This window comes from Mus caroli, unplaced genomic scaffold (genome assembly GCF_978045245.1).
Source record: "Mus caroli unplaced genomic scaffold, Mus_caroli_1 scaffold_14, whole genome shotgun sequence".
In the NCBI taxonomy this organism is placed as follows: Eukaryota; Metazoa; Chordata; class Mammalia; order Rodentia; family Muridae; genus Mus; species Mus caroli.
In genome coordinates this window covers 50,727,877-50,872,055 of record NW_028227269.1, presented here as the reverse complement: position 1 = coordinate 50,872,055, position 144,179 = coordinate 50,727,877, and the positions used below count along the sequence as shown (strand labels likewise).

At 38.3% G+C, this 144,179-nt stretch overlaps 1 protein-coding gene and 2 non-coding genes across 6 annotated transcripts; 1 reads left to right on the top strand and 2 right to left on the bottom strand.

The window, feature by feature from the left end:
• Positions 1-37,007: 37,007 nt before the first annotated feature.
• On the top strand, positions 37,008-37,114 carry LOC115032900 (U6 spliceosomal RNA). The gene has a single exon (XR_003838548.1). It is a non-coding gene; the product is annotated as a U6 spliceosomal RNA (small nuclear RNA).
• Positions 37,115-37,705: 591 nt separating this feature from the next.
• LOC115032901 (U6 spliceosomal RNA) lies at positions 37,706-37,812 on the bottom strand. Its single transcript, XR_003838549.1, has one exon. It is a non-coding gene; the product is annotated as a U6 spliceosomal RNA (small nuclear RNA).
• A 26,073-nt stretch (positions 37,813-63,885) lies between these two features.
• Positions 63,886-136,111, bottom strand: Arhgap5 (Rho GTPase activating protein 5). Of its 4 annotated transcripts, none has more exons than XM_029484965.2 (7): positions 136,090-136,111; positions 119,993-123,881; positions 96,963-97,110; positions 81,806-81,883; positions 79,292-79,423; positions 76,854-76,959; positions 63,886-72,313 (listed from the first exon to the last, which is right to left on the bottom strand). In XM_029484965.2, exons 2-7 carry the CDS (start codon positions 123,710-123,712, stop codon positions 71,986-71,988), a joined length of 4,512 nt encoding a protein of 1,503 aa, XP_029340825.1. In that variant the 5' UTR covers positions 123,713-123,881; positions 136,090-136,111; the 3' UTR covers positions 63,886-71,985. The 4 variants fall into 4 exon arrangements, with proteins under 4 accessions (XP_029340825.1, XP_021034520.1, XP_021034519.1 ...); XM_021178861.3 differs by lacking the exon at positions 136,090-136,111 and adding an exon at positions 135,914-136,007; XM_021178860.3 differs by lacking the exon at positions 136,090-136,111 and adding an exon at positions 135,575-135,791.
• Between the last annotated feature and the right edge of the window lie 8,068 nt (positions 136,112-144,179).

Genomic DNA, 144,179 nt, shown 5'->3' with positions numbered 1-144,179 from the left:
CCCTGGGCCTATAGTCCTGGGTTCTATAATAAAGCAGGCTGAGCAAGCCATGAGGAGAAAGCCAGCGAGCAGCCCTTCCATGGCCTCTGTATCAACCCCTGCCTCCAGGTTCCTACCCTGCTTGAGTTCCTGTTTTGCCTTTCTTTGGTGATGAACTGTGATGTGGAAGCATAAGCTAAATAAACCCTTTCCTCCCAAAGTCTCTTTGATCATACTGTTTCATCACAGAGATAGTAACTCCAAGACAGCTGTACTCTGAAAAATCAACTCTGTCTAGCCCTCTAAGAAGTATTCTGCTCAACATCTGGGAAAGTCACTATAGTTAACAAAATCACACTGCAGAGAAAGCAAATTTCATATAATGTTATAGCTATAGTTTTTAAATTCTTTTATACTAATTCTTGTAATCTCCTAACAAAAGTAGCAAAAGTAAAAAGGCTTACTTCTGCAATAAATTCATCAGGGATTCTGTGTTTGACCCTCAACCTCCTCTGAAAAGATTAAATTCCATAGCACTACCACCAAACAATGAATTGTTACTTTTAACTGGTTTGGGAGTGGAATCTGGGCATTTTTAAAAATTCCTCCAGCATATAACCAGGATGAGTACATCTCGGTCAGCCAGCAGAACAATTTTCATTTATATATGTATGTATATATGCATGCATGCATTGTGTATGTATTTATGTATTCTAAGACAAGCTGACATATATTTCGGGCTGGCCTTGAACTCATTAAGTAGTTAAAATTGCATTTGTTTTCCTCCTGGTATACTTAGATTACAAATGTGTGCTACCACCTCTAGTTTATCGTATGCTATTGATTAAACCCCAGGCTTCTTGTGCTGCAAGACAAGCCTCAACCATGCGTGTGTGTGTGTGTGTGTGTGTGTGTGTGTGTTACTAAGGATTGAACCCAGGGCTCACACATGTTACGCCAGCACTCTATCTGCCACTGAGTTATGACCTCAGCTCTGGCTATAGTTGAGGATGACTCCCAATCCAGGATGCCTTCACCTCTTAAATGCTGGGATTACAGGAATTTACCACCATTTCCTGCTCCCAAAAGCTTTCTTTAAACTTTGTATACCTGAATTTTTTCTGCAAAATGACATTAATCTTTCTCCTACAGTGATAGAGTATAGATAAGACTAGAATCATAAAAAATTTGGAGGTAATGAAGAAAGGAAGTTGTAACTGATATATTCACATTTGAAGCCAGTTGTTATCATGGCAGTTAGAGAATCCATAAGATTTTGATGAACTAATGAGATTTTATAAGCAAACATGCAATAAATCTGAAATTCTAAGGCATAAATGTATGATGACATCTCCTTACCAAAGAACTGACTGAATTGCCCAACTTAATGTTACCCCAAAAAAACAAAAAAAGTAATCAAAATACAAAGAGAAGACGGGTAGTGAGAAACGTGAACCATGAAGTCCAAACAAAGACCCAGAGTATAGCAGAAGACAGGCTCAGAATGCAGCAACGTCACCTTGGAAAGAAGCCATGAGTGTCAAGGCTGCCTGCCTCTCTTTGCTTTCTCTTCCTCTGTTACTTGTAAGACTGACAGACTTAGTGGAGCTCCTGACTGAGGCCACCCCCTCAAATATCTCTACCTACTAGAATAGAAAGTCGTTGGCCCCTCACTGCTGACAGAGAAGAGGAGGATCACTCCACAGACCTAAAACATCATTCAGGGACAAATCAGATTTCAAAATAAGAACCAACAATCTGAACCCAGAAACTAGGTCTCTATGAACTTCAGCATGTTTAAAAAAAAAAAAAAAACTCCTCCAGTTTAAAAGAATAAGCCAAGTGTACCCCTCTGATACACAAGGTCTGCATTGTTAAACTTCACCTTCTCTAAAAATAAGATTTGAAGAGTCACTTAGCTGCAGGGACGGCAGATCTCTCCTCACCCACACCTGATGCATCACCATGACACTAACTGAGATGCCTACATAAGGACAAACATGAGGAATGCCTTACATAATGACAGATACACTCAAACTGACGGGCATGGACCTGTGCTGGCATTTCCCATGGGCAAAGACTCTAGTCCCTTCCAAAGGCAACATTTTAATGACCTAATTTGGTCAAGACAGTGATGATACCCCTTAGCAACCAGCACAAAGGTAACTTCAGCATCTCTCCCTATGATACAGCTTAGCAACCCACACAAAGTAGCTTTAGCATCTCTCCCTGCAGTTTAACCACAGCCACCCTGACTCAACTCTTCTCTTTGCTCAGGGTAAGATATAGTTCTTCAGTGTCCTAAACAGGGTCTGGGCTACTTCAACAATTCCCCATGTGGCAATTGACAAACTCTGGCTGAGTTTTAGAAACCAACAGTTACCAGACACATGCAATATTTTGGATTCTCATCCTAATTTCACCCTCGCAGTTGATAAGAGTGTAGTTTTACTCCTATTAAACCGAGAAGTACAGTACAGTATAGAGAAATTGAATAAGTTCTGTTCAAGGGCAATTTATGATAAGCTATATAACAGGCTCTGGGCTCAATTTTGTCTGGTCAAAATCCTGTGCTCTTTAAAATAACAATAGGTTCTCTCCAGCATCAGCCAAAACCACCTTTAAACAATAATTTATTTAATCATTACAAAAGTCCTGGGAAAGAAGTTTTATTTTTACCATAGCCATTACACAGATGAACAAACTAAGGAACAGAGAGGTCCAACAACTCCCTAAACTTGCAAAGGTCTGTGCTGGTGACGTTAAGATTCAAACCCAGGCAAGCTGGTTTAAGCATCCACAGAGGGTTTAACTGCTACACATAATGTCCCCTTTCACTCTCTGCAATTTAGTGTTTTCTATATTCACTCATATGCACCTAACACTTGGCCAGCGATTGTAGAATGATAAGCGGTGTTCCCTTGGTGACCAGCAATACTAGAACAATATAAGAAAGCCATCACCAGAATATAAGTGATATATGTAGAGCACCAGGGGGACCTAAGCACTAGGAAACAACAGAAGACTTCCCTCAGCACCAAAGGTGAGATCAGTTAGGGATAAGCAAAGGTGCGTAAAGGGACTGAAGATGCAGAAGGTGACCTCCCAAAACACACTCAAGGCCGCTGCGTATGTGTTGGTTCGTTTATTCTTCCCATGAGGCATCATTATTTAACAAGCAAAGACAACGTGGTATGTAAAGTTTAACAATTGATCCAAGGTCACACAACAACCTAGTGTCCGAGCTAAGTTTGTGACATCTGCTTCTTCATGATACCCTTTCTTTAAACCTGGAAGCTTTTCATGGAGGTAAACACAAACTAAACCAGCCAGGATACTGGGCGAGCACTGACAGAGTCAAGAAAATTTAACTCTTTCTTGGCTCCTTACAGCAGCATTCTTTGTCTTCCATCTCCCAGAGATATTTATGTATGCTATACTGCTCACTAAAGTCCCTTCTAGAGGAATAAGTACATTTCCAAACTAGAAGACTCTTCCCTGATGGGTTTCTTCAGCAAGCAAGATTCTTCTCAGCAGACTGACCTATTATAATGTCATGTTCAAGTACAGAACTGCTCTCAAGAGCCACTCAAGTTTACCATGGAAGGACCAGGCCAAGGACAGACTCTTTTGGAATCAGGTTGTGAAGATGCACATAGGGGGCCCTAGAAGACCCCTAATGCCAAACTCCTTGTTAGAGGGAGAAAATCACAGAGTTGAGTGAGGGGTGTCCAAGGCTGTACATTCAGCACCCCAACCCCCCAAAACTCTGAGCTCCATGAGCGTGCTTTGGCAAGCAGAGATCTGAAATTCCTGCAACAGCTTGGGGAGGAGGTAAGTAAGGATCCGCCTTCCCACAGAGTCCGTCTTTAGACTCCGAAGCTGCTAAGACGAAAAAAGAGCAAATCTGTTTTGTTAGCAAGGTTCAGGATTGAGTCAGGCTTTATGTTGTTAGGGAAAGGGTAGGAGTGGAAGGCCATCCAAGTGTGAATCACCAGCTCTTCATCAGCAGAGTGGGCTGTTAGGGGGAAGTATGCCTTCTCCAGACCTTGTGCTTGCTCTCTTCCCACTACTGGGGGAAAAGGGGCTTTGATGTTACAGCACCCACTCGACTCCTCTTATGGCATGCCTTTTACAGTCCCCACTGCCTATAACAGAGACAAATATAGCTGCTTTGATGCTTCAGCCACTGTGCCCTTAGGTAACCCTTTAAGTAGATTCAACATAATAGATCTAATCACTCAGACAAGAACCTGCTAGTCAAACAGTAAAAGAAGCATTCATTACCTCACTGTCAGAATGTTTAAAAGAGTATCGAGGTCGTCGCTCATCAAGCCTCCCTCTGGGAACAGATTTAGTCCATTGCTCTTCATGAGGCCAAAAGGACTGCACACCACCTTCCATTAATATCTCCTGCCAGTCTTCAGTTCTGCTCTCGCCGATCATCACATTAGGCAGTAGCCAAAAGACATAACCTTTTAAAACATGTACTTACCTTAATGTCCTCAGAGTATTTATAGGTCACTTGCCTTGCTGGCTAGTATTTGTGAACTTGTACAATAAATAAAGAGGTTTTTTTTTTCTCATTTTCTTTAGCATTTGGTAAAAATCATCAGATATCAGAACCCAAACAAATGTAATGACCTTCAGCCTATGTCATTTGCACGGTACTGTTCACACTGATTTCCTTACCCATTCCCCCAATATAGGATTTTATTGATCATGAGCAATCTAAAATATTTGGGAACATAGAAACTAGATGATTTAAAGGTGGAGAAACTATAGCAGTCCCCTTTTCTTTAAAGTCTTTCCCCCAAGCTCATTCCCTGTGTGTACATAACGCCTCTCTGACACTCACGGTTAGACTTCTTTACATATCTATATCTATGCCTAGGTTTCTACAGACTTGCACTCCCTCTTTCTCCCTCTCTGCCTCCCCATCTATAAATTGCCTTACAAGCTTCTCAAGGTCAGTATGTAGAAGACAGAACTCTTCATCTCCCTCTATCATCTCCCACATTCTATCATCTCCCATGTTCTTCTGTATCTATTTAGCACTACCTACTATCATTGTTCAGATGAATCTGCAAGTCAAGTCCCACCACTCCTCTTCACTCAAGGTCCCTCACATCCAACCAATGTTAAAGACTTCCTTCTTGGATATATCTGTGTGTCTTGACTCTCATTGCCAATATCCCAGTTCAAATCAAAATTATAATTCCCCAAATTGCCCCGCCATTTTTGTTCCAACTGGTTGCTCTGTCCCTATTTATAGTCTTCTAACCCAAGATTTACATTTCATCTGGTGATCTTCCTATAGTATATTTATGTATGTTATACTGCTCACTAAAGTCCCTTCTAGAGTTCCACACTAAGGCAAACCTCAAGTGCCTTAGCTGAAGGTCACCCGCCATTTACCTCTGTCCAAACCCATATGTTGGCAGAATTTCTTCACATTCCAGGTTGTATCAACACCCAATCTCTCAGAATCTTAAACAGGCTGTTTCATCATCTGCTTCTTGGCTCCTCCTATCATCACAAAATTGTACAGGAGAAAGGGGCTGAACATCAAAATCAGGGCTTTCTACCAACATCATTCTCACCATCAGAAAATTCTATGCAACTGATGAATGAGTGTTTGCTGATGGCAAAACACTACATTAGTAGCTACAACGACACATCCCTCAAGCCCACCGTGTCTCAACGTGTTCATTACATTTGAGTTTCATTGTTTAAGTCCTGAGCTGTGTATGGTAGGATACACAGGATCTCAGCAATTGAGAGGCTGAGTCAAGGAAACTGCAAGTTTAAGGCCAGCCTGGGCTACTAAGTGAAAACATGTCTGAGGGGGGAAATGTTCAAGTTTCTAGAACTATCTGTCTCTGACACACTTGGCTTGTTCCTCTCTCTAGGTTACCTCTTTGCTAATCCATATCCCTCGTGTCTCTTCCCAACCTCTGTTCTTTGAGTAAGCCTTGTGCCACAGGCCCCGTGACTGCTTATGCTCAGTTTAGAACGCTTAGATTTTTTGGTTTTGGGTTTTTTTTTTCCCTGTTGGCTTTCTCAGCTGTGCACAGGAGCAGAAACCAGAGAAACCTTGCATTTAATAGGTATGTATGGAGTTGTATTGATCAGGGCTGGTTAATACTTTTTTAAACAAATAGTTTTAAATTTTATTTTGATTAAATTTATTTACTTTATGTTGGGAGGGGAGAACACATAGGTGTCATGATGTGAGTGTGGAGGCCACAGGACAACTTGCAAGAATCAGTTCTCTTCTTGCACTCTGTGGGCCCTACGGAACTTTGCCCACTCATCCATCTAGGTAGTCAAGGCTTGTTTTACTTTAAAAATCTTGAAACTCAATAAAGAGAACAAACAGTTAGAAGAACTATACAGAATTTTGCTAATCGGCATTTCTAGGTTGTTCCTGCTCATAAACAAAGCAAAGTAAAGAAGATGATAAGCAAAGACCATCAGTCTGGAATCGAAAGACTATATCATGCATCTACAGTGTTCAGAAATATGGCTTAACTACTGGAGTCATGGATAGTTTCAGTGCTAGGAGTTGAATCTGTGCATGAGTGGGTACTTTAGCTCTGAGTTATAGTGCCAGGCCTGGACATGGGTCTTGGTGGTTGTCTCCTCTCTTGTTAGGTAGATAACAAGACTCTTAGTATTATTAGAACTGGAAAATGTCCTTCTGATGCAAATTTACAAAGTCTCCCCTTCCTTCCGACTAAGAGCAGGGTACATACTGGCTGGAAGCAAGTTTTGTAAGAGTTGTATCCCCCTGCACACACAGATGGTCCTATATGATACTCCTCTACCTACCAAAATCATGACTTTCACCACACAAATGCAGGTATTAGATTAAACTTCTTACTACCCAGTTCTAAATAAAAGGAAGCCTACTTTCAGTAAGGAGAAAGCAGATATAATACATCTTTTTCATATTTCTTTATCTTTTCATAATAGCCAATTTGTATACCATTATCTCCCTGCCACTCCCCCCCCCTTTACAGGGAAGCAGAAATTTTTATTATTATCAATGGGAATGGAAATTCCAGCAAGCAAGATTTGTGCGGACATTGTAAGGAAGCATTATAATCCCTGGCTAAGCCAATGACTTTTAACAGAGAATAGCAATGAGAAAGTGTCAGGGAGAGAGACAGCATGCCACAGCAGGGTTGGCTATTACCTTATCAGGAAGAGGACACAGCAAATAGGACACAGTGACCATCGTTTCTTTGTTTTATTCCCTCTGGATTCCTTTAGGCATGACTCATTCAAGCTTAGCTCAAGATGAGACACATAGTAGCCTCGGGGAGCTAGTTAGAGAGCCAACTGAGGATCCTGGATACTCCTTATCCACCCTAGTTTAACCAAGCATTGCTGCAAGTAGATATCTTATCCCCCACTGCAAAGAGGATTTGTATGTGTATCTTAGATTGCAGCTGCAGGAAACAAGAAAAGAAGATGTTGAATGTGACACCAATGCCATATTTTGCCTGCATCCTCTAGAGGACTGAAGATTTCTGCATTTAGGGTGTCCTGGTTTGCTTGTTTGGTTGGTTGGCTATATGTTGTTGCTGTTGTTTCTGCTGCTGCTGCTGCTGCTGCTGCACTCTTCTTCTTCTTCTTCTTCTTCTTCTTCTTCTTCTTCTTCTTCTTCTTCTTCTTCTTCTTCTTCTTCTTCTTCTCCTCCTCCTCCTCCTCCTCCTCCTCCTCCTTCTCCTTCTTCTCCTTCTTCTTCTTTTCTTCTTCTCCTCCTCCTCTTCCTCCTCCTCCTCTTCTTCCTCTTCCTCCTCCTCCTCTTCCTCCTTTTTCTTCTTCTTTATCAACTTGACACAAATTAGAGTTATCTGGGGAGAGGAACCTTAACTGAGAAAAAAATGCCTCCATCATATTGGAGGCCTGTAGGCAAGTCTGTAGGGAATTTTCTTGATTTGGCTGGCATGGAACACCCCTGGAGAGGTGATCCTAGCTTGTATAAGGAAGCAAATTAAAAGCACCAGGAGAAGGCAGCAAGCATTAGTTTTTTAAGGCCTGAGTCCAGGTTCCTGCTTTAAGTTTCTGCCCTGACTTCTCTTAGTGATGGAGTGTTTACCTGGAAGTGAAAGTTAAACAAACCCTCCCAACACCGAGTCGCCTTCAGTTGTGATTCTATCACAGAACTAGAAACATAACTAAGAAATGGGGTATCAAGGTCTCTCCATATGACTGCAGATGGGGTGATCTTAATATTGTCTACATCCTCACCATGGCCTTACTTCTCAAAAGAAATTTAAGTAGCAATATGTAAGTGGTTTCATGCATTCTATATAAGAAACCTTCAGTGTGCCTTTCTGCACAGAGGATGGATCTAATAACGGAATTACCGATTTGCAGGAGTTTAGACTTATTTATCAATTATTTTCTCCTTTGAAGGCAATATGTTCATACTGGAGTGGAAAGGGGTGTTAAACCTGACAGACACAGGAAATTTCCTCCTCTCAGGAGACTTTAAAGAGGACATCAACAGACAGTAAGGCTAATAAATAATGCAAGAGGGGTCAGAATCTAAGTATCTGGCATTGCAGAAATGGCACCAAATTTGGACCTGCCACACTAACAATACTCCTAAAGTATTTTTTAATTCTTCCACAGTAAAACATTATATTTGCCAAGGATTAAACACAGAAATATTTAACTTGGGAAAGATTGTATTCTTTTTGCTATTCCCTAGATAGAAATACTAAGGTCTATTTTCAAATTCAGTTGGTTTTGAGATCAATGATGGCTTAGTTAGCAAGAAAATATGCTAGCCAATAGACAGAAGGCTAAGAGAAGCCCACTGAGGTGAAACCACGATCCCTCTTACCATCAGGTACCAAGGCCCTGCAGCAAGGCTGGCAGGAACACAGACCTGCTTATCCCGAAGAATATTATGAGCCATGTCCCTGAGACCTTTCAGGACCTTAGATCCCGGAGAAGCTATGACTGTGGTCCTAGCACAGAGGTCTGTGAACAACTGTAGAGCTTCACAGATCACTACACCAAACAGCAGGAGGCCTTGTTGGGAGAAGTGAGGCCTGAGAAAAAACCATGTGGAATGTTGGGAATCCTCAGACACACCTCAGCCTGATTACAGATCTTGACTCCAGTCCTAGACCTGAAAGATGCCAGATAGAGAGAGGGGGAGGGGGGAATGAAACCTGAGAAAAGCCTCAGTTTCTGCCATTCTGGAGATAAAGAATAAGACACATAACAGATGGGATGGGGCAGGGCAGAGGATTTAATGAGAGTCACTATTGGATTAGGCATCCATTTGATTGAAACCAGCCTATACGGGGCAGAAACAGACGAAGCCATGCTGCGCTGACTTCTCATGCTTCAGAGTACACAACACTTCTACGTGGACAAAACTGACGGAGCCTTACACGAATGCATGCTGTGGAGAGAAGCACCCCAATGGGTGACTCAGCTGTGGGGGCTGTGGCTCCACAAGTCAGTATTACAAAGTCAGGGCCAAAGAAAGAACAGCTTAACAACTGTACAAATGTAATATTGCAAAGTTTAAAAAGATCCTGACCGGCTTTGGTTGGGGAGGCAGAAATCCGGCCTACGTAGGGCCACAAGCCTCTTCCGGTCAGAAAAGCACCGGAGTAGCTAGGGCGCAAGGTCGGCTGACACTTGCCAGCTACCCACAACACCCGCCACAGGATCTTAAGACTTCTGGTGAGTGGAACACAGCTTCTGCTCCAATCCAATTGCACGCGGGACCTGAGACTGCATTAGTTAGGGAAGCAGAAACCAGCCTGAGTAGGGCCACAGGCCTCATCCGGCCGGACCAGCACCGGGGTAGCTAGAGCGCAGGGTCGGCTGACACCCGCCAGCTACCCACAACCCCCGCCACAGGATTTTGAGACTGCTGGTGAGTGGAACACAGCTTCTGCTCCAGTCCAATCACGCGGGACCTGAGACTGCTTTGGTTGGGGAGGCAGAAATCCGGCCTACGTAGGGCCACAAGCCTCTTCCGGTCAGAAAAGCCCCGGGATAGCTACGGCGCAGGGTCGGCTGACACTCGCCAGCTACCCACAACACCCACCACAGGATCTTAAGACTTCTGGTGAGTGGAACACAGCTTCTGCTCCAATCCAATTGCGCGCAGGACCTGAGACTGCATTAGTTAGGGAAGCAGAAACCGGCCTGAGTAGGGCCACAGGCCTCATCCGGCCGGACCAGCACCAGGGTAGCTAGAGCGCAGGGTCCGCTGACACCCGCCAGCTACCCACGACCCCCGCCACAGGATTTTGAGACTGCTGGGGAGTGGAACACAGCTTCTGCTCCAATCTTTAAACAGTGACAACGACAACAACTAACCCCAGAGATTACCAGATGGCGAAAGGTAAACGTAATAATCTTACTAACAGAAACCAAGACCACTCACCATCATCAGAACCCAGCACTCCCACTTCGCCCAGTCCAGGGCACCCCAACACACTGGAAAAGCTAGACACGGATCTAAAACCATATCTCCTGATGATGGTAGAGGACTTCAAGAAGGACTTTAATAACACACTTAAAGAAATACAAAGGAACACTGGTAAACAGGTAGAAGACAGTAAAGAGGAAGCACAAAAATCCCTTAAAGAATTGCAGGAGAACACTGCTAAAGAGTTACAAATCCTTAAAGAAAAACAGGATAACCTAATCAAACAGGTAGAAGTCCTTAATGAAAAACAGGAAAACACATCCAAACAGATGATGGAAATGAACAAAACCATACTAGACCTAAAAAGGGAAGTAGACACAATAAAGAAAACCCAAAATGAGGCAACACTGGAGATAGAAACCCTAGGAAAGAAATTTGGAACCATAGATACCAGCATCAGCAACAGAATACAAGAGATGGAAGAGAGAATCTCAGGTGCAGAAGATTCCATAGAGAACATCGGCACAACAATCAAGGAAAATGTAAAATGCAAAAAGATCCTAACTCAAAACATCCAAGAAATACAGGACACAATGAGAAGACCAAACCTACGGATAATAGGAGTGGATGAGAATGAAGATTTTCAACTCAAAGGACCAGCAAACATCTTCAACAAAATTATAGAAGAAAACTTCCCAAATCTAAAGAAAGAGATGCCCATGAACATACAAGAAGCCTACAGAACTCCAAATAGACTGGACCAGAAAAGAAATACCTCCCGACACATAATAATCAGAACAACAAATGCTCTAAATAAAGATAGAATACTAAAAGCAGTAAGAGAAAAAGGCCAAGTAACATATAAAGGCAAGCCTATCAGAATGACACCAGATTTTTCACCAGAGACTATGAAAGCCAGAAGATCCTGGACGGATGTTATACAGACAGTAAAAGAACACAAATTCCAGCCCAGGCTACTATACCCAGCCAAACTCTCAATTAACATAGATGGAGAAACCAAAGTATTCCACGACAAAAACAAATTCACACATTATCTCTCCACGAATCCAGCCCTTCAAAGGATAATAACAGAAAAAAACCAATACAAGGACAGGAACCACGCCCTAGAAACAACAAGAAGGTAATCCCTCAACAAACCTAAAAGAAGACAGCCACAAGAACAGAATGCCAACTTTAACAACAAAAATAACAGGAAACAACAATTACTTTTCCTTAATATCTCTTAATATCAATGGACTCAACTCCCCGATAAAAAGACATAGACTAACAAACTGGCTACACAAACAAGACCCAACATTTTGCTGCTTACAGGAAACTCATCTCAGAGAAAAAGATAGACACTACCTCAGAATGAAAGGCTGGAAAACAATTTTCCAAGCAAATGGTATGAAGAAACAAGCTGGAGTAGCCATTCTAATATCTGATAAGATTGACTTCCAACCCAAAGTCATCAAAAAAGACAGGGAGGGACACTTCATACTCATCAAAGGTAAAATCCTCCAAGAGGAACTATCAATCCTGAATATCTATGCTCCAAATACAAAGGCAGCCACATTCATTAAAGAAACTTTAGTAAATCTCAAAGCACACATTGCACCTCATACAATAATAGTGGGAGACTTCAACACACCACTTTCACCAATGGACAGATCGTGGAAACAGAAACTAAACAGGGACACAGTGAAACTAACAGAAATTATGAATCAAATGGATCTGGCAGATATCTACAGAACATTCTATCCTAAAACAAAAGGATATACCTTCTTCTCAGCACCTCATGGTACCTTCTCCAAAATTGACCACATAATTGGTCACAAAACAGGCCTCAAAAGATACAAAAATATTGAAATTTTCCCATGCATCCTATCAGATCACCATGGACTAAGGCTGATCTTCAATAACAAAATAAATAATAGAAAGCCAACCTTCACGTGGAAACTGAACAACACTCTTCTCAATGATACCTTGGTCAAGGAAGGAATAAAGAAAGAAATTAAGGACTTTTTAGAGTTCAATGAAAATGAAGCCACAACATACCCAAACTTATGGGACGCAATGAAAGCATTTCTAAGAGGAAAACTCATAGCTCTGAGTGCCTCCAAAAGGAAACTAGAGAGAGCACACATTAGCAGCTTGACAACATACCTAAAAGCACTAGAACAAAAGGAAGCAAATTCACCCAAGAGGAGTAGACGGCAGGAAATAATCAAACTCAGGGGCGAAATCAATCAAGTGGAAACAAGAAGAACTATTCAAAGAATCAACCAATCAAGGAGCTGGTTCTTTGAGAAAATCAACAAGATAGATAAACCCTTAGCCAGACTCACTAGAGGGCACAGGGAAAGCATCCTAATTAACAAAATCAGAAATGAAAAAGGAGACATAACAACAGATCCTGAAGACATCCAAAACACCATCAGATCCTTCTACCAAAGGCTATACTCAACAAAACTGGAGAACCTGGATGAAATGGAGAAGTTCCTAGACAGATACCAGGTACCAAAGTTGAATCAAGATCAGGTTAATGATCTAAACAGCCCTATATCCCCCAAAGAAATAGAAGCAGTCATTAATAGTCTCCCAACTAAAAAAAGCCCAGGACCAGATGGGTTTAGTGCAGAGTTCTATCAGACCTTCAAAGAAGATCTAATCCCAGTTCTTCACAAACTATTCCACAAAATAGAAACAGAAGGTACTCTACCCAACTCATTCTATGAAGCCACAATTACTCTGATACCTAAACCACAAAAAGACCCAACAAAGATAGAAAACTTCAGACCAATATCCCTTATGAATATTGATGCAAAAATCCTCAATAAAGTTCTTGCTAACCGAATCCAAGAACACACAAAACAATCATCCATCCTGACCAAGTAGGTTTCATCCCAGGGATGCAGGGATAGTTCAATATACGGAAATCCATCAACGTAATCCAGTATATAAACAAACTCAAAGACAAAAACCACATGGTCATCTCCTTAGATGCGGAAAAAGCATTTGACAAGATCCAACACCCATTCATGATAAAAGTCTTGGAAAGATCAGGAATTCAAGGCCCATACCTAAACATGATAAAAGCAATCTACAGCAAACCAGTAGCCAACATCAAAGTAAATGGTGAGAAGCTTGAAGCAATCCCTCTAAAATCAGGGACTAGACAAGGCTGTCCACTTTCTCCATACCTATTCAACATTGTACTTGAAGTCCTAGCCAGAGCAATTCGACAACAAAAGGAGATCAAAGGGATACAAATTGGAAAAGATGAAGTCAAAATATTACTTTTTGCAGATGATATGATAGTATATATAAGTGACCCTAAAAATTCCACCAGAGAACTCCTAAGCCTAAACAGCTTCGGTGAAGTAGCTGGATATAAAATTAACTCAAACAAATCAATGGCCTTTCTCTACACAAAGAATAAACAGGCTGAGAAAGAAATTAGGGAAACAACACCCTTCTCAATAGTCACAAATAATATAAAATATCTTGGCGTGACTCTAACTAAGGAAGTGAAAGATCTGTATGATAAAAACTTCAAGTCTCTGAAGAAAGAAATTATAGAAGATCTCAGAAGATGGAAAGATCTCCCATGCTCATGGATTGGCAGGATCAACATTGTAAAAATGGCTATCTTGCCAAAAGCAATCTACAGATTCAATGCAATCCCCATCAAAATTCCAAATCAATTCTTCAACAAATTAGAAAGAGCAATCTGCAAATTCATCTGGAATAACAAAAAACCTAGGATAGCAAAAACTCTTCTCAAGGATAAAAGAACCTCTGGTGGAATCACCATGCCGGACCTAAAGCTTTACTACAGAGCAATTGTGATAAAAAAAACTGCATGGTACTGGTATAGTGACAGACAAATAGACCAATGGAATAGAATTGAAGACCCAGAAATGAACCCACACACCCACGGTCACTTGATCTTCGACAAGGGAGCTAAAAACATCCAGTGGAAGAAAGACAGCATTTTCAACAAATGGTGCTGGCACAACTGGTTGTTAACATGTAGAAGAATGAGAATCGATCCATTCCTATCTCCTTGTACTAAGGTCAAGTCTAAGTGGATCAAGGAACTACACATAAAACCAGAGACACTGAAACTTATAGAGGAGAAAGTGGGGAAAAGCCTTGAAGATATGGGCACAGGGGAAAAATTCCTGAATAGAACAGTAATGGCTTGTGCTGTAAGATCGAGAATTGACAAGTGGGACCTCATGAAACTGCAAAGCTTCTGCAAGGCTAAAGACACCATCAATAAGACAAAAAAACCACCAACAGATTGGGAAAGGATCTTCACCTATCCTAAATCAGATAAGGGACTAATATCCAATATATATAAAGAACTCAAGAAGGTGGACTCCAGAAAGTCAAATAACCCCATTAAAAAATGGGGCTCAGAACTGAACAAAGAATTCTCACCTGAGGAATACCGAATGGCAGAGAAGCACCTGAAAAAATGTTCAACATCCTTAATCATCAGGGAAATGCAAATCAAAACAACCCTGAGATTCCACTTCACACCAGTCAGAATGACTAAGATCAAAAATTCAGGTGACAGCAGATGCTGGCGAGGATGTGGAGAAAGAGGAACACTCCTCCATTGTTGGTGGGATTGCAAGCTTGTACAACCACTCTGGAAATCAGTCTGGCGGTTCCTCAGAAAATTGGACATAGTACTACCGGAGGATCCAGCAATACCTCTCCTGGGCATATATCCAGAAGATGTCCCAACCGGTAAAAAAGACACATGCTCCACTATGTTCATAGCAGCCCTATTTATAATAGCCAGAAGCTGGAAAGAACCCAGATGTCCCTCAACAGAGGAATGGACACAGAAATTATGGTACATTTACACAATGGAGTACTACTCAGCTATTAAAAAGAATGAATTTATGAAATTCCTAGCCAAATGGATGGACCTGGAGGGCATCATCTTGAGTGAAGCAACACAATCACAAAAGAACTCACACAATATGTATTCATTGATAAGTGGATATTAGCCCAAAACTTAGGATACCCAAGATATAAAATTCAATTTGCTAAACGCATGAAACTCAAGAAGAATGAAGACCAAAGTGTGGACACTGTGCCCCTTCTTAGAATTGGGAACAAAACACCCAGGGAAGAAGTTACAGAGACAAAGTTCGTAGCTGTGATGAAAGGATGGACCATTTAGAGACTGCCGTATCCAGGGATCCATCCCATAAGCAGCTTCTAAACGCTGACACCATTGCATACACTAGCAAGATTTTGCTGAAAGGACCCAAATATAGCTGTCTCTTGTGAGACGATGCCGGGGCCTAGCAAACACAGGAGTGGATGTTCACAGTCAGCTATTGGATGTATCACAGGGCTCCCAATGGAGAAGCTAGAGAAAGTACCCAAGGAGCTAAAGGGATCTGCAACCCTATTGTTGGAACAACATGATGTACTAACCAGAACCCCGGAGCTCTTGTCTCTAGCTGCATATGTATCGAAAGATGGCCTAGTCGGCCATCAATGGAAAGAGAGGCCCATTGGACTTGCAAACTTTATATGCCCCAATATAGGGGAATGCCAGGGCCAAAAGAATGGGAATGGGTGGGTAGGGAAGTGGGGGGCGCTATGGGGGACTTTTGGGATAGCATTGGAAATGTAATTGAGGAAAATATGTAATAAAAATATTAAAAAAAAAGTGGGAGTGGGTGGGTAGAGGAGTGGGAGGGGGTATGGGGGACTTTGGGGATAGCATTGGAAATGTAAATGAAGAAAATACCTAATAAAATAATAATAAAAAAAAAAAGATCCTGACCTACCAAAGAGACAATCAGAGAGTAAAGAGACAGCCCATAAAATGGAAGATGATCTCTGCCAAATATTCATCTGACAGTAGATTCATAACTAAAATGTATAAAAACTAAAAAAAAATGAACAAAAGAATAAATAATGTACACAATAAATAGATTGGACAATGGAATGAACTTTTTCAAATGAAGTATAAATGGCTAATAAATACATAAAAGAAGTCCAACATCCTTAGCCACCAGGGAAATGCAAATCAAAATCACACTGCAATTCCATTTTTTCTTTTATTGAAAATAGTTTTTTCTCATACTCTAAATCCTGATTAGGATTTCCTGTCCCTCTACTATTTCCAGTTCTTCCCCAACTCCCCTCCAACCCAGATCCACCCCTTCTTCTCCCTTTCTCTCATTAGAAACAAACAGGCTTCAAAAGGATAATAATAAAATAATAAAACTAAAACTAAAACACCAGAATAGGACAAAACAAATAGGCCTTTAAAAAGGCACAAGACATAGATAAGACACAGAGACCCATTCGTTTGCACATTCAGGAATCCCACAAAATATATACACAAAGAACCTGAAGGGTTAAAAAAAAAAAAAAGAAAAGAATTTAAAAATGTAAATACAAAATGTTGAAAGTGCTAACTTCCATTTTCTTCCATGGAGTTTGCTTTCTGTCACCATCTACGGTAGCTGCACGCACTGCCGAACCTCAAGAGTAGTTTGTTTCCCCCATGAGACTCCATTGGAGGAAAGTAAATTTTCATTGCAAGTGGTTATCAGTTAGACACAGTTTCTGGGTTAGGGATGGGGCATGTGCCCACTTCTCCTTTCAGCTCCAGGACCCCAGCTGGTGCAGACTTGGGCAGGCTCTGTGCTTGCTGCTTCAGTCTCTGTGAGTTCATTCGAGCGTTCTTCATGTTGATTTAGAGGCCTTGTTTTCATGGTGTCCTCTTCCCCCTCTGGCTCCTACACTGTTTTCAGCTTCTCTTCTTCAGGGTTTCCCCAAGCCCCAAGGGGAGGCATTTGATAAAGATGTCCCATTTAAGGCTGAGTGTTCCAAGGTCTCTCACTCTTTGCATATTGTCTGGCTGTAGGTCTGGTATAGGTTTAATCTGTGACCATATGTCCATATTTGCCTGAGAGACTCACAAGTTGGAATCAGCATTAGTAAGGGGTGCTCCTTCCCTTACTAAAGCATGTCAATTTAGATGGTGTTTTATACTTCCCCATAGGTGTAATCTACCACCAAAATGGTTTCTACTCTCTGATTATGACAAACACATTTGAGGCCCTGTACTTTCCCATCAACTTACTCCTTACTCTCAGTTCGCCTTTTCTTTCTGCTCTCCTTCTCCATCCCTCTTTCCAATGTCTCCCTAATTTCTTCTATCCACGAGTGCCTTGCTCTGTCTCTGAGGAAAAGGAATGCAAATCAACTTTTAAGTCATTCAGAGTCTCAGAGGGACAAGACTTACAAGACCACCATTCCTGGTACCACCACTATTTGACATCTTACACAGTATGACTTCATTTAACACACTATTAAACTGACAGAGGTCCCCATCTTTTCTTTCCAATTTACCAAAGGCCCCTCCTAAGAATGAAAGCAAAGAGAAAGAAAAACTCCCCCACCTTGCTAAAATGAATGAGTAACAGGCACCTTGAGTAGAGGTCCTGCTTGTAGGCAAGGAGATGGAGTATCAAGCTCGATGAACCTTTCCCACTTGCCAAAAAAAAAGAGATTAACATACATGCTTATGTAAGCAGTCGGGTTTATTCTCAAGACTTTTATCTGTTTCCATTTACTTATCTCAGAGTTTACAGCAGCAGGATTCAAAGACAAATCCTCTTTTGCTCATGGAAAATCATCATTCACTCCAGGAAGCCCAAAGGCATCACCAAAATAAGAGAAACCAGGGAGCAAGAAATGAATGGTAGTAAGACCCAAATCCATTAATGTTCAGCTTCTCTCCCAGAACAGGGGTAGTAATTTGTCTGGTTTGTAACTTTACCCTCTAGTGTCATTGCTAATAAGGAAATTAATAGTAGACCCATGATCTCTTCTTTAATAAAGGCAAGGGACTCTAGCCACATCAGATGCAGAACTAAATTGGGAATCTTTTTTTTTTTAATTTTATTTTTTATTAGGTATTTATTTCATTTACATTTCCAATGCTATCCCAAAAGTCCCCCACCCACCCACTCCCACTTCTTGGCCCTGGCGTTCCCCTGTACTGAGGCAGATAAAGTTTGCATGACCAATGGGGCTCTCTTTCCACTGATGGGAATCTTAAGAAGATAATTCAACTGCATATTGTAGAACTCCGAAAACACAAACTAAAACCATCCTCTGACTGTTCCTTTGTGGCCTTCAGAAAACTTCTTAGAGCTTCAGTTTCCTGTCTGTGGAGACAGGGATTCGTTTGCTATGTGCCTCCTATCACTGGTTCTCTTCATGAATATCTATGGTCATTTGGTCAAGAAAATTTTCTTTCTTCCATCTTCTTCCACCAGGAAAGATGGTTCATTCCCATCTCCTATACCCCATACTAGCCATGGTCTAATGCCTCTGAGATGGTTAATCTTGGCTGACAACTTGATGGAATTCAGATTTACCATAGAAACAAGGGATCATCTAGATTAGATTAACTGAGACAGGACACCCTGCCCTAAATATAGGTGACACTATTGCGCAACCCCTGCCCCCAATGAATGCAAAAAGAGAAGGAAGCTAAGTACCTGATCATCAACTCACTGCCTTAAGGTTTAGCTGCCATGGTTCCACACCATGATGGCCTGAACCCTCAAGCTGGGAACCTTTCCTGCCTTAGCTGCTTTTATCGGGTGTTTTGTCCCCAGCACAGTAGACTGATACAGCCTATGATGGAAGCATCTGAGATCTAGATGCACACTCTTGCTCCTTCCATCTTTCCTTGAATCCAATATGCTGCATGATACAACTTCTGAATGCTAGCTTCTGGCAAAGGGAGATGATTTTTGCTTATATAGATATCCCTCGGCTATGAACTCTCATCACAGATACCTCAGATAAAAGAATCCACTTGAAATTACAAAACAGAATGTGAATACCAACCTTATTATAATTGGGCACTTTGTGTCTACCACTGAGAAGTTAAGTATTCATACTTCATGATTCTTCTGAGGATGTATGTGGATCCAACATATACTTTCAGCCTCAGGGGATTCAATTTTTTCAATCACTATTCCTCCTTAGCAAGAATAACACATTATTACACACTACACTTGCCTAGAAAGGTTCCAATATTCCCTGACTTGCCACCAAAATTCACAGATTCAAATCTGACTCCAAGACATACTTGTTCATTTAAAAAAAAAAGGGGGGGGGGTTGGAGACTCATATGCTCATTTTTCATTAGTAAGAGAAGAGCGTCTTCAGTGACCCTTAAACCTGATCTACAAACAGTGGTCCCGATTTACTAACATTCTGTTCTTGTAAGATGAAAATAGTCTTACGTGGTCAGGACCAGAAACATTAAATACCACTTAGAGGTTTTTTGAAACGTTTCATAATAATCCCATCTTCATTGGTCAACTCACAGGATGGCCTACATCATAAAGAAAAAAAAAAAAGTGCTGCATGTGAAAGACATAAAATGCAGCGTGTTATCAGAACACTATTCTCCCAGTGGGGAGGAAAGACGCCTTAGGAAGAAGTCAGCTGCAGAGGCTTTCTAAATGATAGTTAAGGAGAGTTGTCAAGGGGTTGCCAACCAGGAATGAGTCAGCACTCAGGTGACTTCTTGTGAACCTTCTCCCCACCTTAACTTGTAAAATAAAGGCCAGAGCCAGTGACTGGGGAGTGGAAGGGAAGGTGGAGCTGAAAAGTTTGGGGGAGAAGGAGGAGAGGAGAGAGAAAGGGAAAAGAGAAGGAAGATGGAGGGAGAGGAAGACGATCCAGATTCTACATGGCTTTAAATAGTGACAGGTAGCTATGAATATCATAGGGATGGATAATTACAGGGCAATTTATCTTATCTAGGTGGGCAATTTATATCAGTATCAAATGGCTCTGAATTAATTGCGTGGGCATTTTGTGGAGTGAGAATTTACTGATATAAATCTGACTTTTACATTCCAAGCCTCTAGAGTTTTGATTTTACTGGGTTACTGAGATTTGGGACAGCTGACCATGGGGGCAGGGGAGAGGGAATGGCTGGGAATGTGAACAGAGCAAGAGAACAGCAATGTATGGGGCTGTATGGGGCTAGCTAAGAGGTGGTGAGACAGTAAGTAGCTAGGTGTAGCACAGGATGGTGCCACATTTTTAATATTTCCTGCAACAGTCATTCATATACCTATGTTCACTGCCTGTGATCTGAGTAGAAATGGTGCCTCAGAGTCGGGCAATTTGGTAAACTCCACGATGCCCAGGAGAGAAGTTCATCAAAAGTCTCCCTGCTTCTAAACCTAAAGTCCTGACAGGAGACCTCATCCGCCTCACCCCTCAGGCATAAGACAAATTCCTCATGGTATCTGAATCTTATTAGCTGCAAGATCAATTTGTAGATAGTGTTACCAAAAGGGGACTTCTGTAGAAAAAAAAAAAAAAAGCTTGGTGAGAGCCAAATCTATTCAAGGATAGTTTTAGGACATCACTAACTAGAGTAAAAAGGCTCAGTTATGACTCAGCTAGAAAAGGAGACTTACTCTTTTTTTTTTTTTTTTTTTTTTTTTTTTTTTTTTTTAGTTTTAGTTTTTCAAGACAGGGTTTCTCTTTGTATCCCTGGCTGTCCTGGAACTCACTTTGTAGACCAGGCTGGCCTCGAACTCAGAAATCCACCTGCCTCTGTCTCCCAAGTGCTGGGATTAAAGGCATGCGCCACCACTGCTTGGCTTGTTTTTTTTAAAGACTTATTTATTTTATGTATGTGAGTACACTGCAGCTGTCCTTACACACACCCCAGAAGAGGGCAGCAGATCCCATTAGAGATGGTTGTGAGCCACCATATGATTGCTGGGAGTTGAACTCAGAACCTTGGTAAGAGTAGTCAGTGCCCTTAACCACTGAGCCATCTCTCCAGTGAGACTTACTCTTTACCTGTCCGCTCCACGTTGTATTAAGGAAAGAAGTCCAACTTCTAGCAACCGACATCATGGCATGACTTAGTACTAGGCCCTCACCTTCTCTTCAGCCAACAACCTACTGAGATTCCCAGCATAGGACTCAACAGCATCCTGTCTACAGATGACAAAGAGGATGTTTAATAACATGACTGCCTTACCCAAGGTGCAGGTAAACCTGGAAAGAGACTGTAGATCTGTTCTAGTAGGACACCCCCAGTTTTGGTACAGGCTGGATTTCAGACCCCATACTTAACACACAGCCATACAGATGGACCCATCCCTTATGTCAGAGGCTATAAATAAGCTAGTTTCTAGGCTAGCAGTCCTCACTTGGCCCGCTGCATTGGGGCATCAATCAATACCAGACAAGACAAGAAGAGGGGATGTTAGGAAGGACAATGATGGAGAGAACCCAGTGCCCTTGGCAAGACTCACATGACTATGCCAACAACACCTTGTCGTCTTTACAGACAGGACAGCTCCTGAGATGCAGCACATTCCTATCACTAGCTTCAAATCACCACTGTCTATCTCTATTTTTAGAGATAAAGAACAACCTGGGCTTGTTTGCCCTGGTTTTGTTGTGAAGTCCGACAATGACATGGGCATACCCTATGAAAACAGGCAGAGCAATAAAGTTATCAGTAAAGATATCAAAATGAATAGGGGAAAACTCCCAAGTCAGGATAGATGATTACTAAGAGAGGAAGAATGGGGCCATGTCCTGCAAACCCAGAGAGTCAAGAGGAAATTCCACAGTCCTGACATCAAGATCACTACAGCCAGACCCAAAGCAAGCTGTTCACACATGCAGGAACTAAATATGCAACCTATCCCAAAGGCACTGAGAGAACTGGAGGTCTGGGAATTAGGATACAGACAACCATTGCAAGAGGAGTAAGTGAATATAGCGGGGAAGGAGGGTATCTTCAAAGCAGAAAGAGCTGCAGAGTAGATCAACACTTAAGAGCACTGGCTGCTAAAGGGCCTCAGTATAATGCCTAGCACTCAAGTAGTGGCTTACAACCATCTTTAACCCTGGTCCCAGAGGATCCAACACCCTCTTCTGGCCTCTGCAGGCATTGCACACCATATAGCTTACAGAGGCAGAACATTCATACACTTAAAGTAAAAGTAAATAAAATCTCAAAAAAAAAAAATTCAAAATCAATGGAAATAACAGTCCAAAAAATAATGTGTGTGTTTGTAGGATTCTTACAGAGATAAATGAAAGAATGAATGTGTTCTTTGAAAAGTAAAACAAAAATGGGTGCACTATAAGAACCAGAAAATGTAATAGATAAGAAAGAATACACATAGAGGCCATTCATCCCTCATCCCTCATCCCTCAGCTGAAAACCTTCTAACTGAAAAAGATGATGACCTACAATCAGCCAAGGTGCAGAGAATCAGATACTTAAGAATTCTAGGCCCTAAGGGAGCATAAACACCTCAACCCTCCCCTGAGGCTCAAGGATCATTGTTGAAGAGGGGGCAGAAAGAGTATAAGAGCCAGACATCGTGAGTGGCTGCAAGGAAACACAGGATGATCTGGGCACGTCAGGGCAGCTACACAGATGAACTCAAAGCATATGCAAGCCCAAGCCAGAGCAAAGCCCAGCAAGGAGAGAGGAGGTGGGCACACTCCCACCAAGCCAGGGAGATATTGACAGCCCACAGATGCTGGGCTAAAAGATGGTTTTGTCCAGTACAGACAGCACTATTTTGTCTTTGAGGATTTGGCTGGGTAGACAAGGGGGATGAATTGGAGAAGAGCTGGAAGAGGGGTAACCAAAATTGTCAAAGAGTTAATTTTTGAAAAAAGAGTTTGCCTCCAGCTACACACACTCAAAAAAGTATTGAAAAAGAGCTAAGAACAAACAAACATAAAAGCCAGTTTAGAGACATGAAAAATATATTGACAAGTTTCAAAATACATCTAAACCAATCCTATAAAAATAGAGCAAATGGAAAAGAAGCAATACTTGAAGTGGGTGTGGGTAATAATTTTAAGAACTGCAGAAACACAAGTTCAAAATTTGAAGACGCTGGGCAGTGGTTGCACACGCCTTTAATCCCAGCACTCGGGAGGCAGAGGCAGGCAGATTTCTGAGTTTGAGGCCAGCCTCGTCTACAAAGTGAGTTCCAGGACAGCCAGGGCTATGCACAGAAACCCTGTCTCAAAAAAAACAAAAACAAAGCAAAAAAAAATTTTGAAGACACATTCTGAGAAGCAAGGTGAAGAATCAATAAGAATAAATCCATAAACACAGTATGGTTAAACTACAGAGCATTGTAAAAGCTACAAGATAGGAAAGACAGATTCATCCAAGGAAAAGACTTAGGCCATTAGATTTAGCATTAGTAACAATCAATATTAAGAGAAAGTGGAGCAATATTATCCCCATACTGAGAGGAAATTTTAACCACAAGAATTCCATACTGACCTGCCTACTTTAGCATCACAACTGAGGGATGAAGCTGCCACAGACTCTCACGTGGGGAAAAAATATGGAGGGCATACTTCACATTGATGTTAGTGAGACCAAAGTCTAGGATTTAGTGATAAAGGTTACAGGGGGAAAAAGTGAGCACAGAAGTTTTAAAATGCATAATATGTTTATTTAATATTCATAACAATTTTATGAGTTTCTTTAAAGTTAGAATAAAGCCATGTGCTACCATAAGAAGGATAGATGGTGCGTTTCTTTTGAGAGAAGAGAAAGGGATTCTTTTCTTATCTGTAGAGGTGCAGTAAATACATACAGGCTTACAGAAGTTAAGTAAGTGTATTAGAACTGTAAGGGCAGCTACTAAAATGAGAAAATGTGAATGTATGCTCCAAACTAACAGAGAGAATACAAAGAAAGGGGAGAGGACCAGGCCTGCAGAACACAGGAGTGGTGGAAAGAGACAGGTAGAACAGGAGGCAGGGCAAGACAGGAGGACACAGTGGGGAGGCTGTGGCAGAGGTAGCTGCATGTCTTCCAAAGATTTGTTCTATTCCACAAGTGGGTGCTGCTAGGCCCTGCCTGCAGGGCTGTTTCCAAGACTCATGCTGCATCCAGGACAGTGTGACCAGGTCTCATCAGAGAAAATTGAACAAAAACTACATAAATGACTTATTGTCTGACGTGTTTAAAAAAAAAAAAAAAAGTGTGCTTTCTCCACTTTCACTTTCAGTGCTGACCTGAGAACTTAGATCTGGGGTAGCAGAGCACTAGATGGAAATAGTTCAGATCCTGAAATGACTGTAGGAGACCATCCCTCTGTGCTTAAACCTTGTCCAACATCTTCGTGTCTACCAGGACACCAAAGCATAACAAGAATGAAACATTTATTTTATAAGGATTGGCTAGATCTCCTGAGTTTATATGGATAAATCTGTATTTCAAGACATGTCAAAATTGAAGTTTTAGCTTAAATATTATTAGTAGCAGTCTCGCTTCAAACTTCCTGTGTAGACGATGATGGACTTGACCTTCTGACCCTCCTGCCTCCACCTCCCCAGTACTGTGAATATTATTTAAGAATCAAAACCACAAATATCCTAGTTGAGTATAAGTAATGGATGCAGGCAACATTTTGGAGTTGCTATGAGCACATTTGGCAGAAAACATAAAATTGCAATGTGAAAGAAATCAAAAAATAGTAATGTGAAAGGCAGAAATTACAGATGCTTCTGATGTGGGGGGGGCAGAGCAACCATTTATTAAAACTTGTATTTGTGCAAAAACAATAGTCAACTCTGTGCAAATGAAATACAGCAGGAAAAAAAAAAAAAACCCTAGACTTTCAAATAGCCCGCATATGAGATGGAGCAATAGAGACCCATTAGAATGATATGCAATGTGAATAAAGAGAAAAGCCAAATGGACTTAGTGAATGACTTAGAAAAGGGAAAGGTTGGAGAGAGCAGGAGAAACAAACACACACCATCATAAAACTTTGACCTAGACATGATGACAAGGGAGATAACCAGGTGTTTATTTGCAACCGTTTTGAGTATGTTTTAGGTCCCTCATATATAAGATAACAAAAAGCAAAGGTCACCACTCAGACTAGCCATTGGAGAAGTGAGGAATGCAAGCTCTACAGCTAGGTTTGAACTCTGGCCACAGGATCCTAATGTCTTTCTAAGGCACACAAAATGCATAGTTAATTAAAAACATCATTTTTCTTTCTTTAAAAATAAAGCCAGAAAAGACACTGTCACTAAGACAAAAAGGCCACCAACAGATTGGGAAAGGATCTTTACCAATCCTAAATCTGATAGGGGACTAATATCCAATATATACAAAGAACTCAAGAAGCTGGACTCCAAAAAAGTCAAATAACCCTATTTAAAAAGTGGATTACAGAGCTAAACAAAGAATTCTCAACTGAGGAATACCGAATGGCTGAGAAGCACCTGAAAAAATATTCAACATCCTTAATCATCAGGGAAATGCAAATCAAAACAACCCTGAGATTCCACCTCACGTCAGTCAGAATGGCTAAGATCAAAAATTCAGGTGACAGCAGATGCTGGCGAGGATGTGGAGAAAGAGGAACACTCCTCCATTGCTGTAGGATTGCAAGCTTGTACCACTACTCTGGAAGTCAGTCTGGTGGTTCCTCAGAAAATTGGACATGGTACTACTGAAAGATCCAGCAATACCTCTCCTGGGCATATACCCAGAAAATGTTCCAACTTGTAATAAGGACACATGCTCCACTATGTTCATAGCAGCCTTGTTTATAATAGCCAGAAGCTGGAAAGAACCCAGATGTCCCTCAACAGAGAAATGGATACAGAAAATGTGGTACATTTACGTAATAGAGTACTACTCAGCTATTAAAAACAATAAATTTATGAAATTCTTAGGCAAATGGATGGATCTGGAGGATATCATCCTGAGTGAGGTAACCCAATCACAAAAGAATTCACATGATATGCACTCATTGATAAGTGGATATTAGCCCAGAAACTTAGAAAACCCAAGATACAATTTGCAAAACACATGAAACTCAAGAAAAAGGAAGACCAAAGTGTGGATACTTTGTACCTCCTTAGAATGGGGAACAAAATACCCATGGAGGGAATTACAGAGACAAAGTTTGGAGCTGAGATGGAAGGAAGGACCATCCACAGACTGCCCCACCTGGGGATACATCCCATAAACAGCCACCAAACCCAGACACTATTGTATATGCCAGCAAGATTTTGCTTACAGGACCCTGATATAGCTGTCTCTTGTGAGGCTATGCCAGTGCCTGGCAATACAGAAGTGGATGCTCACAGCCATCTATTGGATGGAACACAAGGCCCCCAATGGAGGAGCTAGAGAAAGTACCCAAGGAGCTGAAGGGGTCTGCAACCATATAGGAGGAACAACAATATGAACTAACCAGTTACACGCACGCACACACACACACACACACACACACACACACACACACACCCCAGAGCTGTGTCTCTAGCTGCATATGTGGAGGGCCATCATTGGGAGGAGAGGCCCTTGGTCTTGCAAAGATCATATGCCCCAGTACAGGGGAATGCCAGGGCCAGGAAGCAGGAGAGGGTGGGTTGGTGAGCAGGGTTGGGTGTGGGGATATAGGGGACTTTTTGGATAGCATTTGAAATGTAAATGAAGAAAATATCTAAGAAAAAAAAAATAAAGCCAGAGCTGAGCTTAGTGGTACACGCCTTTAATTCCAGCACCTGGGCTGCAAAGGCAGTCAGATCTTTGTTTGTCTAACTTCAAAAGTCCCCATACTCTATAGCAGAATCAACAATGTTAAAAGTCCAAAATTCAAGGTCTCTTCTGAGATTCATCCAATCACTTAACTATAATCCCCAAAGCAAGACAGGAAACCATGTGGGCAAACTCCAACCTCTGCATCTCCATGAGTGATGTCAAAGTGGTCTTCAGATCTACAATTCCCTTTTCATATTTGTTGACTGCAACAAACTTCTTTCTCCTGGGCTGGTTCCACTCCCTGATAGCAGCTTTCCTACAGCTCTGGCATCTTGAACATCTTGGGGTCTCCAAGGCAACTTCAATGTTACAGCTTCTTGTTTCAATGTCTGGGATCCATACATGATCTTCTGGGCTTCTCCAGCTCTGCCCTCTGTAGCACTCTAAGCTCAGGGTGATCCACTCCACCGATGCTGCTGTTCTTGGTGATTATCCCATCATACTGGCATCTCCAGTACACTGGGGTCTTCCACTGTAACTAGGTTTCACAAATAGACTCTCATAGGCTCTCTTCATGGTTTCAAGCATCAAATCCTTTGCATGACCCCTTCAGTCCTGGGCCTTCCACTGCAACTGAGACTGCACCTTCACCAATGGTCTTCCATGGCCTCTCACAGTGCCAAGCCTCAGCTGCTCTTCTTCATGACCCGCCATGCCTTCAAAACCAGATGGGTGACTCTTACACATTACTAAATACAGCTGTAGCACAAGGTACAATCTTGGCTATCCCTGGAAACACAGCTTCTTTGTGCTCTCAGAAAACACTTCTCAGATTTCACCTCAGTGATGCTGGTCTCTTCTTAAACACCACTAATTTCTTAGCTCCAGCTAACCAGCATCAATCGTGTCAGTAGTCTCTTCCTCTTAACTATAAAGCCAGAGCCAAATGACCAAAGCTGCTGAGTTCTGCTGCTTCCTGGAGCTGGAACATGGCCCCTTGTTCTATTACATATCTATTACATTCTGTTTTCCAACTCCTTCACTGTCTAAGCTTAGCTTGTAAGACTCCAGGGATCCTTAGCTTACCAGGGACCCCACTCCCACCCCCAAGTGAACCACATGGAGTCAGGATCAATGCAAAAAGCAAGAGAAATTTATTATTCCAGTGCACTGGGGTCGTTCCAGACCCGAAGGAAAGGTGGCAACCCCCAGCACCCCATTGGTGAGTTTTTATATGGTTTCCAGGGGCAGAATAGAGCATCAGCAACTAGGCACAATATGATTGGCCAAACAGTGCACCCTTTAAACTGATAGGTCTTTAGGGAATGAGGTGACAAGGACTCCCCTTTTCTGAAGGTGGGCAACAGTCAGTCCTGCGGAATGTGTCCCCACCTGAAGGTCAGTTCCTGCCCTGTGGTCTGAGAAATGGTAGTTAGCCTCTCCTTCTGGAGGGGCAATGGTTTCTTGACCTTCCCAAAGTTCCTTAACTGACCTTTTCAGCGGTCCCAGAACTTGCTCTGTAGACTGACTTTGAACTCTTGCCTGTCTCCTAAATGCTGGGATTAAAGGTGTGTACTACCAAGCCTGGATCTAAAACTTGCTTTGCCCCATGCTGACCTTGAACTCAGAGATCTGCTTGCCTCAGTCTCCTGTAATAAAAGGTGTGTACTACCACACCTGGTCCTAAACTTAGCTGGATCGGAATCTTGCCTCAAGGTCACCACTCCCTTAATTCAATGCAATATCCTTGAACACCGGGTTCAGCTTCATTTCCCTTCCTGGTGGCCCTCATATGTTTTATATTTTTCCTTTCTAAGCTTGCTGTGCTTGTTCAAAACACTTTTCATGAGACTTAACCAGAGAACAGAGTTTCTGCTGGGTTTTCTTTTCTTTTTCTTTTTCTTTTTCTTTTCTTTCTTTCTTTTTTTTTTTTTTATTTTGAGAGTTCCTTTGTCAATATAGTTAATATAAATCTCTTTACCTTAGCCTCAGGTAAACCCTAAAGAGAAGAGCAGAAAACAGCTACTTTCTTCAGCAAAATATCACAAAAATATCACGGACTCTAGGCCATACACTGAAATTCTTCTCCACTGAACTCTCTTGGGCCGGGTCTGCACAGTTCAAATCAATCTCAGCAAGAAAGCCTTTCATATTCTTACTAGGATAGCCCTTTAACCCCCACTTAAACCACTCCACTGCTTTTCAAATACAAATTCCCTGAATCCATATTCTTCCAGACAAAAGCATGGTCAGGCCTATCACAGCAATAACCCATCCCTGGTACCAACTTCTATCTTAGGGTTTTACTGCTGTGAACAGATACCAAGATGAAGGCAACTCTTATAAGGACAGCATTTAATTGGGGCTGGCTTTCAGGTTTAGAGGTTCAATCCATTATCATCATGGTGGGAACATGGCAGCATTCGGGCAGGCATGGTGCAAGAGTAGCTGAGAGTTCTACATCTTCATCTGAAGGCTGCTAGTGGAAGACTGGCTTCCAGGTGCTAGGATGCAAGTCCACAGTGGCCCACCTACTCCAACAAGGCCACACTTCCAAATAATGCCATTCCCTGGGCCAAGCATATACAAACCATCACAAATAAGATACAAGAATGGGCTTGCTCTAGCTGGAAGAGGAGTAAGGGGAGGGGATACTGTAATCAGGATATTACTATACGAAGCAAAAAGACCTATTTTCAATAAAACAGAGATAAAGAATACTTTCTTCTTTTTTTATTTTTACAGAAACAAAATAGATTTTATTAGAACTAGTTCACTTATGAATTACCAGAGAATGCAAGACATTGTTCTCGGTGTATGCAAATGAACATAATTGGTGTATATTACCTTGAGTTAATAAGTGGAAAGAAAACATCTCAGAAAAGTTTACTCTCCTAATCTATTCCCCCGGTTATTGTCTCACCTTGATAATTTATACTTTAATGTCTTCCAGTTGCACATCAGAGTTAATATTGGAGTAGTTGAACTAGAACAACATTTGAAACTTTCTACATCCTTATTTTTAAGCATGTGCTGGGTGGTTTTATGTCAGTTTGACATAAGCATATACAAACAGAGAGTTAACAGAGAGGAGGGAGCTTCATTGAAAATGTCTCTTTAAGACAAGGCTCTAAGACAAGCAGTGGTGGGGCACACCTTTAATCCCAGCACTTGGGAGGCAGGTGGGTTTCTGAGTTTGAGGCCAGCCTGGTCTACAGAGTGAGTTTCAGGACAGCCAGGACTGCACAGAGAAACCCTGAAAAAAGACAATGTTCTTAATTAGTGATTGATGGGGGAAGGCTCTGTCCATTGTGAGTGGTGGCCTTGTGTTTGATAACAAAACAGGTTGAGCAAGCCAGTAAGCAGCACCCCTCCATGGCCTCTGCCATCAGCTCCTCCCTCCACGTTCCTGCCCCCATTGCTTTTGATGACTTCTAAATGGAACTGTGAGTGGAATAAACCTTTCCTCTTCCAGTTGCTTTTCATCGTGATGTTTCATCAGAAATAGTAACCCTAACTAAGCCAAAGGGATTATAAGAGTATTTTACTTACTTATCTTACAAACTGAGAAGAAATCTTAAATTAGGATATTGAGAACCTACAAAATTAGAATCATCTTAAATCAATATATATAGGGTTCCTTTAATTTAGAAATATCTCAGTTCAAATTAGTAGCATTTGCCTGGATTTAGGAAAATATTGCACATTCACTACGAGGCAAAAAAATACCTTTTCTGAAAGATAAATGCAGGTACGAAGTCCCAAAATTGTAAAGATGAAGAATAAAGAGACAGGTCCCCAAACTTCCCAACTCTGGCATCTCATATTAAAGCCCCTTGCTAGTGAGCACAACATTCCTATCTGACTGAGTCTAAAGAAGATAAAGTCATAAAAAGATAAGTTTTTCCGGAGGATTTCACCCAACAGAGATTTTATCTCTAAAAATAGTCATAGCGTATATTCAATAAATCTTCACACCAAATTCCCAACTATTGCTATCAAAGGTTAGCACTGAATCATCTGTGGAAAGACAAAGAAACTATAAAATTAACAGAGAGTACTTCAATAAGAAAAAGTCATCAAATTTCTATTGTCATTTAGAAATGAAGAAAAACGTATCTGAGCTTTAATTAGACCATAAACTGTACTTTCTCGGATTATAAATATACTTAGCTTTGTTAGGTGAGTCCACTGGGAAACTCAGTGGAAGAACTCCAAACTTATATAAAACTGTTTTTTTTAATTAAAACCATGCCTCTTCTGTGGATTAAAAAGAGAAACGTGTATCAGAGATTTTAAGTAATGTATAAAACAATAAAAACATATGATACAGCCAACTCAAAGGAGAACTTTTAAAATTATGTAGAATAAAGGAATGTTGAGATGAAGGTACAAAAGGAAGCAAAACTGGCTTCTTACAGAGAGGTCCCCTGAGGGCCAGGCCAGCGCCTGCAGCCTGACAACAAAGACTACTTTGCACTGCTGTCCTTTACCTATACTTACATGGTTGTAAAACAGCTCCCATAGACTCCGCTGTCCTTTACCTACACTTACATAGCTGTGAAACAGCTCCCATAGACTCCGCTGTCCTTTACCTACACTTACATAGTTGTAAAACAGCTCCCATAGACTCCGCTGTCCTTTACCTACACTTACATAGTTGTAAAACAGCTCCCATAGACTCCGCTGTCCTTTACCTACACTTACATAGTTGTAAAACAGCTCCCATAGACTCCGCTGTCCTTTACCTACACTTACATAGTTGTAAAACAGCTCCCATAGACTCCGCTGTCCTTTACCTACACTTACATAGTTGTAAAACAGCTCCCATAGACTCCGCTGTCCTTTACCTACACTTACATAGTTGTAAAACAGCTCCCATAGACTCCGCTGTCCTTTACCTACACTTACATAGTTGTAAAACAGCTTCCATAGCCTTCGACTTAGATATCAGATCCCAGACAATGAAGCTTTCCACCCACACATATTTCATACACAAGGGTCACCTATCCTTTGAAACAAAACAGAAGGGGGGGAAATGAGTTTATCCACGGGTTAACATATAGCTACTACAAGAAATTTAGGATGTTCATCTATGACAGCTTCCCCCATTGACCCGTCTAGCAGGTCCAGTTATTCGAGGGTCTCGAGGGGACCTCCTCCTAAGAACCAAATGTGGGGTAGAGAGGGACGAGGGCCTTGTGCGAATAACGACACGGAAACCCTTCTGGAATGCATCAAGGCCCCAAATGTATTAGTCAGGCCCGAGGTTTAAATGCACAAGCAAAGGGGGAAGTACAGATACTTATCAGTGGGAGGGGTAGGGCAATACAAGCAAAAGGAGAAGTACTTATGGGAGGGGGGGGCAATACTTTTGGCAGCTACACGGGGAAGCAGGAACTTGGTGATATCAGGGTGTGGTCAGGACATCGGCGATGACTTAGGGCTGGCCCGCTTGACCCCTTTTTCTTCTCGGGGGGAGAGGCCCAATTTAGAGATCAAGAGTTGCCTTAATAGCTCCCAACACCCCATCTGGCAAGTTCAATGAAACATTCACTACAAATTAAGTGAAGTGCTTACTGTGAGAAAACTCTATGCACAATGAAGATCTCACACCAGTGTCAAAGCAAGAACACAGCTCTCACCTCAAGGGTAGTAAGAGACATTTCTGGAGCCAAATATGAGTGGCCATGACCCGAAAAGCATAGATTCAGGTTCACCTCAATTCTTGTGTTCAAAAATGGTCATATGGAGTTTTAACACTAACAGAGTTAAAAGAAAGCCACAAGTCAAGGTATTTAAAAACCACTTTTTAAAAAAAATGTATATATTCACAATATGTGTAGCCACCATATGGGTATTGAGAATTGGACTCAGGTCCTCTGCAAGGACGGCAAGTGCTCTCAACTGCTCGGCTATCCCTCTGGACCCTACAAGTATCTTTTAAGAAGCACAGATCATTGGGGAGATGTTCTATATCACTCGTTGGATGACTAGAATAGATCAAACCTCTAGAGGCTGTCAGAAATTGAGTCGGGGATCTATCACCAGGCAAGTTTGGGAAGTGGTAATATAGCATGCTTTAGTTTATAGAATTAGATACCAAAAATGAAATAGACTAGTAAGTACATCTCTTAAAAGATATATCGCTTTTCTTTTTTCCCCAAAATTGTGCAGGACCACTGGATTCATCCTGAATGTAGCCATAAAGGGAGAGGGGAGGGGAAAAGGCAGAGGAGTGGTAGAGAATTCAAGAGAAGCTTCTGATGGGGAAAAAGAAGAGAGGAAAGATAATGACAAATGCAAAGCAGACCTTACAAAGGCCACGAGTTCCAAGGGAGAACTCCAAGTATTCAAAACGATCTCTCAGAAACCCATGGCCCTCTCAGGAGCTCCTGCTCTGGTGTTTTGTAGGTTCTCATAATGGTTGCCACCTGGAATCCAGGTTGATCACCTCAGTCTCAGAAGCTTGAGCTTAACCATGTCAGAGGAGATGAAGCACATCATAGGTGCGGTGATGACTCAGCTCTTCCTGCCAAGGAGGATGTAAGGATTTGGGTTGAGTTGCTTCTCTTTTAAATGAGAGCAAAATTCCTGAACAGGAAATAACTTGCGGTGGATGCTCGATTTTTCTTGTTCTTGCTTTTAAAGAGGGTCAGAGCACAGGAAGTTCCGAATAAAAAGAACTACAGCCAAGTTGACTTTCTACCAATCAGTGTGTACTATCCTGCTATGGCAGAAGGACAACTCAGAAGTGCGGTTGTGAAATGATAGACTTAAAGTCTTTTTCCTTCCTAACCCACTGAAAAAAAGTGTTGACTTAATGGTACTCAGTGGTGTGAAGGAAAGAGAAATGGAGCTGGCCTCAAACACTGACAGGGTCTGTGCCAATACTATTCAAGGGAGCTTAGTCTCAGTTTCCTTTCTCTGAAAAAATACATCTCATTAGATCTAAAAAGTCGTTGATTATAAGATGCATGACAGTTTGAGAAAATTACCCAGTAAGTAGTTTTAAGTAGCTATTTTTGGATAAAACAACAGAATTACTGCTAATGTGAACAAGTAGGATTATTATGACAATAATATTTACTAACAATGAAGTCCAAATGTTCCAGAATACAAAAATAATTTTTCCTTATTTAAAAAATCTGAGGAAATCCTTCAAATAAATGTCTCCTAGAGCTAAGTTGTTAACCATGCCTATTAAACTTATCATTCTCACAAAAGCAAATCTTAATTCAAGATTCGACTACTTTAAAAGACACCCACCTACTGCAAACTTTCCTAAATGTCTCTTAGAAGATGTAATAAAAACCAGTATTTTCCCATGAAAAGACTGGCTGATCACATATATTTTAGGGTAGAAGAGCAAGATTTTAAAAATTAAACGGTTAATGTGGTATCTTAAACAATTTTCTTTGTTTGTTTTTGTTTTTGTCCTGGCTATTCTGGAACTCACTCTGTAGACCAGGCTGGCCTCAAACTCAGAAATCCGCCTGCCTCTGCCTCCCAAGTGCTGGGATTAAAGGCATGTGCCACCACGCCCAGCTTAAACATATTTTGAGTTCATCAGAAGCCAAAGTATTATAATATTGCAAATGTGTAGTGTAAGACATGAACATAATTTATAGCAAAAGCCTAATACTGAGTAAACATGTTTAGTGTAATGTATGCAGTATTGACGGGAGGGTTGCAGGATGGGAAAAAAGAAACAGGAAAACACTGTAAGGAAAGACAAGAGTCTGTGGGGAACAAAGCAACAAAGGCAGCTAGCTGTGTGACAGAGATAGAAGAGTAAAGATGATGTTTAGTTTGAATAACCCTGGCAGATTCACTTAACAGATGAGTCTTGCCGGGCGTGGTGGTGCACTCCCAGCACTCGGGAGGCAGAGGCAGGTGGATTTCTGAGTTCGAGGCCAGCCTGGTCTACAAAGTGAGCTCCAGGACAGCCAGGGGTACACAGAGAAACCCTGTCTCGAAAAACAAAACAAAACAAACAAACAACAACAACAAAAAAAACAGATGAGTCTTTCAATAACTGTATAGACTGACTGTGGTGGTTTGAATAAAAATGCCCCCCATAGGTCCATAAAGAGTGGCACGATTATGAGATGTGGCCTTGTTGGAGCATATTTGTCACTGGCTTTGAGGTCTCAGAAGCTCAAACCAGGCCTAGTGGCTCACTGTCTCTTCCTGATGCCTGTAGATCAAGATGTAGAACTCTCAGCTCTTCTCCAGCACCATGTCTGCCTGCATGCTGCCATGGTTCCTACTATGATGATAATGGACTAAACCTCTGAACCTGTAAGCCAGCTTCAATTAAATGTTGTCCTTTGTAACAGTTGCAGTGGTCATGGTGTCTCTTCACAGCAATAAACCCCTAAGACACTGACCGGAAACATATTGGAAATGTCCAGACAAGACTCATGCCAACAGAGGGAGAGGAAGAGAGGCTCCTTCTGTGTATCCACTGGATTTCACAAAATTCTGTGCGACAACAGCCCTAGAAATCAGGGCTTGGGGCTGGTGAGATGGCTCAGTGGTTAAGAGTGGGTTAAGAGCGCCGACTGCTCTTCCAAAGGTCCCGAGTTCAAATCCCAGCAACCACATGGTGGCTCACAACCATCCATAACGAAATCTGATGCCCTCTTCTGGAGTGTCTGAAAACAGCTACAGTGTACTTACATATAATAAATAAATGAATCTTAAAAAAAAGAAAGAAAGAAAGAAACCAGGGCTCAGAACTAGCACCGCAGGGCTCTAGAACCATTGCCCAGTGAGGGAACAAACACCTCAAATCTTGTCCGAAGAAGGTAATTTGTTAGCTCAAACTTTGGGAGACACCTGGCTATGGAATCCAATGATCCAACCCTCAGAAATCAACACCCCTTTCTTCATTTCTTTGTCATCCCTTTCTCTGGTGGCCAACGTCTGTGCTTTCTGCGCCAGCGTGCTCTACCCTTACTAACTCGTGAACCAAGGGTTAAATACGAACATACCAGAACAATGTTTATCAGTATTGTCTAAAACCATTGGGTGGAAGATTTGTAAAAGCTTGATGATGGAGGTGTCAGGATGCTGACTCCATGAGATTTCATTATTCACATGTCAACGTCACATGACCCTGATGAGGTACAATATCAAGTGCATGCCCTACCATCATGATTGCATAGGGATTTTTTTTTTTAAGTCAAACTCTCAGCCTCTGCAAAACTACACATTTTCAAGAAACAGGGAGAATAAACAAATTAAGCAACATAAATCCATAACGACACAATGGACCATATCTAAGGCATACCACAACAAGGTATCTTATTTCTTCAGGAAATTAACTGCCTGAAGAGAAACGAATAATGATCGTTGGAAAATAGAAGTCAAGGCATACCGCCATTAAATAAGATGTGAGATTAAGTTTAGCCCTTTATGACAATTTCTAAGATGGCATCTTTGAAATCAAGTAAATTTGAGAGCGAGCTGAGTATTAAACAATATAGAAAGGACTTGCTGTAATGTAAGATATAGTAAAGGACTAACTAATGGTAGGGTAGTTAGGGACTTTTGTTTGTTCCCTAGTTTCTGTTTCCAATGTGCTTATCCCTAGAACTTTTAAGTGGTAAAACCACCTACTCTAGAGTTGTGCGGTACGGAGGCTGCCCGCTCACAGAAGTAGAGAGGCTTCACCGCCCTCAGTCCCGGCATGCCGCGCGGGGAGAGAGTCCCGAACTCACTACCTTCCCTAGGCCTCCAGAGGAAGGCTATTACCCGACATGCACCGGGCTCTAATTTGCATACCCCCGTGGTAAACCACACGGACCCACGCTGCCAGCGCAATTCCCTCAGCAGCAGGGGAGTTTCAAGAGCCTAGCCACACAGTTCTGCTGAAAAACTTCTCCTTCGTCTTAGGGTGCACGGAGGAGTTAGAAAATCGTGAGCACCAGAATCACCCTAACTTAAAGAATCAGGAGTTCTGAGTCCTTAAATAGTCCACGGCTGGACTCTGCGTTCGTGCTCGCTTCGGCAGCACATATACTAAAATTGGAACGATACAGAGAAGATTAGCATGGCCCCTGCGCAAGGATGACACGCAAATTCGTGAAGCGTTCCATATTTTGCAATCTCGATTTTTATTATCTCTCTGTAGTGTTAAATAAAGTACATTGGTTTACACCCAATGTTGAGATTCTAGTTTACAATGCTGGCAACATTGTATATATCTTTATAAGATGGAGTTTCGCGGTAACTGGTAGGTAATACTAAACCCCAAGTACCCCGGGAATAATGACATTTTTCTCTTAGAAGACTTTCTAGTTTATGAATTTCTTTATTAATCTTTTTTTTTAATTTACATTGATGAATTGATGAGCCCTAATAGGGAAAGAACAGGAGCGTCGCTAGTTCATTCTCTCCCGGCTTGTAGACCCGAGTGTGTGTAACAGCTAAAAAACAGTCTGCCATTAGGATCTGTCTCACTGGGCGCCCCTCTGCATGTAGCCTGGAAGAAACACTGGCCAATGATGCATTCCCCAAATTTAATAACAGCAGATTTTAGTTGATGAAAACAAGCACTAGGGGCTAGATACAGTAAAAAGCTAGGATAGGATTTAACAGTGACGCGCTGGGTTGACTTGGAGACGCTATGAGGGAGAAGTCAAAAGTTACTGTTTGGAATTTGGTCCAACGATCTGTTTCATAGTAAGCAGCGCCAAAATATGGAACGCTTCACGAATTTGCGTGTCATCCTTGCGCAGGGGCCATGCTAATCTTCTCTGTATCGTTCCAATTTTAGTATATGTGCTGCCGAAGCGAGCACGATCCTAGTGCCTAGCCGTGCACTATATAAGGACGAAGAATTCCTGACTTTTTAAGTTAGGGTGACTTTGACCCCCGTTTTCCCCTAGCCTCCCAGTATACCCGAGAACAAAGAAAAAGTTTTTTCAGCGAAACTGTGTAGCTATGCTCATGAACCCCTGCTGCTTAGGGGGATCGCGCTGGCGGCGTGGGTCCGTGTGGTTTACCTTGGGGTATGCAAATTAGCTCGCGGTGCATGTTGGGTAAGAGCCTTCCTCTAGAGGCCTGGGGAGGGGAGTGAGTTCTCTAGCAGTCCGCTATCCCAGCACGCTGGGAGGCTCGCAGTTCTCCGACGACTGTGTGGGAGCCTGAAAAATGTGTGGCAGCTAAGTCACCAGGGCCCTGACTCGATCACCTACTCCCCCCACACACTAAAACAGGACACTGGTTACCTGTGTTCCACTGGTCCAATGCCTGTTGAAGTGTGCCCAACCCGCCAGGTGATCCCTCCCCAGCATAGCCCTACTCGGTCGCAGAACTATCGGCATCACTCTAAGTACGTAGCAAAAGCTTGGGGAGGACCTCTAGAGCCTGGGCTACAGTCTGTTCCCAGCAGGCGCTGCCTGCCCGGCCTGGGCCCGCGAGTTTGACTGGGCGGCCACGCCCTTCCACTCTCCGCGGGTGGCCGGTCGCAGGTAACGCCGGCCTGTGCACGTTTTGCGCAGGCGCCGGCTAGGTCCAGGACCGAGGCTTGGGGACCAGAGGCCGCACCCCTTCACAGGTGTCTGGCAGGCGCTAGACGTTGCCTGGTAACCAAACATCCGGAACACAGATGCAAGGGCGGAAGCCCACCTACTTGGCCTGAGAGGGAAATTTAAGGATTTACACTGCTCACTTTGGAGTAGAATAATAGCAGAGTCACTCTTGTACTTCCGTTCCTTTTCCTGCATATTAAATGACATGTTAGCCCTGTTATGATACAAATGTGTAAAACATACCTACTTGGAGGAAATATTTGTTGTAATTTTAAATAACAGCGAAGTCTTAGCTGTTCAAATCGTAGCTTTGTGGGCTGTAAAATGAGGGACAAAGGTCAGAAACTGCGAGTTTGGTGTGGTTTCAGTATTTCTCAGAATGAAGTCTGGGCAAAGGTTTTCCTGTGTGCTTATAATTATCACCATTAGTCGGCTGTGGTGTGGCACCTGCCTGTAATCCCAGTACTTGAGAGGAAAACACAGAAGAACTAGAAGTTCAAGGGCAGACTTCCCTACATAGTGAATACAAGCCCAGCCTGGGCTAGTCAGCTAAAATTCCTTCTCTTGAGCAGACAGACAAGGCCTATCCTTGTTCCAGCAGCAAATAGAAGATGAGTCCTCCAAAGGACACTCTGCGGAGGGAATTGGTGACGTAAACAAGGAATTGCTCACAGAGCCAGGGTGTTCATCCCCCAAGTTACGCCTAGAAAGCCTTTACCCAGCCCGGATGAAGACTTCTCCACCCAGCCACCCCACTCCCTTAGTCTTCCCAGGTTACAGACTCTACCCCTCCCCTCAGCGAGGCCACTTCTAGTTATGGATAAAATCGCATACTACAGTAGGTAGGGTGGATACACAGATAAGGGTCTCCTGACCTCCCTGCCCCTTTATGAGCAGGTGTGGGTCAACAAGCCCAGCTGAGATGATCTTTTGCCAGTAGACATTACAGAATGTGGTAAGATGGATTTTGTTTCAGAAGATAGTCCTGTACAACACCTATACAAACTGTCTCAATTCATTAACAAACAAACGAACTACCGAGGGACGAGGCATGTTACTACTTAATTTAACTAGAGTTTCTTTCTTTCTTTCTTTCTTTCTTTCTTTCTTTCTTTCTTTCTTTTCCTTCTCCTCGTCCTCCCATCTTTCCTCCAACTTGGCATGAGAAAATAATTTTAAAACTTGTTTAATTGGCACCGGTTTTCTGATGTGCAGAAAAGAAGGGTTATGAAGTCACGTAAAGCCGGACGGTGGTGGCGCACGCCTTTAATCCCAGCACTCGGGAGGCAGAGGCAGGCGGATTTTTGAGTTCGAGGCCAGCCTGGTCTACAGAGCGAGTTCCAAGACAGCCAGGGCTACACAGAGAAACCCCTGTCTTGAAAAACCAAAAAAAAAGAAAGAAGTTGGTTGTTTTCTAACAACTTTTGAAAAGTAATAAAACATTGTTCTTCCCCCAGGAAAAACAGGAATGAAAATGACAGGTCTATTGAATTAAAATTTCCAATTAGATGCTTTTTAAAAATGCTTTGGTGTAACTTTCTATTAGCCTGCCTTTTATGATAATTTTGTATTAATTATTGATTTACTTTCCATCGAGATTGCAACTTCCCCTCCCTCCTCTCCTCCGAGACCCTCCCTCTCACCTCACCTCTCCCCACCCCTCCCTTTGCTTGCATAAACTAACTTTTCAGCTGTTTGAAGGAATCAAGCCAACTTAAGGTCTAGGTCAGTAAACTTGCATTAATTTAATTAAATGATTTTTATTTCAACATCCCCACGAGGTTACATGGGTTTTAGTACTTCTTTTAATATTTTTATTGCATTGGGTTTTTTTTGTTTTGTTTATTTATTTATTTTTATTATATATAAGTACACCGTAGCTGTCTTCAGACACTCCAGAAGAGGGAGTCAGATCTCATTACGGATGGTTGTGAGCCACCATGTGGTTGCTGGGATTTGAACTTTGGACCTTCAGAAGAGCAGTCAGGTGCTCTTACCCACTGAGCCATCTTATTATATCACCAGCCCTTATTGCATTGTTTATTTATTTCCTTTGCATGTGTGTTGGAGTCAGAGGACAATTTGCTAGGAGTTGGATTTCTCCTTCTACCAAGTAGGTTCTAGGGATAAAACCCTAGATTCATTGGGCTGGATAGCAAGCACCTTTACCAATCTCACTGATTTTCAGTACTTCTGAGGACTCCAAAGTATGTGGGTAAGATTTAGTTTTCTTTTCTTTCAAGTGAAAAATTAACTTGAGATAGAGATTATAGAAGAAAACATAGGAAAGAATTTTTTGCAACCTTAGGGTGAACAAAGAGTTCTAAGATAGAATACAGAAAGTAGGATCTCTGAAAAACTTGTCAAACTGGTCTTTATCATAAACAGAGTCAAACTGTAATACAAGACAAAACTCAAGAGAATAATCAGAACCCATCATCAGAAATGTATCAAGAATAAATTAAGATGGGGCTGGAAAAAAGGCTCAGCAGTTAAGAGCACTGGTTGCTTTTCCAGAGGACCCAGGCTCATTCATAGCAATCACCTGATGGCCCACAGATGGTTATCTGAAACCCCGGTTCCAGGCAATTGACTCCTCTTCTGATTTCTGAAGGCACCAGGTACATTGTGGAACACAGGCAGACATACATACAGGCAAAACACTCATACACATAAGAGAAAATAAATCTAAATGGGCAAAAGGTTTAGACAAATATTTAGCAAAAGTACAACAAATGAAAATCACAATGAAACAAAAAGGGAAAATGGAAAAAGATATATAAATGCCTCCCCTGAAAATGGAAACAAATTCAACAGGTTAGTCCTCAGAAAATTGCTCATGTCTGCTAAATACCCTCTCACAGTACTAAATGACAAAACCCGAGAATAAACAAATTCAGGCCACTCTGAAGAGCATCTAGCGCTCTTAGGTGATGGGTGGACACTGTCAGGGAGGGAGAGAGGAGAGCTGGTACATTTTTGAAGAACTGTTTAGCTTTTCCTGTGCAAAGATTCATGCTAATTATCACCTTGGCATAGTCAGGAGTCACTGGAAGGTGGACATCTGACGTTCCTGTGTGGGATTAGCTTGATAATAGTTGTGATATATATTAATGTGAACTGAGCACTTGCAAGCCAACACTCACCCTCTCCCCTCATTGTGGAGGTCATGTGACCAGCTACTTCAAGTTCCTGTTGCCCAGACTTCCTTCCATGATCAACTGTACCTTGAACTATGAGTATACGTAAATGACTCTTGAAATTACTTTTGCCAGAGTATTTTATCACAGCAATAAAAAAAAAAAGTGGGAAGTCTTACAGAGGGAAACATATTGGGATCCACCAGTTTCTAATTTCTATTTATACAGGAGAAATTAATACTTAAATCCATAGATTTGTATAATGTGGGGAAAGATGGATTGTGACATACGGATACAATGGAATGCTATTCAGCCATAAGAAGAAGCCTGTTGCTGATGTGCACAGAATGAATGTGTTCCACAGGTGTGGTGCACAAAAGAAGACAAGTGGGAGAGGTTTGTGTCATGAGTCTATTCATGAAAGTCTATGCACATGTGCCAGTAAGATGACTCAGCAAGTGAAGGTGCTTACTTGCCACTGAGCCTGATAACCTGAGCTCTCTCTGAGACCTACAAGGTGGGAGGAGAGAACCAATTTCTGACTTTCTCACAAGGCACAGGTATTCCCCAAACCCTACATACATAAATCCTACCTAGCCTACATAAATAAATGCAATTAAGAAGTGTTTAAGGCTCCCAGGAGTCAATGTGGGTGATCTTAAACAAAATGCACAACAGTGGGGAGATAGAACCTGAAGAGACCACCTCTAGTAGTCAGACAGGGTTTTCAGTGGAGGGATGGAGACACCAACACACCTTCAAGATTTTCAACCCAGAATTGTTCCTGTCTAAAAGAAATGCAGGGACAAAAATGGAGCAGAGACTGAAGGGATGGCCAACCAGTGACTGACCCAACTTGGGATCCATCCCATGGGCAGGCACCAAGTCCTGATGAAAAAGTGTAACATAAAAACAAAAAAACTAGACCTTTAGGCCCAGGCTTGAGAATGTGACCTTTGTGACTCAATGCTCCAAGGCATGCTAATCATAAAACAGATAGTGACATTCCTTCACCCACCCGATTCCTGGGTTCAGGGAGTGTTTGTTTAAAAGAAAAGCCACTCTGATCACTCCTGGAATCCGCTATGCAAATGTGCTATTGTTAGAGGCTCATAGAAACTGTCTTGAGAAATAACCACACAATTACCAGGTATTATTCCTTTCAACTTTCCACTTACTTGCTACTCTTAACTGGTATTTTTGGTATTTTCCAACAACTCCTTCCCCACCCCCTTGAGTTGTGGTTTCTTCCTTTAAATACCTGCTCTCCCAGCTACTCGGGGCCCACATGGTCCTCTACCCCTGCATGGTGTACGACTGTGGGCCCCAGAGTGCACCTGGAATAAAAGTCTTCTTGCGGTTTGCATCAAGACCGTTTCTCGTGAGTGATTTGGTGTGTTGCCTCTCCTGAGTCAGAACATGGGGGAGTCCTTATTTTGTGGGTCTTTCATTGACACTATTATTGATGCTGCGTTGTGCTTGCAGAGAAGAGTGTATGTAGTATGGCTGTCCTCTGAGAGGTCCTACCAGAAGCTGACTGAGACAGATGCACATACTTACAGCCAACCACTGGACAGAGGTCAGGGACCCCTATAGAAGAGTAAGGGGAAGGATTGAAGGAACTAAAGGTGGTGGCAACCCCATAGGAAGACCAATAGTGTCAACTAACCTGGACCCATGGGGGCTCTCAGAGACTGAGCCACCAACCAAAGAGCATACACTGGCTGGTCTGAGATCCCTGGCACATATGTAGCAGAGGACTGCCTTGTCTGGCCTCAGTGGGAGAGGATGTTCCTAACCTTATACAGACTGGGAAGGAGAAATACAGGAGCAGGGGGCACCCTCTCATAGGCAAAGGGAGGGGAAAGGGGAGTAAAGAACTCTGCAGGGGGGCAAAATTTGAGGTGTAAATAAATAAAATAATAAAAATAATAATTAAAAATGTTTACGCTAGCTATGCTAAAGTCTATGTATAAGCAAAGCCAACCTAATGATAATAGAAATTGAAATGTCAATGGTTAAAGGGGAAAATGGTGTGTAGACTACAAGGGAACTTTCTGGAATGATGGAAGGTTCTTCATGTCAGTCAGCATATAGTGTATTCATTTTTCAGCGCATTTCAACTGTATACTTGATCCTAAATCTCACTAGAAACTGCCAGTTACACTGCACAGCACTCTGCTTAAATAAGGAAAACTTGGATCGCTGATGTCTATGGCCAAGGGGTTCACTGCTTTAAACAGTAAAACCCTGGTTTCTGGAACTTTATCTGTATCCTCTTGCTACATATGTATCGATTCCTCATAGTTGGTAGACATCCTGACTGGAGAAGTTTCAGTTAAGTTGAATTGAAAACTATCTATGTAACTTTGTGGTGTTGTTAACTGCCTACTTTCCAAGTGATAGTATTTTATTTACAAAGTTCTCAGTGTTCCTGGCACCAGTGTAGAGCAATGACCCAGTCCCTCAACCTCTTGCTTCCCAGAGTTCTCCTGTGTAGAAGAGATAAACAATGAGAAGATATGCAAATGAAAGAGCAGGTAATTTCAGCTGACCGTTAATACAGAGAAGAGAAAATACTTAGAGAATGAAATACAAGACCATATTTTACTCATTGCTGAGACCAAGTATACGAGTCACATGTGTTTGGATGTCAAATTCTCCTCTGCTCAGCTCCCTCGTGATCACAACCTCTTTTAGTCTCATTGTCCAGTGAAAATCCTTTTTGAACCATGAAACCATGTTTTACTTGTGCACACTATTTCCTCACAGAGTCTCTTGGAGAGGACAGATGGACAGTTCACCCGCTCACTTTGACAACAGTTAAGAGCACAGGAGTGTGTGCCCAGGGCGTGGTGCAGAGCTGCTTCCACTTCACTGCAGATCCCTGTTCTCCTCACAGCTTGAACATCTAGGGAGCTACCTCACCAAGACCTTGGGAATGTCTATATCTCTAAGCTCAAAGCATCCTGTAAAAATAAGATGACAACCCCATTTGTCACATCAGGCATAGCATAGGTCATAAGTGTTTATGCTCTAAAACCCTGGTGAGCTTTTAGGACACCAGAATAGTTTCTGTCATCCAGTTGATCCCCATGACCACAAATTGTTGAGCATCTATTATATATTGTATTGCTGCTTTTAATCTCTTTGCTTACTTTGGTTCTTACCAATAAAGAGACAGAGGATTCAGCTCCTTAGAGTTCTAGCTTTGTTTGACACCAGTGAAAAGCCAAAAGTAGTAGCAATCTCAGTTAAGATCACAAATCCTGGACAAGCCCAGTTTTGGGTTTTTTTTTTTTTGTTTTGTTTTTTTTTTTTTTGGTTTTTCGAGACAGGGTTTCTCTGTGTAGCCCTGGCTGTCCTGGAACTCACTCTGTAGACCAGGCTGGCCTCGAACTCAGAAATCCGCCTGCCTCTGCCTCCCGAGTGCTGGGATTAAAGGCATGCGCCACCACGCCCGGCCCAGTTTTGTTTTTTATTCAAAGCCAACCTCTATACAAACTTAAACAGGTGAAATTGTCTCCGAACTTCTAGTTTCTACTATGAACTGAGTACTGTCTTGAGAGAACTCTTTAGAAGCTCAGGAAGGACAGCTAGGGGACCGATTTCCATTAGTCACTGCCTATTTGGAAGCAGAGACCTGCAGAGGACAAGCATGATCTGCCAAGTTGCTTACACATTGTAAGAGTGGAATTTCAACCAGGAAACTCGAGTTGTCCTTTCTGGGCTCAGCATACAGCATCTCCTCTCCACCAAGCAATCCCTGTGGAAGAGAAGCCCGCGCTGGTGGTCAGCTGACCCCTCCTAGATGAAAAGCTCTATTTGTGTTCCTTTGCCTCAGGGAATGGTGACAGCGGAAGTGGGAACTCTTGAGAAACCAAGAAGCAGGAAGGTAAATGAAGGCAAGGAATGAACTTGAGGCAGAAAACTGTGCATTCTTGATACTTGAACAGAGCAGAAACTAGGGGTCAAAAGATTGTTATATAAATACTAATAGTTAATTTTAAAGAAAAAAGTGGACCGTAGTAAGTCATACAGGCAGAAGAGGAAGAGAAAGAGGAGGACTCCCTTTCTCGTCCATATTCTAAAATACAAGATTAGTAAGTACCCCTGGGTTGGAGATCAGGGGCCAAAGGCCTGCCTAGCATGGGGCAGGCCCTGTTTTCAATCCTCAGCACTACAAAGGCAAACAAACAAAAACCTCTTTTCTGTAGATAACATTCCTTTTTTAAAGATTTGTCCATTTATTTATTTATTTATTTAATGTAAGTACACTGTAGCTGCCTTCAGAGACTCCAGAAGAGGGCGCCAGATCTCATTGCGGATGGTTGTGAGCCACCATGTGGTTGCTGGGAATTGAACTAGGACCTTCAGAAGAGCAGTCAGTGCTCTTAACCGCAGAGCCATCTCTCCAGCCCCCGATAATGTGATTCTTAATCTGTAGGGTTGTTAGAAACACAAGCTGAACATATTGGAATTTGAGTCTTAGCTCTGTCATTAAATGGCAAAGTTATCTAGAGTACTTGATCACAATGCCTTAAGAATAAACCACCTTCTGTTAAGAAGGTGTACTCAGTGTGGCTGCCTCACAAAAGATACTCAAAAAACCTATTGTTTCATTTTCTCTCTTCTTTCTGCATATTCCTTATCCCGTAATGCTTTGTGTAACTAGTTACCTGGGTGTGTCTTATCTTTTACCCTCCTTAGACTTTGACCTCCGTAATGACGGAGGTGGCAGCTTACTCTGTTGCCCTGGGAACAGGGAAGGCTCTTGAAAACCTATACATTGAATGTTACTGTTTATTACCCAGCAAGCACTCAGTATTTTAATAAACAAAACCACCCCTAAGTTCCCAGTGATCTCCCTCTTGATGGGGTGGATATTTTATTTTATTTTATTAAGTTGTCTTTCTCGACCATTTGATTAAATCAGTAGACTTTCTACTTCAGACAGGCCATCTTCTGAGGGCTGACTGGGCTGTTTGTACCGTTTGTCTGAGGCTTGTTTTTGTCCCAATTAGCTTGTGTTCTGCATGTTTACCCTATCCCAGTGTACTGGCTAGTTTTGTGTCAACTTGACACAAGTTGGAGTTATCACAGAGAAAGGAGCTTTAGTTGGGGAAATGACTCCACGAGATCCAGCTGTGGGGCATTTTCTCAATTAGTGGTCAAGGGGGAAGGGCTCCTTGTGGGTGGGACCATCCCTGGGCTGGTAGTCTTGGGTTCTATAAGAGAGCAGGCTGAGCAAGCCAGGGGAAGCAAGCCAGTAAGGAACATCCCTCCATGGCCTCTGCATCAGCTCCTGCTTCCTGACCTGCTTGAGTTCCAGTCCTGACTTCCTTGGTGATGAACAGCAGTATAGAAGTGTAAGCTGAATAAACCCTTTCCTCCCCAACTTACATCTTGGTCATGATGTTTGTGCAGGAATAGAAACCCTGACTAAGACACCCAAGCAGCGACCCTTTCTTCCTTTCACCACCAGAACACCTGTTATCTACAGTGGCAGATCCCCAGCGTGGCTGTCTACATATGCTATCCAATCCCACGCCATGTAACATTTCCAAGAGAGTTCCCACATGCAGCAAGGGTCCCATCAGATTATGATGTATCCGGACCAGGAACATACAGCTGAAGAGAAGCCAAGAAAAGGGGGAAATAGGAAAATTAAAAGTAACCCTAAGATGATTCACTGTAGCAGACCTCAATGAACCATTTCAAAAGTGAAAATGGGGCTGGCAAGCACTGCACAGTGGGTAAAGAAGCTTTGCTACCAATCCTAAATGCTGCAAGCCTGACCACCTAAGTTTAAACCCCACACTGGGGGAAGGAAAGAACTAATTCCCACAAGTTGACATCTGATATCCACATGCTTATGCATGAACAACAACAACACGCACACACACACACACACACACACGAACACACATGCAAATGAAAGTATAAATTTGTAAAAATGTAGAAAATATGGAACCAACCCTGAAACATTGTCTTTACTAGAACACTCACCCTACACTACCTACTTAGAAGCAAACCTAGAATAAATAGGAAAACCTAGAAACCACTCCAAAGACATGTGTCTGAAGTGGCACCTACTCACAGAATGCCCCAGGCTCATCCTTCAGGGAGTGTTACAGAAAGAAGATCTTGTTCTCCAGGAAATGACAGCTCCATTTGTGTCTCTGCCTGAACCTTCCAATAGGACAGGACGTGATGGTGGAAACCCGTGATCTAGATTATCCTGATCTTATACAAGCCTTGGCGAATTTGTGTTTGTTTCTTTAAAAAAAGAAAATAGGCTTTTAAAATTATAATAGAAAAAGTCTAGAGTCATGATATAATCAAAGAAAAATATTCTGTACCCAATACAAAGTATATATATGTTTTAAGATTTATTTTATTTATGTGTATGAATATGCAGGTCTGTGTGTTTATATACACACAGTAAACACCTGTATGCCCTGGTACCCTCAGAGGACAGTCCCAGCAATGCATATATTCTAAGCTAAGCATCATCCAAGAGAGTCCAAAGTTTTCTAAAATATAAAAGTCTATAAAATAAAAATAAAAGTTATGAAAGGAGCCTAGAGTAATGACTGAGCAGTTAAGAGTGTACTGTTCTTACAGAGGACCTGAGTTTGGTTCCCAGCACCCAGATCAGACAAGCTCACAAGCACCTATGACTCCAGCCACAGGGGATCCAATGGCCTCTCCTGGCCGCCTCGGGTGCCTCACTCATGGTCACATACCCATGCACACACACAAATAATTTTAAATTTTTTTTAATCTTTTTTTTTTAATTAAAAAAGCGAAAATTACTTTTCTGTTGAGGGAAAAATGTAATTAAATGTGGTGTAGCCTAAATGATAAAGTTGACATTAGGACACAGCAATGTCTTCAGCCTTCACCTTCACCCTCACCTGCTCAGTGACTCAGCTAGAAAAACCCTGAATCCTACAAGCTCCATTTAATGGTAAGCATCCTCCACCGGTAAGCTATGTTTGATCTTTTACAGGGCGTTTTGACTGTACCCTTTCTGTGTGTAGATAGACACACGGACGTCCAGGTACTTAGCATTATGTATGCATTAGCTCACCTCTGGTGTTCAGAAAGAGAGCATGCAGCGTAGATGTGGAGCACGGGTGCAGTAGGCTGCACACTATAGCCCAGGTGTTTAGTACTCTACACCATCCAGGTTTATATTAGTAAGCACACACTACAATGTTTGCATAGCTACAAAGTCACAACTGTATTGCTTCTAAAAAAATCCTTGTTTTGTTGGACAGGTATATACAAATCTGTCTTTCATTTAATTCCAATAGAATGTATAGGTTTGTACAATCACAAAAACTGTCAGAATCTGGTAGAGTGTAAGCCACACAGTCTGGTCTAGATATCTGTCTTCACAATGAAATACTGCAATACATCAGAATCATGAGAACAAAATGCTAATCAAAAGAGTCCAAACAAATATATTTATTTTGTTGAGTGGCCTGTTCTACTTTTGTGAATTCTCAAAAAAGGGGAAAGTTTTATTCAGCATGGCCATTATCTTTGAAGAAGAAAGGTGGAAAATTTCAAGACAGACAGACTATGGACACATTCGGTTCTGACGTCTGGGTGCTGTTTACACGGACACATCCGTTTTTCACTGCATCTCATTTGTGTACTTTCATACATCTGTACTTCAGTAAATGACTCGTCCTAAAGAACTAACAGCAATCTCGTTTGTAATAAGTACATCTCACCGTGGAGCCTTTTTCATCCACATAAACATTTCATATTTTACTATAGACTTCATTCATGTTTTCAGTGAACTCTCTACTCGTTTTCCTGGTTGGATGTCTGAGGTTAGAAGCTGAGTACTATTTGTCCTTTGGTTCCCCGAAAATTTTCACATACAGTAGGCACTTAATAAATACTACATTGAGCCGGGCGTGGTGGCGCACGCCTTTAATCCCAGCACTCGGGAGGCAGAGGCAGGCGGATTTCTGAGTTCGAGGCCAGCCTGGTCTACAAAGTGAGTTCCAGGACAGCCAAGGCTACACAGAGAAACCCTGTCTCGAAAAACCAAAAATAAATAAATAAATAAATAAATAAATAAATAAATAAATAAATAAATACTACATTGAAATGAAAAAAAAATACAGAGTATAGTAAAAAGCTTTATAAGAAATTTTAAGCAGACATTATCAAACACATCTGACTCACCTTTCTCTACCAACCTTACTCTCTTTGTCATGTGTTTATGGTATGTGACTATTTATTGTGAATATTTATTGAGGTAAGTATTAAAAACACTGTGGAGTCCCCTACTGATGCTGTAGAAAATAACTATTTTTTTAATATGGGTATGGTTTATCTGCGTAAAGAAGCCAAAGGCAGCAGCAAGGTAATATTTTAATTACCTACATAAAAAATTGGCATCCAGTTGCCCTCCCGAGGATCACAGAGTCTGCTCCTTGGGTTAAGTATTCACTCACCTTCAGTCAGTACTGTTTCTGTGCACCCAACTCCTGGGGGCATCTGCTCTAGGCTTTTTGTTCAGCAAGTGTAGAAATGCATTGGGCCCACCTGTGTCTCTCTCCGGCAGAGACCTGTGGCGATCATCTGCTAGCTTGGATTTGCAGGAAGTCAGAGCAGGAAGAATTGCTTTGGTGATCACGTGCCATGGGTAAGATAAGAAACCTCTGAGGACAGGAACACTCGGCTTTGCTCTCGAAACTAACAATGCTAGAACTGACCAAGTCGGGTTTTGTTAAGCATTTTACGGATGACAGCTTTTTGTGACCGCCAGCCTTCAGGGTACTCCTCCTCCACAGGAATCTCCTCTCTGACCTTCCATAGAACCCCAGGCAAACCCTTTTAGAGCTCCATAAGACTGAGCTGAAACCATCTCTTCCATGTACTGCCTCTTAAAGTCTGAGGACCTTGACAACCTAGTCTTCAATTAAAAAAAAAAAATCTAACATATTACCTAGAATAAAGTTAACACTGAAATAAAATTATATATTTGAATAAAGGAATTCATTATAGACTCTGCCCAATATATTCCTAATTAAACAAGGCTCGGTGCCTGGAGATGAACTATGAATATACAGATCTAAATTTGTGGTGAAAGTCTAACAGTACAATTAAATTGGGCATCTCAGAAGCATAAGACTCAATCTTGTTTTTAGTAATATGAGAATAAGATGCCGCAAGAAATCAGTGCAAAGAACTGAGAGAGACAGAGAGAGATAGAGAGGGAGGGGGGAGGGGAGGGAGGGGAAGGGGTGAGGGAGGGAGGCAGGGAGAGAGAGAACACTATTCTAAAATCTCTGTAAATAAACAGCTGGAAGATGGCAAGAAAATCCCTTTCACAGAGATAATACTCACTGAGCATGATGGTAGCATGTGACAGTCTTTGGAAATATAGACTTGTTGGCTTTAAGTGACAGCATATAAGAGTTAGGAGGAAAACCCTGGACTTGTGTAAGATGGGAAATCCAAGTGATATGTTAGGATAAGTTGGGATGCTAAAGGTTCTAATCTAATTGGAGAATGCACTTAGGGGAAACTCCTATCACACACTCTACCATGCTGATTCTTTATTTAGAATAAAGTTGTGAAATTTTTCTCACTAGATGGTGTGTATAGAAAATGTCCACCATAGCCTTCTCCCCTCTGGATATTTACAGCCTGAAGACTTCTCTCCTACAGCGACTGCTTCTATCAAGATTAGCTAAGCGTGTCTCCATGATGCAGCTTGTATACCATAAGCTGTATGTTCACCTGTATGTAACAACCCCAACCTTCTGTTAACTGTGTATGATAAGTCCACAGAGCTTCCACAGTGCTACTGAAGTTTCTCCATCAGAGGGCCTCCCGGTCCACCCGATCTCAACGCTCCCTTGTTGCCCTAGCCAGATCCAACCCTTGGAGCTGAGCAATAACTCAACATGGACTGTATAAAAATAAAAATAATAATAATAAAAAGGGCATACTCAAGGAGTGATGGATACAATAGAAAAAATGATCAGAAAAATAGAATCAGAGCTAATATAGAAACAAAAAGTGTAACTAAGATTAAAAATTCAAAGACTAGCCAGGCATGGTGGCACACGCCTTTAATCCCAGCACTCGGGAGGCAGAGGCAGGTGGATTTCTGAGTTCAAGGCCAGCCTGGTCTACAGAGTAAGTTCCAGGACAGCCAGGGCTACACAGAGAAACCCTGTCTTGAAAAACAAAACAACAACAACAAAAACCCAAAGACTAGACTATCAGATTAGTCATTAAAAAGACTTGCTAAAATGGAAAATAAAATAATAGAAAATGTATATATTTCAGCACAAAGTTACTAAAACCTAGATGGGGACAACAGGACAGAAACAAGTGAAGTTCACAATGTACTTTCCCCAAATATAAATATGTTACTCTGCTAAGACTGTCACAACAAAACACCAAAGACTTTGTGTCTTTTGACAGAAATTTATTTTTTTCTTTGCTCTGCAGATTAGATGGCCAAGGTTAAGGTTCTTCCTAAGACTGGTTCCAGATGGAGCTTCTCTTGCTGACTTGTAGACAGCCGTCTTGTCTGTGTCTTCAGACAGCCTTTCCTCTGTGCATGTGTAGGGTGGTAGGTGCAGGGACAGTACTCTGGTCTCTTGTGAGGACACCAGTTGTACTGAATGATGCCCTCCTATAGATCTTCATTTGACCTTAATTAGCTACCAAAGGTCTGCATCACCAAACACAGTTACACTGGGATCAGGGCTTTAACACATGAATGCTGGTGGGACACAATTCTGTTCATAACAAGACTAACAGAATAAGACAGAATATTTAAGGGCATAGTAAAACAGAACAAATTTTTAGTTAACTTTAAAATCCAAGGCAATATAAGTGAAAAGAAATACAAGCTTAGACTCGTGGCACTGCAATAACAGTGTATCAAAGATAAAAATAAGATTAAGGTCAGATAAAGGGACAGATTCTCTACAAAAGAACCACTATTAGACTGATAGCCAACTCTGCACACCTCAGTAAAAGACAATGAAATGGTATCTTAAGTCAATTTAAATCTTAAATCAGTAAAAGTAGTAAAGAATTTAAGCCTCAAGACAAACTAATAGTAGTGTATTCCTGAATACAGCACCCAGGAAGCAGAAACCTTACATTCCTTCCGAATTCTGATGACAGCATACCTGGAAATACACGAGTTCTCTACAAACTGTATTACAGCACATTTTAGAGGAGGGATGGCAGAGAATATGACCTCTAAAATTTTAACTAAATTAGTAAACTTACAAAAATAAGAACTTTTCTGTGCCAAAAATATGTTAGAACATTTCTTATAAGACATAAAAATTAATACTTCAAAATGATTTAAAGCACTATCAAATGTTCTGGAATACTGTAACATGTTACAGAGAGGCATCACTTGGCGTGGTTTATTTTTTTCCTTTTGCTTTTTTTGTTTTGGTTCGGTTTTTTGTTCTTGTTTTAGACAGTTTCTCACTGTTGTCCAGCCTGACCTTGAACTGGGTTCAGAAACAATGTTTCTGCCTCAGTCTACAGAGAAGCTGAAACTAAATCTGCCTCCTGGCCCAGCAGGAAAGTCACCGCTGTAAGTGAGAGACAGGCAGGTGTGGCAGGAATATCTTGAAATCCCAGCACTATGACACAGAAAGGTTCAGGGTATACAGCTACATAGAAAACGTCACCTCAAAGGGAGAGAAGGAAAAAAAAATCAACAAAATTGGTCAGCACTCCACAAAACAAAAAGAAAAATAACCCCCAATATTTAGAATGTAAAGTATCACAGAGCCACAATTAAAAGGATGATGAAAGCATTGAAAAACTTTGCCAATAAACATAAAAACGTAAAAATGAAAGGAAAAATCTCATAGGAAAACATTAGCAATTGTAGCAGATTAATGTGTCACTAGTATAGGGTAAACTGGAAATTCATTAAGAATTTTCAGCCACACCAAAGATGGTATCTCCTTTACCTCAGAACTTTGAATTACTTCCTGATCAGGCCCAGGTTTCACACTGAGCCTGTGAGGGTCTGGTGGAACATAAAATCCCAGCTGAGGGTAGGCGTGAGGGAGAGGACTATTGGCCCCTGTCTGGTGGAAGGCTGTACACATCATGGAATTATATTGGAGTCTTAGGAGAGCACCTCCACTGCTCATTTTATTTGTGCAACCCCATAAACTCAGAATTGCAGACATGACTCTGGAGTTGGACATGTTCCAGCTTGGTGAGGACTGGGGGAGTATCAGCTTGCAGGCTCACCAGCTGCTTGCCCAGTGCAGCAGGAATTCATTATGTTATGAGCCTTGGGCTCACAGTTCTAGCTACCTCTCCACAACTGACATGTCAAATAACAAAAGTGGAAGAGATGGTGCAAGAACGTGGGACTTGAAGTCAGAGAAACAAAAATCCCATCATGTGGGTGGGTAAGATAAGATTACTTATAGATGTAGTAAGCTCAGCTCAAAAAGTCATTGTCCTATATAACATAAATTAAGTTCCTGTCTCTGTCCCTTTTTCTTGATGATGGAGACATGTGGTCAAGTGAATTCAACTCATGCGTGATAATGGTTTAGGAAGTTCAAAACATCATATGCTTAGTTTTTTTTTTAAACCCAAATTATTCATTTTAAGACATTTGGTGGTGGTTATCTTATCCGTGGAGCTTTAAGAACACTGTCATTAATGTTAGCATAAAAGAGAACCTCTTGTTTTTTAACTGGGTATGGAAGATGAAAACAGAAGACATTGTGGGCATCAGCAGAATGACTGACTGGCCATGTCCCAAGTAGCTATCCTACCAGCAGTGACATATTCCTGTAGACACATGTCCTGTTCCTGGATACACATGTCCTATTCATGTATACACATACACACTCTTTTTAAAAAAAGATTTATTTAGCCGGGCATGGTGGCGCACGCCTTTAATCCCAGCGTTCGGGAGGCAGAGGCAGGCAGATTTCTGAGTTCCAGGCTGGCCTGGTCTAGAAAGTGAGTTCCAAGACAGCCAGGGCTATACAGAGAAACCCTGTCTCGAAAAACCAAAAAAAAAAAAAAAAAAAAAAAAAGATTTATTTTTTATTATACCTAGGTACACTGTAGCTGTCTACAGATGCACTAGAAGAGGGCATCAGATCTCATTACGGATGGTTGTGAGCCACCATGTGGTTGCTGAGATTTGAACTCAGGACCTTCAGAAGAGCAGTCAGTGCTCTTAACCACTGAGCCATCTCTTCAGCCCACACATACAGTCTTATGAACAGACTGGCTTTATACCTACTTAGTGGGAAATGTAGTTTAAGCAACTACCTATGTCTGTGTTACTGTGTGTGTGGCATGTGAGTCCTGGGTCACAGTAATAAGAGGACTTAGTCTGGGTCTTGATCATAAAAAGATGAAGGCTGCTGCTTTATGTGACTTGTGTGAGAGTCCCCTTCAGTTGTTCTATAACTTGGATGCCTATACTACACACCTTCTTCACATACATCACCTCATACAGTAAAGGCTTATCAGTGGTCCAGTTTGTAAGTTGCTTTTGAAGGGCTCCAAGTATGTGCTATGTAAGAAAAAATACTTACCAAAGCGATACATGACAGCCTCCTTATCCTCAGATACACTTCCCAACATTCTACAACCCCTGAGTAATGATGCTTCATGGGGGCAGTGCAATCATTTTCAATTTAGGAGGGAGAGACTCACTAATCTGGTGGTGATGTTGGTTAAAACAGTCAAATCTCTGGAATTAAATGCCCCATCAGTGAAACAAAGAGGATTTACATGATTTCTTCTCTCCATAATATGACTCCCACACCTCTCTCTTCTGTGCAGCCTTGGTCCTCACAATGGGACAACAGGGATTAGTGGTGGGAAGAGCAGTGTGGTGGTTTGAATATTCTTGCACCGAATAGTGCAAGAGTGGCGCTGTCAGGAGGCGTGACCTTGTTAGAGGAAGTGTGTCATTGTGGAGATGGGCTTTGAGATCTCAGAGCTGCTTCTCCCATTGGCCTTTGGATCAAGATGGAGGAACTCTCAGCTCCTCCAGCTCCCTGCCTGCCTAGACACTGCCATGTTTCCTGCCATGATAATGAACTGTACCTCTGAAACTATAAGCCAGCCCTAGTTAAATGTTTGTCTTTATAAGAGTTGCCTTGTTCATGGTGTCTGTTCAAAGCAATGGATACCCTAACTAGGACAAGAACAGGTATTTCCCAGATCTGCTGTCATCAGCTCATTGCTCCTTGCTATTCCAAAGAAACCCATAATTTTCTTGTGACAAGCATAAAATAAGTTATGAGTCAAAAGACTACTGCCTAATACAGGAGAGTATCGATATATACATACTATAAAACACCATTGCATAATGATACTTATAAATATACTTGTTTGATTAGAATTATTCTAGACTGGCAAAATGAAAAGTGTCAGGTGTAAAGATTTGAAATATCTTTTTTTGCAAGGGATTATGAAGGTTAGAAAATGATAAAAACAAAGATCAAAATCTGCCAAGCCTTCAGTGTAGCTCTTATTAGAAAGCATATGATTTAAAAAGATAGCATGCCTTATGGTCTCTTACAAGATAGAGAATTCATTCTGATTTGCAACAGATCATCATGATTGATAGAACGGGCTTTTGAACTGTTCTTATAAATTTGAGTGTTAGAATCCAGAACTTATTACCTAATATAGGGTTTCAGCTTTACCACAGAACAGGTACACTCAGCTCTGGGCATACTCAGGAAAAGCTGTGTTAGCACTTGCTAATGTTAACTAAACCTAAAGCCAGGTCATTAGGCTTCTCATGCCTGTTGTTCTGCCTGTAACTGAAGGATGGGTGAATTGAAGAATCACATCTCGAATGCAGTGATTCTGAATTGAGGCAGTTTAAAAAGTTGTTTTGACCCAAAATTTTTACAGCTTCTAGTAGACCGGTGTGGAGCTATTGTGAATAGCTCCAGGAGCAAAACTGTGGTGGTTAATTTTCTTCGTTTCTTGCTCAATTGTTTTACTCTTGGGGCCTACCCTAACCTCAATAATACTCTGAGGGTATTTGAACCATGCTCATAAATCTTAGCCCCACAGCTGTCCTTTGTTGCAGTTTATATCCTCCTCCTCGGGCAACAGCCAAGTCACAACACTCTCCAAGTATGTATCACAAGGGGGGTTTCTATGTTGACTGTGGGCATTAGTGTCTGCCCAACTCATCTCAGTTTCCACAGCTGAGGACTACCCTTCTCTCCTCTAGGTTGGATGTTTGCCCACTAGAGTGACCCACTGTTCTAATTTTCCATGGACTGAAGAGCTTCTTGGATTGCAAAACTGTCAATGCTAAAATCAAAAGCCAGAACAAATCAAGAAAAGGTTACTGTTTTTTCCTTTAGGTTTCCACTTGAATTTGTACTATCATTTCAGAACGTATTCTTGTGCCTCATTCTGATGTAAAAGGCAACAGAAAATATTAATGACCTACTTTGTTACCTAAATATGTGTATAGGAAAAACCCTCAGGCTCAGATATACAAAATTTGGTCTTAATGGAAGATTGGAAATTCAGAGTAAGTGAATAAGCCTGACCCCATAGATTAACCTTTTTAAGTGAAAGTCACAGTATTAACCTGTATATAGCTTCCATCTCTGCCTCAGTAATCACTGTGTTCACAAATTCATCATGCCACTTGGATGACTGATAGGCTAGACAGTGACAACTAAATCACACAGCCTGTCTATTTGCCTTATGTTAATGCTTTCTATAGATATTACTAAATAACAATAAAAGTAATACCTTCTATTCATCCCCATAGTCATCTCTATGCTTCCAACTAGACGGTTCTAGTATGTTTTCCTGAGGTCTCTGAGTAGCTAGCCAGGCTATATTTATTACTGCACTTAAGTTGGTGAATATTGTTATCTCCAGCTACACAAGTGTTAACTAAGAGTTATTTCTATGAGCATTCTTCCTTACCACTCAAAATTTTTTTTATTAATTCTTTAAGAATTTCATACAGTGGTTTTTAAAATCATATTTACCTCCCCCTCCCCAAACCACCCTTTTCACCCTCATTTCCCTACCCACCCAACTTAGAGTTTTCTTCTTCCCCATTCCCCATGAAGTCCAGTTTTCATTACCCTGCTAGTCTTTGGAGGTGGGTATACCTTGCAGTGTGGACAGCCTGCCAGGGAACACATCATTAGAGAAAATGGATTCCTCCTCTTCTAGCAGAAATCAGATGCCAATAGTTCCTCAGCAAGTGGTGGGGTCCCATGCCCACCTCCCACCTCCATGCTAGTATTCTTCTGTCTTGACCTTACTGTGTCTAGAAAGCAAGGTTTTCTTGAAATTATCCACTGCCTCTGGCTCTTACAAACCCCTCCTCATGCATCCTTAAAAATCTATGAGTTGGGGAAGGGTATAATAGGCATGTTCCATTTAGGGCTAAGCACTTCAGAATTTCTTATTCTGGTACATGTTGACCAGTTGATGGTCTCTGCTAACTACCATCTACTGCAAGATTCTGTAATGAAGACTATATGGTGCATTGATCTCTGCACCTGGGTAGAGCAATAATTGAATACAAATAGTTTTAAATAGATATTTAGCAGAATAATAGTAGTAGGCTCTTCCCTAGGTCCTATGACCTATCTAGCTACAGGTTATTGGTCTTGTTAACATTGTCACATAGGGTTTCATCTCATGGAGCAGGCCTTTGATCCAATCAGAAAGTGGTTGGTTACTCCCATAATATTCATAACATTATTGAACTATTTGTTATTGTATTTTTTTGAGATTATGATACAATTATAATCAAATCTCCTTTCCCTTACTCCCCAAACCCTCCCATATACCTCTTCTTGCTCTCTCGATTTTATGGCCTGCTTTTCTTTGATCATTGTTATAATACATATATAATATGTATTATATATGTGTGTGTATATATATCTATATCTCCTAAATATAACCTGTTCAATCCATATATTGTTTTCAGGGTTGACTATTTGATAATGGATAACCAGTTGGTGTGCTCTTTGCTGGGGAAGACTGTGTCTCCTGCTCTCAGCATTCCTTAGCTGCCTGTAGCTTTTTTTTTGTTTTTTTGTTTTTTTGTTTTTTGTTTTTGGTCTTTCCTAATAGGGTTGAGGCTTCCTGGGTTTTCTCCCACTCACTTTGGCATATCTATTGGTATAGTCCTTGTTCAGCTCATATTTAGGCTGTCACTTTGGTGAGACTTTATGGATGTAGTTTCTGAGATTACTAGGAGACACAATCTCACAGCAAACTCCATGATCCTTTGGCTTTTATAATTTTTCTACTCCCTCTTCTGCAATATTCCTGGAGTCTTAGGTGTGAGAGCTGCTTTGTAAATTTCTCCACTGGGACTGGGCTCCACAACTCTACACTTTAATAGGTTGTGTCCTCCTGTAACCGTCTCCATGTGTTACAAAAAGCAGTTTCCTTGATGAGGGATGAGGACTACATCCAACTGTGGGTGTAGCAGGAGGTCAATTAGAGCTCAGGGGCCTTTGGGTCCAACACCTGAAGTGTAGTGTCTTCAGTGCCTTCCACCTCTAGGGAAAAATGTAAATAGTTAACAGTATGATTTCTTATGATGTTTTCCAGACATCTTTACTGTTATTTTACTCTCTTCCCTCCTCCTTATTTTACCCTCTTCCCTCTTTAATTAGACCCCCCTCTTTCCTATTCCCCAATTAGATAATTTGTACCACACTATTCCCCTCCCTATTGTTTTCCACCCCCTATTCTTACTTTCCTGGTTTCTGCCATTACTCCAAGAAATGTACTCACACCTGAAGATTTGGAGCTAGGATGTGCTAATGAGGAACAAACCAAGGGTCCTTTGTCATTCGGGTCTGACTGACTTCACTCTAGTTCCATATACTTAACTGCTAAATTCTGATTTCATTTTTCTTTACAGATGAATACTATTCCGTAGTGTGCATGTACAACATTTTCATAATCCTTTTGTCAACTGAAGTACATTTAGGCCTTTTCCATTCCTAGCTATTGTGAACAGAGCAGCAGTGAACACAGCTGAACAAGTATCTGTAAGGATGCTGAGTTCTTTGGGCACGTGCAAAGGAGTAGTATAGTTCAGTGAAGGATTCCCTTTCTTCCACATCCCATACAGAATTTGTTTTCAGTTGTCCTGTTGATCTTTGCCATTCTGATTTGGGTAAGATGAAACTTCAAAGTTGTTTTGATTTATATTTCCCTAATTGGTATGAACAATGAACATTCTGAGATATCTCTTAGCCATTTTTCTTTTCCTCTCTTGAGAACTCTCTGTTCAGGTCCTAAGCCCATTTTTCAAAAGGGTCATTTTTTTTTTTTAAAGCTTCGCTTTTTGAGTTCTTTATATATTCTGGAAATTAATCCTGTCAGACATATAGCTGGCAAAGATTCTTCCCATTCTTTGGGTTTCCTCTTCACTCAGTCATTTCTTTAGCTTTTTAGTACAGAAGCTTTTCAGTTTTATGAAGCCCCACTTGTCTATTGTCCTTAATTCCTGAGTAAATGGAACCTTTTTCTGGAAGTTTTTTCCTCCATCTCTATCATGTAGGGTACTGCCTATCTCTTTTCTGGCAGTTTCAGGTTTCACATTTAAGTCAGTAATCCATTTGGAGTTAGTTTTTGTACAAGGTGACAGATATTTATTATTTTTATTTTTTTGCATTATTGTCAAATACTAAATAGCTGAAGTTACATATACTCATGTTTGGTCTTTGAATTGTTCCCTTGGTCTACCTATCTGTTTTTTGTGCCAATATCATATTGTTTTTATTACTATGGCTTTGTAAAATATCTTAAGAACTTCATCTTAAAATATCTTAGAAATTCTTCTTGCACTGTACCTTTTGATCAAGACTGTTTGGGTATTCTGGGGTCTTTTGTGATTTCTTATGAATTTTAGTAGGTTTTTAAAATTCTATTTCTGTGAATAAGATGGAAAAATCTGTTTTGGATTGTATTGAATCTATATTTAGCTTTTGGTTAAATGGTAATTTTCACAATATTACCACAAAATCAATCCATGAACATGAGATGTCTTTATTTTTTTGTTGTTTTTTTGTTTTTGTTTTGTTTTTGAGACAGGGTTTCTCTGTGTAGCCCTGGCTGTCCTGGAACTCACTTCATAGATCGGGCTGGCCTCTAACTCAGAAATCTGCCTGCCTCCGCCCCCCAAGTGCTGGAAATAAAGGCATGCCACCACTGCCTAGCATCTTTACATTTTCTAATGTCTTTGTATATCACTTTCTTCAGAGGTTTAAAGGTTTCCTTGTAGAGGTCCTCCACATCCTTGGTTAGGCTTATTCCTGTAGATATTTTATTTGAGGCTACTATGAATGGGAATGTGTCCATGCTCTCCTTTGTATGTTTGCTGTTGCTTTATAGATAAGCTATTGATTTCTGCAAGTTCATTCTGTATCCTGCCACATTACAGAATTTGTTTATTGTGCTTAGTTTTCTGGTAGAATTTTGGGAAGCTCTAATGTCATCTATATATAAGGATATTTGAATTCTTTTCCTATTTGTATCCCTTCATTTCCTTCTCTTGCCTTATTGCTCTAGCTACTACTTCAAGCACAATATTGAAAAGGAGTGGCCAGAGAGGTCATGATTGCTTCAAGCTTTCAGTTTTAGATTATGTTGTGAGTTTCTCATACATACCTTTCATTATATTGAGGTATGTTCCTTTTTCCCCTACATTTTTCTAGGACTTTTATCATGAAGACATGTTGAATTTTGTTAAAGGCGTTTTGGGCATCTATTGGAGATGATGATGTGATTTTTGCCTTTAAGTCCATTTATGCGGTTTATTTCATATATTAACCTGTATATGTTAAACCATCCCTGAAATCCAAGGATGAAGTCAACTTGGTTATGGTGGATAATCTTTTTTATATACATCTGTATGATTTGAAAATATTTTGAGCATTTTTGAGTCTATGTTCATCAGGGATATTGGTTGGTAGGGTTTTTGTTGTTGTTATATACTTACCTAGTTTTGGTATTAGAGAGATTCTAGCTTTGTACAAGTTTGGAAGGTTATACTTTTCTCTTTCTTCTTGAGGATTGTCTGTATCTTTCTTGGAAGTCTGGTAGGATTCCATTGTGAGTCCATCTAGTCTTGAACTTTTCTTAGCCTGAAAGCTTATTATTATCATATTATTATTATTGTAATTTCATTTGTTATGGGTCTGTTTAGAATTTTTACTTCTCCTTGGTTTAACTTTGGTAAGTGGAATTTAGAAATTTATCCATTTATTGTTTCACAGTTTAATGGAGTGCAGATTTAAAAAATATTCCCTTATGATATTCTGAATTTCTTTGGTGTATGTTGTAATGTTTCCCTGTTCACTATGATTCTGTGAATTTTGGGTACCTTCTTTCTTTTTGTTAGCTGAGCCAAGGATCTCTTTGAATTTATCTTCTCAAAGAACCAGCTCTTAGATGTGTTGATTATTTGTATTGCTTCTATTTCATTGATTTCTGTTCTGATTATATCTTGCCTTTGATGTTTAGATTTGATCTTGTTTTTCCAAAGTTTTGACTTGAATCAGTAAGTTGTTTGTGCTTTTTGTTTTTATAATGTAGGCTCAGAGCTATAAATTTTCCTATGACTGCTTTCCATGTGTTCCAGTGTTTTTACTGTATTTTCATTTAGTTCCAAGACATTTTATTTCTTGATTTCTTTGAAAAAAAATGTACATTTTTCAGAAATGAGTTATTTAATCTCCCTGAGTTTGTGTATTTACTAGACATTTGCTTGCTTCCAATTTTACTGCATTGTGGTTAGATAGGATGCATGGAGTGGATCCCTTTTTTGAATCTGTAAAAAACAAACAAAAAAAATGTCTCTCACAGTATGTGGTGTATTTTAGAAAAGTGTTCCATGTGTTGCTGAGTAGAATTTGTATTCTTTGGTGTTTGGATGAAATATTCAGGAGATGTGTTTATTCGATTTGACATAGTATGTCAATTCTGATGTTTCTGTTCAGAATGACCTGTCTATTGGGAAAAGCAGGGGTACTGAAAGCACTATTAATGTCTTTAAATTTAGTAGATTTTTAAAAATAAAATTGAGCACACCTGTTTTGTGCACATTTGATGAATAAAATTTGCTTGGGTAACTGTTGCCTTGATTAGGTAATATATCCCTCCTTTAGTTTTAGTTTGTTCCATGTTGAGATAATGCCTGCTTACTCTCTGGTTCCATTTATTGGAGTAATTTTGTCTATCCTTTTACTCTAAGATGATACCAACTTTAAACCGATGTTTTTATTGTAGACAACAGGTAGTGTTTCTTGATTCACTCAGGCAACCCGTGTTTTAGTGATGAAGCCATTGATATCTATTGTTGAAATGTGTTGATAGGTGGACAGTGTTGTTGATTTTTGGTGTTGTGTTCAGTAATACTTTAATAATAATAACTATGGTTTCTTACTTTCTCCTTCAATTTTGGGAAATAAGTTTTGGGTAGATATGTTACTCTAAGCTAGCCATCACAGCATTTTAAGACTTAGAATGCATTGCTCCAAGCTTTTAAAGTTTCCATCAAGAACTGTCTTTTTGATTTTTCCTGTGTCTTTTCTCTTGCAGCGTTCAATATACTTTCTTATCTATATTTAACGTTTTAACTATCCTGTGCTGTGGAGACTTTTATTCTGGAATTGTCTTGTTAGTGTTTCATGCGCTTTTTGTATTTGTTTTGGGCATCTTTCCTTAATTTGGAGGAAGTTTTCTATTACCTTGTTAAAGGTCTAGTCTTTGCCACTGACTTAGGATTCTTCCTCCTAGTCTCTAGAGGAGGAGGATCTGGCTGTGTGAGAGGTTGGACGCAGTGAAGAAGTGACATGTGTGGTGGTCCTGATAGAAGCCCAGAGGTTGGCTTGGGATCTAGGACAAGCCAGTCTGGGCAGGGGCACTCTGGGTATGGGACCAGAACTAGAATCTGGCAAGTTGAGAAGGTTATCACTCATTTGAAAGACCATCTTTTTGTTTTTCTGTTCTTTATATGATCTCTCAGGTGCAACTACAAGAGGAATGACAGACACTCAGGAAGACAAAGTTCACAAAACTGATAGATCTTATGGATAGGACACACATGCCGCACAGGGTAAAACATCAGGATGGCCAGGAAGCAAAAAACAGGAGCAAGGGGAAAGCATTAGGCCAATGCTTTTATTGGTGTTTAAGAAAACACAAGACAAAGCACAGTTTAGGATTAGCTACTTTGTGTAATTTTGGAGGCCTCTAAGCTACTTTTCTGGCAACTGGGCCCTGGAGTAATCATGGCATATATTGTCTAGTAGACTGATAGTCAAACAGAGGCAATATGCTTCCTGATTAGTTTGAATACCAAAGCCATGCTTCTACTTTTGAAATAACTTTTTAAAATTTCCATTTGATTATACAGGGTCTTTTACACAATAGGTATAAGTTGAGGGATGGAAAATGTACGACCAGGGCAGGGGAACAACACAAGTGATATGTGTGCTGCTGAATTCTGCTCAGGTGCAAACTCAGATGGATTGTCCTTATTTTTACAATGGGTTGCTGTTAGGCCTGGCTATCTGTTTGCACTGAAGTCTACAAAACTCATCTTATTGGCAGCTTGACATGCATGGTTGTCATGTATTCCTGCGTCTAAAAACATGTAGCCTTGTTTCAGATAATGTGGTCTTGTTTCAGAAGCTTATTGCATGTTCCTAAGGTACACTGCATACATTCATTACATCTTCCCTGCCACTTACCTCTCCACTATGGTCACCTACATGGTACAGCTCAAGAAAGAGGTGTCAGAACATAAACTTGTGTTTTCTGAGTTCTCCTTGATTGTTTTGGGTCTGGCAGGCTCCTCTTTGTGAGAATAGGTTTTATCAGAATTCAAAGTAGATGTAGATTAGATTCATACCATGGTTAATTTAGTTCTATAAAACGCTAGAAGTCTGAAGCCATTTTGGATCTCTGCTCATGGGATAGGTAAGAGTGCTAATGGCATTAACTCTGGTAAAGGCCAGGGATGTTGCTAGAGATCTTACAATATACAAGACATCTCTCCATACAAATAACCATCTTGTCCAAATACCTAAACAATGCCAAAGCTGAGGGGTCTTCGTCTCCAATGTTTTGTCTTCAAAGGCTATAAAAAGTCCAGCAGATGGACTTTTATATACTGTGCCTGTCTGTAGTAGGGGACAAAAGATGAAGCACATTTCAAAAGACCTGTTCTTCCTTATTCCTTAGGTCATAATAATTTATAACTGCATTATCCTGCTGAATTGAACCTTGTAGGACTGAATGTCCTGCATATCCAGTGATTTTTTTTGTTTTTTTCTGTCTTTATTTTTCGTTTGCCTGACGACAGTATGGCAACACCAGCTGATCATATTTGTATACCTATATAAAATTAAAAAAAAACTTTTTATATCTGACATAATCATATACTTTTCCTTTATTCTGCAGTGTTTTTTTTTAAAAATTAACTCTTAATTATAAATTTCATTACATACAAATGGTTATTTGCTTTTAAATTCATGAAGATTACCTACAACTATATTCTTTTGAATTTTGTTGGCAAGTTTATGTAGGCCTGAACAATCTAGTAAAGGCTTTAAGGATTTAGTAAAACTCACCTGCAAAGTCAAATGGATGCACGTAAACTTGGAATCACAAGTACAATTTAATTTATCTCTTTTTTCCCCCAATGTAACTTCTAAAAGTTCTTTTATTTACTTCAGATCATGTAAAGCAGCAGTCTGAATCCCTTAAAAATACATTCTCGTACAGAAAACCTACTTAATCCACAGGGATATTAATTGTATGTATGTATGTGGGTGGGTGTGTGCATGAAGGCATGTGGGTGGGAGGCCAGATGATACTTGTAGTTTTCTCCTTGTACAAAATGTGTTCTAGGCTCCAACTCATTATTAGACTTGGCAACAAGCTATTTTATTAGCCGAGCCTACTCACTGACCAAACCACCACTTTTGTTGGACATTAAATTCTAAATTATCTTGTTATGTTTTGGCCCTTGGACTTTGAGCAAACAAACATGTTTATCTCGTTCTAGCTTAACTTGCAGTCAACTGGTGCTTTATGCTCACAGAAGATGCTTGCAATCACATAGAATAGCTTTTGAACAAAAAAGTCGAGCCATATACAATGTGAATTCCAAGGTTCATGATCACTGAGGATTACTTTGGAGGCTGGTTATAAGAGGTCTGATTTATAGTTAACATCATTTTCATTCAGTATCTAACAGTCTTCAACATGGAGTTCTGGGTAAATGCTTTTTCAAGGCCAATTCATTCATTTTGCAAGAGTAAATTCTCTGATCTGCCATCAAGTTTATTTTGTTATGACCAGAGGATATAGTTGTGAAGACGACTTTTCCCTCTATATGCAATATAATTTCTCTACTGATTAGAAATACCAAAGCACCACTTGTTTTCTATGAGTACACTTGTAGTCTTCTCCATTCTGAACTCTCCAATGTCCAGTGAAAATACATGGTCTGAATGTTCTGCTGAATTGTCTCTTCTATATGATTTCTCTCAAGAATCTAAGTACTGGTGAGTGAGGCACACGTGCTGGAGACGACTCATTAATTGGCATATATCTTTGCAATCTGATGACCCTCAAAAAATCTACTAAAGTGTAATATTTTAATGATTAGCAAATACTGTATGATGAGCATACTCAAAAATCTTTAGGTTATCCTTCAGAATATAAATAAGAATCTTCATATATCATGCTTATTTATTTCCTATAGCTGTAAAATTTTACTTCAATCTGTATTATGAATTAATAATCAACTATTACATACAGATACAGAAATAGATTGGAGGCTTTAATTTTACTAACAATCTATGCCAGTGATCAGCCAACTAAATTCTACTAGCCTAATAATTTAGTTAGAACACTCATATTCATTTCTATTTTGTTAAAGGCTACTTATAGACTATAGTTAAAATAAGTAGTGCTATAGTGATCAAATGGCCTGAACACTTTAATATATTTATTGTCTGACTTCCTAAAGGAGAAAAAGTGTTAATTCCTGATCTATACCATGGAAATAGTAATTTTAAGGTAACAACAGAAATTTTGTAACTTAAGTATTAGATAAAACAATTTGCATTTTAAAAGTACAGTTAGAAAGCCTCACTTACAATGTTCTAACTAAAAAAAAAATATTCTGCAGGCATGTATGACTGCCAAAAAATGGCAAATCTAGAGGAGAAATTTTAAGAAGTAACATGGGAGGATATAGCTAGCTTTCTGTTTTTCTTTTAATATTGTGTTGTTTTTAATAATTTCATCTACAAACTTAACTTGGACTCCTATATAAATAATGATAGTAATACATATTGTTTCTGATCCTAGTTATCATTTCTTGAACACCTAAATTTATCTGGACAAAATGAAAGAACAAGAATCAGGAGAAAGAGCTTCAAACATAAAACTGACAAACTATTTTAGATTTAGACAATACTGACCAAAGCATTCACAATTCAAGTACACACACACACACACACACACACACACACACACACACACACACACACACACATCATCTAGTGAGGAAATATAGATAATTAAAAAGACTTGGATCAGTTGGTAAATCTGTATTGCTTATGTTGAAAAAAAAAACAATATAAATTTGAAAACATGGTAGGAGAGTTCATTACTAAATTACTCACGGTGATTTTACCAATTCAAGAAAACTGAACATAAAATCTGCACTATGGTGATTAACAAGTTTGGTTTTTCAACCACAAATTCTTTGACAGCTACTTACAGATGTATATTATGCATGTGTATATAAGCACACAAATATATATTTGCAAATTTTAACAGTTCTAACAACTGGTAAGCAAGAAATGTCAACACTGTAATACTAAATATAAAAAAATGTTAACTTCCTCTGTCATTCACTGGCTTTCCAAAATCAATTTGGCTACTTCTAAAATTTTCATAAAAAACTAATTTTTCACCATTCAACTAAGATGAGAATATGAAATCCTGTGATTCCCCTTTTCTCCACCCTCCAGGAAAAGGAATAATTGTGTCTATGATATACTCACATATATAGGATGATGATGAGTCAACTAAATAGTCAAGATTTCTCCAAGTTCATTAAAATTATATTTTAACTGTTTTATAAAAACTAGGGTATCTGTATCACAGCAAATCACTGAATTTAAGAATATATGTTAAAACCAAACAGATTCTAGAATAAAAAATGGTTTGGTGTACTTTGAAGAATGGTATCTTCCTTAATTAAATATTACTTACAGGTTTTTGGTAACTGGAAAAGCCTAAGAATTCAAATCCAAGATATGCATAGGTATTTAACTCAAAGAGAACTCACCAGATCCATAGATGACAGCAGATAGTCATAAAGTTGGGCTTATCTTATTTTCAAGCCATGAAGAAAAAGCAGAAACATTATTTTCCAACATTAATAGCTCTGCTGTAATGTTTTAAAAACATTTCTATTGGAAGAATTTCTCTCAAAATCCAAATTCACATACAATTGTTTAATTTGTACATTTTATTTTGTTTTCCTATTTTTAAATCTTTTTAAAAGGTAGGTTCTAATGTGTTGCAGGCTATGCTCAAACTATGTAGTCAAGGACGATTCTGAACTTTTGATTTTTCTGCCTCTATCTCCTATATGCTAAGATTATAGATAGGTGCCAACAGGCTTGGTTTATGTAGTGCTGGGTGAGGGCTGACTCCAAGGCTTTGTGAAACCTATGCAAACACTCTACCAACTGAGCTACACACCCTCCCTCAGGCCCTAGTTTTAAAAGCTTATATTCACAATGAGTTTTTCATTTCCTTTCATTGTATAAGGAAAGTTCAATAACAAAGTCATCCAGTAAAATCTTAATTATATTAATATAAAAATTTAAATGTTCCTACTTTACCTAAAATTAGCTAATTTTTACCAACAAAATGGTAAATATAGGCAACTTTAATTTAAAATTGCACTGCTTCTTAATGTTTTATGCGAAGCATTCAGCATACCAGAAGCTTTACTGATAATGGCAGCATCATCTGGATGAAGCATAAAATTATATTAACTATAAAAAGAAACAAACCACTTTTGACATTTTAAAGTCACTGACAAATAGCATCCTAATTATTACTCTATAATAAGCTAAAAATAATCATGGAAGTTAAAGCCTAAGATTTAATTTCAAATGTCCCCTTTGTTTATATCTAAGAGATATTAGAAAGTAGATTTCAGTACCACAAAAACAAAAAACAAACGAAACCAAAAAATACCCAACTAAACTAAATCAACCAACCAACCAACCAACCAACCAACCAACCAACCAGCCGACCATAAAGTCTTTAATATTTACATACAGTATAGAAAAAAAAAAAGGTCTGCTTTTTTGGGTACGTTAGATTGCTGCTACCTATAGTATTTACACCGTGTTAAGGGGCAGGGGACGGGGAGGGGAGGGAAGTACTACTAAAAATATCACTTTAAACACATATATTGCACCTGGAATTTTGTTAAGATATATATATACCTTGGCAAGTACATAACAAATAGAATTTGACTTCTAAAAAAATCTACTAAAAGCCTGAAACAGAGACCCCTCTATTCTTCTTTATATTATCTAAACACTGTTGAGACTGATTTTGGAATAAAAAGCACTGAACTGTAAATGAAACAACGGCAATGTGCATAGATGGACTTTTTAAATATTGTGAAATGTCAAATGTTGACCCATTATTGTAAGACTATCTACTATTCTTTAAACCCATTAAATCTATATACACATGTGTGTATGTGTGTGTCCCTAAACAGTGCAATAACTTACAAGCAACAAATGATTTAATTATGTTACTCACTTCTTAGAATTACTGTTCTAATGTTTAAAAACATACCTATACCCTTGGCCAAAAACAAACACAAGTCAGTGTAAGAGACTGAGCTTTAAACCATACTTTAATTTTCAATATCTGTAACCTAGTAGTAAAATGAACCAGATGTAAAATATTTAAGTGATTCACTATGTAGTGTGTCAAATCAATGATAGAATGCATAGAAAAGTAATATCAGTTTTGGAAGAGGTGTAAGGTGGTTAATGTGGAAACTTATAAATGCTAATTTTAATAACAAAAATAGTTTTAAATGTAAATGAATGTTAAATTAACACATTATAAAAGATAATAGCTTAAATAAACTGGGACTCACATATTACAATTGTAAAGTTAGGACAGAATGAACCAAAGATATGAACAGTTCTGAAAATTCTCTTGTAAGCCTACTTTCAATAGAAATAGTCAGGCTTTTATCCTGTACATAGTTGATGCTTTGTCTATACCATTTATAGTAGAAAAATAAATTCTTTAGCAACCTAGAAACAGTTTATAAAACTCTTAAAGTTTAATTTTCTTTGCCAGACATGCCAATGTTAAACTGACAGCTATAAATTAAAGCTATATAGACAATAGGTATAAGTAATATAGAACAAGTAAGAATACTACATTTACCGGATATTTTTTTTTTAAAAATTACTGTACTTTCAATTCCTGTGTGCTTTGCAATAGGAATAATAGGGACTTTGTTCTCTTAGAAAAGATAATAACACAAGATAATTTATAATATACATGTACTTCAACAGTAGCCTGATTCATGTTGACATCTTTGTTGAAATTGGAAGTACAATACCTAAGATACAACAATTGAGAAAGAATATTTTAAGACAAAATGGAGCAAATCAAACTCTTAGGAGCCTTGAATCTCAAAATCATGAATTTACTATAATACAGATAAGGAAACCTTAAAATTGAAATATAAAGATTACAACATTGACCAAAGAATTTCTTTACTACACAAAATATGACCCAGCAGTAAAAAGCAAACCACTTTTCCTTTTCCAGTAAAACAAATGGTACGGGTTTGATAATAAAATAATTTTGAATATAGCCCAACTAAATTTACCTATCACTCAGTCAGAAAATTTTATCATAATTTAGTGTTCTGGTTGTATCTTCACTAACAAAATATTTAACCCTTAAAGCAGCAGTCATTTATAGCAACTCTGGTACCAACGGCAAAGGGGGGAAAACTGGTTTAAAAAATGGTGCAAAAGCCATTCTGGATTGTAGAACAACACATCACTGAAAGAATATGAATACAAGTTTGTTATTTTATATATACATACTCCAAGGAGTCTGTCAGTACCCAAAGTATTTTTATTGCTGTATTAGCAATGGAATTTTTTGGGATATATTCTCAAGGGCCACATAAAAATAGATTCAAGGAACAGATTAAATTGAAATCCTAGATTAAATGTTTGGTTTAAAGAACTTTCTACAACAAACTTCATGTTTATGTATGAAAAGTTATATAACCTTATATGAAAATGTCATGAAGTATTTTTCTACACTATACTAAGTGTATTCCCCAAGAGGGAAAAATTAAAATATCTAAAATATATTAGATTAAGATTACAAGACCATCATAGATCTTTTGAACATGCATCTGTTTACAGAATTAACTGTGTATACAAAATGTATCTTTCATTATAGATAATAAAGAAATGAGTTGGTGACAACTATTCTTTACATCACATTATCAACTCACTTTAACCACAAGTGTGTCCTTGGTACGTGAGTAAAAGAAACAGGTTCATTCACTCCTCATCAAATCATCCACAAATTTACTTAGAAGATGAAGGTGCAGAAATGTGAAATATGTTACATGTGTTTTTCTTTCTTTCTTTCAAACATCCCAAGCATGGCATAGTAACCGGAAATTAAAAAATACTTAACTGGGCTTTAGTTATCTATACAGACTGCTGGAATTAGGTCCCCAAATTAGCAATCAAATAACAAAATCAGCCATAAAGCAGGCTGAAAGCATTAAACATTTCATATATGAGTTTTTAAATCATTTAATTTCTATAGAAAAACTGTATTCACAATATACTGTGACAGAAATTGCCACGGGAATGATATACTGATTGCAATAAGGTTGCATGCAGCAGCAGCTTTGCATTTTTATAACTATTTTTTTTTGTTTATAAAAATTAAACCTCTCCAGTCATGCTTACCACATGTTTTTAGATTCATAATGTAACTGAACAGGGAATACCATATAGTTCAAAGAGAAAATGTCTCATTATTTTGATGTGGATTATCTGTATGAAACATGAAATATACTACTAACCCCTGAAACATGCATGTCTAGATTTGTTTTTGTCCAATTTCAGGCCATCTGCAATCACATTCTATTTATATAATACCAAGAGGATCTGTCTGCAATTGTGGTTGAATTAGCTGAGGCTGCAATGGTGGTGGCAACTGAAGTGGTACCATTGATTCTACCAATTGTCCTGGATTTGAAGTTGGTGGAGGAGCCACAGTGTTCGCAGTTTCTACAATTTCTCCATTGTAAAAGAAAAACTGGCACTGTTGAATAAATGTTTCAACGACAGATTGATGGATTTTAGTGGTAGACAGAAACTCCCGATTTTCAAAATCAGGTCTCATCAAAGTTGGCCAAAAACAGATGGATAAGTTGTCTGCTGTCATTAGGTTGATTTTATTTTGCTGACTAACCCTGAAATTATAAAACAGGAGAAAAAAAAGAAATCAGAAATCATTGCAATTACAGATTCTCAAAGCTAGTTTTCCATTCATGCTAATTTTATCTTCCAATTAATTTTTTTCTTAGCATTCTATATTCAACTATATTCTAAAATAAGAGAGCAATCAATACATATTTCTTGTGAGACTGTTACTTGCACCCCAAGTGTTAGAGGTCTTTTCAATTTGAAGGAAAAAAAAAAAAACCCAAACAAACCTTTTCCTCTAGGTTAAGAAGGCCAAGTGACAAACATTATGTGCATATAGGTTTTTAACCTACTGTGGGACATTAAGAAATAAATTATCTCTTTTAAACCAACTTTGGAAAACCTAGGATAATCTATCCAGCCAAGAATATTTTAAACTTTCAAGAAAGTTAGCTCCAAGTAGACTATGAACACTTTTAAAACCGTAAGCGTTTTGTTCACTATTAAAATTAAATTTTTATCTATAGAGAACACTCAATAAATTCTACTTTAAAATTTCTCATGATTTAACATCAATTTACAAATGGTCATAGAGTACTAAATGATTTTTTATCCAGTCCTTTAAATACATGAGCAAGCACTATCACTGTCTCAAGTAAGCAAGACATGTGAGAAGCTAACTTTAAGACCTAAACTATGAATTATTACATTAAGAGAGATAGGAAAGAAACAGTTCAAACTGGCATAGTAGTATACATCTGTAATCCAAGTTATCAGGAGGCTGAAGCAGTAGGATAGTGGATTCTAGGCCAGCCTGAGCTACAAAAGGAAAGCAGAAAAAACTGTACAGATAGCATAGCAGGAAAAATTTTAAGACTTAAAACAAACAAACAAACAAACAAACAAACAAACAATCCACAAGCCATAGGAAACTCCCAGACACAGGAATCGCTTATCTAAAGTAAAATGTGTAGCCAAACATTATGTTCTAAAAAAAACTCAACTGAAGCAGTCAGAATAAAAGTCAACCATTTCTTAATAAGTAGTAGGCAATTAGTATGTACAGGGAGACAGGGACTCCCGGCTGTGCACCTGAGGTAGGCTGACTCCCTGTCATGTAAGCCACATGAGCTACTTCAGGCTTGTCATGCTGGCCAAGGATCTGACTGGGGAATGAAGTCCACAGAGTAAGACCCTGGTCTGAGTGTTAAAGTTCCGGGACTGAGGACAGAGTTTGGATCAGGAATCGATCTATCCGGTTTCTCATCTCCAACTGCTGCACTGTCTTACAAATATTTACTTCTATATTTGCTTGTTTTTAAACAGGGGCTGGCTTCAAACTCATTATGTCGTGGAGGATTTCTATGTGGTATTTCTATGTAGCAGTCAAGTGCTAGCTAGGCTCTGGGATTACCTACAAAGTTAAGGATACAAAATTAGAATCTTCTGGAGGGCTTATTAAAGCCCTGGTGACTAAACTGCTGGTGACTATCTGATCTTTGTGATTTATTATGTCTGTGGTGAGGCCGAATAACAGATTTCTCAAATTCTCAGATCACTGTTGGGTACCATACTCTCAAACCACTGGCAGCATGTTAAGATGTGCCGCAAATGGACAATCCTGGATACCCGCTACTATTAATAGTTAATTAACTGCTGTTTATGAGAAAAGGGAGGGGAAGTGTAACCACTTAGTACAGCTAGTGTTAATCATTTTAGAGCCTATCCTACAGAGATAAAGGACTACTTTCAACACTGAAAAAACTTTGAGGATAGAGAGAAGGCTCAGCAGTTAAGGATACTTGTTGCTCTTGTAAAGAACCCAAGTTCAGATTCCATCACCCGCAACTATGTGATCCACAACTATCTAACTCGATCATCTTGGCATCAGAATCAAGGGAGGGTAAAAATAAAAGTTGGCAAAGAACAACCATTAACACTAGTAATTCCTGAATGAGAAATAGTAAATAAAGTTGTGGTAAGGGAAAGAAAATAGAAAAATAATTAGGAAAGAATGGACTTGAAACTCACTAGATATGAAAAGTGGAAGAATATAACCGAAGAATCATTCCACATTATAACTACAATCTTGTCAATCTGCCAAAACATGTATTTCTCTTTCTCCTAGAACTCTAGCCCCATGAAGATTTCACTATTTTGTTCACTGTTATGTGCTCAGTACTTGTGAGAATATGCAGCATTAAAAAAAAAAAAAGGCTTTACCAAGTTACAGTCTAGCTCCTAGCTAGCTAGTTTCAGCTGTCAAAGTGCCTTCCGGATACTTTCTGAAACAGATCTGCCTGTGGGTATGCCTGTGGGCTATTTTCTTGCCCAAAGATTCATGTAGTAGGGCCTAGCTCACTGTGAATGTGCTAGGCAAAGAGTGCTAGGCTGTATAAAAAAAAGTTAGCTGAGCAGGAGGAGTTAAGAGAGCAAGCTGGTAACAGCATTCCTCTACAGATTCTGCTTCAGCTCCTGTCTTGCATTTACCTTCAATGATATGGGAAACATAAGCCAAAAAAACCCTTTCTTTCTAAGTTGCTTTTGGCTATGGTATTTATCACAATAATTCAAAAGAAAACTAGAACTGTACAGTAGAGTGTTTCTTTTAAAACTGAAGTTTAAATAGCTTATGCTCTATTTTCCAATGAGGGATGCAAATAATATAATGCTTTTCATTAAAGAATGTGGTCTCATAGCAAAAAAATTATAGTATGTATAGTAAAAAAAAGATTTATATATTCTGAAACAAACTTTTTTATGATTATACAGACTAAAGCTAGTCAACGAGTCATGATGTGAACAGTACTGTCTGGTATAACCTGGCGTTGTTCCTCCATCTTTTTACTTTTCCCATTCTTATTTTGGTCAGTCCAAATAAGCCTCCTCTTTGTGTTCTTCATGCATCAAATATGCTTTTGGTTGTGCTGTTTATTTTTGTACATAGCCAAAGATAATTCCAGAATACAGCACTTAACATAACTTTGAAGGTGGGCCAGTATTTTGACTTTTTGAATGTACTCTGCGCTGTCATCTCTTCATAATCCTTTAAATCAAGTCCAATTATTTTTTTTAAGATTTATTTATTATATGTAAGTACACTGTAGCTGTCTTCAGACATACCAGAAGAGGGTGTCAGATCTCATTTCAGGTGGTTGTGAGCCACCAGGTGGTTGCTGGGATTTGAACTCTGGACCTTCGGAAGAGCAGTCGGGTGCTTTTACCCACTGAGCCATCTCACCAGCCCAAGTCCAATTTTTAATTCAGCCTGATATGTTCACAAAGTATCACTGGCCTTTATATTAAGGTCTAAATCTTCAATATACCTTGTTAACAAAATACCAACCATTTCTATATTATTATTAAACTGACATTTTTTTAAAAAGGGGACTTGGAAGAAGGGTTATAAAATAGTATAATTTTACATATCACACTGATAGCAATAATAAAACTTTAAATGAACAGATTAAAATGTACTTCATTTGGGTCTTATTATTGCAATCTATTTTTTTTTTTTCTTCTGAGACAGGGTTTCTCTGTGTAGCCCTGGCTATCCTGGAACTCACTCTGTAGATCAGCCTGCTTCTGCCTCCCAAGTGCTGGGATTAAAGGTATGCACCACCACTGCCCTGCACAATCTATTTTCTTGTGGTAGGGATCATACTCAGGGCTTACCAGAATTTAGACAAATGCTCCACCATTGAGCCACATAACTCTGCAGAATTCTTTTTAAGTTGACACTGTAGATATTTTTTGAATAAATTTTTTGAAAAGTTTATTTTTACTTATATTTGTGCAAATAAAAATATAAACAAATAATAATTAAAAAAACTCTACCCAAAACAAAACCAAAAACACCTATCCAGTCTTCAAAACAACTTCATGAAGTACTATTTTTCTTATTTTTATAACTGAACAATGGATAATTTGTCTAAGGTTATGATTATAACAACATTGCAAACTGATACTTATTTGACGACACTGTCTGAGCTAGTCTTAATAATCAATACTACAGTGCTTCTCACTTAATAGGAATTCCAACTGTGAGTCATTTATAGAGTTATGTATACAGGAATTAGTATCCTGTTTTGGGTAACAGGACAGTTTGTGATAAAATTTCCCTATATGAAATACACAAAATACACAACACAGTATGGTAGACAAGGTGAAGTGAATCATGTAAGAGTTATATTCTACTTATGATTTCACTCTTTAATCCCCAATTCCTCTAACTCCAAATAGGTTGATTTAGTTTATTTGGCTATTGTCATTTTTCAGTAAAATTCTAGGACTCTACACAAGAGAACTACTAAAGAAAAAATGTGAAAAAAATATGCGTTGGGCTGAATATATAGGACAGTGGTAGAGTGCTTACCTAGCATAAGTCCTGGGTTTAATTTCAGTATAATAACTAAGTAAACACAGAAACAAATACTGATCATATTTGCAAAATAGTAACCATATAGATATGAATTAGATCATGTAGACAGCCATTGCAAAGAACCCAAACAGAACCTTGTGCTTAGTCTGTATTCCCTTATAAAGGTTACAAGTCTGAAACACAAAGTGCATTTTATTTGCAAGTACCTGTTTAGATGTGTTATCACATATCTGAATACATCATAGTTTACAGGATGAAATTTCTTAACAATTTCTTTCAAGGCATGAAAGCGCTCTGTTTTATCTGGGATTTCTGTAAGAGAAATTTTTGGGTAAAATTATAAACTTACAAATATCTGATGCAAATATCCAGTTAATATATACTATAAAAATTAAGACTGTTTGAAGTGTGTGTGCATATGTATATACACACACACAACTAGAAATTTATTTAAATTACCTAATTACTTATAAGGATGCTAGTCTCTTTAATATTCCTGCTACAGATGCTAAGAGTTTCAGGCTTTATGGGCACAACTACTCAGTCCTACAGTTGAACAACAAAAGCAGTCAGTTACAGACAACACGTAATAAATGAATAATGGGTATCTTCCAAGAAATTCTGAAACATGAATTTTTTTTATTTTAACGTGTCATTAAATTTTTCTTCTAGGGGGCTGGAGAGATGGCTCAGCGGTTAAGTGCACTGGCTGCTCTTCCAGTGGTCCTGAGTTTAATTCCTAGCAACCACATGGTGGCTCACAACCATCTGTAATGAGATCCAATGCCCTGTTCTGGTGTGTCTGAAGAGAGTAACAAAGTAGTCACACAAATAAAACAAATAAATTTTTAAAAAAAGTTTTTCTTCTAATAAAAGTTAAAAGATTTCCAACACCAGTGATAGGTACAATATAGCCCTGAAACTATAGTTATCCAGTTTACTTACTTGTAATCTCTACCAAAAGTTTCCTTTACAAGTAGCATACATATTTAATATAGTTATTTTTCCAAGTTTATGCAATTATAAGACAGGACTATAATACAGTACTGCAAAGAATGGGAGGTAAGAGATTTATTTTTTGTTCTCTCCCTTGCCTTCACATCATGGGAGAATTATCAAGTAGTAAAAATTTTCATTTGTCACATTTTACTTCTAAGCTAGGTCTTTCCAAGGCTAGTGTTTATGACCAAGAAGTAACATTTGTGTATGTATATTGTGGCAATATGTCACAAGTTTTAAAAAATTGTTACTTTTTAAAAAGATTTTATTTTTAAGATTTTTATTTTTTACTTTCTATAGTTTTTGTGTATATCTTTGTAGGGTGGGGGATGTTACACAAGTGTGGGTCCCCTAGAAGTAAAGAAGGAACAAGCTGGTCGTGAACTACCTGGCACAGGAGCTGGAAACCAAACTCAGGTCTTACAGTTAAGAGCAGGAAGTGCTCTTAACTGCTGAGCCATCTCTCTAGCCCCCTTTTAAAATTTATTTTTCCTTTCTATACTTCACTAGTTTATGTGTGTAGAGGTGGGAGAGGGGGAAGGCATGCGCCCCAATAGAGGTCACAGGATGACCTGTTGAAGTTGTTTCTCTCCTTTCACCTTGTATGTTTGGGGCTTTAACTCAAGAATGTCAGGCTTGGTGGCAAGCACCTTTACCTATGAGATACCTTGCTGGCTCAGAACTGTATTTTAATTAAAAAACAAACAAACAACTGAGAACTTTTAAAATAAAAGTAATCTCATTTAAAAGAATTTGAAGACATATTAAAAGGAAAACCTAAAAATTACATTAATTTTAGCCACCAATGCAAATTAAGCACTAGGTTTCTTGATGCCCAAATGGACGATTCCATTTTCCAGATAAATAATATGTGCATGCTAGAAATATTGAGTGACTGATTTCAAACTAGGAATACACTTTGAATCAAGTACTGCATCTTTCTGCCATACTTACCCACCCTAAATTACTTAGTAATTTTAAAATTTCTGATCTTTTAGGCACATTTAAATTATCTAGCAAGCAAATATGAAGACCTACTAAGTTCAGATTCCACTACCCATGTAAAGAGCTGGATCCTGGATAGCTTCTTGTAATCCTAGGATTGTGAGGGACAGAGGTAGAGATGGTAGGATCCTAGCGTTTTACTGGCTGCCAAGCTATCTCCACGGTGGGAGTGGAAGAGTAGGAGGGAGAGAGGAAGAGAGGGGGAGGGGGGAGGGGGAGGGGAGAGGGGGAGGGTGAGGGGGAGGGGGAGAGGGGGAGGGGGAGGGGGAGAGGGAGAGGGGGAGGGGGAGGGGGAGGGGGAAGGGGAGAGGGAGAGGGAAAACAGACCTGTCTTGGAACAAGGTGAACAATAATAAGACAGGACACCCAACATCCTATTCTGGTCTCAGTGAACACTCCCCCTGCCCCTCATTATCTGTGAGAGTAGCTAAAAACAAAACCCCTGAGGTCATTTATGGGGACCCTGATTCTATTTAAATTTGGTGGATACCTTTAAGACATAGTTTCTAATAAAGTGAATTTTTAACTATAAATTCTAGTGCAGAGATGATTCTGGAAAACAATATTCAAAAAACACCATCATCACTCTTCTTTACCCCTGCACCCTTCCTCCCTCCTGGCAAAAAAAGTTTATGCTTACTTGCTGCTTCCAATAGCTCTGGGTGGAGTGAATATGGAATCAAAGGATCAGGCAGGTCAGCAAAGAAAGCTTTGAGAGCTCCTGCTACAGCATTTACTGTCACTTCCATTGATGCTAGATTGATATTATGATCTAAAAGACAAAACTCAAAACTTAATTGAGAGAATGAAATTTTAACTTATTACTGGTTAATGATAAACTGAAAGGATACTTTTCTGCCAAAAGACATTTCTCATTAGTTACCTTTCCCTTCAGGCCAGGAAACACACAGATCAGGAAGAAACATGCCCATGCAGAAAGCATTTTATCAACAAACTCTGTAGCTTAACACACCAGCATACAGTGTATTAAAGAATTTTAATAACTCTTTCCTAATTTGTTTATATACAGACTTATTAAGAGACCATAAAAAATAGACTAACAGTAAGATTATATATCTCAATTCTAATTTGGACCTTTAAACTCTACTTTGTAATGTTTTAAATAAATAGGTTAAATAATTATCAGTAAAGGGCTGATTTAAAGAACAAGAAAGGAACATGCTGAAAGTGTACCATAAGGTTTGACATTAACAAGTAATTTAAGTGTAAAAATATAGATCAGAAAAAAAATTATCCCCATGACTTATAGACAATCATTACTTGTAATTTTTAGGATACTTCATTTGAGTTTTGTTTTTTTGCCTTTTTAATGATCACTTAAAGAAAACATGACCGATTTACACATCTTCCTGGTCAAGCATCATCTCATCAGCCTTGTATTTATTCTTTCATCTCCATTGTGTGATGAAAAAACTGAGATCTAGAAAGATGAACCTGCCTGAGGCAGGCAGTAAGCGGCAAGATGAAGAAATAAAACCACTAAATTGAATTCAAGAGCCCCAAGTATTACTCTGCTCTTTTCACTCAAAGGGGAATTGTACCAACTGGACATTATAAAATACAGTTTGTCTAATATTTCTTAAAAATAGAGAGTATTTTTGGCAACATAGCATACTTTTTTTACACATGTATATACCAGTCAGTAAGTGATGTTTTGCCACTTTAACCTCATCACAATATTCAACATTCATAGACACATGGGTGGTTCCCCTTCTCCCTTTAAAATTATAAATAGTGCAACAAATGCCTTTAGCAAGCTCATGCAAAGCTTTTGGAATGAAAATGCACATTCTTTGAGGTAGAATTTCCTAAACAAAGGAATTTGAATTTTAACATTCACAAACTACCTCTCAAAATGTACCCACAACAGGTATACAAAATTTATTTGCCTACATTACCAACATTCTTAATCACTAATAATAAATGTAATCTTAAAATAAAAATTTGTCAATGTTAGGGGCTGAGTATATTTTCAAATATATACTAATAGTTTAATTTGTATGTAAGTCCATACTTTCTTGAAGATTTTGTTTTTATATGCTCATGGAGAATTTCTACATTTTTAATAGCCTTAATTGATATTCATTTATGTTTCCTAGGTTCCTTACCAAATTTAAGCCTTTTCCAGTCAAAGACTACAAAAATATTCACTTACTTACCCCTAATAATTTTCATTTTTTTAGTTTATCTTTGATCACACATGGAGTTCCTTACTAGTCGGGGACTCACTTATGAATTTGCTCTTAAAGATTAGTTGTCTGTTACATTAAAAAAGCACTTTTATATAGTATTGCTTTTTTATACAACAGTTACAAATGCAACACATGTAAATTTACTGCCTTTCTAATTCTGGCACTGTCTTTAAAGATTCTGTTATTGTTTTAAGGTAGCTTATTGGATTAAAAATATAAAGTAGGGCAAAAAACAGTACACAAACCATATTATATAATAGCTAGACCATATATTATATCATAGCTTACCTCAAAATATTTGCTTTACCTGAATCCCTGTAGTCTTAGCATAATGAAAAAGATTCATATTTCTAAACAAGACCTATAAATTTATTACTTATAACAGACTGTTTTAATTCCAAGTATCCTCTTTTCAATAAGTTCTTTCTTGTCTTCTAGCCTTCCCACATCAAAATATAATACTTTTCTTACCCAATTGTTTCAATTGTCTCAAATCATTTATTCTAAATGTATTTTAAGTTTGATATTTCCCACTTTCTCTTATAATTGCCTAAAATATCAACCTACCTAAAAAGACTAAAAGAATCAACATTTTTCCCTCTCCCTCCCTTTTTAAAATACAATATTTCACCATGCAGCCTTAGTTGTCATGCAACTCACAGAGATCCTCCTGCCTCTGTCTCCTCAGTGCTGGGATTAAAGTTATGCACCAACCATGGCAGGCTCAGTACTTTCTTGTTAGTGCTAAGACAGACCTTTCCCAGTCTTTTTATACTTCTTATTGTGGCAATTATTATATATTTAATATTTCTAATCACATTTTTAAATGCTTTCCACTCCATATCCATTTCTGTTAAGTTTTAAATAAAAACAACTTTCCTACTGTAAAATTCTAACACAGAAAACTGTAAGACAATAATTTTATTTTGCAATTATATTACCTTGATCAAACTGCTTTTGAATGTTGTCTTGATCAGTTTTATTTCCACTAACACGGTATAGTCCTTCAGTACATAATCCTAAGAAATTAAAACATATTTTATAAAACATATATCTGTACAAAAGAATATGCTTACTTTAAATCTTTAGCAACCAGTCAAAATGTGACTACAGGTTATAGAAATATTAGAAAATTGATGTCTAGTATCATTCCTGGAGTAGTATGTGTCAGGGCCTTTGCACAGAACAACATATTATTTTTCTATATGTCTGGTTAAAAGTATTTCATGCTTTACAAAGTATTATACTGGGAAAAATTTTCAACTCTCAGAAATCTGTGAAGATAAGGTCAACAAAAATTTACTGTCAGAAAAATTATGAGGACAAGGTCACAGTTATAAAAACGACGAGTTACTATTGATACAGCCAACATGAATTAGTCTCATAAATACTCAGGTTATGTGAAAGCAGCTGGATTATGTCTGATGTGGTGGTTCATGTCTATAATCATAGCCCTTGGGAAACTGAGGCAGTAAGATCATGGTTAAGGCCAATCTGGATTCAATAGCAAAAGCCTGTCTCAAAAAATAAGTAAAAATAAAAAAATGAAGAAAACCAGAAACAAAAGAATATATTTAACTTATATGACATCCTAAAGCAAGGAATTCTTACCTAAAATACAGGTAAACATTTGTCAAAAGCAACTGACTCTGGTGGCTAGAAAATCGGGAAAAGTCAAAAAAGGTGATGAAGATGGTTTTAGATCGTGACAGGTATATGCATTTGCCAAAATTGTATATACAAATATACTTGTAAAATCAGTGTGCCCCTTCCTATGTAACTCATGTCCTTTAAACCTAAAAGAACTATAAGCAAATACTTAACACTCTACAATTAGGGGCTGGGGAGATAGCTCAGTGGATAGTGTACTTGCCATGCAATACTGAGGACCAGAGTTCCAATCCCCAGAAGCATGTGGGTGTGGCAGCCACCTATAAGCTACCATCCTAGAGGTAGAACTGGGATTTCTAGAGCATGCTGGTGAGCTAGATTAGATAGAATTGGCAAGGTCTAGGTTTAGTGAAAGACCCTACTTAGAAGAGAGAGATTGAGGAGGACACTAGATATTAACTTTGGGACCCTACATCCAACACAACACACAGTGAGCTGTAGAACATATGAATGAACAGGAACACACACACCCACATCCCAAACTCATCCACAACCAGATGAGATTAGCATCAATCACTTGGGTAGGGTAGTTGAACATAAGAGAACTAGTTTCCCTAATGACGTTTCCCCCACACGTGGATTTAGTGTTAGTGTTTGCCACCATTTTCTACTCTGCAATTCTTGACTAAGTGCCTTCTGATACTGAACCAGTCTCATATAGCAGTTAAACTAATGCCTTATAAAAAACCCAAACAAAAACTCTTATACTAACCTCCTCCTGATAGAAATATGAAACCGGTAAGTAAGAAAAGAAGAAGAAAAAACCCAGGCCTAGATTCAAGTATGTTAATACTATAAATGATAGTATCTCTAAAGAACACACTGTCATTTAGTGCTAAGGATTTAATAGCTAATTCTTTTTTGAGAGCTAGTGCCAGTAAATTTTTTCCAACTCCTTTTATTTGCATTACAAACATAAACACTTACCAAATGAATATCACAATTTCTCTAGATCATTACACCAATCAAAATACCACTTCCTCACTGACACTTTCCTTGTTATTTCCACTTGGAATCAACTTCTTTAGACTTCCCAGAGCACTTTAAAACTGTAACTACCACCACTAAGTACTTCCTTTATACATTATAGTACAGGAGAACAGTCCTGTATTCAGCTGTAAATGTTAACAGTATTAGCAATGTCCTGTCATCCAAGGTGCTTTAACAGCATGTAGTGTTTTTTTCTGGGGAGACACTGCATTTCAGGGACTACTTGGGAATGCCTAGAAATATTTTTAGATGTGATAACTGGAGAAAGGAATATACTAGTTCTTTTATCATTGCTATGACAAAATACCCACTAGAAACAACTTAAGGAAAAATGATTTTTATTTGTGGCTCACTGCTTGAGGGTAAGGTCCATCAAGATAAGTCACATAAGCAGGGACAGGAGGCAGCTGACTACATTACGTCTAATGTCAGGAAGTGAGAGGTGCGTGCGGGCAGGGACAGAACCTAATGCAAAGCTTATCTTCTTTTTACTCAGTCTGGAATCCTCTCTAGTCTATGGAATGGTTTCAATCCAATTTAGGGTAGGTCTTCTTAACTCTATGAATGTAAGAAGTATAGATCCTATGTAAGTATAGATTAAATCAAGTTGACAATATTAACTATCAAGGGGACCTACTGAAATTATAACAAAACATAAAACAACAACAAAAATATATAGTTATGAGAATAGGTTATAAGTATTTCAGCTTTGATTTATAACTTCTTTTTTGTTATGCTAATTATACCACAAATACACCAATTTATCAGATTTAACAGACACAATTTGCAAAGATGTAATTTGTGGCAAAAAAAACCAATAAAGGGGTTTTATTTACTTTTGAAACAGTTAAACTGAATTAAAACATGACCATTAGAAAGTTTAAAATATGCTGCTGGATATAGCGGTAGTAGTGTATACTTTTACTCCAGCACTTGGGAGGCAGAGGCAGGTGACTTGCATAATGAGTTTTTGGACAGCCAGAACTACATGGTGAGACTCTGTCTCTAAAAACACCAAGAAAGTTAAGATGATAATTACAACACCCTAGTAACAACTAAAAAGCTCCTAAACTAAAACTCTCCTTTTCTCTCTTAACAGATTTAAAAAAAAATGCAGACTCTAAGATACAATCACAGGATCAATGGCGCAAATATTTGAATGTAAAGAGATGGAAGGTTTATCAAGACACTAGTGCCTGTGCTATCAGCTACTTAGACGGCTGAGGAAGAAGATTTAAACTCAGGATATTATGATTATACACCAAAACCAATCAGGATTTATCCAAGGATAACAAATTCAACCCACAAAAATCAATTAATGTAATGACAGATTGCAGGGAGAAAAATCTACCCTAGTGTCTTAATTGATACAGAAAAAGAACCTGACAGAATTCAGCACTTTCTATGATAAAGTATCAATAAAAAATGTATGACTAACATCTAAGAATTTTAGAATATAATCAACAGAGCAAGCTTGACTTCTGGAGCATAAAGCTTAAACACTAATAGACATAGACAGTCTACTTAGTGAAATTATAACAGATTCTCCAAATCTGGAGAAATTGATATCCAAAAAGAAGGGGCATGTGGAATCCTAAACAACCAGAGAACCTTGCTCTAATAGTCAATCACAAATACTAAGCAAAGAAATGATAAAGCAAAAACATCAATTCAGAGTCAAACACATCAGAAATTAGCAGCCCTAAAAGTCAAGAAATCCTGAAATAATTCCTTTCTAGCCCCAAAAGAAACAGCTAACAAAGTTGACTTTATCCAGCCAAGCTATTTTTTTAAAGTTGACAAATAAGGACACTTGAAAAAAAAGATAAAGTAACGCATATCAAGAACACCAAGCCAGCACAGCACAAGACACTTAAATATTATAGACGGAGAAGGAAGTCTTGATAATAAGCATGTAAGAAAAATAAATTTCACAAGAGGAATTCATCATATTCAACACTGAGCAAGAGAGCCTTTACTATTCATTGGGAGAAATCATTGACTAATCAATAATCAAACCATATAGAAAAGTAATTCCACCCTCCAAAGTAACAGAAATGAATAAACATCTCTCAAAATAGTAGCCTTATATGTAAATAGTCTCAAGTACCAATTAAAACACAGATACAATCTGACGAGATCAAAAAACTACATCTAACCACTGTCTTTATGAAGTATGATTCACTAGGAAAGGCACCCAAGAATCAGAGGATGGAAAACTACCCAAGAAGTGAGAATTAAAAAGGAGCTGGTTATTTATTCTGTATCTGATAATGAAGACTTTATGCTGAAATTATTCAGAAGAGATAAGAGAACAATTAATCAAGAAAATATTAGTATATATGCAATAAATGGAGTTCCCAATTTTATAATTCAAAGAAACATTAATGACAGACACAAAAGGACAGGTCCTTATACAACAATATGGGTAGTTTCAACAACCTCCATCTCATCCCTAAATAGGCCATTCAAATTAAAAGTCAGAGAAACTCAGTGGTAAAACCATATACACATACAAAATTCCATTTAGCAGATGCAGAATATACTGTTTTTTAAATTTATTTTTTATTAGATATTTCCTTCATTTATATTTCAAATGCTATCCCAAAAGTCCCCTATACCCTCCCCCTGCCCTGCCCCCCTACCCACTTACCCCCACTTCTTGACCCTGGCATTCCCCTGTACTGGGGCATATAAAGTTTGCAAGACCAATGGGCCTCTCTTCCCAGTAATGGCCGACTAGGCCACCTTCTGCTACATATGCAGCTAGAGACACGAGCTCCGGGGGTAGTGGGTAATTCATATTGTTCCTCCTATAGGGCTGCAGACCCCTTCAGCTCCTTGGGTACTTTCTCTAGCTCCTCCATTGGGGGCCCTGTGTTCCATCCTATAGATGACTGTGAGCATCCACTTCTGTATTTGTCAGGCACTGGCATAGCCTCACAGGAGACAGCTGTATTAGGGTCCTGTCAGCAAAATCTTGCTGGTATACTGTTTTTGTTTTTTTTAATAGGCCATGGAAACTTCTTTAAATTAGACAACATTCTAGAGCACAAATCAAGTCTTACTAAAGACAAAACAATCTAAAATCTTCTATCTTATCCAAACATAAGGCAAGAGAATTAGTAATCACAGCAAGAAAAACTTCAGAAACCACATAAATAAAGAGACTGAACAATAACACCCAAAAGACCACTGAGTAATTGGCAAAGGTGGGAGGTGGGAGGGGTGTGTGTGGACTAAAAAATGTCCTAAACAAATTAAAATGAAAGCATCACTTAGCCAGAACATTGGGGATATAACTAAGGAAGTTCTGAGAAGTATGTTTAAAGCTATGAGTACTTAAACACCCATAAACATCTTGTGGTGGTTTGAGTGAAAAATGTTCCTTATAGTCTTAGACATCTGAACATTTGGCCCTTGATTGGTGGCACCAGTGTGTTTAGCCTAGCAGGAAGTACACCACTAGAAGACAGCTTTTAGATCTAAAGCTTTGCACCACCACTTCCAGTTCACTCTCCCCCCACCCTCTTTGTGCATGTGTCTTAAGACTTAAGCTCTTGGCTTCCTATGTGAGTAGACTTCCTGCTGCTTGCTGCCATGCCTCCCCAGTAAGATGGAACCTCTGAAACATGAAGCCAAAATAAACTCTTCTCTAAGTCATAAGCCATTTTAGGTCACATGTTTGTGCTGGATAGTTTTATTTCAACTTGATAAAAGCTAGAGTTGATTGAGAAGAGGGAACTCCAACTGAAAAAAATGCCCCTACCAGACTGGCCTGTGGTGCATTTTCTTAATTAGTGACTGATATGGAGGTTCCAAGGTCACTGGTTCACTGTGCTAGCCCTGAGTAGGTAGTTCTACTGTGTATAAGCACTCTTGGGAGCAAATTGAGAAGGGACATTCCTCCATAGCCTTTTTCAGTTCCTGCCCCCAGGTTCCTGCTTTGAGTTCCCTCAGTGTGTGACTCAAAAGTTGGAAGATGAAATAAACTTTTTTCTCCCAAAATGGCTTTTTGGTAGTGGTATTTTAACACAGCAATAGAAAATCTAAGACAGTTTTATCACAGCTGCAGCAGACTAATACTAATCATAATTAGATAACCTAATAATGAATCCCAAGACCTTAACAAACAGAAGAACCCCCCGCCCCCAGCACAGACAATTCAAATTCAGAGCCAGCAGATGACAAGGAAATCACAAAGATCAAAGCATCACAGTATCTGATTTCAAATTATGCTACAGACTCACAGTACTAAAAACAACACAGTACTGGCACAAAAAATAAACTCAAAGTTACAAAGACCTAATTTTTCATAAAGTTCTCAGGAAAAAATATGCAGAGGAAGGGAGACACCTCATACAAACCAAAAAAAAATCTTTGCCAGAAGTCATGTTAATATAAACAAATGAATAAAGGAAGGATGGAAAACAGGTAGACACATGGATGGTTGGTCTAGAGAAGTAGCTCAGTGGTTAAGAGCATGGACTGCTCTTGTAGAACACTCAAGTTCAGTTTCCAGGACCCTTATGGGGCAGCCTACAACCACCTGTAACTCTAGCTTCAGGGGATCAAACACTTTCCTCTGCATTCTGTGGGTACTTGTACTCGTAGAGTCATAAAACCACAAAGAGACACAAAATTTAAAAATAAAAGTAATCTCAAAAGGAAGCCTGGAACAACAGGACATGCTTGTAATCTCAGTGTTTGGGAGCGGAGACCCGAGGATCCTTGGAGGCTGATGACCAGTCAGTAGAGCTCCAACAGCAAGCTCCAGGTTCCGTGAGCAAGGCCCTGTCTCAAACAGCAGAAGCAGGGGAAGGAGGGATGAGATAGGACAGGGGGTTTCTGGAGGGGAAACCGGGAAAGGGCATAACATTTGAAATGTAATAAGAAAATATCCAATAAAAGAAAAAAAAGGTAAGGCAGAAGAAAACCACTCCTTACACACACACACACACACAAAGAATAACACAAAATAAACACAAAACCTAAATTATCTAATCAATTAATGAGATAGTAAACAAATTTGAAACACAGATGTCCAAAAGTAAGTGTACAACATCTTAAATTACCAGAAAAATACAAATTAAACTGCTCTGAGAATCTATCTTAACCTAACCAGAATGCCTTTTTATCAGAAAAGAAACTACAGGCTGAATATGTTGTTCAGTTGGTAGACTGTCTGCCTATCGTGCATGCACAAAACCCTGGATTTGATTCCTTAGCACTACATAAGTAGGGTAGGGTGGCACACATATAATCCCAGTACTCAGGGGTACATGCAAGAGGATCACAAGTTCAGTGTCATCTTCAGTTACAGAGTGAGTTTGAGGCCAGCCTTGATCCAGGCTCTCCCTTATTGTCTAAGATATAGGGAGTTTAGAGATACTGTTGCAGAAAATCTGAGTTGAGACTTCAGCACCCAGGCTGGATGGCTGACATGTGGGTGTAGAGAAAAGGAGCCCTATATACTGCTGGTGAGAATGCAACTTGTAGAGTAGCCACTATGGAAACCAGCATGAAGGTTTTTCAGAAAACTAAATATGACGTATCTATACTACTCTTGCTTATACACTCAAAAGGTTACTAACACTCCACAGAAATACCACACATCCCTGATTACTGCTCCGCAACTTATAAGAGCAAGGAAATGGAACCAGCTTAGACATCTCTAATTAGATGAACAAAACCAGAAACTGTGGTACATACATAGACACAAGGGTATTCAGTCATAAAAATGAAATTTACAGGGAATTGGAATGACATAATATTCTGACTCAGAAAACATTTTTTCTTGTCTGTTCAACATCAAGACTGAAAATTACATAAGCATATATAGAGTAAAAAGAAAGCATCAAGTACTAGCCTATAGAATTTCAGTACTATGTGCAAACACATTTTTTTGTTTTGTTTTTGATTTTTTTAGACATGGTCTCACTATGTAGCCTTGATTGGCTTGAACTCATTATGTAGACCAGGCTGGCCTCAAACTTACCTGCTTTGCCTTCCCAAGTGCCAGAATCACACTTGGGCCCCATACATAATATTTTAAGAGTCAGAATAAAGAAACAACTAGATAAGGAATAATATAAATGTGACATAATAGATTTTAATATAATATACAAAAACTGATATAAGACAAAAGTTGCTAAAAACATTTCCTACTAACAGTATGAGCACAATGGAGAAAAATCAGATTAAGAGAGGGGCAAGAAAGGAAAGGGGGTTGGGAAATGAGGTAAAATTGCTCAAGTATGTGCTGTCCATGTATGAAAATGGCCTTATGTAACCCAGCATTTTCTTTTTAAGTATGATTAAAAAGATACTTCAACTTGGACAACCGGGAAAATCAAACTGCTAGTGTTACAAACAAGCAAAATCAGAAGGTGTTTTAGGGGAAGATGGATGAATTACACCTTGATTTTTGTCAAGTACAAGTCATCTCATTTTAACTAGAAAAGTTCAATAGGCAGTTCGGAATATATTTACATATTAAAGTACAAAAAGAAAGATCTGGAAGTGAATCCTATAAATGGGATGGTCCTGGCCCAAACGCAAATATCAACCACATATGCATAAATGGCATCATAAATTAATGAGTATAAATTACTGAAGCTATGAGAATGTACTTTATTAAAGGCATAAGAAATAAAGAAATGTGTAAAAATGCTTTTACTTAAAACAGGATTCTTTTTTTTTTTTTTTTTTTTTAATTTATTATATATAAGTACACTGTAGCTGTCTTCAGACACTCCAGAAGAGGGCGCCAGATCTCGTTGCGGATGGTTGTGAGCCACCATGTGGTTGCTGGGATTTGAACTCTGGACCTTTGGAAGAGCAGTCGGGTGCTCTTACCCACTGAGCCATCTCACCAGCCCAAAACAGGATTCTTAATAAAATGCCTATTAATGTGTCATGTAAAAAATTCATGTGATACAAGATATAAAATATATATTCCTGGATGTTACACAGTATATAGACCAAGGCTAGCTATGAAACTTCACAATGAAATTTCTCTTATACTAAAAGCTGATAGTGACGAAGTTAATATTAATTAATTCTTAGCAGTAGTATGTGACATTTCTGGGGAGGAAAAAAAACTGTTACATGAGTAAGACACAAAGGCACTGCTTTCCCAGTTTATCAAATACAAGTCTCTCCTTTTAATGCCACAGGGCCTAGAGTGCATGCATTTTTTTTTTTTAACTTTACTGAACTAAAATGTGTCCCTACTTTTTGAAAATATTTTGAAAGCCACTTTAACTGATGCCCATTAAAAGTAACAATAGCTTTCCAACACTTGTTATTTCCATTACATACAATAATTAAAAAAATTCACAAAGCATATATTATATATATCAATTTCATTTCATCTTAAAAACAAAACAACCTGTGGCCAGGAGCTCCACAACTTGTGGTGGTGGAAGTCTTGGACCCAAGAGAAGAGATCTGTGTCTCTCTCAACTTTGGTGAGAGAGGCTTCTTTATGCATCCCATACTTGTTAATACAGACACTCATAGCTGGTCAAATGCTGAGTACAAACTGAGTGCTCGTCTATACCAACCTCCCTTACTTAAGGCTCAGAGAACATCACAGTAGAAGAGGAAGAAAGAATTTAAGAGCCAGTAGATGGGGAGAAGCTGGGTGTGGAGGTGTGAAAAGCTGACTCCTGGACATGGTTGCTGAATACATCAACTCACCGTTGATGAAGTTACTGCATATGAACAAGACAATCAAAATTCCAGTATGAAGGAAAGTGTGTGAGTGTCTCCAAAGTCCCATACCCAGCTGCATAGCTACTGGCAAGTGAGAGGAAAGTCTCTCTGATTTGGGGATTTGCTCTGGTTGGCTATCCATGTCCCAGCATTTGGCTCCAACACCCACATCAATATGGGAAGCATCAATAAGTACTAACTGGACTCTTAGGTAGTTATTTAATAACAATAAAAATAATCACAAAAAGTTGGAAGACAGGGCAGGGGTCACTAATGGGAGTTGGGAGGGAGGTAATGGAGGATGGATATGATCAAAATATACTGTACAAAAATAAGTGAAATTTTTAAAGAATTTAAATATTTTTAAAAATAACAAGATATAATTAACACAGTAAAATAAATGTCTTAGTTACATGGTGACCATGCTAGAATCACTAGTTTGCTCTATTTAATGGATAAAAGATAACCTCTTGAAATGCCTTCAAATGATACAGGTGGATGGTTTCTCCTCTCTGCAAGGTCCAGATAGCAATTTATATACATTTGACATAAAAGAGCAACTACCAAAAATACTGAGTATTTAAAGAATAACGCTCAGAATTAGGAGGCTACTAAAATAAATTGTCACTATATTAGAATGTGATAGGATAAACCATAAAAAGCAACTCCAAAGATCAGTGTCCTGTCACGTTAAAAACTGTTTATGTATGACAAATACTACAGAAGAGTAAGTTCACTTTTCCTTTTTGAAAAAGTTATGTCTGTCTACATATACATTATATAGTAGATAACATACAGAAAACTTATATGTTATAAAATCACCGGTGATTTTTAGCCTATTCTTCATGGATTAATTGGCATTTTCAATTGTTATTTTTCCTAGAAACTTCTAGTTATCAAAATCACTTGTAAACAGTTAAAAGTTATGTAAACTAAAATCTTAAGACAAGTGACTTAAGCTCTTGGGTTTCTTCCACTATAAAATCAATGTAATTTTACACATACTTTGATTAATTTCATATCACAATAAAGGTTTATGCAAACAGTACGCATTAAGCAAAACTGACTCTATTAATAATTTCAGGGGAGGTTAAAAAGGATAAAGTGTTTCATCGGGCTTGGGAAAAGGAATATAATACTCCTTTTCCTGTAGACATTTTGTCACTAAAACCAAAATTACTGCCAGACTCAGTGGCACACACTTAAATCCCTGAATTTGGGAGATGGAGTTTTTTTTAATTTGAGGCTTATCTGGGCTACAAAGTTGAGTTCTAGGACAGCCAGGGATACATAGTGAAATCCTGCCTCAAGCAATAATTAAGACTGTCTCCTCTTTTTATTTGTCTATTTACTTAGTAACATTTTTTTGAGACAAGTGTCTCACTATATAGCCCTTGGCTGGCCTGGAACTCACTATGAGGATCAGGCTAGCCTCAAATTTATAGAGGTGAACATGCCACTGCTTCCCTGCTGCTAGGATTAGAGGTTTATGCTACTATGCCTGGCCTTCTTTAATTTGTGTGTGTGGGGGGGTGGGGGGGTTGGGGTGGAGGTGGTGGTGGTTTGGAATCAATAATTCCAATTCTAGTTTAGAAAAGTCTTTTTAAAAAAGATTTTTAATTTAAATTATATAGTATGCATGTGTGACTGTATAGTGGTATGTGCACATATATAAAGGTGCCTGTAGAGGCAAGAAGGAGCTAACATGAGTCTTAGGAAATGAACTTGGATCCCCTACATGAGCATCACGTGCTCTTAATGAGATATCACTCCAGCTCCCCAAACAAAGAAATTTAAAAAATAAAAATCTGTGTACAATATCACAAGGGTAAAGATTTGGTTACTGTTGTTACTAACATAAAAATAAGATAGTCCAAAGCTAGAAAAACATTTGTTGCTGGACAAAAGTATAGAAATAATCTGGAAGCCGGGCAGTGGTGGCGCACACCTTTATTCCCAGCACTTGGGAGGCAGAGGCAGGTGGATTTCTGAGTTCGAGGCCAGCCTGGTCTACAGAGTGAGTTCTAGGACAGCCAGGGCTATACAGAGAAAGTCTGTAAACAAACAAACAAACAAATCTGATAAACACACAAAACAAAACAAAAAAACAATAAGACACTTTGAGGGCTAATTTACAATTCCTTTGTGCTAGGAAAGAAATAACCACATTGTTTTTAGTGGTTTACTCCTTTTTCTTTTTTTTTTTTCTTTTTTTGGTTTTTCGAGACAGGGTTTCTCTGTGTAGCCCTGGCTGTCATGGAACTCACTCTGTAGACCAGGCTGGCCTCAAACTCAGAAATCTACCTGCCTCTGCCTCTCCAGTGCTGGGATTAAAGGTGTGCGCCACCACTGCCCATACTCCTTTCTTTTTTAATTCAACTAATTTATTTTTTAACCGGTGTTCTGCTTACATGTATTTCTGCGTATCATAGGCATGCCTGGTATCCTCAGAGACCAAAATATAGGGACTAGAATTACAGACATGAGATGCCATTTAGGTGCTGGGAATTGAACTTGGTCTTCTAGAAGAGTAGCCAGTGCTCATAACTGCTGAATCACCCTTTTAGCCAGTCTGGTCTACAAAAGTGAGTTCCAGGACAGCCAGGGCTACACAGAGAAACTCTGTCTCGAAAAAACAAACAAACAAACAAACAAAAAAAAAAAAGAAAAGAAAAGAAAAATAATAGTGATAATTAAGACACAAAAGCATACAGAACACAAGTGTTAGTTAGCAATGATGTAAACAGTGCTGACCTTTAATACGTTGTTGGTAAGATGTAGAACAGTATTCACTATGGAAAATAGTCTGACAGTACCATAAAAAAATTAGTTACTAAATGAAGCAGCAATTCCATCCTTCTAGGAACATACTGAAATAGTACAAAACTCTTGAACAAATCCTTCTGTATAAATGTTTATAGTACAACCATTCACTATCGCCAAAAGGTAGAAGCATCCTGAATGTGTCTATCAAATAATAAAGGAGACAAAATCTGGTGATCTCATTGATACATGCTACAACACAGGTGAATCGCAAAAAAAAGTTAAGACAAAGAAATTAGATGAAATCTTCATATTATAAGCCTAAACTTTAATTATGATTCCTTATTTTCTTCTCTAGTTTTATAGTCTTTTGTATAGTCTGTCAACATTTTGAACTTTTCTTCTTACTCTAAAGGTTGATCTTGAGTCTAACATAAAGTTTACATTAATATTTATATACTGACAATTACCAAAATAGCATCTAAAAACCAAAACACTTTCCTAAGCTCTGTACCACATATCCAACAGAATCTTGACCTTCTACTTGGATATTCCACAGGTACATAGATGCAGCAAACCAACAGTTTAATGCTTCACTGTGATTCTAATTGCATTAATATGGATATTACCATGAAGGATTACCTGCATGAAAATTGACCTCCCACAGCAAACAATTAAAAAGTGGGGGGAAAAACTCAACATTTTAAAAACAAGCACTAAATCTCCCAGCTCAAAACTGTTTATTTATAGGAAAAAGCAAGTGAGATAAACTATCTGAATGTCCCAGTTTAGTGCCTGGATAGTCTTCAGACAACAGTGAAAGGAGGTGTAAACCTAAGAGCTGCGACAATCTAGCAGATACAGATAAGAGATCAGAAAGACTGATGTCTAATCTGTGGGGCACAGCACCAGAAGTGGAGACACACAGTCAAGAGCCGCATACATGTATGGAAAATTCTCTACAAACTAGTAGAATATTCCACATGTATGACAATTTCCTGTAGCTAGAAATTGAAAGTTTTCTGAAAGTATCTTTTAATACATAGTGAGTTGAGTGAAATCTCCTTGCTATAATAAATAATTCCTACTATGTATCAGACTAAACAATAATCTGGATCTTTAATATTTTAGCAAATTTAATCCAGCAATATATAAAAAGTATAAAAAATTAAGAACCAGTGGTATCTACTTCAGGAAGTCAAGGTTAGTTTACTTGAAAACCAACCAATATAATTTACTACTTGAAACTGAGTAAAAAAGTTATGATCATCTCTAAAGATGCAGAAAAACACTGTCATAAAATTAACATCCAGCCAGACTGAAGGCTTTTCATCAAAACTGAATTCTGCAGAGATATGTCATCTCCTTCATATAGAACATCCTCATTTTACATGGCCCTGGAGCAAGTCTCTCCACTTATCTTAAAGAAATGAAACAGCATATGGAAACTTGGAGTCACATGTGGATGGAGGATAAGAAGAATCTAGTTATAGTCTCTTCCTTGCTAGTGAACCGACCCAAAGTAACTACAACAGTTCAAGGTCAGACTAGGATACATGGAATTCCTTTCCCAAATAAAACAACAAACAAATATGTCATATTCACAAGGCCTAAATATTTTACTACAGAAAATGAGAAGTCATTAACTCCAAAGCAGACAGATAAGATTAGATAAATCTTTGCATTTGTTTTTCCTGTCTTAAAGTCAAGTAAGAAATTTGTTTAAAACTCACTTAAGTGCTTGGTGAAGGAAAGATTAAATGCAGATCAAATATAGACTCTGTATTAACTATTTTATATATATATGATATTATGATGTTGGAAAATAACAGTATTTGCCATATTGTACCCCTTACTAAATCTGTGTGTCACCATTCCTCATCACACACAGACAGACTAGTAGTATGTACAGAGGAGTAAGCTGATAACTTGTCTAAAGGGTAAGGCATCCATAAGCAAAACTGAGCACAATTATTTAGATAAGACAAAAACACAAAATAAAACAAAACAACAGCAACCACAAAACCCAATGCTTATACATATCCAAAAGTGTTACAAGTAAATAAGGCTAAAACTGATATAGCTTATGTTTTTAAACTTTTTATAATTATAGTTCATCCAATCACTCAGGCTCATGGTTAACTCGAGTTCATTTAAAATATGCTCAATAGCCAGGCATCTTGGTAAATAAATGCATTTAACCCCAGAATTCAGGAGGTATGTAGAAACAGGAAGATCTCTGTGAGTTTAAGGACAGACTGGTTTATACAAAAAGTTTTGTAACTACAAAGTGAGACTCTGTCTCAAAAACAATAAATAAAATACAGCCAAGTATAACTTTTCCAATCTATTCCAACTCTTTCTAGCTCAACTTTCAGTTTTTTCAGTTTTAATGTTTATTATATTGCAACAAAACACAAATGCATACTTGTTTTTAAAACTGTGAGGTATCTATACATACCTTATAAACATAATTTAACCATATAAAATGACATCAAGCAATACTGCTGAATAAGTAGTAACACCACACAGAATGAACTGCCATTTATAAATGTATAATTATGGCTTTAACTTTCATAGAAAATTACCCACGTGAGGAATAAGTAACATAAACAGTATCAGGTTTAATTTTAATAAGATATTTTAATTACTGACTCAAATCAGTAGCAATCTCTTAATATGAAGTTATTATAAATTTTAGAATTAGGTAAGTTTAACACTTTAGCTTTCAGCATAGTTATTTATTATGTTCAAGAAAAGATCTTCAAAATCACTATTGAGTAACAATGAAAAGTTCAAGTATGGGATAGCTACCTTCAGAGTGACTAAGATGACACTAACTAATGGGAACATGAAGGCTCAAATACAGTTTTAACATATCACATTTAACAAAATATTATTGTAGCAAAAATGAAAATATAAATCAAATCTCATGTATTTATTCTTCTAGCCTACCTGTGTCTTCAATAAATTCCACACATTTTTCAACAAATAGTGGTATAGGCTTCTCAGCTGTAACCAGATCCTGGAGGGGCATCCCAAAGTAATTACTTTCCCAATTTCTACGTGTTGGTGGGTTGAAGGTCTTAGTTTTCTTTTTCTGCTACAAGAAAACATATTCAAATTAAAACTATTAATGTTTATCTTCTCCAGATTATTACCAAACAATGTAAATAAGTACTTTGGAGCAAAAGAAGTATTTAAAAACTACATCTAACCCAAATGCCTAGTAATATCAGCCCTGATAAATTCTGCTAGATAAAAACTAAACAATGGAGACAGAAATGAATGTGGGGAGGGGATGCAGAGGGGGAAGCTGACTATAAGAAAATGGTCTGTTTGGAAACAGTCTAGAGGTTAGAAAAATTAAATAGCAAGAGATTGGGGAAAAAAGTAATTTCTCAATGTTACCACAAAGATACCAAATATCCTTCCTCATTTTATATGTGGTCTATTTAGCCTTTGAGGTAAATTGTGGTTTCGTCTAACTTTTACTTGTAAGAACACATTATTCTTGATTGATTATAAATGAGGCTGATTCCATAAACTTTTAATTGCCACCATCAGCCTTCTTTCCCATTCTTTACTATCGTTTACATTTTAACATCTAGATATTTAATTGTCTAAAGAAACATACAAAACATCTTCAGAAAAGGAAATAATTAAACAAGAATTTCAAAATCTAGTATCAGAAAGAAAATGGATTCTTCACTAAGAAGTGAACATGTCAAAAACATAGTGAACAGTGTCTGAAATCCACTATTCAGGGGATTCTACCTCAACCTTTCTGGATTAGATGTTACCTCTGTAGGTAATTCTGTTGCAAACACCCAGCTGGGGATCTCTGAAGACTAGAAGGATGAATTTTTCAAACATAAAAAGTTAGAGCACTTGACAACCCAGATTTTCCCGTCTAAGTTCATCTATATTTTTTTATTCTCCCTGAAAAAGCAAACCAGACAACCAGACAAAACTAATAACCACGCCTTGCCTCCACTCACAAACCTGTTCACTTAACCCATTAGCACTGTTGCTGACTGACAAATAAGACAAGAGTGGAAGAAATAGCAGGAGAAGCAGCACAGATACCACCGTCACACCATATGTCCCAAAATAGCTCTCACTTCCCCTAGTCTTTCTACAGGAAACTTGTTTTAGTCTCTAGACTGGATATCTTGAATATTTTAGTCCTTTCAATTTTGGGTTCTTTCAACCAGCAAAATGTCAGAGCTCATAAAAATCTAACTTTCAACTCCCTAGTCACTACCACTTTCTGGTAAGAAAGAATATACACCTCTTGTTAAGTACAGACTATTTACAACAGGTCATTAGAGTGTTCTGGTACAAAATCTAACTTGCCTATTATTTTATTCTCCAAATGACCATCACCAAAACAGCTTTGTGCAAGGAAGTAGATGAAACTGTAACTTAAAAGGTAGATAGAGGTAAAAGTGGCTACGTTCTTTTTCTTGAGAAGTGAGGTGCTTTTTAAGCTACAAACTAATAACTGTATTAGAATTTGAATGGAAAATAAATCTGAAGCAAAACTGATTTTGTCTGTTTATAGAAATAATGCAAATTGCTAAAAAATAAAAAAACAAACCCAAATTACGCTGTAACTTAATCAACATCAATGCCTAGAATCTAGTAGCATGAATAGAAAAGAATTCTTAAGTCTGCAACATCAAAAAGTTATTATTTTTTTAAAAGTAAGATATCTGGAACTGGAGAGATGGCTCAGTGGTTAAGAGAGTCTACTGCTCCTACAGAGGACTTGAGCTTGGTTCCCAGCACCTATGCTGGGTAGCTCCACTAGGACCTGAGGTTTCTGGCATTCACAGATGTACTCATATGCACATACCTATATGCATGAATAGACATGGGACACACGCACATACATATAATTAAAAGTAATTTTTTAAAGTCAACTAACAAGTTAAGCCTTAATTGTTGCAATTCACTCTTAAGAAATACTATTTTTATTATTAACCTTTCAAAATCAATTTGAACTCTGAGATGACAGAAATATCCCAATTGAGGATGGGGAGAGGAAAAAAATAGACTTCACTTTGTCTTAGAATGCCTAACTATTTCACTAAATTTGGGGGTTAATAAAAGGAAGCAGACCAGGTATGATGGTGCACACCTTTAATACCAGGAGGCAGGTGGATCTCTGTGAGTTCAAGGCCAGTCTGGTCTACAAAGTAAATCCAGGACATCCAGGGCTCTGTTACCCAGAGACCCTGTCTTGAAAAACCTTAATAAACAAACAAGCAAATAAATAAACAAACAAAGAAATGGAAGTAATATAAGGTAGATTACCTAACTCGAAAGTGTATTTCAGGACTAAAAGTTAATTTTGAAATTTAAACAGATTTGGTGCTGGTAATCTAATAAAGTAAACAGACAGTCTTATAGGAAGGACCTTTTAACCAACTTTAAAAGGGACATGTTGATACAGGTCTGCTCTAATAATCATTATAGGTGGAGGAGTTTAACCTATGTGACAAGTTACTTTTCAAATGATGCCACAAAAGAAGTTTACATGCTGAAAAGTCCATCAAGGGCAGGGCACATGGGTATACAGCTATGACCTTAGCACTTGTGAGGCTGAGGCAGGACTGCTGCCAGTTCAAAGTCAGTCTGGGGCCAAAAAATGAACTCAACCTAGGGTATGCAGAGAAACTGTTTAAAAAAGAAAAAGGAAAAAAAAAAAAAAAAAAGAAAAGAAGAAAAGCTTTAGAGCAGATTATTTCTCAAATGAGTTAAAATGCATACAATTCTTTGTTGTTGTTGTTGTTGTTATCCTACAATTTGTAATTCTTAGCCAACAGAATCAATCCAGGGAGTTCTTCACAAATTTAAGAATTTGTAGGATTTCATTATGTAGCCCAGAGTTGTTCTCAAATTAAAATATTTGTTTCCCTCTACCTCCCAGGATTTACATGCCTGACAAATGCAGGATTTTAAACTCTCCACATACTATTAAGATCCATCTCTCAGCTGCTACTGATCTATACAGCCATGAATTCATACTAATTCAACATAATTTGTTTGTTTGTTTGTTTGTTTGTTTTTGAGACAGGGTTTCTCTGTATAGCCCTGGCTGTCCTGGAACTAACTCTGTAGACCAGGCTGGCCTCAAACTCAGAAATCCGCCTGCCTCTGCCTCTTGAGTACTGGGATTAAAAGTGTGTGCCATTACCACCCTGGTGCCATTTTAAAATCAAATCTTATGTTTGCAAAAACATACTCACAATAAAACAAATATTCTATTTGAGAATAATGTGAACTTTGTTATCAATTAAGTGTATGGCAGATAGCCTCAGTATGGATAAATAGGACCAGGAAGAGAAATAGTTTTCTTCCCCAACTTACTACAATAACATCAGCAATATATAATAAATAATATTAAAACCATACAAACAACAAACTGAACAAAACTTAAGCCTAGCAAAAAACAGTTAGTTAGGCTTTCAAAGAACTTAAAGCAAGAAAATCTGCAACTCTTAGACACTGTCTTTTAGATAAAGATCAAATAAGGAATGAGGTAATGAAGAAATGTAAAGAGATTTAAATTTTTGGCAGCAGCAAAAAAGGAAGGAATATGATAAAAACACTAGAATAAAATATTAAGGACCATCACTCCTATTACATACACCCAAATACATGGGGTTTGGTAGCAATTACTTTAAAAAGTATTTATGTATGTGTACTACATTTAAATTCTCCCTCCAGTTTCCTCTCTAGAAACACACCCCCTACTCTCAAATTCATGGCCTTTTTCTTTATTACTGCATACATTATTACACAATGCATATGTATACAAATTAATATGTAACTAACAACCTTCTGAGTCTTCTGATTGTTGTTCTTATGTGTGCATTTTTAGGGCTGACCATTTGCTATTAGATAACCAATTAGCAGGTTCTTCACTGGGGAAGACTGGTTTTTCCCTCTTATTCATTAACTGCCTGTAGCTCTCTATATAGAAGTAGAGTTTCTCCCATGTTTTTACTTTAAAAAAAAAAAAAAAGTCAAGTCTCTCTTGTTATTAGTTGCTGCTCTAAGATACTGGGTAGACAATTTTTTGCAGGCATCGTCCATACAAGCAGGTTCCAACTTTCCTTCCACTCACATGCACTTACATTTGTCCCTATCACCCTTAGCATGCTTCTAAATAACTTATACTAAGTACCAACTACTGCTTTACAAAGGCCACTTTTCAGTTCTCATTTTTCTTGACTTCTCAACAGTTTTTTTAGTGGACTTCTACACCACTCTCATCTTGCCTCATGGCATTCTTTTCCGTGTACTCTGTAATATGAATGACTGAATCATCCTTGATTATCTTCTTCATCTAAACTCACCCTCTTGGTTAATACCATCCACATACTCCAATTCACCTTTCTCCTAACTAAAAGTAATATAAAATAACTTTACTCCAAAGTCTAAGAGACTTTTTAACATGTCCAAAATTCCTGATGTTTCCCATAAAATAAACTGTATCTATACACGTCAGTGATTGGTAATTCCATTATTTCAAGTTGCTAGAGCTAAAAGTACTTAAGTCATCTGTTGTGGAATTTTGTCCTCTGGCATGGTATCTATCTTTGATCACCCACAAAAGACTTCTCTAACATTGAGCCTACTAACATTCTCTTGTAGGAGTAGGGTTATGAAGTGGGCCACAAAGGACTCATCAACCAGAGCAGCTCATCCCACCTTCAGGATATATAAGTAGCTAACATTTCTGGGATTTAGGGGGCTTCTGCTGGTGTAGCTAACTCCTCCCCACCCCCACCCCATCTGTGCTCTTGTAAGTAAACCCAATTAAGCTTATCAGCTCACAAAATTACAACTGGTTGGAAGCATTTCTTTGGACTACTCTCTGTGCCATATCTGGGGTTTGTTCATGTTTCCCCAGGAAAAAATTTCAACATAATCCTTGATCTCTTTCTTTTCCTCCCATTTTCCTTCCTTCTAGTTGCTAAGCAAATGTATAGAAATGCATGTGATGTTTTTTTAAACCATCTTTATAGTTATCTCCTTGAGTTTACAAAGCTACCATCATATCATGTATTTGGATTACTATAATGACCACTTCTACTGCAATTCCCTATATGGCTAAGCCATTCACAAGAGAGCAACCAGAACAATACTGGATCCCCAACTGATTGCCTGCAAGCCTTGCAATGCTATCTATTCCATCCCTATACATACATACATACATACATACATTTTCTTTTGACCTCACTCACCACTTTCATTATTTATTCCTTCCAGCTACATGACTTCTTTGCTATTTTAACATATCAACAATGCTCTTGCATTGGCTGTTTCTTTTGTATCCCACTCTAACTCTTCAGAAGATTTACTGACAAGAGTGTTCATGGGAAAAGTGAGTATAAAATAATTCTATAGCCAGCTTAGCATGGTGACCTATGCTTATAAAATCCCAGCATGTGGCAGCTAGGGTGAGAAAAATGATCCAAGTTAAAGGACAGCTTGGACTAAAGAACTTGATTCAGTAAATCAATCTCCTTAAAAATTATAAACATATTTAAAATATCAATAAACAAGCTTATTATAGTATGTTTTTGTATAAAAACCTAAGAACAAACACTGTACGTTAAACTTTTGTTTTTTAAAGCAACCAAAGTTATGTTATGAAATGAAAAACTGGGCTGGGGAAGATGACTCAATGGGTACCTGAGTGGGCTCCCTGGAAGCCAAGTAAAAAGCTGTATGCAGTAGCATGCATCTGTAACCTGAGTACTTACACTGTGAGATGTGTGGTAGAGACAGAAGGACTCTGTAGAAAGCTCATAGGCCAGATAGCCTGAGTACTAGAGTAGCAGAAACAAGAGACCCTGCCCCAACAAGACAGAAGGCAGGGACCAACTCTGCAAAGCTGTCCTTTGATCTTTACATATACGTGCTATGGCACTCACACTCACATATAAAATATTAAAGACAATTAAATATAATTCCAAATTTTCAGGTAAAACTATTAAAATTTTGTTTAAAAAAGACTTAACCTACTCTAAAAGGAGGTAAGAAACAAGAGATGGCTCAATGGGGTATGGTTTTTGCCACCCAATTTGATCCTAGTTCACTTTCTGGGACCCATATGGTGAAAGCAGAACTAGCTCCCACAGGTTGTCTTCTGATTTCTATACATATGCATGCATGTACATGCCCACATGCACACATACAAAAAATTTAAAATATTATAAAAACCTTTTTAAAAAGGAGATAATCCATGTGTGGTATACATGCATATGAACATATATGGTACACTCATACATACATACATATACATACACACACACACAAACACACACACACATATACAATAAGAGTATTAAGATATACTGGTGGCTGAGTTAAAAATAACCTAACAGGGCAAAGAAAAATAAGAAGCATGTGGCTAATTCTTTCATCTTTCTTTTTCTTTTTTTCTTTTTTCTTTTTTCTTTTTTTTTTTTTGGCTAAAGACTCATACAAAATAGAAAAAAAAAGGCAAACTAAAATATAAAATAGAGTAAGAACAGCTATTTTCAGTTACACAGACTAAGCATAAAAATAAACCCAACTAAACATTTAAATAAAGAGAATCTAGACTTAAATCGATGGAGAACTTAATAAGGAATAAAAGGGTCTCAACTAACAAAGGCTAGACTTGACAAACTCGCAGTCAATATCACATTGAATAGAGATTTCCTCTAAGATCAGAAGAAAATAAAGGTTTCCATTCTTATTCCCTATTCAACACACAAAGAAACAAGGTGGAGCCAAGTAGGCAAGAAAAAGAAAGAAAAGGCACACAAGTAAGAAAGGAAGTAAAACTATCCTTGTTTGCAGATAAGATACTCAGAAAAACTAAGATGCCATCAAAAGACCATTGTAACTGGTGAACTCAGTAAAATTGCAGCATTAAAAAAGAAAAAAAAAAAAAAATCAAGCCGGGCAGTGGTGGCACATGCCTTTAATTCCAGCATTTGGGAGGCAGAGGCAGGGGGACTTGAGTTCGAGGTCAGCCTGGTCTACAGAGTGAGTTCCAGGGCAGCCAAGGCTACACAGAGAAATCCTGTCTCAAAAAAAAAAAAACAACCAACCAACCAACCAAACAAACAAACAATGGCTTCTCTAGCACTAATAAAATTTCTGAAGATAATGATGAAAACAATTTCATCACAAAACTATAAAAAAGCAAAATACCTAAGATTAAATTTGAACAAGAAAATGAAAACCAACTAAAATAAAAACTACTAAACTCAGAAGAAAAAGAAATTGAAGATAATAAAGAAGAGTTTATGGTTTCTGGGTTGGAAAAATTATTAAAATGCCCATGATATAAAACGGGATCTATATGTTCAGTGCAGCCTCCATCAAAATACCAATGACCTTCACAGAACTAGAAAAATATCATAAAATTCATATGGAAGCACAAAACATCTCAAATAGTCCAAGCAATCCTGATCCAAACTAACAAATCTGGAAGCATAATAATAATATCTGAAGAGACAGTACAGAACCACAGACATACCACAGAAGTATATATAAGGCCATGGCATAAAGCAGACAGGCCAATGGAATAGAACAGATCCCAGAAGTAAACATGCACCCTTAGGGCCAACTACTATTTTCGATCAAAGTGTAACAAATACAACATGATGAAGGCACAAGCTCTTCTAATATTTTCAGAAAAATGAAACTTGACCCCCATCTCTTGACCTGTACAAAAACAAACAAACAAACAAACAAACAAAAACCCAAACAACAGTTTAAGAGAGATTTAAGACTTAAATGTAATAACTCTCAAAACCACAAGCAGTGTGTATAACAAAGTATTTGGGAAACACTTTAAGACATCAGTATAGGCAATGGTTTTCCTAGGAAGGACCACAGAAGCACATAACAAAAAAGTGAAAGATGACAAATAGGATTACATTAATTTTTTAAGCCTTTACATAGAAAAGCAATGAATACAGAGAAGAGACATCCTTTACAATGGCAAAATATATCTCATAGATAGTTAATATCCAGTTTGTATAAGGAACTCAAACTTATTTAAAAAAAAAAAGCAATCTAACTAAAATAGGCAAATGATCTGGACAGGTTATCTCTCAAAAGAAGCCATACAAAGGCCAGAAGTATAAGAAAAAAGTGTTAGTATCATTGAATAGCAGGGAAATGTACATCAAAACCAGTAAAATACCATCTCATACAGCTGGGGAGGTGGCTCAATGGGTAGAGTGCCTGGCACATAGCATGAGGGAGTACTGATCCCTAGTACCAAAATAAAAAGCTGAGCATGGTAGTATAAGCCTATGATGCTAGCAGCACTAACAATCTGACTTTTATCCCTGGTACCCAATTCTTCTGACCTCCATACATATGCCCATATCCACACAATAAATTATTTAAGGGTCTAACCTTAAAAAAAAGTTAGAAGCCTTTTATTAACAGGCACGTGTAGACTTGCTCTTTAAAAGCACCAGTGTGTGAGACCCACGCATGTGTATGCTGGATGGTGCATTCATCCTAAAGCACAAGTGTGGGTAGCAAAAGACAATTCGCAGGAGTAGTTTTCTTCACTGTATAGGTTCCAAATATCAAACTTAAGTCATCGAGGATTGGTAGCAAGCACCATTACCTGTTGAGCCATCTTGCTGGCTTGGTATTGTTGTTTTCATTAGTTAGTTTTCGTTTTGCTTTTTTTTGGGGGGTAGGGTGGGAGTGACAACATGTTTTATAAGTGAAATAAAAAAAATCTTAGTCATAACCATATATGAAGCAATTTGAAACTCATTAAAGGCATACTGGGAAGAAATACACTTAAAATGTTGTTGAGTCATTTATAAGTAAAAATCATATAAGCCTATCATGCAAAGACAACGCACAAGAATTTAATTTTAGTTAATGGACAAAAAAGAAGCAACAACAGTGTGTTCAGTCTTTTATTTCTTACTGCTGGAATTTCACTGGATGACAACTGCTGAGAGATGGTAAACTGGCAATTGACTGCCTTTGGCAAAGATGAATTCTCAGGATGAAGATAGATTAGTTGTTTTTATTTCTTTGCCATTTGTGGTTAATAGTTTTCTGGGAAATGGTGTCAGTTACCAAGTTGTGAGTTTTTAATCTTGATGTTTTTAATACTATTCTGGTATAAGACCACATCGATTTCTTACATTTAAACACTATTGTTTCCCAAACCTTCATTCTGATAACGTTCTAGTCTTTGCTGTTGTAGCATTTAACAATGTGTTATTTCTTATCCCTCCCATCTGACCACTGATGACTCTGAAGACTCTGGTCTTAGAAGCAATGGAAGGAGATGATAGGTGGCTGCCATTAGACAAGCTGTACTTCCTTCAGGGTATGATCATAACCTGAGAAGCAAAGAGCTCTCAGGACTTTGTGGAGTTAGTTCTCTGCTCCTGATTAGCTCTACAAATGTCAACTCTTCTACAACTTAACAGCTTGCTGTTCATGATGCATCATATGTTGTATATATTATACATGGTAAAGAATAAATGAGAATTGTGCACTACTTTTTATTTTGATGTAAAATAGACTAGAGAAAGAAGTGCTTACTCAAGTGGAGAAAGTATCTTCCCAAAAGCAACAGGAAGTGGCCGATCAATTATTAGACTACTGTATGAACTATAATTTATGCAGCAAAGATTGAATAGTCTTTATATTTGCCTGTATCTTGACTGTCAATGGTGCCATAATCTGCTTGTGTGCATTGTGTTAATAAATTTTAGTTTTTCATAGATGTTATATTTTATGATATTAAATAATAAAACTATTATCTACATATATTTTATTCATTCAACACATACCTTTTAAATTGTGTTCATATGCAACGCCCACCAAAAAAAAAAAAATCACCAATCTTCTAAAACATATTCTATTCTCTCAATTCACTTATATATGGCTTCTCTTACCATTCTACTAAAATGATATTACACAAAAAACACTGAAATTTTCTTAAAGCTCTCATCAACATTCTTTCTTAAAACTTTCACCCTAAGTACTTGCTCTCTGGCTTCCATAAAGGTCACTAATCTTTTTCCATTCCACTGCTTATAACTATTATTCTACATAATTCTACCTGAGCTCTTTTCTCCTCTAGCTGCTTCATACCCTTAAGTGAATAATCTAATCCCTATTTAAAGCCTTCTCTCTCAATACCAGAGTTCATAAATCTAATCTTGACACTGATTATGTCCACTTGAGTGTTAACAGATATTTCAAACACAACATAAAAAGTAAGAATAAGTATCTACTGAATAAAAACCAATCAGTTGCTCAAATCACAATCCCAAGAGTCAGTCTTGAGTTTTCCCTTTCCCTTTTAACTCTTTCTAGTGAAGAAATCAGAAGCATGTTAGTACTGCTTTCAGAATACTATTTAGAATCTAGTAACCTCTCTCTTTTTAGTATGTGTATTGGACAATAATCTAACACTTAATGAATATTAGGAAACACTAACAGAAAAAAACTACAAGCAGTAATCCATAAGATCTTCACTACACAAGGTTTCTGTTAATAAATCTATAAAGTATTGTCAGTTTATTCACCAGATATTTGAAATTTTCTTTTTAAGATTTATTTTTATGTGCATAAGTGTTTCCCTGAATCTTATGTCCATTGTATGTGGAGACCAAAGAGGGTGTAGATTCCCTGCAACTAGTTACAGTCTGTTGTTACCTGCCATGCTGAGAACCAAACCCAGGTCTCTTCAAACAGCACCAAGTGCTTTTAATTGCTAGCCATCGCTCCCATACCATTCCCCACCAACAAATTTATTTACCTAATTACACATTCTTTGAGTGTTAACAAATAGTTGTTCCTAATTTTAAGGACTCTATCTGAATCATATCAAAAAATTACTACTTGTAAGGTTACAGGCTAACCCTATTATGAATGTATTTGGACACAATAGCATATTTAAAAAATGACAAATTTTCCTGTATGAAGAGTTCCAAATTACTGTGAAGGACAGAAAATCTGAGGAATTGAATGTCAAGAAATATCCTATCTGTCATGGAAAAAGAAAAACCCATATTTCACTACCAGTTATTCAACAGTACAAAGTAGTTCATTAAATGTGAAAATGGCAAAAGGCAGAACTTTATATACAAGTTAGGAGGTCAGAAACAGTTCAGAAATTTAAGGATCTATAGTCTATAGGTTTTCTTTCCCCTAAATACCTGACTGCTTATTTGTAAGGATAAGGACAAGAACTTAGAAACTGCCATTTATCCCAGCACTTGGGAGGCAGAGGCAGGTGGATTTCTGAGTTCGAGGCTAGCCTGGTCTACAGAGTGATTTCAGGACAGCCAAGACCGCACAGAAAAACCCTGTCTCAAAAAACCAAAAATAAATAAATAAATATAATAAAAATTGCCATATACTGCTTAATATATATCAGACATTTGTTAAAATGATATGAACAATCTTAATATTTGCAACAGCACTGACACAAATACTATATGTTGCACCTACTTTGATATTCTTAGATTTTAAAACTGTAGAGCAGGGAATCACAAAGGTAGAAAAGCAGAGTTCCCCTACAAACAACTTTAGAAACCTAACTGAGGAGTTTGAACTCTATACACATATACACATACCACAAATATGCTGAAAGAAAGGGGAACAGGTATTTGCATTTTAGCATAACCCCTCTGAGTAATAGAGCAGTTTGAACTAATGCTGAATGGACAGAGAAACTCAGAGAACAATGGCGCTGTGAATACTGGTGATGTTGTGGAGAAACTGGATAGACCATCGTTACCAGTGGAAATTTAATATGGTACACCCACTCAGACAGACAGTAAGGTAGTTTTCTTACAAGACTATGAAATTACCAGATAACCTAGCAGTTATAGTCCTATTCTAGAAACACAAAGACTCACTATTTATTTAAGAAAAAACCCAAACCCAACTGTTCACAGAAACTATCCCTATTCTAAAACACAGCCAACTCAATGCCCTTCAACAATTTTAAAACTGAATATACTCATTCTGTAGAATACTACTCAGCAATAAGAGAGAATAATTGAAAAAAAAAAGCAACAATTTAAATGAATCCGAAAAGAATTATGCTGGATGAAAAAAGTCAGTCCTAGAAAGTTGCCTTCTATTCAACCTCCTTCATATATTCTTGAAATGACAGAAGTACACAAACAGAAAACAGAAGGTGTAGGCAGGCTAGGAATGAGGAAAAGGTGAGGAGGAAAGTGTGGTTATGAAAGAACAACAGTGAGGCTGGCTGGTTATAAAACTCTTTCTGATCTTTACTGTACAGACCTATGCATGTGAAAATTTTCACAATCAAATACACACATAAACAACTCAGAAATTGGAGAATTAAAGAGCAGACATCTAACTAATACCAATGCAGTGGTTGTGATACTGTATTTTATGTCTGACTATTGTAGCAAACCTAAGATCTCTGTATCATGTCTTACAATGCCATGAAAATCTACAATTATCACAAAATAAAATACATGGCAATAATACAAGTAAGAAGTAATAAAAATCTCAACTAAGACTGCAACAATGGAGTAGAAGCAACATATTTGATAGCAGACTAAAGAGCAGCTGAGTATGATGAATAGCAATAGCATGTTGCTATGGTCCATAGCAGCACTTTCCTAAAAACATAATCTTGCTCAATCATGAGGACAGAGAAGGAAAAACCTGCCTTTCTTACTGAACAGGTACAAACACGCCACATATACCTGCTGTCTTAGAACTTCATTGGAACTTCCTTAAAGACTACATTCAGTTTTACTAATGTTTCTCAAACTTCAGCACTGGAGTCATTTGGGGCAGCATAATCCAGAGTTGTGAGAAATGAATTTTGGTTTATCAGTAGCATCCCTGACTTATATTTATTATATGCTAGGGCAACAATATTCCAACCCAGTAGTAACAGCCAACCATTGTTACAGGGTCCCTAAAGAGCAGTATTACACTGAGAATCACTGGTATAAGTTGGTGAAATAAAAAGGCGTCAAGTTTGGTAAATGTGTACAGAAAATATTCCTGAGAAGTCTAAGAATTTTAACTTAAAGAAAAAGGTCTTGAAGCCAGGTACCATGGTAATTCCAGCACCCAGGAGGCAAAGGCAAGAAAATCATTTGAACTCAGTTTGGGCAATATAGAGAGTCAGTCCTATTTCAAAAAAAAGCAAACAAATAGAGGTCCTGCATGAATCAAGATGAGAAACACTACTGTGGTGCAGACTGGAAAACAGAGAAATGTCCCTTCTAAAAGAACTGGTCACTTTTCAAGCTAACCATAAGTAAAAAACGAAGAGAAAATAACTGTAGATAGGGTTTTCTCTCTCTCTCTCTCTCTCTCTTTGGTTTTTCGAGGCAGGGTTTCTCGGTGTAGCCCTGGCTGTTCTGGAACTCACCCTGTAGACCAAGCTGGCCACGAACTCAGAAATCTGCCTGCCTCTGCCCGCAAATGCTGGGATTAAAGGCATGCCCCACCACTGCCCAGCATAGTGTTCTTGAAGATACAAGTTAGACAGTTTCTGGCCTTAATTCAGAAAACTTACTTCTATAAAATAGTACTTTCCTAAAAAATGACATCAACATCTACCATACATCTGATATATTATTTTATTAATGCCATTTTTTTTGTTTTTTCGAGGGTTTCTCTATTAATGCCATTAATAACTTAAATAATAAAATATAAACTGGGGCTGGTGAGATGGCTCAGTGGGTAAGAGCACCCGACTGTTCTTCCGAAGGTCCAGAGTTCAAATCCCAGCAACCACATGGTGGCTCACAACCATCTGTAATGAGATCTGACTCCCTCTTCTGGTGTGTCTGAAGACAGCTACAGTGTACTTACATATAATAAATAAATAAATCTTAAAAAAAAAAATATATAAACTAAGAGTGATCTGGACAGGGTACTGCCACAAAATCTTGTTCTATGAGTGTATCGATAGATTTTTATCAGGGTTTTCCAAATAACTACATTCAAAAGAAATTAACCACTGACATTCTTTTTCTCATTACCTATCAAATACTTTTTAATATTTAAATCAACTCGAATGTTTACCAGTCAATGTGTTAGTGAAGACAAGAAAATAAAAAAAAATAAATAAAAATTTGAGTGTCTTCTTCCTCTCTCACATTTTATAATAAGAATTCTTAAGTTGGGGTCCACAGGTCTTCAGAAAGTAAGTGAAACTATTAAAACTACAGTTAAATTTTCTGTATGCATTTTTCCAGGAGAAACATCCAAATCTTTCTGCAGACTTTTAAAGGCTAAAAAATAATTTTTCAAAGTTCAAAATAATTATTTAAAGTATGAAAAGTGTTCCTTATTTATAGTTGGATAACACTAAATAGAATCACAAGATCACTTTTTTTTATACCCATGTATTTTATACTAAGGACTAGAGACATGAACAATTACTTTCAGTAAAACAAACAAACAAACAAACAAAAAAACCCTTTCATTCTACTAAAGTCTGCTTTGCTGTTTTGAAAAAACGGTCACGCTATGCAGACAAAGCTGACTCAAGAGTCTCCTGCAGCAGCCTCTGGTGTATGGAGATCATATAAGCATATACCACTACACCCAGCTCTATTTTTCAAAAGCATAAATTAATTTCTGTTTACTTGAGAATTCCCTTGTATCAGCTGAGCCACCAAGAAAACATTATAGAGATAGAAATCATAAAAACATATCTACTGTTTTCCCATGATTGAGCAGGATCATTTACAATACACTAAATTTAACGGTACAAAAAAACCAGAAATGCTATAAATTTACCTGTCTTCCAATAGGAACTGCCCATCTATTTATTAGAAAAAAGTATTCTGCATTATAGAAGAACTTTCTTAACACATTTATATTCTTAACAATTATAATTAATCTGATGCACAAATAAGCAACTTATTTTTAGGTCTTAGTAAAATGAATTTAAAATATACTTTTAAATTTATGTATTTCAATCTATGTCTAAAAAGAAATAAATCAGTCAAATGTATAATATAGAAGAGAACAAGTCCAAGAAATGACAAAAGACAAAATATAAGAGGAAATAACTACACTATAGTCTGGACATATATAGTACCATAAATTGGTGTGACCAGCACTGAAATTCTATTAAAAACAACAACAACATAAGACTGCATGTCACTCATGTTGCCCAAGATGTTCTCAAATTACTAGGTTCAGGATATCCTGCCTCAGCCTCCCACATAGCTAGGGCTATAGGCACATGCATGCTATCATGAATGACAATAAACCAAACAATATTATACAGAATTATAAACCGCACACACCTAGCTAATGATTCAAAAGGTCATTTTAGCCTATCAGTAAGAAAGTAATAGAAATTATAAAAAGCCAGTGTTTTCTGGGTAAGACAAAGATAAGGAAAATTCAAAATGTTATACCTCGTTCAAAATATTAATTTAAAATCAATTTTACTCGACTTGATTTCTTGAGAAACAGCCAAGGGATTAGTTACACCTGTATTAGCTTCTAACAATAGTCAGTCATACTGAGTATTCAGTAAAGAGCGTGATATGTTCTCACTAATAAGTGGATATTAGCTAAAAAAAAAAAAAAAAAAAAAAAAAAAAAAAAACAGAATACCCAAGATACAGTCCACAGAACTCAAAAAAGTCAACAGAATGAAGGGCCCAAATGAGGACACCTCAGTCCCACTTGGGAGGGAGAAAAAAGCAATCACAAGAGGGGAGGGAAGGAGGGAGGGGCCTGGGAAGGACTTGGAGGGAAAGTAGAGGGGGGGGGGGTGGCGGGGATGAAAGCCTGATCTGATATTGGGTGAGGGAAAAAGGACTGAAGCCCGAGGGGCAGCAGAAAGAATGAAAACAGGCAACCTCGGGATGTAGGAGGTTGGGGGGACCCTCCAGAATGCACCTGGTAGGTGAGGGACTCTTAGAGGGACCTTAGGTGAAACGAAACCAACAGTAGGGAGAGGGAATTTATAGAGCCCACCTCCAGCAGGAAGACAGGGCATCAAGTGAGGGAGGGGGTGGCCATCCCACAGTCAAAATTCTGACCCGTAATTGTTCTTGTCTGAAAGAACTGCAGGGATGAAAATGGAGAGGAGCCTGAGGAAATGAAGGTCTAGCAACAGGTCCAAAGTGGGATCCAGCTAAAGGGGAGGTCCCAAGGCCTGACACAATTTCTTGAGGCTATGGAGCGCTCACAAAAAGGGACCTATCATGACTGCCCTCTGAAAGCAGTCAGATGCAGATATTTGCACCCAACCAATGGACAGAAGCTGCTGACCCCTGTGGTTGAATTAGGGAAAAGCTGGAAGAAGCTGAGAAGGAGGGTGACTATGTAGGAGGACCAGCAGTCTCAATTAACCTGGACCCCGAGATCTCTCAAACACTGGATCACCAACCAGGCAGCATACACCAGCTGATATGAGGCCCCCAACACATATACAGCAGAGGACTGCAGGGCTTGGGTTCATTTAGAGAAGACGCACCTCACCTTTAAGAGACTGAAGGCCCCAGGGAGTTTAGAGGTCTGTTTGGGTGGGTGTTGGGAACATCCTCAAGGAGACAGGGGTGGGGGAATGGGGGTGGATGGGAGGGAAGTATGGGATGTGAAGCAGTTGGAGGGTGGACAGAGCAGGGGGAATAAAATCTGGAGTGTAAATAAAGAAAGAAAGAAAGATTAAATTAAAAAACCTAATTGAATAAAATTAGTATCCTCTTCCAAAATAAACTATAATTACTAAACAGATTCTTCTGTTTATATATTTTTTCACTACGACGAAGATAAGGTCATTCATTTATACTGAATTCAACTGATCATAGTACAATACACTGTTAAGCCAAGGATATGAATTGCAAATATGGCATCAGTCTTTCCCATAGTAGATACTGTAGTTTTCATCCTTTAGAAATTATTCAGTGCTCTTAGGATAAAAGCTCAGATACAAGTTCAGTAGTGTGTCTCTAGTCCTCTGACTAGACTGATGTTAGTTGAAAGACTGATGGAAAAATCCAAAAAAAAAAAAAAACCCAAAAACCACTTCCTCATTTTCCTAAACGTATTTTCCACACAAAGGTAACTCTCAAAATCTCTAAAGAGTAGAACTCCAAATAATGGTTAAGTAATTGATACCTTTTTATCAACTGCTATTTTAAGCAATAAGCATTCCCCCAAAATAGGCTAAAAAGTTTTTAAAAAGAAACTTTCAAACAATTTAAATGTTTTGTTAAGTGAAGTCCTACAGTAAATTCAATCCCCAGCCCCATCAAAAATCAAAACAAAAACTAAGAAGAGATACATCCTTCGGTTAAGAGGTTGACTGACATACACTAAAAGGCATCTAAAAAAGAAAATTTTAAATTAAGTGAAAATGGAAGCTGCTAAAATGAGAAGGAGATTCCAGAATCTGAGTTCGAGGCCAGCCTGGTCTACAAAGTGAGTTCCAGAACAGTCAGGGCTATACAGAGAAACCCTGTCTCGAAAAACCAAAAAAAAAAAAAAAAATAGCATGAAAAGCAAGTGGTAGACAGTGAAAGACTGGCAATTCTTAGTCTACCCCATGTTTAACCAATCATGGGAGCATGCTCTGAAAAGCCCACATTACAGGAACATGAGACGGGCAAGTACTATGTTCATGACCCAGAACAAGTCACTTTTGGCCCTTTTTTTCTTTTTGTCCTTTGGGTGCCAGATCAGGTGGAATATGTCATACTTCCCTGAGAACTATTTGCTTTCTTTAACTATCCATGTATCGCTGTAAAGTTCATTATAAAGAGGAACAAGAATCTGGAAACTGTAGCTTCTGCCCTTGAGACCGAGATTTATACAAGTATCAATAGTACTTTTTTATTAAATTTTTTTTCAAACAGTATATTGTGATGTTTCCCCCTCTCTTACTATATCCTTTCTAACCTCCTTAACTACTCAATTTCCTGTGTTCTCTTTATTGATAATCAAAACAAAAAAACCCAACAAGACAGAAAGCTCAAGCAAACAGACAAGAATCATGGAGTTTGTTTTGTGTTAGCTAACTAATTCTGGGCATGAGATCTGCCCTTGAGTATGGTTGACATATTAAGTGACACATGATCAGTTGCAAATAGTTTCTTGGTTAAAAGTGAAATCTTGTCTATTTCACCCTCTCAGTGTTGGGGCCCCATTGGCTTGAACCTGTGAAGTCCAACAGTACTTATTTTAAGCAAGCATTTTAATAAAGATTTTTGAGGTTCTAAAGGCATTTATTTCTACACCTAAGACTTAGCTATATTCTAAAGCATATATGTTTCCAAGTTAAAGTTCTCATCTATTCCTAAATTAGTAGCCTCTCTATGAATGAAATTTTATCAAGCATTTTCTCCCTCTATGTACCACTACCATAATACTACTTTTTCTTCTTGAACTTAATCTATAGTTAACTACAGATACCAAATTTTTAATAGTAAGCCATCTTATATATATGCAATATAAACCCAATAGGCTAAAATGTATATATGTAAGTACACTGTAGCTGTCTTCAGGCACCCCAGAAGAGGGCATCAGATCTCATTACAGATGGTTGTGGGCCACCATGTGGTTGCTGGAATTTGAACTCGAGTCAGTGCTCTTAACTGCTGAACCAGCGGTTAAGATTTTCCAGGGGTTAAATCTCCAGCCCCTAAGATTTTCTTTTGAATTTTTTTTTTTTTTTTTTTTTGCTCACAAACAGGTCTCAAATCTCTCATGTGAAAGCTAGCCAGGCAGAGTGAGACATGCCTTTAACTTCCAATACTTAGGAGGTGGAGGTTAGAGGACCAAGAATTCAGAACTAGCCTTAGCTAACAAGACACTGTCTCAATACAAAATTCAAGTTTATAGTGAAGTGTCTGTGGGCCTGATAATTAAGAATTTTAAATAAATTCTCATGAATAAAACAGGTATGTATTATTCCTTTCTTATACCTTCCTTGTCTGATTATAAAATTAAGGAGTAATATGAAACTGGACCACTTTATAACTTTATAACTGTATGTTTATATATTTCTCTTACCTAATCTATATGATCCAAATCTCTTCCCTAACTGTAACATGAATTATAACACACTCCAAATACCTTGAGTATTCCTTATTTAAAATGCTTGGAGCCAAGTATGTTTAATATCTCAATTCTCTTTCTCGTTTTGTAGTAGCTGCATAGGTAAAAGTTATCTTAAAGGGGAGACTCAAAGCTAAATATCAAATTAATTTATGTTTCACATACATCTTGTAAACAGTTCGAAGATAATTTTGTAATCCTATGGTACACTGGCTCTGCTTAACTCCAAACTAGCTCTACAGTTCAGTAAAACCCCATATAAATGCAATATTAATATTTCAGTACCTAATAATTATTAGGACAATTTCTACTATCATCTTTCACATTATATAGCCAGTTTGATAAAATTTTCTCCATCTAAATGATTTTTTTTCCTTAAAACACACCTAAAATAAAACCAGTGATTTACTTCTCTTTAAGTTTTGTGAATGGTACTCTCTGGTGATCCTTTCCCTCTATGCTCACTTAAAAAAAAAAATGTTTATTTGGACTCCAGTATCCCTCTCTAACAAACAACGTATTCTAGATACTGTTCTAAATAAATATTCCTTTTTCTCTCATAGCACTGCTAGGTATGATGGCTGTTTTCCTAGATGAACATGCAGAGGTTGAATCGTAAACATTTGAGCTTGGATTCAAACCAGGGAAGCCTAGGTCTACAGAATACCACACTGATAATACCTGGTCTTGTCTGAAAATGCACAACCTATATCGTTTGAAAACCACAATCTAGAACCACTTATATAACTCCAAACTTTATAAACATAAAAACTTCAATAAAATAATTTCTTAAATGTTTTTAAGACTCTAAATACATAAACCATGGCCCTAATAATCAAAGCAATGTTACATGAAAGTCTAACACATTTCTGAAAAGAACTCTGAAGATGGCTGAGAATGTGACTTAAACAGAAGGAGTAAAAAAAGTGTAACTTAAAGCTAATTCACCACCAGTGTTGAGTAAAAACAATGCTGACAGCAAATAGAGGTAATTAGCAAATGACAAAAATTAAAGGCAAAGTACTCTTATTCTATGCATCTAAGATGCTAGTGATTATAAACAGAACTATTACCTTACATACAATTAATTAAAACAAAAGAATGAAAATCCTATACCATTTCAATTATGACATGCTTTCAACTCTTGAACACATTCAGATTTGAGATCCAAAAGAAACAAGAGGACTTACAATCTAAGAAATAACTGGAGTTAAATCACCACATAGGTGAGTGATAGTAGGTGAAACTTATGAAAGTAACATCCAATCCAAGGAGTTGTATGACTATTCAGTTGGTATAAAAGACCATATTTAAAACTCCAGAATATATATTTGGTATATTCTTACCCTGTGCTCAGAAGCGAGAATGCTACTATAAAAACCTGAAGAAATAACACTGAATCACTAAAATACAGGCCTTTTGAATCTGGTGATTACAAACATATCTGTAAGAATAAATATGCCTAAAACAAACTTTCATAGGAAAACGACTCATTCACTGTGCTAACAAAAAGGCAGCAAAATGAAAATCATGGAAAACCAGCCAGTTTTAATCATTTTGCCAGATGGAAAACAAAAAAACTAAAATACCACTGTTATTAGAGATAATTTTACATAGAGAGTACATGATGAAGCACTTAACAGCCAAGATTCCAGTACCTTCAGTTTAACCTCTAAATACTTAAATAAGCAAACAAACATAGCCATACTTCATGTTCAAGCAAGACGAGATATAAACAACCAGAAAATTTGATTGTTCCTGGAGTACAGGAACTTTTTACTATTCCCGAAACTACTATCTAAGTAGAAATTATACTAGAGAATGGAGAGTTGGACCAGTTGGTAAAATGCCTATTGCATAAGCCCAGAGACTTGAATTCTGACCAACACCCACATAAAAGCTGGCCATTATAGTATCTATAGTCTCTGAAGCTCACTGGCTAACCAGCCTAGTCAATTGGTGAGCTCCATGTTCAGTTGAGAGACCCAGTCTCAAAAACAAAAGAGAGTGACCCATTTTCCTCCCTTCCTCCCTCTCAAGATAGCAAAACAAGATTTGTGAACCAAAACAGAAAAATAAACACATAAATAAAGGCAATACTGAAATAGAAAGACTATAAACTAGTAGTTCTCAATCTAAGGGTTGCAACTCCTTCAGGGGCCCAGTGATCCTTTCACAGGGGTCACACAGAGATATCCTGCATATCAGACATTTATAATTCATAACAACAGCAAAACTACAGTTATGAAGTAGCAACAAAATAATTTTATGGTTGGGGGGAGTCACCAAAACATGAGAAACTATATTAAAGGGTTGTAGCATTAGGAAAGTTGAGAACTACTGTTATAGATGCTTCACATTTATGAAAGTCTGAACAAAAAAGTTGAGTATTAATTATTTAAAATGCTTGAATCTGGGAGTTTTTCATATCTCTATTTTTTTCATTTTGTGATGTCTGCATATATAAAATGAGTTTATCTTGAGGATGAGATTCAAGGCTAAACATCAAATTCATTTATGTGTCACATATAACTTATAAATAGTCTAAAGGTAATTTTGTGAGTATTTCTAGTTTTCATAATATCTATTAGGTACAGTCAGATATAAAATTATTCCATGGGTAATATCATGATGGGACCCAAAAGTTTCAGGTTTTAGAGCATTTTAGATTTTGATTTTCAAATTAAGGATGCTCAATTGGTCTATGCAAATTAGCAGAAAAAAAGCTTTGGCAGTGATAAAATGTATTAACACATAGCTGAGTACTGGGGTATTCGCCTGTGATTTCAGGAAGTATATACAGTAGCTCAAAGCCAGCCTTGAGTACACAGTTCAAGACTAATCTGAGGGACACAAGACCTTATTTCAAAAGCAAACCCCAAACTAACAAACAAAAAACCCACCTTAGAACTGTAGACAGGCCGGGTGTGGTGGCGCACGCCTTTAATCCCAGCACTCGGGAGGCAGAGGCAGGCGGATTTCTGAGTTCGAGGCCAGCCTGGTCTACAAAGTGAGTGCCAGGACAGCCAGGGCTACACAGAGAAACCCTGTCTCGAAAAACCAAAAAAAAAAAAAAAAAAAAGAACTGTAGACAGGACTAATGATAAAAAGATTGTATGTGTAAGATGCCAGAGATATTTACTGTTAGTATGAGGTCATAAGAGTATATGTTACATGTCTGGGCTAGATGAAAAAACAGTTTAAATGTTTTGGCTACAGAATTAGGAAAATAAATACCATAGCTTAAATTTTTAAAATGACTATCCAAGTTATAATGGGCAGTTTACTACACACTGAAAATCTAACTAGAATACAGTTATTCAAAATATCATTATTTTTAATTGGTTCTGATAAATACCACTCAGTTGTAGGAACTTCACAATAATTTATTAAAACCATAAAATTTAACTGATGTAACATTCAATACACTGGAATAAATATATACTGAATATTATCTGAATAACCATAAAATCCTTGATGAAGGCTTATGTGTAATCAAGTCAAACAGTAATAGAAGTTCCTAAATACTACTGTGAAAAAAGATGTAGAAAGCATTAAATACAACTTTAATACAAATCTGATACCATTAGATAAAGTTATTGAAAATGTAAAGGACAAAATAAACCTCCATTCATAATTTTCATGCTGAAGAATATAAATTCAGCCTTCTACTCCAAGTAAAGCATCAAGAAATAAAATGCACTAAAACAACAAAAACAAATCTGTCCCTACCAAATATTTTAGAATTTTAAAAATTAAAAGAGATACCAAATTTAGTGATTTTTTAAGTTATTAACATCAAAACTCATTATTTAAATATATATTTTTTCCTTTTAAAGCAAAAGGGAGAAGAACTTTTATAAATGTAAATATAAACTTACCTTTTTATCTTCCTTTACTTTGTGGGTTTTCTTCTTTATCTTCTTATCATCTACCTCCTGGTCAGATGTGATTGCAGGATTATCAATACCACCTTTCCAAGTTTCAACAGGAGACAGTAGTGGATCTTCTTCACTTCCACGATGCCTTCCTTTTCTTTTTGTTTTAGAAGTAGTGAAAGCCTCATCATCACTTGCATCTGAGTGTGTTCTTCTGTAGTATGACTTGGCTTTACTAAACAAGGTTTTAGATTTATATTTGTATTTTGAAGGCCTACGTTCCCCATGACCTTTTGAGGTCCTATCAGAAAACCCATTTTCTTCATCTCCTTGAGTGTTATTTACAAATGAGTTTCGAATTTTAATAATTCGATTCTGACTATCATCTGGGACAACATAAATCTCATCAGAATAGCCCTTCTGCTTGAAAATTGTGTCAAGGGGTTCCGCATAGTTATCTGAAGAATCCATATCTTCAGGATGTGCCAAAGGCACCCGGGAAGTCTGTTTTCTTGGATTTTTACCAATACCAGCTTCAATTGTTTTTAAAAGGTTTGGATCCAGTTTTTTCACATTTGTTTTAGGTACAACTGGTTTAGGTTTAATAGGTGGAGGCACTTTATGGTTACGTTCATGATCGTGACAATTTGGAGTGCTATGAACAGGATATTCGTTTCCTTCCAAATCTAACCTGTATCTGGAACGATCACTAGGTGTTGGAAGCAACTGTACATCATCTCCAATTGGACTATAAGGAGGTGGTGCTTCTGTGTCATCATCTGAATCAGGGTAGTTGTTATAGGGAAAACAGTCTCTTGGAGACGGTAGAAAAACATCTTCACTCTGATGAGTGGATTCCCTTGTATTATCAGACAAATAGGAATTTTCTATCATATTTTTTTTCTCTAGAACATCACTGAAAAACAAAGTGAAAACCTCAGTTTGCCTATGATACTGAGATAAAGAATATAATGCTGTAAATTTAGCAGTTATCTCAGTTGCAATGTGTTCTCCTTCAGTCATTAACTCCTTGATAGCCTCATTTTCAAAGAAATCAGCTTGACTGTCGGTAACTGCCACCAGTTGTACAGGAATAGTATCTTGAACTTCTGATAGAAATGCACGAAGCATTCCCATTGATGCTTTCCTTTTTGCAGAATAAACTAATATATACCCATGAACCAGTTCATCTTTTCTTACTCCAATTGAGGAGTGGTATGACAATATTGTGATCTGTATTCGCCTCCTTTTTTCACCAATAATTTTGTCAAGCATTAAAGAATTATTCTGTCCAGCTTGAGCAGCACTGCAAGAATGAGAGTCAAGGAAAGGTGAAAGAATAAGATCCACACTAAATGGATCGCCACACATGGCACACATGACAATTCTCAAGTCAGCTTCTGACACATCCTTATTGATAGGAACTGGGCTCACCACATCTAAATTGTGTTTAACTGATTCCAATACTCCTCTTAGAGCTTGCTTTATTTGTGATTCATTAAATTTACGAGGATATGTACCAGTAGGTACGTCTACAAAAGGACACTGCAATTTGTTGGCCAACTGCTGACCCTGGTGCCTGAGAATTGGTAGATTTTTACTAATGGAATCCCTCTGATTAGCAAGAATTAATGTAAATGGAAGATTAGTCATATATTTATCTTTTCTGATCTGAGATGCTTCGGTTCTTATTTTTCCAATAAATTCTCCAATAAAACTCAGTGACTCGATGGAATTGAATACACAGAAGCACCCATGTGGTTTAAAGGCTGCAGTCCATAGCTGACTCAAAATGTAAGGCGATTTGGCATCAACAGGCCGAAGATCAAGTTCATAAATTTTTCCATCTAAGGCATACTCATCATCAGTGGATTGAGTCCTTATCTCATTTGCTAGTTCCTGGGCAAGGCCATCTTTCCCTAAAATGAAAAGATTAACTTTGTCTATATTGGTACTATCATGATACAAGCGTACGCGGTTATGATCCATCTCTAATAGACTAGTGGCAAGTAAATTTTCCACTTTAATGTCTGTACAATATTGGCCACTGAGGCATGTTTCTTTAGTGGGATGATAAACAAATCCTATATGCTTAAGTAGAAGAGATTCTCTATCAGGTGCAAGTTTCTGTAAAGCTTTATATCTAGGTTCTTCACTTAGAACTGTATGAATTTCACTCATTTTATCAGAACTTGGTGTTGCATTAAGATCTAAATCATAAAAAAGTTCAGAATGTTCAAAAAGCATTTCCTGAAACTCTTCTTTGGCTTTTTCTACTATCTCTCGCTGATGTCTACCATATACTTCTTTGCTATCAGCCTCAGTGATATATTTGAATGCTTCATCCTCCATGACAAAACACATAACTTCCTCCCATGGCTGCCCCGGTGAAATGAACTGAATTTTTTCTAAAGTCTTCTTGAATTTCTCCTTCATTTCTATTCTTCTTTTCTCTGATATCAGATGTTGTACATGGTTTTGATAGACTTTTTCTGCTTCTAAAGTGCTCAGAAGGTCGAATGGGATCCGTCTATCATTAATTTTGTCTATATGGTCAGTTTCATCCCAAGGTGTTTTTTCTAGCACCACAAAACATAACTGGAAATCTGCTCTCTTTTCCATTAACTTCAAAGCTTCCAACCAATTCAAATGTTCAATCTCTTCTAGATCTGGCAAGAGAGTATTAAAAGCCCTTGGTAAGGTACTTATATATTCTTCTCTCCTTTTTCTTATATGTTCCTGTTTGAGTTGCTCTATATGCTTTGAGAATGTATTTCTGGCCTTTCTTGTTCCCTCTAAGTTGATATATTCTTCATAATCAGGATGATTTTTTAATTTATTACTAACAGTTTTCCAAGTTGCATGATAATCTCTCACAGTCTGTACAAGTTTTTCAAACTTGTCTGTTGCTGTGACAACAAGTTGTCTCTGTGTTTTATAAGCATCCAGATAGGGAATAATTTTAGGTTTGCCACGAGTTTTATCCAACATTTGTACCAAAGCAGTGAAACATGTCTCAATGTTGACATTAAATCGTGCTGATGTTTCCACTACTAGAAGGTTCTTTTTGTTTGAGGCAAAGGCTTGAACTTCTCTAAGGTAATGGTCCACACATTCATCACATTTAGTTGCTGCTATTATCACAGGCTTTTTGGATTTTGATAGCTGGACAAAAAGGTTATTCACAAATTTAAGTTGATCATCAAACTTCCTATTACATCCTTGACTCACATCAATACACAATAAAAATCCATCTACATTGAGTTTCCCTTCAGGCATTTGCTTCTGTTCAAAGTCTTGCTCCAAGCCTAGCTGATCAGTACAAATGTACATTAGTTTTTCTGCTGACTGCAATTTTGAGGCAGCTGCACGTTTTATATATGGTTGCAAATTTGTACTTCGATGAGGCAAGAAAGTCTGGTCATCAATGAACTCTGTTTGTTCAATGACATGAATTTTGCATTCTACACCATCTTCACCATTTTGTGTTATGTCACCCCAGTATAAAAAGTGATCATTGTTTACTACTCGGCCTCCAAAGTCAATGGTGCTAAGCACAGAAGTATGCTCTGGATAATATTCATCTGCTTTTGAACGTACAAATCTATTGCACAAACAAGATTTTCCAACTCCACAGTTTCCTTTGTCTTTTTCAGTCCCAGAGAGTCCAACTACACTGACAGTATAAGATGGGGGTCGAGGCTCTTTGTTTTTTGCCATCATAACTCTTTTCTCATGTCTTTACATTCATAAAGATAACCATATATACTTTTCATTCTGAAAATAAAACCATCTCAAAATACAGATCCTGAATTTCAGAATTATATTTGGTTCTTTGTAGTTCCCTCATTGCCAAAGAAAGGTCTTCTTCGAGATCATATGGATCATCTTCCTAGAAAGGGGAAAAAAAACGAAAAACTTACATGAGTTACACATGTGGAAATACACAAAGTAAAAATGTTAATAACAAAGTTTACGTAAACTAATAATTCTAATAATGTTGCATATATATAAAGAAATCATATAAACAACTTATAATTTACTTTTATAAATGCACATGGCCTCAAATTTTAAGGTAAATCTAACAGTAACTGCTATAAATCTAATGGCTCACAAGCATTAAAATGAATTCCTAAAGCCTCTAGTAACCAAATGAGGGTTCTGCTTCTAATTACTCCTTCTTACGGATTTGAGAAAAATAACTAATCTTTCCTACTCCTTTAATTTTCTTGCCTTAAGACTTTGTAAATAAAGGATAACTAAAATGCACTGCTTTATCAACTAACTTACAGCTTTTACTCTATTTTGTTTTATACTGTGTCAAGGGTAGAATCAAGGGCCCTAGTGCTAGCATGCTCTAAGCAAGTACTCTAAAACAGCTGTAATCTCCAGCCTCATGCTGTAAAAAGCATAAAATAACTGACTTTAGATAACAGAATTCCTCAAAGTGTATTTCCCCAGGATTTTTATTTTAGGAGTTTTTGTTTGGTTGTTTGTTTTTGGTAAGTTTCAACACTCATGTGAAATTTACTAGATATGATCCTCCCAAAATTGAGACAGCAGAATAGAAAAGGATGAGAGGTAAAGGGAAGGAGTTGTTAATACTATTGAAAACTTTCAACTAAACCCTGATCTCCACCAAAATACTCACATCTTTAGTAATATCTATTATATATGTTTATCCAAATACAATGTAACTCATAAATCTAACGCTGGACACTATGACTTTCTAAGAGTTTAGACTTGGGCTAGTGAATGCAGCTTAGTGGTAGACAACTTGATTTAATTAATTAATCAAAGCAATTTTGGTATTTTTTTTAAGGGCAAGAACAAAAACCTCTAATAAATTAATAATTGGAAGCCTGCTTTTCTACTATGTACATGTTATTTAAATTCAATTTGAAATTCTCTTTCAATTATGATCAGCACTAATATGTTACTAGGACAATTATGCATATAGCTCCTTTCTTGTGAAATTTTACTTTCATACACAGTAACTTACTCTCCTAACATTGAGCCAATTTATTTTACTTATGATGAAAGCAAGAAATAGTAATGGTGGTAGTAGTAGTGGTAATGGCCTGCATGAAATTACATGGTTTGGATCAATTTTACATACTCACTCATAGTGCTGCTTTTAATAGCTCGCAGTGAGGGCTCTCACATTTCTTTAAACTCATCTTAGAAGCTTAGGGTTTATAACAAGAAAGTTATGTCAAGAGTGCCAATTAACTTTATAGAAAATAATGATATTATATTTAACTTTATAGAAATTGATACTATAGATATTTGTGTGAAACTTTCCTAGAACTCTTTTTAAAAATAAAACCATTTCCTAGAACTAAGTTTTCTAAAAATTTACTAGGCCATTCATACTCTGCATTGTCTTTTAAATAAAGTTTAATAACATGCAGTGACTTTCTACAAATTAAAAAGCTACACAAGAAACCTAGAAAAATGAAAAAAAAATCTTAGGAATTCAATTTAACCTAAAATATTTTTAGAGACTAGAATGCTATTGACTAGAGCCTGGGTAAAGTGTGAAGGGACTGAATAATGAAGAGTGGATGGACAATGGGTACTGAAGTACAGTTGGACAGTAGAGATAACTTCTAATGTTCTAAATCACTGCAGACTAATCAGAATTGAAAACAAATATTTTAAAGTAACTAGTAGAGAGGTGTAATGGCTAATTTTGGTTGTTTACTTGACACACTTGGAAAGAAGGAGTGCCTTACCTACAGTGGGCAGCGCCATTCCCGGGCAGGTGGGCATGAACTATATAAGGTAGCTAAGCCAAGCCAGGGAAAATAACCCACTATGGCACTTTCCTTCATGGTTCCTGTGCTGACTTCCCTCAATGATGAACTGTAACTATACACCAAACAAACCCTTTCCTCCTCAAGTTTGTTTTAGTCAATGTTTTATCACAGTAACAGAGAACGAAACTTAGAATGAGCCTGACCATGTTGTTTTGGCAGAAGACTGTGGCTCATTTGGGAGCTTTTGGCTAAAAAAGGTAGAATGCTTAGAGTTTAACAAACTGTTGTTGAAGCTTGGAAGATATGTGGATAAAACTGCAGGTTGAATGCCTGGCTTGTGATGTTTCAGAGGACTCAGTTTCAATACTTAGACTTCAGTCTCTCAAAGACTATTCCTGTAACACTTTAAGAATCTATGTAACTAACCTAAAATTGTTGCTTTAAGTAAGACAACCAATGTTGGTAGGCTGAGGCTGAAAAATTAGCAATTTGTAAGAGAGGAGCATCACTGAGGTGAAATCGGGGAAGCAGTTCGCAGAGCCAGCACATAGCTAGGGGTGAGGGGTGAAGCCTAAATCTGAAGCTGAAAGCAGAACTTGGCAGTATGTAAGACTCCCATATGGTGTGGTTCTGAAGGCATGAAGAGGTTACAGAGAGCAGTTGAGTCTTGGCACTGTATGGCAACATCAAAGATCCCTGAAGAGAGGCCAGGAGAGGGTACTGGTCAAGGTTACATCTCAGTTGCAGTAGAAACCCTAGTACCAAAAGAATCATATACAGAAGCTGTGGCTTGACACTGCCTGAGGCCAGGAAAGGTCATTGGTGAAGATACAGCCTGTTACAAGTTGACAGTCTAGCATACTGAAAATGCAAGGACCACAGAATGACTACAAGGGACAGTGGTAGTTAGGTGCATAGTGGACTTGGCCTGAGACTAAGAGACAAACTGCATGGGCTGTTCTGATATCAAAAGATATGCCAATTTCTCCAATCCAACCACTTATCACACGTGCTAAAATGCCACATTATATCTCATATACACAGAACTACTGTCAGTTAACAAACATAAATCTATAAACGCTAATCTTTAATAAAACTTTTGTCCCCTTTCATAAAATTGTTGCATCTATTTATAAAAAGTATGATTTTTTTTAAAAAAATATTTATGCCTTTATAGTTTTGCTTTGTCCTTAATATCTCTACCCTTAAATGTGCGCGTGCGCACACACACACACACACACAAACACACACACACACACACACACACAAAACTTACCAGTTCCTGCCCATCTTTACTACTAAAACCCGGATTCTATTCACCATCATGTTTGGTAAATGATTTTAACTTCATTTCCTTGCATAATTACTATTCCCTTTCTCTGGTCTTTTGATATCAGAACAGCCAGGATCTTGCTAAAATATAAACTAGAGCTAGCCATTCTTCTGTTAAAAACTTTCCAGTACTTTTAAAAGGAAAAGCCAAATCTTTAATGTCCTACCACTCTAATTCCTGTATACTACAATGTTCTCATACATCTCTGAGCTACTTTCCCAAATTCTCATTCTGTTTCAGTCACAGTGAGGCACACAATATGCTTAATACATTCCTTCTTTGTACTTTCTCCAGTATTCCCAAAACTAGTGCATAACTAACATAAGTATTGTATGTCATTAACTCTACCTCTCTCCCATTTCACTCCAGATTTAAGAGCCAAAAAGGGCACAAATCTATATCCATCACACTAATATAACAAGCCTAACAGTACTCCACAAAACAGATTTATAAGTCTTAATATTAAGCTGAAAACTTTTCTAAAAATGAAGGTATTTGAATCAAAGTAAATTATGATTCATAATAATGTATATGGCCAGAATAAGCATATATTTTTATTTATAAATGTTAAAACTAATTTTTAAAAGAGAGACAAAGGGACTAGAAAGATGATTCAGCAGTTAAGAATATTTGCTGCTCTTAAGGGGACTTAAGTTCCACTCCCAGTACCCACATGGCAGCTTACAACCATCTAACACTCCAGTTCTAGGAGTTCCAACATCCTCTTCTGGTCTCCACAGCAATGCATGCATATGATGCACATACAAACATGCAGGCAAAGCACAGATACACATAAAATTAAAAATAAATTTAAAAATCTAAAAATAATATAGTCCTAAAATAACTGACTTTAAGTATCTTTTTACAAGCCACAGTATTTATTATGAAATTATATTTCTAAGACCTGATTATACAGAAATAACTTTATAATTACTTGCTCAATCTTAAATATCCCATGTAACCAAACATTTCCAAAGACAGACCTAACACAAAGATCATTCTATATTCAATAAGCTAAAGTGAACTTTTCCAGAATAACATAAGGAAAAAACTTCATACTAAAAAATTAGTGTAAACCTGAAATATTTTTCCTGTTAATGTTGCTAATTCTTGATGACAAACTTATCAATGTCATAAGCAAAACCAGGTAACATTATAGCATATGTAAGGTAGCTAAGTAATTCAACAATGTAATAATGAAAATCAATCATGCCATTTTGATTTTTAAAATTTTACCACTGAACCAAGATTTCTGCCACAAAAACACAATCTTTAGATGTAATATAAATCATAAGTTTATATTATAAAGAAATTATAGTATACTATAAGAAATCAATTTTATGAATTTGTCTTTAGATTAAATTATAGTCAAGTTATAGAGAGAATCTTTTAAAATTTTTTTAACAATTATGTAGTGACTAAACTGAAAGTTTTAGAATTTTCTGTTTTTACCCAATCTCCTAGTTCCCAGATTACCTTATAGAAACGGGGAGTAAAATAATATTTAGCAATTAATAAATGAATCAATCCCCAGGCTCAGTATACAGAGCTCTAAAACCATTATATAATCCTGATGCCACATTTGTTGGCATAATTAATAGAAATCTACACACTGCTATAAACCTATGAAGTCTAATGAGAATACTCTAATCTAAAATGTCCAGCATCTTCCTAAACCCTATAGTTTGATCACTTACATAACACTACAGACTGATAAACAGTAAAGTACTTCTAGGAGGTAGATAGTGAGGGATCCAAGCAGGAACTCTGGGCTTCCTAACACTATTCAATAAAAGTAATTCTTTTATCCATTTCTATCTTTTGATATTTCAAATTTGCTGGGAGGGGATTTTATTGATGAAAGGCATTTTTAAACCAGCTAGACTATTCCCAAGCAGAGTAATGGCAGACCTTACTACTTAATCTAACTTTCATCGATCTTTCACTCATCAACATGCTTTTTCCCCTATGCCTTTATGAGAAAGCTATCCCAAATTTATACTAGTCTATTTCCTTATTCAGTGGAAATAAAAGTATCAAAGGCCATCTCATTTCTATCAACTTAAGAGAACGACCTGTATCTATGTTTAGCCACTACCTGCTTAACCTTATGCCAGAGACTTAGAAAATCTAAAGGCACTATAAGGAAGGTCCAAAGGTACTATAAGGAAGTTCACTGAAGACAGTATTATGAATATGTATGCTCACCCTCTTTGAAAAACTAAGAAATAGGAGAAGAGAATACTTTTAATTGCTTTCTTTATTTGTAGTGCTACACAGAAAAGGACCCATGATTTTCATTAAATGATTGTAACCTAGGTTTTCCAATGTTTTAAACATATTCATTTTGTATGTGTGTGGGCATATGTACAGGTGTGTCTATAGATGAGAGGAAAACTTGCAGGAGTCAATTCTCTTTACACCATGATAACTCAGGTCATCAGGCTTGACAGCAAACATATTTATAAACACTGAGCCATCTCAGTGGTCCTAGTTCCATAATTTTCTTTTTAAAGATGAGAATAGCAGCAACAGGAAGAAGTATAGAGTTTTAAAACACTGGACATTTAAAAAGGGGTGTCAAGAGGCTAAGAAACATTTTTCACACTATAGATACACACACACACACACACACACACACACAAACCTTGCTGGTCAAGGTAACTCATGCCTACGACTCCATCATCTGGGAAGATAAGGGAGAAGGCACATCCAGTCTTGTCTATATATTAAGTTCTGGATCAGCCTGTACGAAAAGAGCCTGCCTTAGTAAGTCTAAAAAATAAACAAGCACCATGATTTGTGCCTGTTATCACAACACAATCACACAAGGCAAAGGTAGGAGGATCAGAAATTCAAGGTCACCTTTGGCTAAACAGCAACTTGGAAGCCAGCCTGGTATATACCAGATTTGTCTTTAAAACAAACAAAAACTCCATACTACCACTCCTCTTTATAGCTCTAAAAAGATAGAAGCAATGTGATATGTATCATGGAGTTTAAAAATGCAGTTATGAATTCAAATATGCTCTACTAGATCAAGGTTTGGAAAACTTTTTTCTATAATGGGTTGCACATACCATCTAGTGTCTGTCATATTACTTGACTTAAGAATAAAATGATCTTGATATATTACAATGTCATTTAGACACACGGGTATTTGCATTTCATATTGTGTTCATATATTTTAAAATATTATTCTGATAGCTTTGACAGTTATTTTGTAATATAAAAGGGTATTACAGAGAAATAAATGGTCAGACAAAGGCCACAGTTTACAAATTTTAGATGATTTTTATTTTGTATGCTATGTGTTTTTATTTTGCTTACATGTATATATGTGCACCACACATATACCTGGTGTCTGTGGAAGCCCAAAGTGGGTGTCAGGTTGAGTAAAATCAGCCATGTGTATGCTGTGAATCAAACCCAGGAGTAGCTAGTGCTTTCTCTTCTCCACTGTGCCACTTCTCTAGTCCTCAGATGAAGAGTTTTGTGAACAAAAAAGATTTGATAGGGTTTGGTTTTCAAAGAGAAGCCATTCCAGATGTATGATTAATGAAGAGTGAATTGAGCACAGCAACCATATTGGAAAGTAGAGGAATATGCCTAGATTTAAAATATATCCTATAAAAGAACAAACAGGAGGTAGAGCTTGTAAAAGGAAACAGAAGAGTCTAAAAGTAGAATACAAGACAATGTGATGGGATACAAAGCCTACAAAAATGAATAGCTACTGTATGCTAAGCACCTGAACCATCAAAACTGAAAAGAACAATGCTAGACAGAGAACTTAGTGGCACATATGTCTAATATGAAATAAATGAGTCAATGTTTCTCAATGAAAAGCTAATCAGTTTTAGCAACAGATGGTGATATCACCTGAGTCTGTAGTGTTATCTCCAAGACAGGAAACTTGGTAATAAAATGAGGTAAAGACAAGATGAGTAACAAGAACAAAAAGGTCAGAAAAATTTAAGACCACTAGGTATTCCTAAAAATATCTGAAGAATCCTATACACCAGTGCCTTAAATGGCCAACACTTAAAAAGTGTTACCTTGGCTTTGAAAAGGAAAACATACAAATAATAAGCACAGAATTTTTCATCAGTAAAAGGGCATACTCAACAAGAAAATGGACAAACTATACCAAACCAGAAGCTAAGAACTATAGTCCAACTCTCAGGGCTGTTCAATGTCAAATACAGTGAGAATAGACAGTTTTTATTTCTCCATGATCTCTTTATTACCCTTGCATTTGTATTAATATTTCAACTTACTCATAAAGTACTAACTGATGCTCTTAAACTTTTACCTTGCATTTCTTCTCTCTTGCCAATCTGGCTTACACGTTCCCACATACTTTTGGTCCCTAAACATTACTACTTCAACATCTTTTGTTTTTTCCTCCTCACTATCTTAACTACTTTCAAAAAGTACCTCTATTATAGAAATTTCTTTATACCACATTATATGGATTTTGTTTTGTTTTACTTAATGTGTACAAGTACTTTGCCTGTATATTATGTCTGTGTGCTCCGTGAATTCAATGCCCATTAAGCCCATAAAAGGTCATTAGGTTCCCCTGGAACTGGAGTTACTGATAGTCTTTAGCCACAGTATGGGTGCTTGGAGTAGAATCTGGATCCTTAAGAAGAGTAGCCAACAATCTTACTGCAGAGTCCAATCTCCAGCCCTTTATAACAAATTTTAAATCAGTAAAGTACTATCCTGTAGCCAAATTAACCTGCTCTGTATTAGCCTCACATTTAACTATTTTTACATTGTTCCACATCTCAAATTCTCCCCACCCCACCCCAAAACTATAAGCTCTGGAGGATGGAGACATGGCTCAACAGTTAGTAAGTGCACCACCATTCTAGCTCCAGGAGAGCTGATGCCCTCTTCTGGCCTCCAAGAGCACCCACATGCACATGTGTGTATATACAGGCACACATGTTGGAGGTGGGGCACCTCAATTTTAAAACAAACAAACAACTATAAGCTCTGATAGGAGTTAAGGCTATAGTTAATACACACTTTCTTGTATTGCTCAAAGTGCCTAGATATTCAATAAAAATAAATCTGCTAAGGATAAAAAGATTAATCAGAGGTTAAGGGAAAAAAGTAAAACCAATGTTAGCAATTAACTCTGCATGATAAAAAAGCTTGAGAAAAACTTAAGTGATGACTCTTAAGTCATATTTTAACCCTGAAATAAAAGTTACACCTAACTTTTCCTAAGTAATAGCTCTAATTCTAAGGGTCAGATGAAAAGTTACTATTTTATAGCACAGACTCATGGAGATTGCTTACAGAACACTAGGGGTTATAAAAAACAAAAAAAACAAAAAAACAAATGGGGTGGGGGGGGGGAGGAAGCGAGCAATCGAGCCCGTGCACACAGGTCAGCTCTGTTCTCTTTCCTGGACCTCACAGCACCTTTATCTACTTAGTCCTCTAAAGTTACTACCTCTCAAACTTAAGTCTGAACTACTTTCTACTCTCTAATCCATCTCTTTATCTCCACAGTATGTTATTAAGTGCTAAATAAATATAATGAACAATACATCAGAGACTTTAACACTTCTTAGTGCAGACTTCCATAGGTAAAAAAACAAAAACTGCCTTGGTTTTGGGAGGGTGAGTTATCAAAGGAAGTCTCATGGCATCTAGGGGAAGACTCCAGGGACCTAAGGAGCAGAGCTTGAAACTCAGTTAAAGGATGTATTTTAAATTCTTATGTCTGACTTTTGTTTTAATTCTAATGTTCCATTCTAGTTTGTTTGCAGTACTAGGAAATGTAACAAGGGCCCTGTACTATATACATGCTAGATAAGTATTGTACACCAACCCAACACACACAAACATTTCCCCCTAGTTTGATAAAATCAACAAAACCTTGCACTTAAATGGCTCATTACAGAAATTGTCAAATGAAAAATATATGACTTTACTAAACTTTCTTCAGTATTCTTTTAGACACATTTCTTTCTTGTACTTAATGATTATTCCAAACATGAAATAACACTATAGACTACTTCTTCAATTAACCACAGTGCTTTCTTGATTTGCAAAGAAAAAACTATGTATCCAAATAAATTGTAGGAAAGTTTAGTACAGTATTCATGAAACTGTTTTCTTCAACAACTGAGGATGTTGGTAAAGTAAAAATGATTGCCTAGTATGTTCAAGGGCCTGGTTCAATTCTACAACAGCAGAGTGTGTGCCTCTCTCTCTCTCTCTCTCTCTCTCTCTCTCTCTCTCTCTCTCTCTCTCTCTCTGTGTGTGTGTGTATATATATATATAAAACTATTATTCAAAAGTTAAGCCATAACTTCCAATACCCTCTGAAAGGCAAATACAGCATTTTATTTCATATAAAGCCTTAACCTTCAAGGTGAAAAATTTTTATCACCAAAAAATGTGTTAAATCTGCCTTTTTAAAAAAGAGGAGAGATGGGACAAAAATAGTCAATGTAAATACCATGTAAGAGAATTGCAATATTAAGACACTGAATCAATTTTGAAAGAGACTGGAGATGTAGCTTGGAGGTAGAGCACCAAGCAACATCCTGTTTCAATGTCCAGCACCATGAGAAGAAAAAAAAAAAAAATCTAATCACCTATACAGTTTAAATGGACAAAGATAAAAAAACCAATAAGCACAATTCTGTGACAGCGTTTTCTATCCACATGTAACCAAGCCCATTACCAATGCGCTAAAATAAGGCATGCTGATTTGAGTTAAAGAATGTAGCCAAAGAAGACAGCCAAATCAATAGTTAACTAATTGTCTATACTGTTGGATTCTGCTTTGAACCAATCAGATCAATAGCTATGGTTCTTTAATAAGCACATACACCTCACCTTTAAATCCACAATTTCTATAAACCTCCCCAATGCCTTATCAGGCTTTTGTGACCCACAGTTATGACTTTCTTCCTCTGCTCTACATTCTATAGACAGGTAAAATATAGGTCAATTACAAAGGATTTTTTAAAAGGCACAAAATGAGAAATTTAAAATTAAAGCAACATTTTTCTGGAAGCTGCAGGTTACTTTAAACTACTAGTTTTAGTATGTAAAAATACTGAAAAGGAGTAGCATCCAAATAAACTGGAACTGACAGTAAAATATTTCCAAACATTCTGGTGAAGTCTATATTTATACCAAAGTATTTTTCCGGAATAGTCACATCTGGATGTAATGGTTGCCGGAAGAACTGTCTTAGATGGAGATTGAGAGAACTCTTCCATGAAGTAAGGGATCTCCTCAAAGCTGGTAAACAATCCCTAATATCCTGTTCAAATTGGATATTGGTTTTGAATTTAAGTAAAAAGGGCAATCCCCACCTCACACACCTGCCGAAGGCAACATGCACAAACACTAGTAAACAGAGAAAAAAATGTTTCATTACTTGACCAGTTTTTAAAATGTCCTTGGTTTCTACCTTCCTCAAAGAAAAAATAAGCTGATGACATATAAGGTTAGATGGCTGAGAAAGTCCACTCATCTCACTATCTTGGTTTTGATTTAGTATATTTTCCTTGTTATTTACTCAGCACTGGCCCAAACTGGATTCCCATCATATGGTAAAAGTACGAACTTCTCCCCTCCAACTTTCTCGGAATTTTATTAGTCGTTCTAATAGTTTGTCCTTACTTTCTAGCTCCCTGCAGCCTCAGCTTCTCCAGAGCTTGCACCTCACTTGCATTTCCAATAGCGCTGGAGAGGGAGGGTGTGAGGGAGTGTATTTATGTGTGGATAAGTGCACGCGCGCTCCCGAGCTGCTCCCCACCCCCACCCCGATACTTTTCTTTGCTTGGGAACCGAGGGAAATTTTTAGAGGTTATTCCAGCAAAAACTCGGGATCCAAGCCCCAACCCTGGGAGCAGTCAAACGACAGGAAGGAGTCCCGTGTTTGGGTTGCGCAGTGCAACTTCTCACTCCCTTACCCCGAAGCTTTAGCAGCTGGGAACGTGCTGGCGAACCTAGGGAGGAGCCGAGGAGATAAGAAAAAAGTGAAAGGGCCGATCCCCCGGAAAGGCGGTTAAGTTTGCAAGCCGCGGTCCTGGGTCTGCGGATCCGCGCCCACCGCGCTCCCCCTTCCAGGTGGAACTCGTTAGCGGCAGCAGCAGCCCAGCCGGCCGGCCGACCCCGCCACCTTCCTTCCCCGCGCAACCCTCCAAGCCCCGGACAAGTGAAGGTGGCGGCGCGGGGAGAGGACGCCTGGCGGGGCCGGCACGAGCTCGGCGACCAGCAGGCCTCCGCCGCCCCCGGCCCGGTCACCTGTGGAGAAAGCGGCCCCCTCTCCGGCCTCTCTGCCCTTCAGCCGACCGTATCCCCGCGGCCCGGCCTGCGAGGACCCAGCCGCCCAGCCCCAGCCCCTTCAACTGGTTACAACCGGCGGCGGCGGCGGCGGCGACCGAGGGTCCCCGGCGGGAGGGGAGAGGCAGGCCCCGCGCAGCCGGCTCTCCGAGGTCCTACCTAACAACGCCGGTCTCCTCCGTCGCCTCCTCAACGGCAGCGGCCGCGGCGGTGGCGGCGGCAGCGACATTCCTGGGGAGCGCTCCCGCCGCCGCCGCCTCCTCCACTCTCGGCTCGCCTCTCGCGGCCGGCGCGCTCCCCGCGCCCTCGCCGACACACACGCCCCGAAAGCCCGAGCCCCGCGGCTCGCGCTGCCCGGTCACCCGCCCGCCCGCCGGCAGCGGCAGCCCCGACCCTCCCCCCTTCCCCCGCGCCCGCCGTCGCGCTGGGCTCAGTAATGGCGGCCACTCGGGCTCCTCGCGCTGACGGATCTCTCCCTCTCTCTCTCCCGAACTTTACCTCAGCATCTCTCCCGGCGCGCACCGCCGGAACGCACGCACGCGCGCGCGCGCGCGGCCGAGCGAGCGAGCGAAGCCACACACACCCGGCCGGGGGCGGCGCGGGCAGCACGGGGGCGCGCGTGAGTGCGTGCCCGCGCCGCCCGCCCCAGAATTCCCCCGCCCCGCGGCGCTCACCTCCAGACGCCTCCCGAGCCGCGATCCCGGTTCGGCCCCGCCCCTGCCCTCGTCTCCCGGGAGCCGAGAGAGGCGCGAGCTGCCGCGCCGGAGGGAGGGGGCGCGCGAGCGCGCGGGGCCGCGTCCCCGCTCCAGGCCCGCTTCCCATTGGCTTCTGCCCCTCCCCCTTTCTCCGCCTCTCCCACCCATTGGCTCCCGCTCCTACTCCCTTCCTTCTCACCTTTTCCCTGTTACCCATTGGCGTGAGTGGTTTTCCTCCGCTCTCCCCTTTCTCCGCGTTCCGCTCCTCCTCCGTCCCATCCTCCACGCTTCAGGCGTCTCACGCCGAGCATGGTCGCTGAGCCTTCCCCTACCCCTCTCCCTTGCCTTCCTTCGGTATTTGGCGGTAACTCGGAGTCCTGCAAAGGAACTCAGTGTTGTGTTAGCCGTTGCAAGGCATGGCTTGGGCGCCGAACGCTCCTCCATAAATCCCTTGGAGTCTTAGGTCTCTGGGCACTGAAGAATGCAAAGGAAAGAATGTGCCTGAGCTCCGTCGCAGAGACTTGCCTCTGTGTGTGTGTGTGTGTGTGTGTGTGTGTGTGTGTGTGTGTGTGTGTGCACCGCCAGTCCTGCCTGGTAATCTTACCGACCACAGACATCACTCTCCGGCACCTGGAGCCACTCAGACAGAAGCCTGAGCTAGTCGTGAGCAAGAGGAGTCCTTTCCCGGTGGGCACGACACAGATGCAGGCCCTTGATCCTGGCTATTCTTAGGGAAGTTGAGCCACACGCCAAGATTTAGATGGTTTAGGGTGGCCCCAAGGGCTCACCATAAGCTCAACTTCCAACTCTGTTTCCCGACTCTCATGATACTGCCTTAGAATACATTCGGTCTTCTTTTGAGACTTAGAAATTACAAGTTTGGGAGTACGTTGGTTGAGCTTTCCATGTATTATTATTCATCTGTGCATTGACGTGAAAAGGCAGAGAGAATTTGAACGAAGGAAATCTTGGCCTTTAAGCTCTGAAGGAACTGTTTGTGACTTTCCCAAGGTCACCCTAATTTTAAATGGAGATGTTAGAAGGAAAAAAATAAATAGATCTGCTCCAATTCATTGGTTCATGTAAAGTGACTTGGGGGGAGTATTTCTCTTTGGAGCAAGATTCATTTCCTGTGCTGAAAATAATTTATCATCAGTAAATATATAAAAATGCTTTAAAATTCAAATTATTCATAGGCTACATAAGGTACCGAAGTTAGCCAAGGTTGATTTTTAGTGTTATAATGGCGTAGCTGCTGCCATCCAGAAGTAAATTTACGCTCTGTCAGGAAAGAAAACAAAAACTGCCTGTTGGTACAAATTGGTTAGAAAATATTTGTCAGTAAATCTGTCACAATATTCCAGCAGAAGATCTGTTCGTTTGTTCCTTCCCTGTGTCCCTCCACTGTTCATTATTCCTCAAAGGTAAACTTAAAATAGTTTAAAAGCAGAAAAGACATTTCTAATTCCTCTGTTATTCGCTCCTTAATTTTAAGAAGTCATGACTAAAATCCTTGATTCCATCCATTGCTGCACCAGAGGCTGTGCTCTGAGGATACTTAACAAACTAAGGCAATGGGGGAAGCTGAGGACCATTGCAATGAAAGTGACTCAGAGAAGTCAGTCAGAAGGGAAGAGAGAAGAAAATTAAGAAGAGGAAGCACGAATCCCCTACTTAGGCTTGAACAGAATGTGGTTTTGTGTATTTTTTTTTTAATCTTTGTACTAAAAACCCTTAAACAATGCCTGGAGCCAATTAAAAACCTTAACCTGAATTGAGTAGAATGTTAAGTACTATATGGTACTCATGCTAAGATGATTCTGGAATTATTTTCTAAACAACCAGAAAATCTTTAACCATGGGTATTTAGTAACATATGAGAAGTCAAATAAATCAAGGCTCATAAAAGAAATATTAGCATTAGGCATAATTTTCAACTACAGGATCTGACACCAGGTGCAAAAACGACTTGAAATATCATTGCTCTCAATAAAGGACCCTCCCCCAATTTTACCATGGTTTTCAAGCAACAATTTTCATACCTGGCATTCCTTTTAGTCCTGCATCATCTATCTTGACTTAGAAGGTTTGGAAACGTAAAACGTTGCTTACTTTTAATAGTAATCTACTCACTAGAACATATAAGTCACCACTGCTGTTTGTCTTTGTTACTTATTTCTTTTTTAAAAATAAAGCATGGCATTCTGTAGACATAGAAATCTTAAAATGGGGATTAGAAGCCAACATTCTGTGACTGATAATGTCTATATGCTTGTAGATAAGAAGCACTAAGCAGTGAGTAGAGAGTGCCATTCTTAAACCTGAACAGGGACAGCATTTTCTGGGGAAAAAACTGAAACGTTCACCCTCCCCACCCAAAAGAGAATATTTTAAGAAAATAAAATGAGGAAATTGTTCTTTAAGCTCATTGGTGGTACTATGTGGGAGCTGGAATAAATATTACCCAGCCTTCTCACATCTATTACTCTTATTATCTGGAATAAAAAATTTAAATGCTTCATCTGCTGTACTGGATAATTAAAATCACCCAGAGCTTTGTTCTTCGTTTTCTTTGAAAAAAAAAAGGGGGGGGGGAGGACGAAAATCACTCCAGTCAGGCATTTTAGGGTTTTCATTTAAATATTTGTTCTACAGACTAATAGTTCTCCAACATATCCTAACAAGAGTATTCATTTGCATGGTTATTTTGGAACAAAAGATAATACAGTCATAAAAAAATGTTATGACTCTACCCTCTGTTGGAAATGCATGAACTATGATACACTCACATAAATTTACCCTACAGAAGCAGTTACACCCCCTGCTGGAAATCCCTGATCATAACAGCCTTGTCTTTGGGAGCCTCAACCAAGAACACACACAAAGTCACACATAAGACACTCTTCTTGACAAGTAGCGTCAGTATGTTTGCCTAACTGACACAAGAAGAAGAGACAATCTCAGAATATTGTCTTAATGACAGACACAAAGATGGAGAAGTAATGATATAAATGGCTGTTCTGAAAAGCACTTGCAAGACTATTTTCTATTTTCCTATGGCATTTCTCAACTCGTTTCCAACCCTCTTAACAGATTCCCATCTCCTCACTAGAATTCTGTCTCAGAATTTAAGACTGCTGCTGTGGGAAGGCATGGCAAGAGGGGGCTTTGCTTCTGCAAGTGAACAAATGATGGTATACAAGCAGCCCCTGAGCCATCGCCTGAGTTAAGATGCCTAGGGTTTCCTTGTATCTGTTTTACGGCTACCAATGATAGTTTCGGCATGAAAGAGTGCTAAGTATGTCTTGGCTGTCATCAAGGAAAATATTTTGACAAGAGTTAAGGGAGTTAAGGTAATCGTGAGTACAGGGATGGAAGAGAAGGAGAGGAATGCGTTGACCTCCCCGCCTTTCTGTTCCACTGAGCCGTCTTCTGTTGACTCAACAGAACCGTATTTTCAGACTGAAATCCCAAAGATGCTATCAGTCTATCTTCAAAATGTCATACTCCTGACCCTCTAGTCATATCTAAGACACAACTGAAATTGTCAAAGTAGCACGCTACTATAAAACAATCACTGTTTTTAGAGAGTTTATTTGTAATGCAGGCTTCTCTTAGAGTAATGACAATTCACTCAGGTCCCAACCAGCACAAGTACTTTAATTACACAAAGTAAAAAGGTCTTCAAGTTATTTCCTCTCTCAAAAGGGGGTATTGTTAGGCCACCTGGACCCTCCGTTGAGTTTTTATGAAGGATCACAGCTTGAATTTAATCAATCCCAATAAGGTTAACCCTGTAAAACTGAAATATAATTGAAAGGGTGACTGGATAAAGGACTCGGATTCTCTCCCAGATTGTTACTCTGTAAACCCCAACCCTTTGATGTGAGGAGCAGACACCTGAGTTGCTGGTTGTCTGACATGTGTACATCGTTTTAATTGTTTGTGAATCCTCTCTTTCTTAGTGTAGACCAGATTTAGGTTGTGAGTTCTTCTGGACGGAAATGATGAATGTAAGTTTGGCTCCATGCAATGACGGAACGCATGGTTCTCTGTCGAGTGCTTAGCAAATGTTTGCTACCATGGAACACTCAAGGTTTTATGTCTTCCTGGGGTTTATTACTAGCAGAAAGATTTAGAATTTATTTTGAAGTACCAGCTGAGATAATCACTTTAAGGGGGGGAAAAAGCCTATGAAAGTTGATTTCATTGTCCTTCCCCAAGTACAGCCCACGTCTCTCCATATTCCATCTCTCTGGAAGGTGAATGAGTCACTAGCAACAAATAAGTATGGATCTGAGACACCAGGGAGCATTCTCAAGAACTGGTGTAGCATAAGAGTTTCCTGCAATCAACAACAAGACAGCTAATCACTCTGCAATTAAGGCTCTGTCAATTCTCCTTTTTATAAGCTACAGTAGATGGTAAATATTTGTGTTGCCAGTCCATGCTTATGCATTTTCCTGAGGGGGAAAAAAAAAGAAACCAAAATATTATAGTTCTTCTAGCTCAACTATTATATATTTCTAAATAGTTTTCTGGGGGACGGAGTTTTATTATGTAACGTCCTAGGTTACTAGCCCGGAACTTCACCCTCCTGAGCACTGGCAGAGAGTAAGGAATGATAGTCAAATTCTTTCAGTAATTTAACTTTCCATGCCTCTGTAGTACAGCCCAGAACAGGCCCATGTCATAGACTTTGTTTCTAACTCTTGTTTTCATAGGAATGCCTTTTAAATAATTACTTTTTTTCATAGAAGTATTTACATTTTTAATTCCGAGATAATGTAAAAAATTGGTGAAGCATTTCATGTACTCCACCTTAAGTCAAACAAGTCAAATTCTTACAAGATTAAATTTAAGTGGAGCCCATTTTAATCATCGTTTTCACTTATTATTATTACTTTCTGCAGTGCTGAGGATGGATCCCAAGGGCACGCAATGCTGGGTAAGCACTCTATCATTGAGCCATACACTTAGCCTTGTAAGGAAATATTTAAAATTATATTTTAGAAGTATATATTCACTGAGAAAAATGAGCACAGCATTGTATGCAGAGTGAAGTCTCACTAAGAAGCAATAATGCCATGATGGTTTGTGTAAAAAGACAATGTTTGCAAACAGATGGCAACATCATGGCCCAGTAAGGTAATATTTAACCTGCTCTGTGGAACTGTGGCTAATGCTAACTTCCTTCTTTTCTCTGTCTGTCTTTTTCCTTTTGATTCAGTTACTCATCCTAAGGTGTACCTTCCTCTTTACTGTCCTTTAGCTTTTTGCTTTTTAGTCTTTCTGTTTGTCTCTCGCAGGCTGACCACTTTGGGCATTGTCCAACTCCACTTATGCTAACTCCTGACAAAACAAAACATCCTTTGTAAGCATATTATTGCCACGTGTAGGGTCTAGATGATACAACTTTGATGGCTTTTTAAAGTTCTTATAGACCAAAACATCCCAACCAAAGAACATGCATGTAATTATGTTTGATGACTCCGTTTTTAAATTCTTAAATCTACCAATCGATACTATTATCCAAGGTGGAAGATGTGGCTCAGTTGATAGAATGCTCATGGAGTAACTATAAGGTTCCATCCTAGCCCCACATAAAGCAGGTACAGCTTCCTTGTCTGTGAACCCAGCACCAACATTGGGTGTCCTTGGGTCTGTCCTCAGCACTGCAGATAATAATAAAAAATAATAATTAATAATAATTTATAACAATGATATTAATAAAATGGGCTCCATTTAAATTTAATCTTGTAATCATTTGACTTATTTGACTTATGGTGGAGTACATGAAGTGCTTCATAATTTTTTTTACATTATCACAGACAAGAGGATCAGAAGTTCAGTAGTTATCCTCAGCTACACTTCGAGTTTAAGGCCAGTCAGGGCTACATGAGACCCTGTTTCAAAAATAGCATTACCCATATTGGAGATGGTCTCATGGAACATCTACTAGATAGTCTAATAGATCATTTTCACAGGTGCGGATAAAGGAAGTACGTCATTCCAGGGGTTCCTGTCTAACTTTCTAAATGAAAGTCGTTTTATGATAGGATGTATTTCATTTACATGGTCTCTCATTTGGGTTTGTTACACGTTTATTTTTGCATTCTGCCATCCCATGTCAATGAGGGTCCTCTTTCTAAGTGGAGGCAATTCTCCAGCTCTTATGCATCACTGCATACTCCTGAACACAATACCAGCTTAAGAAGAAATAGCAATGATCTTACTACAGTGCAAAACAATTAGTGTCAACGCGTCAGTCAGTCTGTCGTGAAAGACTGGGAAAGCAGAAGGCCAGGATTTCAGCTCAGGTTCTGTTCACTGCTAAGATTTTTCAAAGGCCTTTGCTTCTATTTGTGCTTATTCAGAGAACTTTCTCCACTCTGATGTTAGCTTTCTCCACTCCCATGTTAGCCAGTGAGGCTGCTTTGCACACTGAACCTGGGGAGCAGCATTCCTGCTTCCTGGTTTATGTTAACGTGGCCCTCACCCACACCCACTGCCACACCCAGGACAAAACTGCTGCTCCTGGCTTTCGATTCCGTTTCAGTTTTGTTCTTACTGCATCCCTCTCCACAAAGATTAAAAACTAACCAAACAAAGGATAGGTCCACCCCACCCCACCCCCCAAAAAAAACCTGACCTTCATTCCAGGTAAATTTATGAGTCTGTAATCCCAGGAAGGGCTGATTGCTACAAATTCAAAACCAGTCTGGGCTACATAGTGAGTTCCAGGTCACCCTGGACTACATGGGCAAAACCCTATCTCCAAAACAACCCCCATTCCTAAACCCCACCCTGTCTTTAGGTTTGGATTTCTAGACCTTTCTGAACAAACTTTCCCCATTCAAGCTGTAAGATCTACTGATTTGTTTTTTTCTTTCCCTAACAATGACCGTGTATTTCCTAAGATCACAGCCTTTAAGCTCCCCAAATTCCTTCATTACTCTGCCTTTCAACGGTATAGTTGAGGGGCCCATCCTGCGTCTCAGTAGCCATGGCTAGCATCCTATCCAGGCTGCATATTTTCCATTTTTGTCCATTTATGATCAGTTTTGTTTCTATCCTTAGCTCCAGGTAACCACTAACGTTCTACACACACACACACACACACACACACACACACACACACACTTGCCTGTTCTGAACATTTCATTAAATGGAATGATACCATAAGTGATCTTAAGGACGCGTCTCCTACTTAGCTTGAGACTTTTGAAATTCATTCTTTTAGCATGCTTCAGTAGTTCCTTTTCACTACTGAGTAGCATTCCATTGTACAAGCAAGCTCCACTTTTTCTCTCCATTTACCAGCTAACATTTAATTAGTTCCCATCATTTGCCCTTTGTGAGCAATGCTACTGTGAATAATAATACAAATATTTGTATGGCTATATATTTTAATTTCTCTTGAATGGGCAGAATTGATAGGTTTTTATGGTAAACCTTAATGTTTAACCTTACATGAAAATCCTAAACATTTTATATTTCTACCAACACACATATGAACGTTATATTTGTCCCGTGTTCTGGTCAACACGTGTCATTGTTTGTCTTTTATTACAGACATTTTAACTGGTATAAAGTAGTATTTCAGACTGTTTGGATCTGCGTGTCTCTATATGCTAAATGATGCTGAGTATCTTTTAATGTTCTTAGTTTTCATTGGTATCTCTTTAACAGGTTTCTTCAGTATTTTGCCCATGTTAAACTAGATTGTCTTATCATTGAGACAATTCTTTGGAGCTTAAATTCTTATGCTGAATTTTCATAACAAATCCTTACTTTTTTTTTTTTCCTTAATGCAGTGATCATGTTCCTGTTTTCCCTGTAATGTTTCCTACGGTTCATTCGCATGTATATTTGCGCATCTTGACTACTTCCCAAAATTCAAGATTTTGGTTTCACTGAACGAAACCTCTGGCTCCGTGGCACTCTTAGAGCCAGCGTTCTTCCATAGTGCCTGGTTAGTGAGACATCCTTTCCTTATGCTTCTTGCTCATAGAGGAGAGCTGCATGTTAGTCAGTCTGGCTTTTTATTTATCTGTTTGTAGAAATAG

What these genes read in the sequence shown, in the direction of transcription:
- Arhgap5 (XM_029484965.2), bottom strand. Translation starts at nt 123,712, where the DNA reads ATGATGGCAAAAAACAAAGAGCCTCGACCCCCATCTTATACTGTCAGT. An exon ending in TCAAAAGCAGTTTGATCAAG is followed by an intron (nt 79,424 to 81,805) that starts GTAATATAATTG and finishes TTTGTCTTTTAG; the next exon opens with ATCATAATATCAATCTAGCA. An exon ending in AGAGCTATTGGAAGCAGCAA is followed by an intron (nt 76,960 to 79,291) that starts GTAAGCATAAAC and finishes TTTCTCTTACAG; the next exon opens with AAATCCCAGATAAAACAGAG.